At 38.0% G+C, this 103938-nt stretch overlaps 6 protein-coding genes and 1 long non-coding RNA gene across 9 annotated transcripts; 4 read left to right on the top strand and 3 right to left on the bottom strand.

Annotated features, from left to right (window-relative positions):
- Window positions 1-509: 509 nt before the first annotated feature.
- On the bottom strand, window positions 510-4974 carry LOC134742137 (argininosuccinate lyase). The gene is made up of 8 exons (XM_063675101.1): window positions 4877-4974; window positions 4012-4212; window positions 2845-3069; window positions 2655-2755; window positions 2229-2422; window positions 1728-2071; window positions 1279-1466; window positions 510-753 (listed from the first exon to the last, which is right to left on the bottom strand). Exons 1-8 carry the CDS (start codon window positions 4883-4885, stop codon window positions 552-554), a joined length of 1464 nt encoding a protein of 487 aa, XP_063531171.1. The 5' UTR covers window positions 4886-4974; the 3' UTR covers window positions 510-551.
- A 2121-nt stretch (window positions 4975-7095) lies between these two features.
- Window positions 7096-8908, top strand: LOC134742136 (tRNA methyltransferase 10 homolog A). Its single transcript, XM_063675100.1, has 4 exons — window positions 7096-7768; window positions 8206-8352; window positions 8490-8595; window positions 8678-8908. The coding sequence occupies exons 1-4, from the start codon at window positions 7262-7264 to the stop codon at window positions 8806-8808; spliced, it is 891 nt and encodes a 296-aa protein (XP_063531170.1). The 5' UTR covers window positions 7096-7261; the 3' UTR covers window positions 8809-8908.
- A 2-nt stretch (window positions 8909-8910) lies between these two features.
- Window positions 8911-11291, bottom strand: LOC134742135 (probable serine hydrolase). The gene is made up of 3 exons (XM_063675099.1): window positions 10876-11291; window positions 10154-10370; window positions 8911-9776 (listed from the first exon to the last, which is right to left on the bottom strand). The coding sequence occupies exons 1-3, from the start codon at window positions 10981-10983 to the stop codon at window positions 9097-9099; spliced, it is 1005 nt and encodes a 334-aa protein (XP_063531169.1). The 5' UTR covers window positions 10984-11291; the 3' UTR covers window positions 8911-9096.
- A 3688-nt stretch (window positions 11292-14979) lies between these two features.
- Window positions 14980-31394, top strand: LOC134742134 (uncharacterized). Its single transcript, XR_010127923.1, has 3 exons — window positions 14980-15144; window positions 16456-16588; window positions 31254-31394. It is a non-coding gene; the product is annotated as an uncharacterized LOC134742134 (long non-coding RNA).
- Window positions 16130-65606, bottom strand: LOC134742133 (probable chitinase 10). The gene is made up of 50 exons (XM_063675098.1): window positions 65539-65606; window positions 51623-51768; window positions 49583-49685; window positions 49012-49114; window positions 48270-48476; window positions 47767-47967; window positions 47012-47120; window positions 46282-46462; window positions 45718-45903; window positions 45374-45493; window positions 45114-45237; window positions 44853-45030; window positions 43983-44082; window positions 43810-43888; window positions 43262-43450; window positions 42815-43077; window positions 42087-42308; window positions 41537-41735; window positions 41134-41240; window positions 38199-38415; window positions 37752-38012; window positions 36051-36218; window positions 35374-35583; window positions 33720-33896; window positions 33472-33543; window positions 32788-32976; window positions 32310-32410; window positions 31238-31451; window positions 30601-30716; window positions 30161-30362; window positions 29590-29766; window positions 28600-28811; window positions 27169-27447; window positions 26476-26694; window positions 26033-26232; window positions 25493-25810; window positions 25106-25239; window positions 24711-24922; window positions 22160-22295; window positions 21777-21919; window positions 21506-21691; window positions 21123-21414; window positions 20863-20981; window positions 20643-20774; window positions 20401-20537; window positions 20178-20311; window positions 19882-20093; window positions 19522-19794; window positions 19207-19389; window positions 16130-16675 (listed from the first exon to the last, which is right to left on the bottom strand). Exons 1-50 carry the CDS (start codon window positions 65560-65562, stop codon window positions 16403-16405), a joined length of 8739 nt encoding a protein of 2912 aa, XP_063531168.1. The 5' UTR covers window positions 65563-65606; the 3' UTR covers window positions 16130-16402.
- A 5417-nt stretch (window positions 65607-71023) lies between these two features.
- Window positions 71024-85457, top strand: LOC134742132 (allantoinase-like). Of its 3 annotated transcripts, none has more exons than XM_063675097.1 (10): window positions 71024-71172; window positions 74783-74934; window positions 77343-77457; window positions 77688-77834; window positions 82477-82540; window positions 82646-82739; window positions 83547-83760; window positions 84572-84701; window positions 84946-85151; window positions 85273-85451. In XM_063675097.1, the coding sequence occupies exons 2-10, from the start codon at window positions 74927-74929 to the stop codon at window positions 85399-85401; spliced, it is 1107 nt and encodes a 368-aa protein (XP_063531167.1). In that variant the 5' UTR covers window positions 71024-71172; window positions 74783-74926; the 3' UTR covers window positions 85402-85451. The 3 variants fall into 3 exon arrangements, with proteins under 3 accessions (XP_063531167.1, XP_063531166.1, XP_063531164.1); XM_063675096.1 differs by lacking the exon at window positions 71024-71172 and adding an exon at window positions 71242-71431; XM_063675094.1 differs by lacking the exon at window positions 71024-71172 and adding an exon at window positions 73616-73850 and having other exon boundaries at window positions 85273-85457.
- A 5854-nt stretch (window positions 85458-91311) lies between these two features.
- Window positions 91312-99784, top strand: LOC134742471 (allantoinase-like). The gene is made up of 11 exons (XM_063675663.1): window positions 91312-91437; window positions 91510-91703; window positions 93042-93193; window positions 95042-95156; window positions 95636-95782; window positions 96195-96243; window positions 96375-96468; window positions 97453-97666; window positions 98035-98164; window positions 99071-99276; window positions 99626-99784. The coding sequence occupies exons 1-11, from the start codon at window positions 91398-91400 to the stop codon at window positions 99758-99760; spliced, it is 1476 nt and encodes a 491-aa protein (XP_063531733.1). The 5' UTR covers window positions 91312-91397; the 3' UTR covers window positions 99761-99784.
- Window positions 99785-103938: the final 4154 nt, after the last annotated feature.

Here is a 103938-nt window from a genome sequence, read left to right as displayed (position 1 = left end):
TCCAAGATATTGTTTAGCATATATATTATCTTTGCAAATAAGACATCTACTACGAAGTAGGAAGAAACCTAATTAGTTTGGACCTACCTTAATAGTTAGACCAATACTACTCTTTGGTTAGACCTACATCTACCTATTAATACCGTTTGTCTGGATCGCAGTAGGCGGGTCTCTACTGGCTATTTCCATATTGCTTGTGTCTCGCTTGTGACATAAAATTGTCTTAAATAAGTCTTTAATTTAATAAAAGTTGTTCTTTCTCGTCTAGCATTTTTGACATTGCAATTGTCTTAAATTCCTAATTTTGAGAAAATAATCCAAAATTCTTACATAATAAAACTTTTACCTTGTTGTTACTGATTTGCGTTAGGTAAGAGCGTTCGTTTAAAATTAAGTATCTACGCTACATATATACAATCTCGTCTAATCAAGCTCTACTTCTAGTAGGTATACGGGTCACGAAAGTCGATGAAGGTAAATACAATTGATTCCGCCACTTGTTTATTGTAGTTTATTAATGTTCACCTTAATCACTTCGTAAATGTGTTAGTTTATTTGAGACCACAAGGGTACGGCGTTTCATCCGGCCTAGGGACCGCAGAGCAGGGCGGCTGCCCTCGCAGCCAGTCCTTCAGAGCTTCTAGTTGCTGCTCAACGGCCTGCTTGGCTGTCCCGCCCGCGCTCGAGTACTGCTCCACGCTCGATTCCCACGAGAACACGGAGGCCAGCTCCTTCTCTGTACCGAATTCGGGACTGAAAATTAAGATACAATATTATTTAGTAAAGAAAATATAGGCAGCTGTACTTTTAAAAAAACCAAGTAAATTTTGCAGCAAGTATTTATGTAATGCCCGGGGGAGTGGGGTAGGTACAGTCTCGTTTTCGTTAATAACATTAAATGGATTCAAACTCTAGGTAGGTAGTTGAAACTCTAGATCCATGGGGTCCCAGCGCGCACAAGTTGTTTGCAGAAATCGCGAAGCGTCTGGTTGACGTAACTGGTGACCGAAGAGCTGGCGGCTTCCTCGCACAACGTATCAGCATTGCGATACAGCGAGGAAATGCCGCCAGCATCCGTGGTACAATGCCTCAAGGGCCTATTTTAGATTTAAGCTAGTTATTAATTTCGTTTACGTAGTACCACTGTATATATCTTGTATGTAAATAAAGAGTATTTATAATGGATTCATGTGGGTGCCGTGACCAATACTAGTTACACAATAACAGCTAAACACTTTAATCGATCCTTTTTTTTTCTAATGATAAATTTATGTCTACCTTATAACAACGTATTCCTTATGCGGCAATTCCTGCAAGTCGACGCCCAGCTCCGAAGCCCGTCGCAGGGCAACGCCGATCAAGTGATGCGCGCGGCGAAAAGGCACGCCACGTCGCACCAGTGAGTGTGCTAAGTCCGTCGCCAGCATGCCCGGCTCGAGACAGCCAATTGCCCTGCTGCTATTCACCTGCAATATGTTTCGATCTCAAAATTAAACGCAGTCACTTTTTATTAAAAACCACTCTAGCTAGAACAGAAAAATACGAAGACGAAATACAATCCGGTTCGAAGGACCATTGTTTGTATTTGTGTCTTAGAGGCTAGGCTATATATAATAGAGCCCGAAAAGAAAGAGAGCTTCCAACGTTTTTAAATTATGATTAATAGAAATGATAACTTCAGAGAATTATACTAATAATGATATTAATGATCAATTAGAAACACAAACCTCCATTGTGCAAATAGTCCCCGCTGTGACTTCGAGACAATCGAGCAATCTGTCATAAGATCTGAATAATAACTCTTTATCAGATTGCAAGTCCTTATTGTACGTGCTCGGTAGCCCTTTAAGGACACAGCTGAACGAGAAACTGTCTCCAAGAAGTAGACCGGCGGCACCACGGACCAGCTCCAAGCCATCGGGGTTCCGCTTTTGTGGCATTAGACTGGAGCCAGTGGAAAACTGATCGGAAAAACGGACTATTCCAAATTCTTGTGAGCTATAAATGATTAAATCTTCCGATAGCCTGCTGAGATGTAAGCCACATAGGGCCGCCCAGTTTAGGAACTCCACTGAAATATAAAGGAACAACAGTAAGTTTGGTTAATAAATCTAATGTTGGTATGAAGTTTGTTAGTTCCTCTAACTCCAATAACCTACATGTAAATACAGCATGTAGGTTCTCGTAATTGTAACAATTAAATAACCAAATAAGTAACATTGAGTTACCAATATGATCTCGAGAAGATACCGCGAACATGGAGTTGGGCGTAATATCTTGGAACCCAAGGGATCGAGCAAGCCTGGTGCGGTCGATCGGTAGGGCACAGCCCGCTATAGCGCCGCTGCCCAGCGGACACCTTGAGAGACGGATCATCTGCTCTTCCAGCCTCATTGCGTCGTCACGGAGACCCCATGAATGACTTTTGAAGAAAAAAAAGTTCATTCTAACGTATTAAAAGCGTCGATCAGCAACAGAAGTAAATATATCTAGCTAGTATTAATTACAATGATCAGAAGATTCTAAATGCTGATCTTGTCAGTCAACGAAAAGATGTGGGATGTGTTTAATTGTGAAATAAATTTCCTCCATGGACTGGTTTAGAAGCAAGTAAAAATACAAAGTGCAAAGTATGTATAAAAACGAAGAAATACCTTAATAGAAAGTGACTCCAACGAATTGGTTGAGCACGTTGGAGATGTGTATAACCTGGAGCGATAATGTCTAATTCGTCGCTTGCTCGCTTAATTAGAACCTGTAAACAAACCATTAATCGAGACGGTTATTGTGTCTGAGATGTCTGGTATTTTATTTAAGTAGGTAGTAGGTATTTAAAAAAAATGCCTCAATAAGTTGCTTGAGAGCAGCACCCAGCGTCGGCAGCGAAGTCAGCATCCACAGCCTAGTATCCGTGGCCGACTGGTCGTTGCGGCTACGCGCGGTGTGCAAGCGCAGCGCCGCGTCGCCCGCGTGCGCATGCAGTCTCCGCTCAACCACTGAGTGGATGTCCTCTTCGGGGTCGTTGAGGCAACCGGTTTGGGATAGTTCCTTTTCGATGTCTTTTTCTACCTGGGAATCGGGGAAGGACGCGTTATGGTAGGTGCGAAACTTGATACAAGACAGGTATAGATGATAATGATTGAGAATTCTAATAATATAAAGTATTATAACATATCCGTGATTCATGTAATCGGGGAGACTTTGACAATTCAACTAAGTACTTAGCTGAACGGTTTAGGAGCTATTTTATTTAGCAAGGTTCTGTGGTATAATGAAAAATTTCTCTACCAGGCCCATCGTATGAACTTGCAATTAATTTTATGAAAGGTGTCGGGTAGATGAAGTCAGATGAAGTGATTTATAACTCACACTGTTCGTTAGAGTAATCTGACACAGGCTCTCACTGATCAACATTCCCAGAGGGTTTTAGGTACAAGTATTCGCCTTTAGTGTAAGAAATTTGGCAACCGAGGCGTATTTCATGTTCCAGAATACGGCCCGCTGACGGCACGGATAACTTACCATTCGTAAACCTTATTAAAACGAGATAAGGTTTACAGTAGGTAGGTAGTTAGGTACCTACTCAATCTTGATAAAAAGTCCAATTAATAAAACTTGATAAAATAAGTTCAGTAGAGTTAGACCAAGATAAGCTGGCAGCGATTTTGATTGCCCAGGCTGTGCAAGTGTTTTGCACTATCGGCTATCTATATAGGTACTGGGCTATCAAAATCGCTGTCAACTTAGCTTGGTCTAACTAGCGCTGTTGTCAGGCTCGATCCTCTTAGAAACAACCACCCCTGTAGCTGGTATCTGAGGGCCTGCCGCGAACCACGTTCGACGTGTTGCCACCCCTGTCACACATACGTACGAATTTACAAGTGCGACAGAGAGGCCACACGTCGGACGTGGTTCGCGGTAGGCCCTCTGTTCCGACAGTTTCAGTACGGCCAACCAGTGTGTGGCAAAATGTGTTCTACTTATAAAATGTCAAGAGAAAACCCAACCTACTTTATCAAGTCCAAGTTGGATGGCGCTGTTGTCTTGTTCAGACAGGTGTGCGCTGCGGCGCAACTCGCGCGCCCAGGCCCGGCTGCCAGCGATGTCTTCTCTGTACAAACGGGAGTCGACTGCTAGCGAATCGTTCAGCCGCCGTAGTAATGCTGAGGGATCCTCGGAGAAGCAACCGCCCCATAGCTGGTATCTGTCCGTCTGTATATAAATGTTAGAATGTCTCTAGGTAAGATGGTTTTTATTATACTGGGATTACTGGGTATCTACCTACGCGACTTTGTCGTAGGGACCACTGACGGGACGTCTATAGAACTATATACCTAATTAATACTCCTACCGGCTTGCATAATTTGAGATAGTTATTCTTCAGAATCTTCAGGTTTTAAAGAGAAAGCCCGTAAAGTCACGTTCGTTAAGTCCGTAAAAGTAGTAAAGGTAAGTTTCACAAGATTATTTGCTACCTTGATTAAGTAAAAGGGTATATTTTGCAAAAAAACTTTCAATCATCTATAATTACGTGTGCTGGATTAAGAAAATTACCTATCGTCTGCTCGCCTTATGAACTTAATTTTACTATCTGATATTTAAGGCAATAATACATAAAGCAAAAATAGTTAAAAATGGTATACAAGAGAGCAACTGTCGATAACTTTCGTGCTTAGGTACACTGCAACTAGCAAGCGAATGATTCCAAAATGAACCGCAAACGCAGCCACCAGCTGACGTGAAGAAACAACTCAAAAGCATCAAAGTACTTTGCACACTTGTGGATATAAAGCAATAATTTCTACTGTTTAATAAAGAAACCCTTTCAGAGCGAGTGTGGTGTGGTAAATAATTATTCAAGTAGGCCGGTACTTACGTTAGACATCGAATATTTCTGACCGTGTATCTAAGTAAAATTTCAATAAGTGATATTTATTTTCCTCGTCATTCAACGAGTTAAAATATACGACTGCTAATACGAAACAGCTGCGATACTAAAAGATACTCAGAGAGATGGTTCATGGGGTTATCAATAGGTACCTAGATACCTACATATTCATTAACGTTATCTCGACGCTGGTAACTTTAGTGCAGCTTGTACAGAAATTTTGAATATAGACGGTGTCACTGTACGGATCAAACGAAGGTCAATGGTAGTATGGTATATAGTATAGTATAGTATAGAAAGACTTTATTAAGAGCTACCTACCGATTTGATACTGAATATACGGCGGATCAATTGTATGTTCAGCGAAAATTTCGGAAAAAGCATCGATTTTGTGTTCTTAACTTGAACCGTATTAAACTAAGTTTTGTAACGACTCATTTCAAAAATAATAAATATGTTTTTTGTCGAATATGACCTTGCAAAGATTACTTTGGCCATTAGGCCACGAGATCCAAACCTATTACATAATTGACCGAGCGTTACTAGCGTTAGCGAAGGTCTCAATTTCAACTTATTAAGCAAAAATGATTAAATAGATTTTTTTGTCGATGCAGTTTTTGGAAATTTATCAAAATGCCGGAGCCATACATTTATTCAGTTTTAAGCCATACGCGCGAGGTCTACATTTCGCAGTCAGTGTTGGCCGAAACGTTAATGCAATTAACCATTAACCAGTACAAATTGAACCGTAAACTGCAACTATGGTTTACGGTTCAATTTGTACTGGTTAATGGTTAATTGCAATTAGTGTTCGGCCAACACTGCTCGCAGAAGGCTTGCAGTTATCAAAGAGAAGAGAATTACGTTGGACTTCCGGTTCGAACGCCATCTTGATAGTAGCCTCGTGATTAATTCCTTTGTTTTTTGCTCAATAATATTGTATAAAGTGTAATATCGATAGCTTTATTATACAATAATCTAATGTGGTAGTGTGCAGTGAATGGAGAATTAATCTCAAAGAGTGTTTAACCACCATTTTGGAGTCAACGGCCGGTAGTCCACGTGCTTCTCGTAAAATCCAGCTATCGGTTTTACGAGACAACTACAACAACCACCGAACAGCGTCGTGCTCTAAGAGCATTTATTTTGTTCCTATTCCTACCCTTTTACGTGACATTGGCTACGGGCAACACCGCCCTAAAGTCCATCAAGAAAACATGGAGACTGTATAAAGCACAGACCTAGAATGTTTATGCTTACCTAGTTCTGTGGTATAAAGGAGCCAAATCTCTATGTATGAAAAGTGTCCATCAAAAAACAGTAATTAGGCGGCGCCACCATACACCGAAATACTACCAAAAACAACCTACGTAATTTGGTCGGGTTATTTGTTGCCTTATATGGTTCATGTTATACTCATGTCCCAAAGCCTAACTAGCGCCACCCCGGAGAGATTAGGAACTATTATTTAAAGCTTAACGCGGTCACTTTTACAACAATTCTGCCATAAGAGATTGCGATCCTTTCTATACCATCCATACAAGAAAAGAAAGAAAGATAATTACGTTGTCTATGACTACGTACAAGGGCCTCTTTGATAGAGAAAGATAGTCTTATTGGGATTCCTATATGAGGAAAGAGAAAATAGTGCCATGCTTTGTCCTTATCATCGACCGGGTGGCATCATAGGAAGTAGGCGATGACGAAATACCGAAATTTATAAGAGTGAAAGAGAAAAAATCCTATGCTGCCCAAATTTTATATATGAATATTCTTTCTCTTACCCCCGGTCGCTCAGTGGCGCGTCTATAACTTACTTGTATATACCTCAATATACTATGTCTATGGTAACGTATCAAGATTTTTCTTGGAATAACGAACCCAGACGTTAGATGGCGCTGTTCAGTATAGTAAACAAATAGTAAAGTTCCTGAATCGCGCCGTTTCCTTGGGATTATGGGCTCAGATTCATGTCGTTTAATTTAGTTTACAAATCGCAAGCGGGATGACGCTGTTCTGAGTAGTAAAAATCCTGAGTCGCGCGTCGCACATTTAACATTTTTGCATGACGGAAGTTGGACTGAAGCAGGTAACCTCGGGTCCGAACGTGTAGTAGGACCTTAACTCATCATAGTACAAGTATCCGAACGTCTACATGCGCGACGAGTTACGAAACGTCGCAACTCGCAACACTCGCAACTGTCAAAACAAAGTGGTTACCCGAGATAGGCCAGATAACCAAAGTTAAATACCTAAGCATATATTATGGTCGCTTAATTGTTACCTTATTTTTCTGAATTGTATAGCAACAATAACATGATTTAAACTGTATCAAATTTGAAATGCCTAAATAATTCATCCTTACGACTTAAAATGGACGAGATCGATAATATCGCAAGTAAAAACAAAATTGAACCGGCTACTTTTCATCAATGCACACTCTTTGATATTAAAGTGGATCCTGGCTTGAAAGATGATGATGGCAATGAATTTCCAAGGCCATTTACGAAAAACCAGATGCGCAAATGGCTGAAGAAAGTAAAATGGGAGAATCACAAACAGGAAAAACGAGCTAGAGAAAAGGCCCGCGCCAAGCAGAGGAGACAGGAGGCACGTGCAGCAAACATCGATCTCGGGCCCAGCAGAAAGTCATTGAAGAAAATGAAATTTGAGAAATCCAAAAAGTCCACAGGAATAATAATTGACCTCAGTTTTGATGATCTAATGATAGAGAAGGATAGGTTCAAAGTTGTAAAACAAATTTTAAGGTGCTATTCTGTTAATCGAAGATCTGCTTCACCGTTGCAGTTTCATATCACTGGTTTTAGTGAAAGAGCTAAATCTGAGATGTCACGGCATAACGGATATGAGAATTGGGATGTAAGTAGAGTTTTTATGTTCAGATAATATGTATGTAAATAGATTTTCTGGAAATCAATTGATTTGAATTTGTCAACCTATTAAATTAAATTAATTGTAATGTCCGTGAAAAAAAAACTATAAACCAACTTAACTATAAAAGACACTTCAGTATTTATTTATTTATTTTTATTTTTATTTATTATTATTCGGAGATCCAACAGCTGTTAACATGTCTATAGGTTTTATAAATATGATACAAAAAGCCAATTACAGGTTCTCACCAGTAGCTACATATTAACAAAAACAATTGGTGGTTAGCACTATTGCACGATTCCTACATTTAGCCCTACTTCTCTATTTTATCTTAAACAGTTTTTACTATGGAATCCAATAGGATCTACAATTAGAATATATTTGGTTATAGAAGATTTGCATAAAGAAAGTTTCTGTTTCAGATCGAGTTTCACAATGAAAATTACTTAGACCTATTTCCGAAAGAAAATTTAGTTTACCTCACAAGTGAATCAGAAAATGTAATAGAAAATTTTGAAGAAAATACCTACTACATTATTGGAGGACTTGTAGACCATAATCAACATAAGGTACTGACACAATTGTGTTAGGACACACCCCTGGTTGTACCAAAGTAATGATTTTTTACAATACAGAGAGGTGTTGTTGTTTTTTAATTATGTGACTAATCTTCATAAATAACTCTGTCTACCTTTTATTATTACAGGGCTTGTGTCATAAAATTGCTCAGGAACAAAGCATCAGACATGGACAGTTACCGCTAGACAAATATGTGAATATGAAGACTCGGAAGGTTTTGACTATTGATCATGGTATAAAACCAAGCATACATACAAACAGCAATTAATGATTTACTTCTTAGAATTGGAAAATGCATAATTTTTTATTTTGCAGTTTTTGAAATAGTTGTGAAGATTAGCGAGGGAATGCCATGGCAAGACACATTGCTCAAGGTCCTGCCACTTCGGAAAGGTGCTCATATTTGTGACAATTCAGTCTCAAATACAGATGACTCAGATGGATGAAGTAATCATTCAAGTTTTATTAATATTTTTATTGTTACTAGTTCATTATATTAATGTGTAAGGATAATACTGAGAAATAAATTATTATATTAACAGTTAACATTGACATAATAACAATATTTTATTTATTTATCATATCACCACATTCATAAAATTAAAGCTTTCAATTAAGGTAACAAGCACATTTACAACTAGTTTTATGGAAACATTGAGGTCCGTGTGAAAACTAAGAAGTATTAATAGTGCAGAACATTTGTTGTATTAGAATATAATAGGTAACATAATTCACTATTTGAGATTATGTTTTTGTAAAAATTGTTGAATGAGTGGAGCTATAATTTCAGGATTATTCAGATGAACATGATGTGTACCAGGCACAAAGTGACATTCAAAGTTGTTATTTTTCTCAAGTGTCTCCCTCATCTCAACAGAGAACGCGTCAGTTGCATAAGGTGAGTCGATTGCCTTAACATATAATGTAGGGCATATTAATCTTTTAGCAACCCCTTCCACAAACTTCTTATCTTCTGGAGTAAACAAAATATGTTTCAATCTAGCATCTCTAGAGAAATAATATTTATTTGGGTCTGCACTTGAAGGTTTTAGACCTCTAGTCATTAAGTACTGTACACTTTCCAAGGCGACAGATTTTTTTGTACCCATATGCCAAATCTTTTTTATTTCTTCTGGTGTATAGCTAGGTGGCTCCGTCCCCAATCGTAGTTGGTCTGCTTCAACTTTCTTTATGTAGATGGGATATCTCTCTATGACTGCGTCTAAGTCATAGTCGTCCATGATCAAGCTGTCAATCGCAACATAAAAGTCCACATCATTGGGAAATATGCTAGCAAATCTCATACTAGCGATAGAGCCCATAGAGTGCGCCAGCAGTGAAACCTTGTCCCATTTGAAATGATTCTTCAATACGTATATCAGCCTTGGTAGTTCCCAAGGGTAGTAGTGAACACCTGAAAAAAAAATGTGGTTATTAGTGCCATAGATACGAGTAGTGTCTTAATTTTAAAATACCTAACGGAACGGAAGGAAGGTAACCAAGGAAGATAAAACTCCCGCGAGACTCGAACATATTAAACCGTCTATGAAGACGGTCCTCGTAAATTGGATCGAAACATGTTCCGGGATCGACTTAATAATACGTGAGTGACCCGCTTTAAAATAATCCAAGGAATAGGTCATGTCCAAGATCCATTAGAAAACAAATCGTAATTTTTTTAACTAATTTGACATGGTTCCATCGTGACACAATATTTCATTTTGTTGAATGTGTATACACTGCATGGGTATACAATACAAACAGCTCATGCGAATATGAATAGGTACTAACCGGGAGGAATGTGATAAGATAATCCGTGTCCAGGGAAGTCTATCGCCAGTATCGGACGTTCCGAGTTCAACATGGGAATCAGCGGGTCCCACGTGCCCGCGTTGTCCTGCCAGCCGTGCAACGCGAGTATAGGCCGACTGTTGTTGTCTTTACCCTTCCATAGTTTTGCGGCTAATTGCCCAGCACTTAGTGGGATTTTTATCTCTTCAAATGGGGCCTGAAACATGCGCATAATTGTAAATCGAAATATTGAAATTGAAAAGAACTTTCTATAGGATAATAAAGTAGGTAGGTAAGTCTACAACAAGACTAGGACGGTTTCAGTTGTGTGGTGATTCCGTAATAAGGTAGGTTGGTTTAGGGGTTCAGACATAATACAATTAATATATTTCACACATTTTAGTCAAAAAATGCCACAATAAGCGAATTATTTGAAAATAAATGAACCGCCTGCAGTAAATACAAGAGCAAAATTTAAGCCACTGTTGATGTTATCGTTCATTCGTGTACAGGCGCTTTTTGCTGACACTTCTGACAAATACATACTTGACCCATTTTCTAGTGCCTTAAATTAGTGTCTAAACTTAATTAATGTCCCAAATAAATATATAAATAATTATACTCTAAATTATTATTATTCCTTTATTTATTTTTAGTATTATGAAGCGGTGCATATTGGGCAATTATTAAAATAACAAAAAAATAATGTAAACATAACATACCTCTTTGGTGCTTAGTTTCCTATGATAAATGCTGCCTAATGGCCTTATGGGCTGTATTTTCTGAACACTAGGGTTCAAAATTACGTTTAAAAGCTGCCGTTTGGCCATAGCGAGTGACCTAATGAAATACCCGCGTATAATCCGTTGGTAAATGAAATGCTTTATAAATAAATTTAGTTTATACCGAATTTATTCCCGCTACTAATATCTATTTAGGTTATGTTTTCACACGACACGATCGAAAATTAAAATCTAAATGACGATTTTCACAAGTTAAAACACTCGCGTGACTCGCGTTACTTGTTTTACTATGACATTGCACAACACCACATTAATTTTACGGGAAAATTGACTTTTGGCTGAATGAGTCATGGCGCGTGCGCTGTGGACTGGTAGATTGCTCACTGTTGTGTAAGGCGTACACGTACAGGAAGAGGAAGAGTGAACAAATCTAATCAAGGCCAGACGGCCAGACGTATTCACGGCAGTTGTATTAAATTCTTACTATCATTATCATTATCTATTTATTGATATAAATGCCTACCTACTTTTAGGTTTTTTTTAAACTTATTTACTAACTTTTTTTATTCGTACAACATTACAATAAAAAAATACCATCATTATAGATACCAATTACTTAAAAATACCCAAAATAAACTTCACCATAAATAAAACTAAACCAGCCGGGCTAGCACATGATTGGCGCGAGAGTCCGTCCCCTTATAATTCATACAGTTAGTAAAAGATGGGTAGTCTATCTCGCGGCGAGATAATGTCGCGTCAATCATGTGCTAGGCCTACTAAACTAACCCATAAAAACTAGTCAAACAACCCACCCCGCATCGCTCCCGACGAAAAGGTGCCCATCATATATGCTTGCTGCGTTTCCGCGTACCTACTTAATTGTACCAAAGATAGATAGAATATAACTCCGTAATAGATGGATACAGTCTAAGGAAAAAACGTGCCTCGAAAATCAAGAAAATTTGATTCTCGATCAGATGGCGCCACTAGCTGGCCTAGTCTTGTATAGATGGCGTTGACGGTTTCGTTTGTTATTTAACAATTTTAACGCATGTCAGTGAAAGAACATGGGTCAAAATCATATAAAAATAATTAATGTAAATATTGCAAATAAAAAAATCTGTTATCCATGTATAAATAAAAAAAATGATATTTTTATTTTTAGTTTATCGTGTGTCGATAGATGGCAGTGAATTTACTGTGGTTACAGAATTTACTATGACACCGCTCTATCATATTATATTTGTACCTATAAATTATGGTAATAAATGTAGTACAATCAACAACAAAAGTTAGCAACAACAAAAGTTGCTAATCGAGCGATGTGTTCAAAACGATTTTTAAAAGTTCTTTCTTCTTCTTCCTCGCGTGCAAGAAATTTCAAAATTTCTTTATTGTTAAAAAAATAACAGCTAGTGTATAGGTCATACTCATACGCGTACAATAGGTACATCACCCGCTTAGCGACTTCTGCTGTTGAACGTAATGTGCAAGCAACGGAATTTTATTCTTTTAGCAGAAGTCAAATGTCAAGAGGGATTGACTACTGTGTTTTATCGACTATCGATAAATATTTGTCACTTAATACGACATAGTTTAAGTAATGAAATTAGACTTTTGGTCCTTTTGGATTAGCAAAATAATGGATAAAACAGAAAATACATTGATTTTATGCTTCTTTAGTTGTTTTAAATGAACTCCACAATTAGAGCAATATAATATAGTGAAATAATCTGCATTGTAACTTAGACAACTATCGATAAATATTTGTCACTTAATACGACATCGTTTAAGTAATGAAATGACTTTTGGATTAGCAAAATAATGGATAAAACAGAAAATACATTGATTTTATGCTTCTTTAGTTGTTTTAAATGAACTCCACAATTAGAGCAATATAATATAGTGGAATAATCTGTATTGTAACAGACAAGAATATTTGTTTATCGTTTTTCTTTTAAGATTAACCATTTTAGTAACACGGCACCGGAATGACTTATGAGCGTTCTTACAAGAAAAGTCGAAATAATGTAAAATTGATGATATTCCCGACAACATTTAAGACTTTACGCTCATTATTAGAAACAAAGAGTACTTGTTTCAGTAAGAACGTCTTCTTCTCTTTAGGAATATCGTTATACATTTTAGAAAAAGGACTAATTAAATTAGTAATGATCTTTTTTCTGATGGTCGTTTACGAAAAACCGCGTGAAGCACTGAATTGTGAGCTCTTATTTGTAAATTTTGAGAAGTTTACTCTGGTAAAGTTGGATATTTTGTATTACTAATATCCTGTACTTTAGGAATATCGAATGATATTCTTCCTACATGCTTTTGAAAAAGAGAAAATCAATGTAAAACGAATTGAATTTTCTCTTCGAAACAAGTGTAAATTCCTACGAAAATCTACTTAGTATCGAAGTCATTTTTATACACGAGCAATCTACAACGTTTGCTTATACTGTTGGTATACATTTGTGTTTATCAAATTCTACTTTAATTTTTTGTCAATTTTTTGAAAACTACTCTATATTACCGATGACGCGCGTTTGCAATCTCAGTACCGCGGCATAGCTTGAAGAGGTCGGAACTGTGTCGGTCGGCTCCGCACGTTTTCGACGGCGACAACGAGATTTTTTATCGTTGTGTGCGGCAGGCGCCGTGTAAAACGCTATACTGTGTGCGTGTAAACTGCGACTGAGAAACTTTGATCCGAGTACTGTATTTGTTTTTATAGTATTATAATATAGTATAGTAACATAACAAACTTCCGAACAACATTAAAAGTATTTGAAATGACTTGATATTTTATAGGTAGTAAATTAAAAAAAACAGCCAAGTGCGAGTTGGACTCGCGCACAAAGGGTTCCGTACTATTATGCACAAAACGGTAAATAAATCACGTTTGTTGTATGGGAGCCCCACTTAAATATCTATTTTATTCTGTTTTTAGGGTTCCGTACCCAAAGGGTAAAAACGGGACCCTATTACTAGGAGTCCGCTGTCTGTCTATCTGTCTATCCGTCTGTCACCAGGCTGTATCTCATGAACCGTGATAGCTAGACAGTTGAAATTTTCACAGATGATGTATTTCTGTTACCGCTATAACAACAAATACTAAAAACAGAATAAAATGTGGTATTTCCTATAAAAAGGGACCTTATTGTCGATGGCGCTTACGCCATTATAAATGATGCTCCGATATAACTAAGACTGAACTTGTATAAGTTTTGAGTATGTATTACTCATCCTCCTTATGAACCCTGGCAGTACCTAGTGGAACTAAGGTTTGGTTGACATATCAGTCAAATTTGACAGATTGACAGTTTTTGTCATTTTCAGTGAAAATTATCTTTTTGTGATAGAATTTAGCACCAAGTAACATTGTTAAGTGTAGATTTATACTATCTGTCAAAATGGACATTTTGTGACATTCTGACAGTTTTGGATCCCAGATCGAAACTGCTTGTCCAATTTTGATAGGACCTTCAACATTAGTAACAATCATTAAAAATAAAGGTATTATTACATACAAAATAAATTTAAAACATAATAAAATCATGGAGGTGTATAATGTCTCTAAGTGTCCAAAACTAAAATTAACTAAAACAATACAATCAAGCGAGAGCATGATGGTCTCTTGAGTCAGTTCTACTGGACACTAGTATGGTTATTTCACAGAAAAAGAAGACTAAAACAAAAACAAATATTGCTTAAATTTGTATCATACTATCAAGATCAAGCTACTGTCTTAAAGGGATCCTTATCGTCTATAAAATCTTTTACAGTATAGTACGCCTTACTAGACAAACAGCGCTTAACATGTGATTTAAATTTGTTATGTGGCAAATTTACTATGTCTGCGGGCACTTTGTTATAAAAGTGGCAGTAGAAGTGCGGGCACTTTGTGTCAAAATTGACATTTTGTGGCATTTTGACATTTTTGGATCCCAAATCGAAACGATTTGTCCGATTTTGATAGGACCTTCAACATTAGTCATGGGATGGAAAATGTAGTTTGACACATCTGTCAAAACTGTCAAAATTTTGTCTTTTTTAGTGAAAATTAACATGTTTTGTTAAAGTTTGGTACTAAGTGACATAGTTTAGTGTTGTTTGACATATCAGTCAAATTTGACAGATTGACAGTTTTTGTCGTTTTCAGTGAAAATTATCTTTTTGGGATAGAATTTAGCACCCAGTGACATTGTTAAGTGACGATTTATATTATCTCTCATTTCTGTGGTTAGTATGGCAGCTATTAAATCTATCACATATCCCCCTAAATAAGTCCCAGAAGCTTCAGTTTTGTTTGTGAATTTGAAACCTTGTCTTTTTTTATAAAAGTAAAAATAAAAATGGAAAATTATAAAGGCCTTTATAATAAATTTAATTTTGGAATAAGGCTTTTTGAAGTCGGGAGTTCGAGGGTTCGGGGTTCGTAGGTAGCAATCAATCGTACGAACATAATCTTCACATTAAAAACTTTTTGAAAAAACGTACTGTATTGTTATACCGTTATACCTATAATTAAGGTATTTTTAGATAACAGGAATAAAAATAAAAGAAAGAAAATTATTAAGAAACTTTCTATATTCTACAAAAAATATCACAATAATATTTCTGTACATGTTATGCTATCAGCCGGGCTAGCACATGATTGGCGCGAGAGTATCTCGCCGCGACATAGACTACCCGTCCCTCGTTAATTCATACAGTTAGTAAAAGACGGGTAGTCTATCTCGCGGCGAGATACTGTCGCGCCAATCATGTGCTCGGCCTACAGTACTTTCTAGTATTTTTCAATCTCATTTAGAAATAGTTGCCACAAAATTCACCAACGTGTTTTTTTCCATATAATGGACAGTAGGTAATTTTACATAGTTAATATCTTAAGTCCCCGGCAAGCTCGGCCGAATTACACCTTTTCATACAAACGTAGTTCCGCTCTCATTTTAAAACTACGTGTTGGATTGTAATGAAACTTTGCACGTACAATGACATGAGGTATATCTAGGTCTGTAATTAGTTTATATAGCTCCAGTTTATATAACAAACGAAATATAGAGCAAAAACAAGTTTTTCTGAAAAACTTAAATTCGCTGTATTTTTTTAACTATGGTATCTGAAGATTCTGAAGCTACATAAAATAATTATAGACATAGATATACCTTATCCTATTGTAAGTACAAAGTTTCAGAGCAAACGTTTGTATGGAGAACCGAGCTTGCGGGTCCCCGGCAAGGATTCATCGTTAACAGAAGAAAACAATCGACGGCATGTTAGGTCTGACAGACGTTTATGATTAACGATTCTTAATTTAAAAATTATTCATAAGTTCATAACGTATGCTATCTAGCAGTACCAATGGACAAACATTTCATTCTGTTCTTGTTTTCTCGTGTCAAAGAAATCCAATTACTAAAACGCTAAGAACTACGGTAAAAATGCATTCTGAGTTTACTCTAAAATTATCACCAATCTTGGAAATTATTAAAAACTTCTATATACATAAGGAAGGTGCTAACAGGGGTTCATGTACGGCTTGCTTCATAGCTGTCAGGAGTGGCCGCGGCACGCAGGAGCACGCGCCGCGCCAGTCGTCGAGGTCCATGGCCCAGAGCGCGGCGCCGCGCAGGCCCGCGCGCATGCCCAGTGACGTCATCAGGTGCACTTCCTCCGGAAGCAGGTATGACGCCCATTGCGATCCGTATACGGCATATGTGCCTTTTCGAGTGCGAGTTTCATGCCAGTCTTCTGGTTTGAAGGCGCAGCGCTGTGAAAAAAAATAAACACGCTCAATGGGTCCTACAGACCGGGAGTTTTGAAGGTCCAAAATAACTTTTGAAAGTAGTTCGCTTTAACATGAATCGTTTCCGAAAAATAAGCAGTGTATCTAAGTAATGCTTCCATATCGGTATGAAAGAGAGATTATCAATAAGGAACCCAAATCTTCGCATGACCGAAACTTTTTTTACGAAATACCTACCCACGAATTAATAAACTAGTGGATGTGAAATGACTCCTATTTAGTATGAAAACCAGTGTCGCTAAACTCACACATTCATAGCCACGTTAAAATACGTCACACACTTACAAAATTGCTCTGATTCGTAGCAACTTTCCATACCAAAAAGTTATTACCGGTGGACATTTCTCGAACGAATATCAACTGTAGGCTACATGAGTGACGGTTTAAATTATAATGTCAAAGCTATATGACATACGACTCTTTCATTATCTCATTCATCTCACAAAAGCTCGCTCAACGTTCACCTAATACAACTACTCAACACCAGATGGCGTTATTTTATATAATTTTAAAATCACTTACTTAGCAGGCGAGAAAAGGGCTAAAAAACCAGTATAAGTAAGGTCTAATTACGCATGGTTTGTTACGGATCTCACGGTCACGTTACACTGGTGTTTTCGAGACCTCTACACGCCTGCGAGTAGCTAACCGTTGGAACTTCTTTCCATTCGACGATATAGGGAGGGGACAGTGTAATCGGAGTGTTTTATCGATATTTGTGTGTTCAGTTAGGTATTGATATTTCATTACCGTATGTTTTAACACATTTAGATGATACTTTATTTATGATTATAATATAGGTAGTGATAATCGTGATTGTATGAAAAATAATATGTAGTACAGTACAACAAATATCTAACTAGAAATTTGTTTCTTATTAATTGACCAACTAGGTTGTTAATGTGAACATTAAATATATCTTAAAGTCAAACAGATAAAATCATAGTTCTTTAAAGGTCTATTAACTCGGTATTGCTGTTATTTTGTGATCACAAATCTGCAATTACTTACATAGGTAAGTATTCGTCTTTAACAATATATTTACTTGTAGCAGCATTTAAGGCCAATCTAGACGGGACAACCTGATTAAATTGTCAAATTAATTGTATGGTGTGAAAGCATACATGAAACTGGCTCATCGATCCCACTTGATTTGATTGTAAGATTGTGACCTATCAAATCAGGAAGGGGGGCGGCAAAATTCCAATATTTCACGCTAGTTTGCGTGGTACACTTTTTATTAATTAAGTGAGCCCGAATGTCACTAATAATTACTAAATTAGTAACTAAGTTTTAGGCGTGTGGACGCTAGATGAGATGTATGGCAATTTTATCCCCAGAAATCTTTCTCTAAGAAATGCTCCTAGCAAATGGTGCTATATTTTTGCGGAAACTAATTTTCTTGCCCAGTAGCATTGACCCATTTATTTTTAATATCGGCATCTTGTGTTAACCTACAATAATTAATAATAAAGAAATAGAAAATATAAAACGTTTATTCATGGCACATTGCATGCATTGTACGCATAAGTGCATTAAGTACCTAGTCTAATTATATTAACGATGAAAATATGATGGGTGTAAAAAACAAAAACGTATGTAAAGGAATACGAAGGTTTGAAAGGTTGCCATGAAATGACCCCGACTTAACTTAGTGCTTGATGACCAGAGCTGCCATATTTACTAAGACATTGATTATCCCAAATAATAATTAGAAACGTGTCTAAAATAATAATTTATTACCGAACTACCAAACATCAAACTTGAAATATCGTAACTTTAACTTTATCGATATAAATATCGACATTGCGCAGCATCTGAGTAGCGAAGTTATTTGACATTTAGGATAGCGAATATTCCAGATAAACGTAAAGAATAGTGACAAAGGATTGTGAACTCTAAGTTCTAACTGATAAAATATAGATTTACTTAACGAACATTCGTAAATAATGCAATAGAAACAGATTTTTCGTATTTATCGGATTATATTTAAATAAATAACCACCGGTGATAGGAAATACCTCCACGTGAAAGATTTTTTAAACCGCTGTGATTTCTGCAGCTTAATACTGCACAATACGGCATTTTAAATTTAATTATCAATTTTTGTTAGACGAGCGTACGTACGACGTGAATGTCATTCGAGCATGAAGTTTACACAACAACTGAGCATAGTCTGTGCATAAAGTGAGTCGGTCGCTACTAACTGTCGGATAGACGGGAACGCCCACTTGCCATCTCCATCCTACTCCGTGTACCTACCTATATGAAATTAAAGAGGTAACAAGGACAAAGTACAATGTGCGAATTTCTTACTCGCGAGTATCTGGCAACGCAACATCTGGTACGATTTCTATTTCATATTCGTATTGTCATAAAGAGACTAAGTTGTCGGCCTATATGCTTATATAACCTGACAACTGAGTATAAATATAACACAGACTTAGATATTACTTAATTTTAGTATTTTTATTTAATTATCTACAAAGACATACCTCATGATAAGCTAAAAAGCCTGGAACTCCGGTGAAGGGTCCAGGTGCGCCGGGGCCGAACACGGGAGCGCCTACCTCGCGGTTAGTCACTGTTCTTAGCGAATACGTCCTGGCATAAGCTGGGATTCCAAGCACTAGCTGTCTGCCTGGCACTACGCTAGACCAGTATTCCACAGTTGTGTTCTGAAACAATAGGTTAACATCATCAGCATCTTGAGAGCTCTGTTGGGGACAATTGAAGGCTCTTCCTGCATTTATATAACTTTTGCTACTTTAGATAAGTACTAGGTTAGAAACAATATCAAAGATACTTACGAAGTTATTGTCCCACTGTTCCGTTGTCTCCAAAGGCACCAAATACCCTGTCCGTCCACTGGAAGTAGTGTAGTAATCATTAGCAGCGATTGCTAGCCAATCAACATTTTCTTTGAGCACTGCGTGATCATAAGCTGTAGAAGCTATTTCAGGTGATGCCGCGACCATGGCGGATAACTCCATGTCGTAAAACCGAAGCTTTTGCGATAGCTCTATCAGCAATGAACTGAAGTTGTCCCGCTCTGCGAGTTGTCTATGAGATGAGCATGGGACCTGCGAACAATGTCAAAATGACCATGACCATGTGTACAATAATAGATATTAGTATTTGTATTAATTATTATGAAAACCGAAACTGACCTGATTACAACCGGGATACTGCCAGGCAATTTGCAACCCATCAAAATTCCATTTCCGCAAGAATCTGTAAACAGATCTGCTGAACTTCTTTCTGTTTTGTGGGGTTGAAGCCATTTCATGCCACTTTTCTTCCTCTGAGTCTTCGAGACCACCAACGCCCAAGATCACCTTCACTCCAGTATGCCGGAGACTTGTAACTTTTCCGTAGAAGTCTACAATTATCAATGAAATAATATTTTAATGGCAATATAAGATTAAATTTACATTTCTATATTTAAAACGAGATCATTTTTTACCATATTCTACGTCTAGTTCCGAATTTCCAGGGATCAATTTAAAAGACTTTTTGTCAAGATTGGCCCAGGCATAAATTACATGGGTACACATGGAAACGTCTAATTGATCCGGACCAAAACTTCCATTTTCACGTCTGTAATAAATAAAATTACTATGGTATGAGTTAGCAAACAATTAGTGGATAAACGTTCCAGTAAAGCTGAAATTAAGAGTAGCTCTGACCTGTAATAAGCCCAGTCAGTGAAATAACACCCAACAATCGGTTTTTCTTCCGAGTCCACGACAGTACCTTCCCCAGCAGTTATTCTTAGATTCGCTTTGGTCCTGCATCGGGATTTATGTGGTTCATCGCAGTGATTCTGCAATAGAAAACAATTAGTTAGACCGATGGATGTAATTAGTTATGGATGGATGTAATAATAACATGGATAATGAAGAAACAATTGTACATCAAAATTACTTACTCCATTCCAAAGTAAACCATCCGGACAAGTAAGCTGCATGTATACTCCGTTGAAACATAGGTAATATTTATTGCAATTCGTGTCGTCGCCTCTAAACATCATTCCAGAGCAAGGTCTGCCATCGAGATAGCCCTGTAAAACGAATAATTATAATTACATAATTCGTAATGCAATGTCTCTTTAGAATATGTGTTCGACGCATTGGTGAGAGGAACCTTACACTTGTCTGAATGTCGGACACTTCAGGAATAGCTGGCGCAGATTCACCAGACTCCGCTTCACTGGACGTATCGGTTATTGCGCCTTCTGTGACAGCTGTCGGTACTGTTGCACCCGGTACTGTGGATATAAATAAATATCAGTGTTAAATCAATTTCATGACCCCGATCGTAGACATATCTTTTAAGTAGTTCAAATTGCTGTCTCTGTTAAGTTGGTCAAGGTGTGATTAACATAACATTTCGCTGAAATGATACTGACCTTCCTGAAGTTCACAAGGTGGTGGAGCCTCCTTGCCCCTCAGCACGTGGTTTATACTGCTCAACAGCGGATTCTTGCCACAGCCGCAGTACTGGCCCGTGAAGTCGTCCAAGTCTAGAGCCCACACCATATTTCCTCCGAGTCCCATTGCACGTGCATACTCCGCTTTATGGCGCGCCATGAAATCGTCGTCGAAAGACACCCACTGGTCGTCGCGCGTTGCGTATGGACCCATGCGGCCACCAGGGTCTCTGACCACTCGCCAGCCATAAACTCTAATGCGTTCGCATATCTGTCAGAAATAGGCCATAAGAACGTATGTGAGAGAAGAATCTTTTTAGAATCAATGTTTGGTGTGGTACATTTTATAAGCCAAACTTTACCTCGTAGAAAGCTAAGAAGCCCCTGGCTCTAGTCTCTTCTCCAGGCTCACCGCCAGCGTCTGCGGGTGCGCTTAGGCCGTTCGCAGAGTTGTCTAGGAGAGAGAAAGACTGCCCGTACATGGGCACTCCCAGAACTAGCTTCTGTCGAGCTGCACCTTTCTGGATCCAGTAGTTGACAGTGAAGTTCTGTAAAAGAATGTGATGTATGTATGGTAACTAATTCATAGAGTTTTGGCTACCATAAATAATGATGTCTTTTTTTTTAACTTACTGCGTTGAAAGTAGAGTCATCGTCGTCTTCGCGAGCATACATGGGCGCAATGTGACCGGTCTTCTTGTCCCATTGGCCGTGGTAGTCATATGTCATGAGTGCTATCCAGTCCAAGTTTTTAGACAAGGTTGGCACATCGTATGCTGTGTAATACAATTACAATTTACTCCATTAATTAAATTTTAAGTTTTTTACACTAATGTTTTTTACACTAAAACACCTATGCTGCATTGCTTGAAAAATTTAAAAAAAGAATACATCCATAGTTGGCAAGCAGACCCCAGGCTCCCATGAGCCATGGCAAAATGCCGGGATAACGCGAGGAAGCTGATGAATACATCCATAATTTTAAATAAACTGCTGCTGCTGCTGCTGCTGCTTACCATAATCGATGACTCGTTTGCTTCCAGAAACGGCGGTAGATAAAAGAAGTCCTCGGGGGTCGAAAGCAGAGCGAAGCTCTTTTACTAAGCTGGCAAACCCTTGCTTGTCGGAATAGGGTCCCTTTTCGCATTCCACCTGTAATCATACCATTGTTGCTGTTGAGATTGTTACTAATTTGTAGTGTTATTGAGGGGAAAAAAATCTGATAGATATATTTATATACTTACTTGAAAAATATGAAAAGCCCCGGGGAAGACGGTGTAACCAACGACATCATAAAGGCAATACAAGAACCTTTAACTCCTCTTCTGAGAGCTCTATTCAATGAAATAATAATTCAAGAAAAAATACCTAAAGAATGGGAAACCTCGACTATTACATTATTATTCAAAAAAGGAGATCCATGCAAAATAAATAATTACCGCCCTATAAGTCTGCTGCAATCTATGTATAAGCTGTTTACGACTGTAATCTTAAACAGAATACGAAAAACACTAGATTTTGAACAACCAGTAGAGCAAGCAGGCTTCAGGCGCAACTACTCGCCGATCGACCACATATTTTTCACTCTAAAACAAGTAATAAAGAAGTACAGCGAATATAACAAACGACTCTACATCGCTTTCGTGGACTACACAAAAGCTTTTGACACAATTTCGCACGAAAAGCTATGGATCGCACTCGAAGAACAAGGCGTCGACAGCAAGTATATAAATATTCTTTCAGAAATATATAACAGAGGAAAGTCTCTAATTAAATTAGAAAGAAAAGGAGAATATTTCGAAATTAAACGTGGCGTAAGACAGGGAGACCCAATCTCGCCCAACTTATTTACGGCTCTACTAGAATACATATTTCGAAGACTGGACTGGCAAAACTGTGGTATTTCCGTAAATGGAGAACGGCTTCATCACCTACGTTTCGCAGATGATATAGTTTTGATGACAGAAAACCACGACGAGCTCGTATACATGTTGAAAACCTTACAAATTGAAAGTGAAAAGTGTGGTTTAGAAATGAACCCGGAAAAGACCTGTATTATGACCAACGGCGATGCTATTTCTACGACAATATCATCCAAAAATATAGAATACGTAAAAAAATACATATACCTTGGTCAAAATATAACTGTCAAGGATCGCGACCAGGTTCAAGAAGTCGAGAGACGCATTAAAAAAGCCTGGCAGGCGTACTGGTCGCACAAACACATATTTAAGTCGAAATTAAACATCAAATTAAAGAAAAAAGTTATGGACTCTGTAGTAACACCTACCCTATTATATGGATGCCAAACTTGCCCATTAACTAAAGAACTTGTCCAAAAACTCAAAGTGTTTCAAAGATCAGCCGAAAGGAGTATGTTAAATATCAGGCTAACAGATAGAGTACGCTGTACAGATATCCGCCGTCGCACAAATATAATAGATGCAGCGGAAATGGCTTGCAAATTAAAATGGCGATGGGCTGGACACAGGGACCGGACAACCCTTTCCGCGATAAAACCCTTTCAATGGGCGACACTTAAACACGGCTAACACATTGAAAGACTTTCCCTTTTAAACTGCAAGCCCATTCATACCCTTACCTTTGACTAACCCTTATTGAAAAGCTAACCAAATATAAGGCTAGCCCTTAATAAGGGTTACCCTTATCTTTAAGCGCTTTTTATAAAGGTTTCCCTTTGCGTGAAAGAGACAGGATTAGTATATATCTACGGTAGTGTATGAAAAGGAAAGAAAATACGTGCCTAGTCAAAGAACGCCGCCGTCGCCGCCGACGATCGCTCGGATTCGAAGTAATGTGTGCTTTATGAACAAGGTAGACGACTTAAATTAGCACGCTTATATGCTAAAAGGGAAGCCCTTTATAAGGCTAACCCTTATAAGCAATATGCAAGGTGTTGGTGAGCGGATGATAAGGGTTTTGTAAGGGTATTTGGGCTACCGATTACTCAAATGTGGTAGCTTTATATAAGGGTTTTTAAAACCAAAACAAAGGGTTTCGTCTGGCAAAGGGTATGGTGAGTTAAGCCTTATGCAATACCCTTATAAAACCCCGATAAGGGATAGCGGGCCGGTCCCTGGCTGGACACACGGCTCACACTAATGATGGACGATGGAGCGAGAAAATCCTGCACTGGTACCCGCGCGGCTCTACGCGGCACGCGTACCGCCCGCGGCGACGCTGGCGAGATGACATCGTTGCCGAGGCGGGCATCACCTGGTCCCGAGTAGCCACCGACAGAAACGAGTGGAACAGGAGGGAGGAGGCCTATGTCCGAAAATGGACAGCCCAATAGATAGTTGTAGATTTAAGAAAATTATTATAATAAAACAAATACTAGAATTTAAAATTATCACCATATATAAATTAATTTCTAATGCTATAAATACAAATGGTAAAATTGATGCTAACTTGTTAACTAAATATAAATAATCATTTATGTTATGTTTTTAGTGTAGTAAATATATCGATGCATGGAATGTTAATAATGTAATCTATTGGAATAAACGGCTTAATTATTATTTATGATTATTAATTATTACTTACTTGCCAGCACTTAGGATACTCCCAATCTAGGTCCAGTCCGTCGAAGCCAAACTGCTCGAGGAAGTCTATCGCGTGTACAACGAACTTTTTTCTAGCCGACGGGTTATTAACTAGACGCGAGTACTTGTCGCCAGCAGAATCATTCCAGCCGCCTAGACCAATTACGACTCTCACACCTCGGCTCTTTAGTGCAGTTACCTTTTCATAGAATTCTGCAAGATAAAATTAATTCGAAGCACAAGAACTATGTTTTGAATTAACTAGGCACAGTCAAATTATTTAATTTCCTACCCATTTTGTACTTTGTCACAGTGAGAATAGTATGAATTCTCTAGCGACTTTCAAATTGATTGATGATTTTCGATTATTTTATTATTTAGGTGCTTGTTACATACTGTTTTCAATATCCAAAGATGTGTCGTGTGGTTTCATAACTAATGTGTCAGTGTCGAGGACAGCAAATGCGTAAACAACATGAGTGCACAGTGAAGGATCGATGTCACTCGGAGTATATTTTCCTGGTACTGGTCTGAAAGTGAGACAATTGAGAAATTTGTGAATCATTAGATTTATTCACACGTGTAATTATTTCAATTTGAATAGAATATGTAGTTAGATAGGCATTAAAGAGAAAAGATAGAAGGCAACGTTAGTATGGTTACTGAGGTAGATAGTATCTAAATTATTATTTTTCTTATACAACTATTAGTCAGGTAAAATCAGTTAGTTCGGTACAATTAAACTACATTAGAGTATCATAAAAAATCAGTCCAATAACTAACCTGTACCAAGCCCAATTGGTGTAATAACAGACTACTTTGTATCTTTCTTCAACATGTGGTACTGTAGGTTTTTTTGTAGTTTGAACAATAGGGCTCATTTGTGAAGTAGGTCTCATAGGACGTACGGTAGTTGTCCAGGTCGGTTTGTTATAACCGGGCCTTACTTCTATGTCATCAAGATCATCGTAGTCATCTATTGATGGTCTGCTTGTGGTTGATGGATAGGTCGGCTGTGGATGAACGGGCTTCAATTCTATTTTAGGATTCAGTAAACCTTTCTTGATGGTGTTGAGCAAAGGGTGTTTTCCTTGTCCACATCTAGAATTATATATTAAGTATAATGATTTATTCGCCATGCTGTGCTATTGATTATATAAGCACTTTATTGTACGAAAAAGAAAGGAATCCAGGTTACATCAGATAAAAGTAGTACAAAGGCGAACTTATCCCTAAGAGGGATCTTTTCCAGTTAACCTAAATAAATAAATAGGGTTCAAAAACAAAACCATTATTTATGATTATTTACAAGGCTGTACTTACCTGTTTCTAAAGTCATCAAGATCAAGTGCCCAAATCATACCGCCTCCAAGATTCAAAGACTTAATAAACTCCGTTTTCTGCTTAACAATATCCATGTCATCAAAACCAACCCACTGATTGCCTTTGTAAGCGTATGGGCCCATTCTTCCATAAGGATCCTTTTCCATTATCCATCCTTGACTCCTAATTCGGTCACAGATCTGGAATAATTGGAATGACAAGTTAATAAAAGGTACATTATGATTAAATTAAGATAATTAACAGGTCTTCGATTTAATGTAACGGAAAGTTCAGATAAGGGCGAAACATGCTTATCGAAGATCCTTACGTATTTCAGAACACGTTAGGACTCATTATTTTTTATATAATGTATGTTAAATCCACGTATAATATCTTTCGTAGAGATCAGGGTTTTAAGTACTTATCAAGGTTGTTTAAATTACCTCATAATAAGCCAAGAAACCCTTGGCTCTAGTGTATTCGCCCGCTTCACCTCCTGTAACAGCGGGTACGTTCAACCCGGTAGCATCTTTCCTACCAAGCAGGTCTGGATCCGTGTCCCACTGGACCCCGGTCGTGAATGTTTGTCCGTACATCGGAATACCCATTACGAGCTTCCTTGATGGCGCGCCTTTGGACATCCAATAGTGGATGGTGTAATTCTAAAATAAAATATAAGTACCTATGTAAAATATGTGTGTGGAGACCGCGTATCAGCAAACGTATAGCGTAGGACGCCCTCAAACTAGATGGAGCGATGACCTTAGCAAGGCAGCTGGCAAGAGCTGGATCAGAGTAGCCGCAGATCGTGCTCAATAACGTTCAATAGGAGAGGCCTATGTCCAGCAGTGGACGAGAGTAGGCTGATGATGATGATGATGAAAAATCATATAGGTACGATCAATCGAATGAAATTCTGATCAGGCAAGGCAGCCCACGATTCAATTTTTGAGTTTTGTTTTTAATCTTTTTTTTTTCAATTATTGATCAAAATATTAAAAAAAAATACATGTAAATTTTGCTTGTTCTTATTCTATACTATACATTATTATTAGGTACATTAGGTAATATCATTATCATACAATTACAATACGAGTAGGTACATCACAGATTCAACAATTGAAAGGGATACGTACAGCGTTAAAATAAGTAGTATCATCATCAGGATGATAGTAGAGTGGCGCCACATGTCCAGTCTTCTTATCCCACTGTCCATGATAATCGTAGGTCATCACAGCGATCCAATCCAGGTATCTTGCCAGCACAGGAACGTCGTAGCCCTCATCTATGACCTTCTTGTTGGGGGACACAGCAGATGACAGAAGCAGGCCTTTAGGTTTCATTACCGCCGATAACTCACGGACTAGATCCGAAAATCCTTCTTTATCGGAATCGGGACCCTTTGAGCAATCCACCTGAAAGGAAAAGTTTTCACATTTTTTTTACAATAGAGCAACCAACCGTAGAACTAGACGCCTTTGTCCCATTTGGGCAAATTGCGTCTTTTTAAAATAATTTATAAACAATTACGACAAAACTTTTCAAACCTTATGAAAATTGACATAAATTTCATAATACAGTATTTTAGAAGGTATAATCAATACAAGGGGCCAAAAACAGCAATTGTCAACATCAAGTAAAAAATAATATAATTTGGGTAAATGCGTCCCTAATTTGTAGACGCATTTGTCCAAACCTAATTTCCAGGTGCTGTAAACCTTTTTAGTCGTTTAAAGAACGAATGTTAAGAAAATTGGAGGTTTTGTTTTAGTGCGGGCGAAAGCGTTTCTGGTAAAAAAAAACTGGAAAATGTAGGTATTCTTTATATTGCAAAACTTGACAAGCAAAAAGAAAGTTCCGTTCCGTAGAAAAGCTAGAATTAGAAAATTTTGTATGGTCGAAGGGCTGAAATTTTAACTTTGCGAGCTTTTCTACTGACGAAACGTTTTTGAATAGCTGCTAAAACTACGTATCAAGTATACTGGTAAAACTACGTATCTAGTAAAAAGGTTGTTGACCACTGACATTGGGGCAAATGCGTTACATAGACGCAATTACCTCAACATTATTGACGCATTTTGCCAAGTAAAAAAATATCCTCCGAGAATTTGACATGGTTTTTTTTCCAAAACAGAAGTATTATTAGCATATTATTAGTTTACTTAATACAAATTGTGGTTTGCATATCTCAGTTAATTAATATTGAGCACATTTATTACTAAATATTACCAAAGATCTAAAAAAAAAACAAGGATTTAAACGGATTTTGTGGACTTACCTCATACACCGTGTAGGTCTGGGGTGAAACTAATTCATAAAATAGCCAACTATTTGAATTTTGAATACGATTCGGTAAAACGCCCTCTAAGCCTCTATGTTACGTGATGTCCTCCAAGTAGTTCTGGCCTTTTTCTCTAGATGGAGGGAGCTGTAGTAACTAACGTTGTTAAAAAAATAACTCGAATAGACGTAATAACCCTATAGTGGCAATTGGCAATTAACCCGGTTGACCTTACATTACATCAGATACATTCCTGCAAGTAAATCATAGTTCCAAAATCAATTACCTGCCAACACTTAGGATATTCCCAGTCTAAGTCAAGTCCATCGAAGTTGTACGTCTCAATGAACTGCACAGCGTGCGTGACGAAGCGGGCTCGAGCTATAGGATCGTTCACTAGCTTCGAGTATTTGTCTCCTTTGGAGTCGTTCCAGCCGCCCAGAGCCAAGGAAACTTTGACACCGTAGCGCTTGTACTCGACCACTCGTTCGTATAAACCTGCAAATGTTGCAATACTTTCAAAGGGCATCGAAATGACTAAATAATGTACCTCGAATCAATAATAAAGCGAGACAGCTAAAATCACGGTTAAAAGATGCTGTCAAAGTGGTGCTCATTTGGATGGCCTGAACTACATATATCATTCTGAAACTAACTTGCGGCTCACGCATCTTGCCAAGTATGATCACCTTCATGACTAAGGTGCAAAGTGTGCAAACATACTGTGCATCGTTAGTCGTGTTTGTAAAAGATCCTATAGGTAGTAGGTATATACTCGACATAACCATCATCAATCTTCCTTGCCGCATCCGGCAATGGCGACCCCATCAACAATTCTTATCCGGATTATGAAATGCCCTTATGTGTATACCTATATATACATTAGGGCATTTCATAATCCGGATATATATATAGTTAGTTCCTACTTGTATATGTAATTGTATAATACTGCTGTAATTTAAGCTTATTGTACCTACTACTGTTTTTTTTTACTGCGACAATAAATGATTTTTTATTTTATTTATTTAAAGTAGCTCGCAAAATCAAACTTTTTCCTGAAGACGCGGTCACACGATGCGCAATGGAGTTGTCCAGTCGAGTTGCGGGTGTAGGTTACGTGTAGGAGAGCTTAGGTCGTGTCTTGCGGATATGACGCTTAGCATCTAGGTTTTCCAGACGCTGCTGCTAACATTTATCTACTTTCTTATGAACACACACGACATAAATGTAAGGTAAATCATAGGTTTTTTTTAGCATTGAGATATTGGTAACTTACTATTATCATAGTCCGCCCAAGAATCATGCGCCGTGATGAGACCATCGCTGCCGAGTACAGCGAAACCGTAGACGATGTGCGTACATAGAGTTGGGTCGATATCTTCCGGCCCGTACTTGCCCAGGCCTGGTCGGTACCACGCCCAGTTCGTGTAGTAGCAGACTACCTTGTATTTAGCTGAAAATATAGATTAGATTAGAATGTAGAACTTTTTATGGCATTGAGAGCACGCTTCAGAGAAGGAAATCTGTTCCAGCATTTAGTAGCAACTTACCTACCTGTTGATAGTTAAGATCGATATGGTGCTACAAAATGTTACTAAACATTGCGATACAAAGGACAAGAAGATTGAAGAAACCTCAAACACCTTATTCAGACACCTTCCGATTCTTACGAAATAATATGAACTTTAGAGGCTGGATAAACCAGTTAAACAAGTAAAGTTAACACAGTTGTCAATTGTTAATAAAACCAAAGTATGTTTTCTAGGTGAAGTGATGGTGCACACTCTTTCGCAAATTTATTTGAAATATTTAATGGGTAGGTAGTTCAATCTGTCGGTAGTACTTACTTTTTAGAAGAGATGGTTTACTAGGCACTTCTGGTTGTGTGGGAGTGGGCGTAGAAACAATTGGACGTGCCGGTTCAATGTGATCTATATGCTCGTGGTCAATAGCGGGTTTGGAAGGCATTTCCACCATCGGCCGTGTTGTTGTCATTCCACTCTTGCTTTTGCATTTCGCGCTCTTGGGCCAATCGCAGATTTGTTTTTCCTAAAATGCAAATATCGGTTGAAAAATGACAATTCGGACGAAATTACATAAATATGTACTTATTGAATCTTCAAAAAAGGCCTCTCACATACACAACAACATTCGTTATGGACATGACATGAATGTCAGCGTAATTAAAAATTTAATTTGATTTGTTTCATTCGCCTCTTTCTTAATTTGAAGACCTATTATAGGTATATTATAGCATGCGTTGGTGTTTGGTAGGCTTTGTTCTCACCTCATTCCAATGAAGGCCAGCGCTGCAAGGGAACTCCTGGAACTTTCCAAAGAGACAGTGTCTGTAGCGAGTGCAGACTCCTTCAACCTTGGCGTATTCACCACTTTCGCATATTTCTATGGATCGACAAAGCATTATTAAGTCCTTTTTTATGATGTCGTATTATTAAAATTTCATTAGGTATTGTTATCACAATTAACATGTACGGTTGCAACTTACCTACGACGGAGTATAAAAAGGCATGTCGCATGCAGGATAGGTGGAAATGAAACGTTAAAAAGTTATCGGATCAATTAATTTATTATGTATTTACAGGTATATATTAAAAATATTATCACTATGTTATTTTATCTACAGCGGCCGCTGATATCACCATACACTACCTATCTATTTTTTTGCTATCTACTAAAAGTTAGATGAAAAATATGTGATGCCTATTCACAGCAAACTGGTTTATTTACATGAGTCTATACATATAAGTAAGATACCCGTATTTTAAGTTACCTAGGTAATTGTTATTAAGACTCAAACGACTTGGTCGCGGATACATGCTTTGCCATACAGTTCAAAAACATTTTGTTGCGAAAGTGCACAATAAGCTTTCAATAACCGGCGTCGAGATGTTTAGTCTACTAACTTGTCTGGTCCTGTAGCTGCATGGAGATGGAGACGGGCGCGGCGGGGTGCATGTTCCGGCGGTCGCCGCACGAGTCCTTGCGCGGGAAGTCGCACTGGCCGTTGGGTCCCCACACCAGCCCGGGCGCGCAGCTCTGCGCCACCAGCTGGCCGTTCACGCACACGTAGAACTTCTCGCACTGAGGGTGCGGGTGGTAAGTGCCGGTTTGGCAGTGCTGCGGAACAATAGAATAAATATCACACATGTACTCGTTAAAGGACAAGAAACACTCGCAAATAGACATATCTACCTACAATCATACATATGATTTCACTTGGTAATTTTTTCGAGTGCTCATTGAATATTTAGCTTATAAAGAGTTTCCTAACAATTTTAATATTGTCTTTTATTGTTGTTGTGGTAGGCTTCCGTAGCTTAGTTGGTTAAGAGATGCAGGGATTACAGAGGTCGCGGATCCAAATCCTGCCCTGCCGAACCGGAAGCGTATTTTTTCCCTTTTTCCTTTAATATAACAGTAGTATCGCTCGCAGACGTATCTGCTTGATAAAAAATTGGTTTAATCTTGTCGTTCGTTGCGAAGATCGAGAGTCACTCTTCCTATACCTATATAAACGAGTATATAAATGATCACGCGCCATGTTGCGGAATTTCACGGGAACTAATATTTTCATATTATACTGAACTATCACCCTATACATGAAAATAACAGCGCCCTCTTGACAATGATCGTATATTACTGGTCAGGCTTTATATGATGAAAACGCATTTCACTATTGAAAATGAATTGATGTTTACTAAAAAAATATACATGTACCTACAAGATTACATTACAATGTGTGTGATGTAGGGACCTTGCTCGTAAAGCGCACAGAGGCACAATCCAGCTGATGCTACTGCCGACATGACTCCCTACTTCAGCTGCCACAAATGCCGGACCCGCATCGGCTTATACAGTCACGAGAGACGTTGTTCCTCGCATACAGACGCTACATAAATCATCTGTCAAGATGTTAAAAGCCTTATGATGATGATGATGTAGGTACAAGACGTACCAATCAATCACTAATCTTACCGAAGGCGCGGTCGTGAGGTTTTCAGTAGGCTTCTTTGAGGTGGTCCATTGCTGTGGTCTCTTGGTGGATGTAGGCGGAGATTTCGTTGCACCGGGTTCGCCTAAATAACAGAAACCATAAATCACTACAGGTTTCTTTAAATACGATTTGATGTGTATTTTTTCATTGTGATTGTGGAGCTTTTGTTACTCTGATAGGTAATTAAATATTCTCGTATGATTAATTTTAAAATTAAGGATTGTTGATGTATGAAAATCTAGGAAGTAAAAAGCTTAGTAGCAGTTAATATAACAGCAGCTGTCAATGCAAACCATCACATATGATGAACTTTACCCAATTGCAGCAGTTAGTCTACTTGTCCCTTTGCTGGCCGGGCGATGTCTCGACTAACTCCTACTCACTCTGTTCGGAGCACTTTAATGTGAGATCTCTTTCGCTCTCCATTTATCTCAGGAGATATGTCAGTGAGATACCAACCATCGCACATGGCGAATTCAGCCCAATCGCAGCGGTTGGTTCGCTTGTCCCAGTGCAGGCCGGGCGGGCACAGCTGCTTGCGCCAGCGGCCGCTCACGCACAGCAAGTACGCGTCGCAGGTGCTGGCCGACGTCATCGACTCGCCGGATTTGCACGAGCTGTCTTCGGCGGGGACGTTGCTTGGCTGAGCTGTTAGTAAAGCATTAGGTATATATAGCATGAAAGTTATTTTCTTATGAAACATTGATTAGCTCAATCAACCAAGAGTTATACGGTTATTAATTCGCTAAGTATCTGTTCGACACACATACAAAGACATATGGCGGATGATATTGCTCCTGTTTCACTTCACTAATGGTTACAGAATGATATTGGCGTTATATAATCCAATCCACACGCACCGAATAGCAACCCACTTAATAGCGCTTAGGCATGATGAATACAATCGTAATTAGATAACTGTATTTGATTCCGCGTAAAGCATCGGCGAAGACGAGCAATATATGGCGGCAGTATGACGTGCCTTGCGTAAAAGATGTGCAGTTAATGAGTTCAAAAGGAAGGTACAACACAATATGTACATGAAAAACAAAAGGTTTTTTTGGAATTGTTTTATTATTATGTTATAAATAAATACCTGCACTATGTTAGAAAAATCAACATTCTCGGTTACTAGTTACTTACGTGTGGTAGGGGGTCTGGTTGGAATTCTAGTAGTTGTTCGGGTCGGCAAGGCAGCCGAAGTGCTTGACAAACCTGTGAATTATATTATGCAGGTCATCTTTCAATTAATAAAAAAGGGGTTGTGAGAACGAGCCACCAAGTGTTTCCACACATAGATGGTAGCATTAGAGGCCGTGTCCAGAATCGAACCCCGAGACGAGGACAGCGTACGAACTGTCGCTGAACAAGTGCTGACTATAATGACTCACTTTCACACTTGGCGTATTTGGGCCAATCGCAATAGTTCTGCTTAGGGCTCCAGTGAAGGCCGGGGGCGCAGCGCTGCCGGCGCCACACGGAGCCGTCGCAGTGCAAGTATGCGTTACAGTCTCCTGCTACGGACTTGTATGTTTGGCCGTTGCATGGTGTTCCATCCATGAAATCCCCTGTTGAAAAAAAGGGCAAGTTAGGAATAACAACTTTAAGATTTGGCTGTATGAACTCGTTTAGAACACCTTTTAACAGGTTAAGTACAACAAGTACAACAATATTTCTTAGTAATGGTAATTCAATACCTATTATTGGGTATTTTCTGAAGCAGTTATTACATTTGGTTCGAAAGACCATGTGTACAGCTGTAAGAAGGAGTGGTAGGTAAGTAATAGTTATGTTTAAGCGTTTCGCGGATAGAATGCCGCAAGCGATCCCATATCCCATGACGCTCCCCTAACGGTAAAAGAGGGTGACGCCGCAGGGGATTTTAGTGGGTATTTTCCTCGCCTTCCTCTGGCTAAAAGAGGATGTACGGGAGCAGCGAGTCCCGCATACCACCCCCCAATTGGCTTTCCCAGCCCAGGGTGAGATGTGTAAATGCATTAACACCTGCGTCAAAAAAAAAGTTATATTTGAGCGCTAATGGATGAAATTTTCTACGAACTAAGCACCACCATATATGTACAGATGTATTAGTGCATAATTGTTTTCCATCGTATTTTCTCGGAAACGTTCGTATTTGTCATGCTACCTCAGTCAACCTCAGTTTTTTTGAACCGAGATTGACTGAAATAGCAAGACACGTTTGTAGGTGTCCGTGAAAATACGATGGAAGATAATTATGCAGTGACATCTGTATGAGTTCATATAGCAATCTGGTTCGAAGGACCAATATAATGTGTTATGTCCCTAATGGTAAGAATGTTTATTTGAGTCCGTCCAAGCTAACTGTGCAACAACTTGGCATGGCCATTTTGTGGAGTGCCACTATATAGACGTCACATTTTCTATAAATTTGGCCTTAAACACTCTATATCAGCGGTCTCTAAATTGCGGCCTATGAGCCTGCGAATCTGTCCCGAGAAAAATGTCCAACTCCATATAACCCGGCCCGCGAAAAGGAAGCAGAGGCTCAGCTGCTGCCCTCGGGACCAAAAGTTTGAAGACTTCCTACTCTATTTCGCTTGCTGGCAACTCGGCGAAGAGTTAGCTTAAACAGAATCTTAATTAATCATTACGGTAATCCGCCGCTAACGTAACTCATCACTCCGCGCCGCGCGGCCTGCATCAGGCCCCGTAGACAACATGCCAATCGCTAGCGCTACGTAGCGAACGAAACGCAACTGTCACTGTCACACTAATATGGAAGAGTGATAGAGAGACACAAAGCGATTCGATGGCGAAGCGATAGCGATTGTCACCTTGGCTAGGCCGATCGTGTCGCAATAAAATATGTCTAAAGCAAGTTAACACTGTGTACTGCGTCGCAGCTGGTTGCAGAAACAGTAACAAAAATGCTGACCACACAAGTATATATAATATGTATGTCCAATCGGAAACGTTTAGGCACGTTTGGTATACCTAAACAAGAGTTTTGGTATACAGTGAACCACTGTACGTAGTAAGCTATTATTTATTCTGTGTCATTACCAGAACTTGCTGGTTCAGTAGTTGGTCTACGCGTAGTCGTAGTAGTGCGTCTGGTGGTAGTGGTAGCTCTGGTGGTAGTAGGGGGTCTGGTGGTAGTGGTAGCTCTGGTGGTAGTAGGGGGTCTGGTGGTAGTGGTAGGTCTCGGCGGGGGTCGTGCCGTAATCGGTGCGAGTGTACTTGTAGCTGTAGTTGATTCGCTGCTTGAAGTCGCTGGAGAATAAAATGCATTTGGTTGTTGGTTATATATTTTATTTTTATATTACAAGGATATAATAAGGACAATAAGGTACGATGGGACGTGACGAGAACTGTCCACAATCACTTGAGCAATTAGGTACCAAGGTATCTTGCTCATGCCTGTGCTTTACGTGTCGCAATCGAATTAGCTGTCACAGTCCTTCCTCTTTAGGTAAGGAAAGCTAATATAGGTACTAGACAAACTTGGGTACCTACTTGGCGAAGCGGGGCCAGTCTCAACGATAGTGGCGGACTAGTCCTGCAGTAGGTACCTATACAGTTGACGTCAAATACATGTTTACACTTTTGCTCCTTTGTTATAAGGCAGAATCATAAACATATCATTGTCGTCGACTGTACACGTGACGTACCTTTTAGAGGTAGCAGTAACAGATCGTCCCACAGCATAGGTATGGGAAGCTACTTGACCAGTGACCAACCTGAGCACTTGGCGAAGCTGGGCCAGTCACAGCGCGTAGTAGCGGCGGACCAATGCAGGCCGGGCGCGCAGCGATGCTTACGCCAAACACCACCTTCGCATTGGAGGTAACTTTCGCAATCGCCTGCTGCCTCACGGTATTCGCCCGCAGTGCAGGGTTTACCTTCCGCTGTAAAAAAGAATCATTAATTTATTTCAAAACATTTTTTTGTCGCATATTGGCTTTAGTCACTTTTAGCCACCTTTTAGCTTTTGAGTTTTTCTTATTGATTTAGTGGTTCACTTTATTATTTCACTTACGTAGTATAGGTATTTATTGGTACATAAAACTACTTCATACGTTGGTTTGTTTATGACATCGTAATAGTTATTTGGTTAACAGCTTTATTTATGCGACCGGTCTGGCCTTTTTTTTAATTTTTATTTTTTGTTTTCGGAGTGGGAAATGCATTTACGCACCGTCCCCCCCGGCCGCGGGAAGCCCATTGATGGGGGGGGGGGGGACTGGGACTCGCCGCTCCTGTCCCCTCTCATCTGGCGAGAGGGGAGGGAGAACTTGGCCCTACCCACTAAACCCACTCCGGCGTTTCACCCTCTTTGCCGTTTGCGCGACCGGTCTGGCCTAGTGGGTAGTGCCCCGCCTGCCTGTGAATTTATTTGTGTGATGAGCACAGATATTTGTTTCTGAGTCATGGGTGTTTTCTATGTATATAAGTATGTAGGTATTTATCTATAGAAGTATGTATACCGTCGCCTAGTACAAGCTTTGCTTAGTTTGGAGCTTATAGGTTGGTCTGTGTAAGATGTCCCCTAATATTTAATTATTTATTTAAGGGGGCAAAGTTGTTGTTTAATCGCTCGTGCTAATATTTATACCCTAGTAAGCGAAAGATTCCAAAATTGAACCACGAGCGTAGTGAGCGGTTCGAAAAGTGGAATCTTGAGCGTTGCGAGGGTTTTAAGGCACGAGGGTTAAACACAAACTTTGCCTCCGAGTGAAACACAACATTTTTCACCACACCAACGTGAGGAAAATATTAACTACGAAATAGTACCAAAAAAATCTAACCAAATCAAATCCAAATGAACGTAATAAAGATGTAGGTATCATTCAAAATCCTAATTTAAAAGTCAATTCTACCAGCTAACATAAGGAAACAACTCAAAATTTACATCTGATTACTTTGCCCCACATGTGGATAAAATGCAACTTTCTCATTAGTTTTTGAACAATCAAGAGGGCCTTTACCAGTTGGTGTGGTGAAAAATTCACTCATAAAAAATTGCTCAAAGATGGTTGTATTCTTAGTTTGTGTACTTTGATCATTATCCTTTAATTACTTTAATTACTAGTCAGTTTACAATCTCGCTAGTTAAATTATAAACTGAGCCGCGTAACCAACCAACCACCAACCTACCAACGTTTAACCAACGTTTTGACTTATGCGTACTAACAAGAATATGGATTGGTATTAAGGAAAGGTAATAGGGTAGATATTTGCTGAGAGGGTCGAATGGATTTACCCGAGTTTAAAGTTAAGCGACACAACTATCGGTAGTAAGATTACAAACTAACCTAACCTACGTTAGATTGTAAATTAACGGGTGCACTATCTTAGCGTGCCATTTATAAGAATAGCTTTACGTTGTCAAATTGAAGATTCGCCTTCTCTAATCGTATCGTATTGTGTAAAACAGTCACCAGATTGTGATGATTGAGTGGTCGTCCTTCTTGTAGTAGTTGTTCTGACTGTAGTAGTGGGTTTCATAGTAGTAGTGGTAGCCTGCGACCACCACGTTTGCGCGGTCGTAGGTGTTGTGGAGGTAGGCTTCATGGTAGTGGGCTGAGACCACCAGGTCTGCGCCGTGGTGGCAGTAGTGCTCTCTGGCTTCCAAGCGGGCCAGGTAGTCTGCGTGGTCGGATAGTCATGACCGGGGTGGACGTGGTCTCCGCCGGCGGATCCTGGAATGTAAAGCAATGATAATAACCAATAGTGGTACGAAACTAAAAAGTCTTTGACGACCAACCATTCCGTCTTGCCATAAATATGAAAAATCCCTCCCCATCTTTCCTGGCCTCTCCCGTAGAAGAGCAGATTAAGCCAGAAAGAAGTTTACAATGCTTTAATAAGAAATAAAGTGAGCTCACCATCAGACGCAACGGTGGTTGTTGTAGGCGGCGGCGGCGTGACGGGCTGCGGCGGGCGTTCGCAGGCGTCGGCGGGCTGCGGTACGGTCCGGCCGAGGGCGCGGCCCGCAGCCCGCAGCAGCGGCCACGGCTCCCCGCAGCAACGGTTGTTGAAGTCGTCCAGATCCATAGCCCATGCCGTCACCCCGCCCAGACCTTGGCGCATAGCCCATTCTACCTGTTAAAGTAAAGTAACAATAGTGAATCCAGCTGTTAAACTAAAACTAACGTTCGTAGCTCGACGGTCAATAAGTGGTTAAGTATGTTTCCCTGCGTACGATTGTTAGGCAGTAGCGCAAATATATTTACATACAAATTCGTAAGTTCGTATTCGTAATTTGTTTTCCTAATGGTTCCAAAATCAACGCTATAGGAAGAAAAGTCTTAGTACCTGTCATAAATTCATAAAATAGTACATAGGTATATGATTTTAGTATCAGACTAGAAACTTAATTAAATACTTGAATGATAATATATGATAAATGATAAGCACCTTGTACCTACCTGCCTACTTCGGGTTTCTTTTCATGCAATGTTCCACAATGCTACAGGTACCTACTTGTAGCATTGTGAAGGTATATGTTAATGCAGTTAACATAACAATAAGAATTCACCATAGCAACCTTAGCCTACTAGCCTAGAAGTCTCTAAAAGTAAACTAAGTATGTGTTATGGTTATGGTAATATATCACAGCATAAAGGATCTTCTGACTTTCCAAAGTCAAAGTCCGTACAATTTCTCATTTTCACGCTACTTTACTGCTACGTTTCGAATTCAATATTATGACTATTTTTCAAACGACGGTATCTTGGGCGCATGTTCGCATGTTCCTATTTAAGAAATATTCCGACCAAACTAAATGAAATTATTTTCAAAATTACTTTCTTGGGATTAAATATGAGAATATTAGGAATATAATAATATTTCACATAAAATTATTCAACGGTATCGTATCTGAAGGAGCCCAAATTTGGTATGTTTTGAAAATTTTATTTTAATTTAAAACACGTGACTGAAATGTAATTAATGATATGATATATTTTTAGAACTGGCTTAGAATGGCCTTTCACACACGAACAAATATATATTTTTTTCCATACAAAAAAAGATGACGTCATAACTCCTCTCCTTTTTAGGGTTCCGTACCCAAAGGGTAAAAACGGAACCCTATTACTAAGACTCCGCTGTCCGTCTGTCCGTCCGTCTGTCCGTCTGTCTGTCTGTCACCAGGCTGTATCTCATGATTCTCATGATCCGTGATGACACTTGAAATTTTTACAGATGATGTATTTCTGTTGCCGCTATAACAACAAATACTAAAAAGTACGGAACCCTCGGTGCGCGAGTCCGACTCGCACTTGGCCGGTTTTTTATTTTATTTTTCGGTGCTTCGGGTCAAATTGATTTATATGGACTAAAGATCAATCGTGCCGATTTTAATGGCTTTAACACCATTTGCAGCGTTTTTTGGCGAATCGCTAGCACTATGAGCAGGCTGAACCTCTATGGAAATCAAAGCTATTGCGCTCCGACTTCCGAACTCAAACTCTACTGTTATTGCGTTAATTCGACACTAACTTCCACGGAACTTACATCTTTTGTAAACTAGAAAAATATGTTACGGTTCGTATCAAAATCGTACTTCGTACTGTAACCACATCAAACCTATGTATCTAATTGATGAAATTAATTTCATGGTGGATATTACGTTTATCGTTAAAAATTAATGTTTGTGCATTTTAAGAATAATGTTTGAGTGAGTTAAGTTTTCTTAGTGCGGTTGCATGGCACTCATAAAGCCATTAACTACTGTAATTTGTAATTACTGTCTTCAATAGTGTGAGTAATTGGCCTAATTAGACGACGATAATAAGTCCAATCGCAGCACGTGTATCTAATAACAATTATGTTGGTCCTTAAGTCGGTATCATTAAAACGCGTTTTACAATCTAGGGTACTCAGTTTTTTCCAAATTCAAAGCCGAAGCGTTACCAAACCACCAAAGTATAATAATTATTTGTTATACAAGGGTGCAAAGTTGTATTTTACCCGCGAGTGTAGAATTGAAACACGAGCAAGCGAAAGGATTCTATAGGTGAACCACGAGCGAAGCGAGTGGTTCTAAAATAGAATCCTAAGCGTAGCGAGTGGTTCAACACACGAGAAGTAAAATACATTTGCGCCCGTGTGTAACACAAAACTTTTCACCTCACTATAGCGAGGAAAGTGCGACATCCACAGGCGTTAGATCATCTTCATCACTGGAATCACTCATTACTTTACGATATTATAACAGAAAACTCTGGAAGTTATGTATTTTTACGCGAGTCGGTGAGAAAAGGTTTTAAGTAAAAAAATTGTTGACAGTGTTGACATTTCTGATGTACGAAATGTCAACGATGCGTTTTGAAGTTGCATCGACTCCTTGTGCGTTCAGAATTATATTTAACATCACTATAAAAAAACAATCGTTTCTTATGGAATTTTAAGGTTTATGACTTAAAATCATTAAATAAAGCTAAATTTGGTATTTTTTATTAGATTCTCAAACCATTTATTTAATGATAATTAATATCGAACGAACCATTATCATGAGCGTTTTACGTTTTGTTATTTGTCAAGCTACTTAAACACGCTCCATCCAAACGGTCAAATGACTTTCCCCACTAGTGCGCGTTTTTCCCCGCTTGTATTGAAGGATAAACGACAACTTTCCGAGCTAGTGAGGGGAAAAGTTATTTATTATAGTTAGCTACATTCAATTTTACATTGTAATTTTTGCTATTTTTTATAGGTATTTAAGTTTAAGTACGAAAGTAAATAAATGAATGTTACAGAAATGGTTCGTTAGAATTATTTAAAAAAAGTTGTTATCTATGGGTTTTTTATACGGACCTTTTCAGTTATGGATTTCGGGTCGTCATAACCCACCCATTGATTTTCTGAATACGCGTAGGGACCGGCTCTGTCTTGGCGTCCAGTTTTCCATCGCAGATTTTTAACTGCAGAAAAAAAAAACAACATAAGATACAGTGTTTCTGCAGTGTCTTCAGTAGTTCAGTACGATGGAGATTGACTCTATACTTATCTCATAGCGACGCCTTTACGTTTTAAAAATGATTTGTAAATTAGGTCGTGTTTTAAGTTATTGCTGCCAGATACGCACTTGAAGGCTTATTCGACAGCAATTGGATGTGTTAAGCACTGCAAAATATTATGGGATATGGGATGGCCGCGTTGACAGTGCCAATGATTTAAGGCGCACAACAAATAGTGACTAGAATTGAGATAATGATACCTCGGTAACAAATTTCGTAGTAGGCCATCATGCCGGGCTGCTTGGTGAACTCGCCGGGCTCGCCGGGGCCGGATGCTGCAGAGCCCGGGCCACTGGTGCCACTCGTGGCGAGTCTGTACGTCTGGCCGTAGAACGACAAACCTAGAAGTATTTTCTTTGGGTCTGCGCCTCCGCTGATAAGAGCTTTCACGGCGTACTCCTGTTAATAACATTTTCTTGTTGTAATTTTTAATCTTACGTGAAAACTTCAATAAAATCAAATGTCGCGCATCTGCCCACATCCAGTATATATTTTCTGAGCTTTCGAAAATATTAAGTACGTTGGATACTTTCACGAAGTAATTGTTTAAACCTATAATTTCATTATTAAGTATGTAATGTATAATAGTTAGTATAGAAAGATCTTAATTTATTTACGTGTAGCTTTATCTGGAAGCATGACTTATTTAAGATCTTTCGGATAGTGAGTGATCTTCATTAGCTTGGTACATTTTTGGCTTTTGGTTACATTCAGATCTGAATTACAAAATAAATTATATGCAATTCTTACGATAGAGTAGTACGGGATTTTGTCCTTCGGTGAAGGCACCAACGGCGTATGGTGCGCAGTAGTGCTTTCCCAGCCACCATGGTAGTCATAAGTCATGGCGCTTAGGAAGTCGGCGGCTTTAGAAATAGTAGTTAGGTCGTATGCCGCTTCTATCACTTCTTTATAGCCGGATATCGCTACACCTAACTCCATTCCTGCGCCATGCAAAGCTTTTGATAGTTCCTGAAAAAGAACAAGTGTTTATTTATGACAGGACGACGAATTGAAAATTTAACAAAATTAGGATTCAGGTGGTCTAATAATAGTTATTTACGATACAAGTGCGGAAAAATAGGAGAAATGGGGAGAATTACCTATTCGCACGTGTATCGTACAACGTTTTACAGTACATATGGCCTTTTAAATTTTCGGCACAGGGTGTCGTAATGGAGCACCAGATTTACTGGAAAAGCTATTAAACCCTACAAGTTTAACGCCGGCGCCGTACTCTGCAGCCTGTAAGAATCTTGATAAAACTTTATGCCACAAATAAATCTTGCAATTAGCAGGATACTTGACAGTAGTAAGCAAATCTAGATGAAATTGCAATGCCTTTTAAAAATTTAATAGTTCTACTCTTTCTATAACTAAGGCGCTAAATTTCAAGGAATATTATGCGCTTACAAATGAGATTGTCTATATTATGAGAGATAAACAGAAATATAATATATTTCCTTAGTTTAAGTTACCTGTATTAATTTTGCGTAATTCGCTTTATCAGATGCTGCGCCCTTCTTACAATTACTCTGCCAGCAGACCGGATAGTTCCAGTCTAAGTGAAGACCTCGGAAGTTGTGCATTCGTAGGAAAGACACGAGTTTTTCTGTAAACTTAGCTCGGGCAGCACTCGAGGATACAAGGCGCGAATATTTGTCTCCGGCAGAGTCTGTCCACCCTCCCAATCCTAGTAGGACTGTCACGTCTTTCAGAGATGTTACACGTTCATATAAATCTGAAAAAAAAACAAGACTTAGAAATTTGTATATTCTCAAAGCCTCTCTTAATATCGTATGATATAGATTATCGATCATAATTTAATTGAATTCTCTAACTACCTATTACCGCATAGCCAAATGTTGCAAAAGCCATTCGAGAAAAATTAATGATGAGTTGTTTTTCTCGTTGAATTAACTTACTGTTGGTGATATCAGTCCATGGGTCGAACTCTTTAGCGACGAGCTCATCCGGTGACAATGACCCGTAAGCGTAAACTATGTGTGTGCAAAGTCTGGTGTCAATTTGCTCTGGAACGAATTTACCGTCGCCGCGCCGATAGAAAGCCCAGCTGGTCATGTAGCACACTACTCGTTTGTTGTTTTCAGGACCTAAAAGACATAAGAGAAGTAAGTAAAATGTATGTAAATAAAAGTAAAATGTTAGTAAGTAATTTGGGGGCGCAAGATTGTAGTTGCTGCAACGCCGAGCTATTGCTGGAATTGTTTAATTTATGTTCATCAGTGTGTATGAAGGAGTTTTTGAGGCATATATGCGCTACTTTAGGGGGACAATTAGGTATACGAGTAGGCACCAACCAAAAATATTTTTAGTAAGACGAAAGGGGACGACCGCCTCGTAACCGGTTATCCATACAAACGTATTCCCGTGAATTAATGGTGGAAATAAAGAAAACCAAGGGATAACAATACAAAGTGTTAGACTTATTAATAGTATGATTAGAACTTACTCTTTTTGAAATTTTCAGCTATTGAAATAAATTGAACTCGTTCTCTGTTCATCATGTCATGATTTACTTGATCACTCCACTGCAATAAATTATTAACCCATGAATTAATAAAGTTAATAAGTATTCTGCGTGTTCGGATACGAAACTGTACTGGTAATGAATGTAATATTTACCTCGAAATCATTATCATATGCATGAGGTAATAATCGTGCTGCTTCCTCCACGCTGATCCTAAGGCTTTGACCCGGTAGACACTTGGTAACATCCTGGTGTCTGCAACAGTAAGTACTTATATGTACTTAAAATTTACATAAAGCGTAACGTGCTGAAGATGATATTTTTTAATTATTTTTCATTTCTCATGCTCTGAAAGAGGGTCATTGTTGTTCTAAAAGGTGTGCAGAAAATGATACGTGTCTGCACTAGAGCATTTTACGTTCGCAGTACGATCTTTTTAATTTTTTTACGATAAACAATTGAAATTTGAGTTTAAATGGATTTGTTATACAATTACCATTATGATATTTGACTCTCCATTCCATTAATAACTGTACTTCTGCCTGAATTGTAAATTGAAAGTACCCTCAAGAAATACTTTAAAAATGATACTTAGTCATGTTTGTAAAAAAACACACGCATTTTACTTTCCTCGTATTCGAAATGAAAAGTAGAGTGTTTAACTCGGGTGAAAGGTATCATTTTTGCCTCGAACTATTGGCGCTCTCACTGCGTTCGAGCGATAAAATACCTCGGCAGAAATGAGTGCCTTTTATCCCTTGGTTAACAATCTATTATTGTAAACAAGCTATAGCTCCATTGTTTATTGTGCTTATGTAATGTCGTACAATTGGCATGATGACAAATTTTGAAATGATTTTAATGAAATCCCTTTTAATATTGTCGGTACACTTGTACTGGTTCCGAAAAACACAATATTTCAGCTATACTCATTATAGACATGGATTCAACCAAACTTGCGTTTAATCAGTCGCAAGATACTAGAACCTACAACGAAAACGAATTGTCGCGGTTAAATAAATTACCCGCAGAAGCCCGTGGAAGGATCGTAGAGACGTTCATCTTCGCAAACCATCCTGAAGTTAATACCGCCGGTGCAGAAGTGGAAATGGGCGCAAGAATCTTCATCCGACGCCAGGTAAGGCATCATCGACTCACAGGAACCAATTTTTAAGGAAGACTGATCACTTTGGACGGGTTCATCTGTTAAATAATAAAACGAAATTATAAAATTGTCTAAGCATCAAGAGTTTTATAAAATATAATTATTATTCGACGATAATTACTGCTTAACATTGTTGAAATCGTGCTTAGTAAGGGGAAGGGCGAGCCGCAGAGTCCACGGAAGTCATCCATATCTATAGCCCAGGCCGCTGCTCCAGCCAAGCCTAAATTCATGATGAATCTCATCTGTAAATGTTTAAAATGTTTAAAAATAAATTTGACATTAATAATTAATAAGAAATATTATATGACTTCAATAAACTAGAAAAGTAGCTAAACTAACACACAATATAATTTTAATAAGTTTTGGTTAGTCACTGACCTTTTCGGCAATAGTTGTTTGTGAATCATATGTAACCCACTGGTCATCAAAAACGGCGTAAGCATTACCGGCTTCGTCGGTCCCGGTTACTCCTTTCCCTTCGCGTTCAGCTATGCATATCTGAAATCATTAATAAACCACAGTGTGAGGATTTCTCTGGTCCGTTTCAGTAGGCAATACACTTGTGAATTAGTTCTTGACTCTCTCATTGCCAGTTATGCTATATAGTAGTGAACAAATCTGCGTGTTAGGGCGGTGTAGGCGGAAAAAGCTTCTCTCTATGTTATGAATGCTATACCGCAGTACTATCTAATGAGAAATGACAAATACACAACGTCTCTCACCTCAAAGTAAGCTAGTAGTCCTTTAGTTTGCGTGTAAGGTCCCTCTTGGCCCCAACCGCTAATTGGGGCGCCGGGCGAAGGCAGCGTGGAGCTCGCCAGAGTGTAGCTCCGGCCGAACAAAGGCACACCGAGCACTAGCTTCTCGGGAGCCATGCCATGACGAAGGATGTATTTAACCATGAATTCCTATAGGACAGATAAAATTAGATTATTCTAAAGGGGGCAAAATGCTAATTTTTTTAGGAAGGCGAGTTGTTCCAGAGCAAGACTATTAAGTCACCCCTAGTCCTCTGACTCGTAATGAATAAACGACTGCTGCCATAAACCATTAACAATTTTTCAAAGACAGACATTCAAAAACGTCACTTGTTTTAGCAATTTTTCTGCATAAAAGTCTATGATAATTTCTTGGAAATCTTATGCCAATATTCCGCGTAGGCACAAAGTATTACCTACTGTAGCAACTGCTATTCGAATAAGTGGGCCAACTAATTCTGTCTCTAAAGAATGGCTGCAAATAATAAAAAAAAGAAAACCTACAAGCTTTACAATGTTAGTACATACAATGTTGTCGTATCGCTGGTCCCTAGACGCAGCGCCGGGGTCGCGGTGCAGGGCGCTATGCTGGACAGCCTTCGCTGGAGGCTCGTCCCGTTTCCCGTGCGTCATGTCCCACGCCTGCAGAGTCACGTAGTCGGCTGCGCCGCTGACGGCAGCTAGGTCGTATCCGTCTTCGATCTGATACCTTGGACAAGCATAGGTATATTATATTAGGTATCTGATGAAGACGCCTTAATTGTGGCTCTGTCATATGAGCTGTTCTCATTACTAGGATTACGAGTACCTATATCAACAATTGGCTCATCCTACGCAATGAACTGGCTAAAATTATGTTGAATATAGATTTTTTACCAATCCTGATATCCTAAACGTGTATATTTGACCGAAAGAAAAAAAACCTTAAATCATTTTACGGTCTAGACTCACTGGCTTTAGTCACTCGCGCGACATGTTCGCGTGACATGTGCGCGAAACATGTCGCGCAAGTGACTAAAACAAGTGAGTCTAAACCGTAAAATGATTTAATGTTAGTATGTCTCACAACAGTTTAAATTCGAGAAAAAAAGCCTTGTTACCTGTCTCTTTTTTATTAGATTATACCTATGAAACATTTTCAATTAAAAGTAATTTACGAATTATTTTGAAAATTACACAACTGAAACTTACATTCATCAAATTCATATACCTACCTTCCTAACCTGCATTAAAACTTGTCAGTGTCTTGAGTAATTACCTGAATGGAGGTAAGACAGTAGAAAGTAGAAGTCCGTATGGCGACATTTTCTCTCGCAGTTCGTACAAAAGGGATGTAAACATGTCTTTTTCTTCCTCGTTTCGTTCACCTACAAAAGAAAATCAGTCAAATGATCTATCTATATATATATATTATGATGTAAACGTCCAAATCAGTGTTAAGGGGCCCACTGATTACCAGTCCGCTGGACTATATAGGCCCGTCAGTTGATCTGAACTGTCATTTTTTTGTTTTAAAGGGGCCTACCCATTATCAATCCGCCGGACGATATCAGCCTGTCAGTTAGGACAAAAACCGACCAGTTCCGAACAACTGACAGACCAATATCGTCCGGCGGACTGGTGGACCAGTGGGCCCCTTTAGACACTACGGGAATCAATTTGCCGTGGCAATTGTCAGAATGCTACTTTTTAGAGCACGTCTCATAAGTAATTTTATGAAATAGGGTACCTACTGATAAACGGGTAGGGAGATCTTAGGAATGGAGATATGTACGAGTAGCTGGTGAAGGAGACGGATTTAACGGGTGCTGTTAAGATGAACCACTTCAGGATTTAATATATAACTCATTAACTTGCTCGCGGGATCCAATCCGCTAGGGGCAATTATTTATTGGTTAATTTAGGTACATACTTTAAATTAAAAACACGCAAAATTCTAATAATATGTACCTAATATAAATAAAAATAAATAACTTGAGAGGAAAAGATAAGTACCTACTTAAGGATTCTTACCTGGATAAACCCAGTGAAGATCGAGACCGTCAAAGTCGTGTTCCCTCAAGAAGCTCACTACGCTGTCTATGAAGTTGCTTCGTCTATTGGACTCCTGCACCATTTCGCTGAACAGCCGATCGGTTCCGTCGCCTCCGACACTTAACATCACTTTTAGGCCTGTTTTTCTTCGCTTTAAACCTGTCGCAATCCGGTACCCGCCTGAAATTGAAATAAGTTATAAATTAATTCAAGTTGCGAAAGTTATTAATGTTATCAAAAGCCACTGTTGGCACAGTGGCACTCGCATCTTATGCATCTTTCACTTCCACCCCTGGAGCTCTAACAACTCCTCTCTAGATGGCCAATGAAGGCAAGCCAGAACCGAGTCCTGCGGGTCCCCTTGGGGTCCCCTAGGCTAGGGGTCCGTAGGCACATATACTAGGAATCTGAAAATGTAATATGGGTCAGCAAGTATTGTTTTAATATTAACTAACTCAATGTACAAGTAATAGGCATTTTACCCTTGATCAAATCATAATCTTCATTTGCCGGCATCAAAGCATAGGTGTGCGGATGCATTACAGCGAAGGCATAATGGAGGTGGGTGCAGGTGCGGGGTACTAGGCTGGCAGTGAACGCGAGGGGAGGCACCCGGTATGCTGCCCATGACTCCATGTAGCACACTATCAGTCTCTTTGTTGCTGGACCAGTGGGCGTCTGCTGCATTTCTGAAAATATAACACACAATATAAAACCCTCCACAAAAAAGTGTAATGATAGTCTAGATATAGAAAAAAAACCAGCCAAGTGCGAGTCGGACTCGCGTTCCAAGGGTTCCGTACATTACACAATTTAAACAACGTATTTTTTATTATGTGGAACGTGAGTGAAATGTCTTTAAAAAACCCGTAGGGGTCGCATCAAAAACTAAGTAATTAAGTCCGACTCACTCTTGACTGCACATTTCTAATAGGTTTTCCTGTGATCTATAGAAAGAACTATTTTGTGTATTTTTATAAGGGTTCCGTTTTTTCCTTTTGAGGTACGGAACCCTAAAAGTAACCGTTTGTCAATCTGGAGTTGTCAATATATTCGGATCTGCAATTCTACATTCGTGCCTTATTTCTGTCGTTATATCCATATTTTACAAAAAGTATGGCAACATGCAGCCTGTGCACTACAAAGGGAAACATTTTTGGAGAACTATCATTGTTGGTAAGTATAACAAATTATTACAGACAGACGTGTTGAAGTATGCCAAACCTTGTAGATTAGCATTTCCTAGCTGGAACTTGTTCAAGTAATTAGCCGCGCCATAATATTGTCTGAGATTGTCCGTATCTCCTGCTGGAATATCTTCAACGTCCTGCAAAACACGGAAACATGTTACAAATACTTAACATGCCCAGAAAAAAAAATTAAATTATTCACAGCTGTTACCATCAAGTTAGTAACAGTTGGTAATTATTTTCTTATCTTTTCACTATTGAGAAGAAAAAAACATTGGTGGTAACAGACCGATGGTTTGTGATATAGTCGTATGGTTTTAAAATGTCGGGATCCACTTGCGATATTACCTGCCGATGAATGGCATTGTATTTTTTTTAAACCTAATTGCTAATTACCTGTGCAAAATGAAATGCAATAATAACAAAAGACTCCATACAGATAACAATTTTACCGCTTAAAGAATGGAGTTAAAATTACAATAGCAGATACTCTATATAGGACCTTTTGGAATTCAGAGCCGTTGTCGCCCATGTGTTTGTTTATGTTTTCATGTTTAATTTCCAATTGTTAAATTTTTATTTTTTTTAGTTTGTTAAATTGGTACCTCAACATTTACGTGCAATGATTCTTCGCTTAGTACAGCAATGGGTCTCTTTTCTACCGCATCACGCAATGGCAGTCTTTTATCCCCTTCATGTCGAAGACTTCTGCAAATAAAAAAAATCATATAAATTTTATAATAATTTTTAATACAGTTGCTCAAAAAGTGCTTGGTTTTCGCGATCTATGGCTTCACTTTTCCAGCTTTTTTTAAATTTAATTTTGACCGTAGTAGGATAAATATGAGAGTTCCAGCGCACAGGGGGTGGGGTGGGGGAAGGGGCCACACCCCAAGCCACGCCCCTTTGGCCAAAGCCACGCCCCCTTTGGCTCAGGATTTTTTTACCGACTATATTACAATGATGTTACAGGATTAATAATAATTATAAATTCCTTACTTGTTGTTTTTCTAATTTTTACGCAACTGTATTAAAAAACGTCGTTCGATACACGTGCGGAAATGACATACTTTCCGCACTAGCATCGAAATGTACTATTACGATGCTCTTCTCCTCGGGTCGCAATTCTCAATCGCGCCTCGTGATAATTTGTGACCAAGTTCGATGATTAAATAGAACTTTTCCCCTCACTAGCTCGGAAAGCCGTCTTTTATCCTTTAAAACAAGCGGGGAAAAACGCATTTTATCCACTAGTGGGGAAAGTTATTTGACCTTGGATGGGGCGTGTTTAAGTAGCTTTTGACAGGTAACAAAACGTAAAACGCTCATAATAATGGTTCGTTCGATATTAATTATCATTAAATAAATGGTTTGAGAACTTAATAAAAAATACCAAATTTAGCTTAATTTAATGATTTTAAGTCATAAACCTTAAATTCCATAAGAAACATTTTTTTTTTAATGATGTTGAATGTAATTCTAAACGCACAAGTTGAGTCGATGCAATTTAAAAACGCATCGTCAGAAATGTCAACATTGTTAAAAAAAATTGCTCACACGTAAAAATACACAACTTCCAGAGTTTTCTGTTATAATATCGTATTATCGTAAAAAAATGAGTGATTCCAGTGATGAAGATGATCTATAACGCATGTGGATGTTGCACTTTTCTCGCTATAGTGAGGGGAAAAGTTTTGTGTTACACACGGGAGCAAATGTATTTTTCCCCTCACTAGCTCGGAAAGCCGTCTTTTATTCTTTAAAACAAGCTGGGAAAAACGCATTTTATCCACTAGTGGGGAAAGTAATTTGACCTTGGATGGAGCGTGTTTAAGTAGCTTGACAGATAACAAAACGTGAAACGCTCATAATAATGGTTCGTTCGATATTAATTATCATTAAATAAATGGTTTGAGAATTTAATAAAAAATACCAGATTTAGCTTTATTTAATGATTTTAGGTCATAAACCTTAAAATTCCATGATAAACGTTTGTTTTTTAATAATTATGTTAAATATAATTCTGAACGCACAAGTTAAGTCGATGCAATTTCAAAACGCATCATTGACATTTCATACGTCAGAAATGTCAACATTGTCAAAAAAAATTACTTAAACACTTCTCACGTAAAAGTACAGAATTTCCAGAGTTTTTTGTTATAATATCGTAAAAAAATGAGTGATTCCAGTTGATGAAGATGATCTAACGTCTGTGGATGTTGCACTTTCCTCGCTATAGTGAGGGGAAAAGTTTTGTGTTACACACGGGTGCAAATGTATTTTACTTCTCGTGTGTTAAAACACTCGCTACACTCAGGATTCTATTTTAGAACCACTGGCTTCGCTCGTGGTTCAACTATAGAATCCTTTCGCTTGCTCGTATTTCAAACCCACACTCGCGGGTAAAATACAACTTTGCACCCTTGTATAACAAATAACTATTACTTCTCGCGTGTTAAAACACTCGCGGGTAAAATACAACTTTGCACCCTTGTATAACAAATAACTATTTTTGTCGATTCAATTTTAGAATTTATTTTTAATGGAGGAATTATAATACAAATTTGTTATAAATTTATTCAGTATATATATAAGTTTATTCAGTTTTAAGCTATCCTTACATTAATTATACTTAAGTGTTTTACCTGAGAGGAATGCTTTCCACTGACGCTCGTATAGGCGCGGGTATAGGGTCATGTTCAGGCACCGTCTCCACGGCACTTCTCACGAAGGATAGGTTGTCGGATCGCGGGGAGGCGACTGTGTGTGTACATAACAACCACAGTGCGCTCTGAAACAAACAGCTTGTTGATTATGTTATGTGGAAAGATAAATTATCTGCAACGACTGCAAAGGAATAGTACATTTCGATGCTAGTGCGGAAAGTAAGTCATTACTTCACGAGTACCGAGATATCATACTTCGCACGGCTCGTGGCAAGACTCGGGACGAGTGAAGAATGACATTTCCTCACGTATATCGAACGACGTTTTTTAATACAGTTGCGAGAAAGTAAGAAAAACAACAAGTGAGGAATAAAAACAATATCGAATGTTGCCTTTGGAAACTTAGCTTGCAGTAAGAAAAAACGCCTCTTCTTTGACAGGCGTTTCGGCAGCTATTCCTACCTCTACCTTCCATAGCTATTCCGTTCCATTCAGACAACTTATAAAAAACGGTTTTTCAGTCTTCAATATTAAAAAATAAACGTGTTATAATGAATAAAATTGAAATATGTATTCGTTTTCTTACATTAACAGTAGGTTTTTATGTTGGTTACGACGTTTAAAGGAAACTAATATTAACACTCGACTTATATTGACCGGGATTACCTTTTGTATTATTTGTAAGCTCCCGATAGTCAATATAAGTCTAGTAAAACTAACCGTGAATCATTCAAAACTCTAATATTAACACTCATCAATAAGTAGTCATGAATTGGAACAAGTATATATAAATTTAAGTTCGCGAATACCAACTTTCCGCACGCTAAACGGCTACGTAAAGTAGCACTTTTTGAGCAACTGTATTAAAAATTATAGTAAGTATATTGATGTATACGAGCATACGAGTAAGGCACGTGCAGATCTGCGGCGAACGATTCTATTAGCCTAAACAAAAAGTAGTGTCGAGTAGCGCATTAGTCTTAATGATAAATTTGTGTTCAAAGGGTTAAGAAGCCCTTGTAGTTGATGTGCCGAAGGAAAGTTTCCAAAATTGAGAAATTTCCATATGGGAATATTTCGGAAACTTCTCATATTTTTATTGGGAGTCTAAATTATCTATGTCCAAACTTAAAGTTTTCTTGTGTAATTTTCCTAAAATTTCCGTGTACTTTTATAACTTTTTGGAAACTTTCCGCAACTTGCACATCTATACTTGTAGCCTCACTTAAGAATTACAAAGGCGTACAAAAAATTAAGAGGCGGCGGAGGAAATTATGTATATTTCCTTAATTAGAGCTATAAAAATTCGTCACAGGTACGTACTTGGTACCAGACACAACGCACGGAAGCAGTCAGTCGAGCAGTGCTTTGGTAGCTCAGTGGGTTAAAGTCTGAAGTGCTGAGTAGTCGCAGGTTCGAGACTTGCTCGAAACGACAAATTCTTCAATCTATGCTTAACATATGTATATTAAGCTCTATTATTGTTTTCTTATTATTCTATATTACATAAACAAGATACCCGTTTAGCAACTTCTTATTCACGCCGATTAACGCAGCATATTCTGAATAAATAATCAGTTTGTCGAACAAACGGCGCAGGCTGTTGACCCCATAAAAAAACTTAATACATTAGTCAACAAAGGAGATAGGTATCAATTACTTGGACAGTTCGATTCATTGAAGATTTGCGAATACCGACCGTTAGGTATCGCGTTAGTTACAGTGTACTCTACTCTACCTATACAATGCGAGCAAAAAATGTGTGAGGACAGGGTTTGATGACGCTTTCTGTAAGTTCTGCCGTCGGAAATAGGTTTCTGAATGTGCAAGGGTAACACTATAGGTATAAGAATATTTAAGACTAGCAATATGTTATCGCTTTCCTCTTTGGAAGTGATTTTGTAAATGTCAATTTACAAACAACTGCACAAGATGCGAGTTCAGTATATAAGACGAAAGTGGAGGACAGCGCGCAACCGCCTTTCTATACAAACGTAGTTCCCATTTTCCTTTCTGGATGCCATTGTATACAATCATCTAGGTATGCCTCTTCGTTTGACTTTTCGATCTATTTTTATTTTAATAAGAGTTAGGAGTTTTAATTTCGGGTTAGGTATGTACTACAGGTACATTCGAATCAAATACATCTAAAATATTTGGCTATAAAATAAAGAGTTCTAATGAAAACAAGTAATTTTTTTATTGGATATAAAGTTCCACTAAAAACCTATATGGGCTATATGGCCCTTTTGCTTTACTTTTAAATTAAGTGCATCAAGTACATAAATCCTCTAACGAAAAGCAGATTAGCTTGAAACGTATTTTATCTAAAAGGTTTTAAATGTCACGCACGCTACGCACGATATGTTAAAATATTAATTGTACCTATAAGTACCTACGTTGAGGATAAGTAGGTGCCTACTATACAGTGTGGAAAAACTTTATTGGCCCTGGAGGGAAAGTACCTTAACACCTTAAGTTAGCTGATTTTACTTAGAGGAAAAATTCTTTTTTAATACAGTTGCTCAAAAAGTGCTACTTTAAGTAGCTGTTTAGCGTGCGGAAAGTTGGTTTTCGCGAACTAGTGCTTTTTACTTTTCCAATTTTTTTAAATTTTTACTTGTTCCAATTCATGACTACTTATTGATGAGTGTTAATATTAGTTTCCTTTAAACGTCGTAATCAACATAAAAACCTACTGTTAATGTAAGAATACGAAAAATATACATATTTCATATTTTATTACTTACCTCTTCATCATTATAACTCGTCCATTTTTGTATATTGAATATTGAAAAACCGTTCTTAATGTGTTGTCTGAATGGAACGGAACGCCTGTCAACGAAGAGGCGTTTTTTCTTTCTGCTTTAAGTTTCCAAAGGCAACATTCGATATTGTTTTTATAAATGTACGATACACCAATAATCGTAATTAAATTAACGATATTTGGGTAATAATAGTACAATGTTATATATTTACAATTGTTTCTGTCTTATAGAACATGCATTTAAAAAAAATCTTTCATTGAAGTGGGTTCAATAATAATAACACCCAGTTCAAAAAAACACCTCTTCATAATGTCAATATCAATGATGTCACAGAATTAATAATATAAAAGTTTCGAATTCCTTACTTGTTTTTTTTCTTATTTTTTCGCAACTGTATTAAAAAACGTCGTTCGATACACGTGCGGAAATGTAATGACATACTTTCCGCACTAGCATCGAAATATACTATTATTTTTTTAAAGAAACAAAACTGCATTCAAAGATTTTTTAAATTCACTTGTCTCGCCCGGGAATCGAACCGACTAAAAATTCCGAAAAACGAAAAACATCTCTATTTTATTCTACTATTAGTCGATAGTCGATACAGTTAATGTTAACATGATAACATTCCGAAAAACATTAGTTCTTCGTCTGTCGTACAAAATATCCATAAAATCGAATATTTTTAGACAAGCAATAGTTATTTGTGCAACAAGAGAGGAAAGTTGGTTTTTCTTGCGAGTGTTTATTTTGAGTCCCGAGAAAGCGAAAGATTCTAAGGTAGAATCTTGAGCGTAGCGAGGGACTCAAAAACACGAGATGTAAAATAACTTTGCTCTCGTGTTGCACACATAATTTTTCACCTCAGTATGTAAAAGTATGAAGTTCATGGCCTTCACTAAATTAAAAAGCTACATTGTTTCACTCCCTGGAGTGAGGAAAGTCGCACTTTCCTCACTCCAGGGAGTGACGAAAGTAGGCTTGTTCGAGCTGCTGAGGTGAAAATAGTTATTTGTTATACAAGGGTGCAAAGTTGTATTTTACCCGCGAGTGTGGAATTGAAACACGAGCAAGCGAAAGGATTCTATAGTTGAACCACGAGCGAAGCGAGTGGTTCTAAAATAAAATCCTGAGCATAGCGAGTGTTTTAACACACGAGAAGTAAAATACATTTGCACCCGTGTGTAACACAAAACTTTTCCCCTCACTATAGCGAGGAAAGTGCAACATCCACAGGCGTTAGATCATCTTCATCAACTGGAATCACTCATTTTTTTACGATACTATAACAAAAAACTCTGGAAATTGTGTACTTTTATGTAAGAAGTTTTTAAGTAAAATTTTTGTTGACAATGTTGACATTTCTGACGTATGAAATGTCAATGATGCGTTTTGAAATTGCATCGACTTAACTTGTGCGTTCAGAATTATATTTAACATAATTATTAAAAAACAAACGTTTATTATGGAATTTTAAGGTTTATGACTTAAAATCATTAAATAAAGCTAAATCTGGTATTTTTTATTAGATTCTCAAACCATTTATTTAATGATAATTAATATCGAACGAACCATTATTATGAGCGTTTTATGTTTTATTTTTGTCAAGCTACTTAAACACGCTCCATCCAAGGTCAAGTTACTTTCCCCACTAGTGGATAAAATGCGGTTTTCCCCGCTTGTTTTAAAGGATAAAAGACGGCTTTCCGAGCTAGTGAGGGGAAAAAAATCTTTGAATGCAGTTATGATTCTTTTTAAAAATAAAAGAATGTTTCCTATAAGTAAACTAAGCTTACTTAAGGTTTTAAGTCATTTTCCCTCCATTATTTATAAAAGGTGTTGAAAAGAAAGTGACAAAATGTGAGTTTACTTTCTACACCTCCAAAAGAAAATGAAAAATCTATTAGGCCAGGAAATAAATGCCCAAAAAAAGGTATAGAGGGAAATGCTTGGAACACAATTTTCGACTTCGTAGCTTTGTTTGGACTAGTTAGGAGGTGAACATATCAAAAGTCCCCGGCCGTAACCCTGGTGCTGGGGGGAGAGTGGGGTTTGCAGGTTCCGATTTTCGGTTTTTCAATTATATTTCGGAAACTATGCGTCTGAGCGACTTTGCCACTTATACAAAATGAAAAGAGATTTAATTTGTTACAAGTTTTATTCAGTCAAGTTTTTTGATATCTTGTATAGTTTTTGAGATATCCGCTCTTGAAGGTTTATTTAGGGCTGTCATTTTTATCTTGATTATCTACATCAGTGAAGCTGCTAGGCCGAGTTTGGAATCGTTTTCGTATAAGTCGGGGGTGCTGAATTCGTTTATGGTATCAACATTAACACCATTCCTAAGTAAAAACAAAATTTAAAAAAATGTTTTTTTATAAAACTCCTCTTTACGCTTACACCGCCGAACCGATTTTGTTGAAATTTGGTATAGAGATGGTTTGAGTCCCGGGACAGTAGGATAGTTGTTATAACCAAAATCATCTTTTAAGGGTGTGAAAAGTGGGGTGAAAATTCGATGGGAAATGAATAACCGCTGAACTTATTTAAATAATATTTGGGATGGTCTACATGTTTGATTTAGTTGATAATGATACCAAACATGACTTCAAACCTAAATTTGAACAGTATAACCTCAGGAATTCAACTTCGGCGAAGAAGCTGAATTCCCCTCACACCAAATTTCACACCTTCAAAGTATGATTTTTGAGATAAAAACTATATCCTGTCTCGGGACTTAAAACATCTATTTACCAAATTTCAACTAAATCGGTTCAGCGGTTTAAGCGTGAAGAGGAGTTAAAAAAAAGTTATTTGTTTAAAGTTTATATGTTTTTACTTCGGAAAGGTGTCAATGTTGATACCATAAATGAATTCAGCACCCCCGATTTATACGAAAACGTTGCCAAACCCGGCCTAGCAGCTTTACTGATGTAGATAATCAAGATAAAAATGAGAGCCCTAAATAAACTTTCAAGAGCGGATATCTCAAAAACTATACAAGATATCAAAAAAATTGACCTAATAAAACTTGTAACAAATTAAATCACTTTTAATTTTCTATAAGTGGCCATGTCGCTCAGACCCATAGTTTTTATGTTGGTTACGACGTTTAAAGGAAACTAATATTAACACTCGACTTATATTGACCGGGATTACCTTTTGTATTATTTGTAAGCTCCCGATAGTCAATATAAGTCTAGTAAAACTAACCGTGAATCATTCAAAACTCTAATATTAACACTCATCAATAAGTAGTCATGAATTGGAACAAGTATATATAAATTTAAGTTCGCGAATACCAACTTTCCGCACGCTAAACGGCTACGTAAAGTAGCACTTTTTGAGCAACTGTATTAAAAATTATAGTAAGTATATTGATGTATACGAGCATACGAGTAAGGCACGTGCAGATCTGCGGCGAACGATTCTATTAGCCTAAACAAAAAGTAGTGTCGAGTAGCGCATTAGTCTTAATGATAAATTTGTGTTCAAAGGGTTAAGAAGCCCTTGTAGTTGATGTGCCGAAGGAAAGTTTCCAAAATTGAGAAATTTCCATATGGGAATATTTCGGAAACTTCTCATATTTTTATTGGGAGTCTAAATTATCTATGTCCAAACTTAAAGTTTTCTTGTGTAATTTTCCTAAAATTTCCGTGTACTTTTATAACTTTTTGGAAACTTTCCGCAACTTGCACATCTATACTTGTAGCCTCACTTAAGAATTACAAAGGCGTACAAAAAATTAAGAGGCGGCGGAGGAAATTATGTATATTTCCTTAATTAGAGCTATAAAAATTCGTCACAGGTACGTACTTGGTACCAGACACAACGCACGGAAGCAGTCAGTCGAGCAGTGCTTTGGTAGCTCAGTGGGTTAAAGTCTGAAGTGCTGAGTAGTCGCAGGTTCGAGACTTGCTCGAAACGACAAATTCTTCAATCTATGCTTAACATATGTATATTAAGCTCTATTATTGTTTTCTTATTATTCTATATTACATAAACAAGATACCCGTTTAGCAACTTCTTATTCACGCCGATTAACGCAGCATATTCTGAATAAATAATCAGTTTGTCGAACAAACGGCGCAGGCTGTTGACCCCATAAAAAAACTTAATACATTAGTCAACAAAGGAGATAGGTATCAATTACTTGGACAGTTCGATTCATTGAAGATTTGCGAATACCGACCGTTAGGTATCGCGTTAGTTACAGTGTACTCTACTCTACCTATACAATGCGAGCAAAAAATGTGTGAGGACAGGGTTTGATGACGCTTTCTGTAAGTTCTGCCGTCGGAAATAGGTTTCTGAATGTGCAAGGGTAACACTATAGGTATAAGAATATTTAAGACTAGCAATATGTTATCGCTTTCCTCTTTGGAAGTGATTTTGTAAATGTCAATTTACAAACAACTGCACAAGATGCGAGTTCAGTATATAAGACGAAAGTGGAGGACAGCGCGCAACCGCCTTTCTATACAAACGTAGTTCCCATTTTCCTTTCTGGATGCCATTGTATACAATCATCTAGGTATGCCTCTTCGTTTGACTTTTCGATCTATTTTTATTTTAATAAGAGTTAGGAGTTTTAATTTCGGGTTAGGTATGTACTACAGGTACATTCGAATCAAATACATCTAAAATATTTGGCTATAAAATAAAGAGTTCTAATGAAAACAAGTAATTTTTTTATTGGATATAAAGTTCCACTAAAAACCTATATGGGCTATATGGCCCTTTTGCTTTACTTTTAAATTAAGTGCATCAAGTACATAAATCCTCTAACGAAAAGCAGATTAGCTTGAAACGTATTTTATCTAAAAGGTTTTAAATGTCACGCACGCTACGCACGATATGTTAAAATATTAATTGTACCTATAAGTACCTACGTTGAGGATAAGTAGGTGCCTACTATACAGTGTGGAAAAACTTTATTGGCCCTGGAGGGAAAGTACCTTAACACCTTAAGTTAGCTGATTTTACTTAGAGGAAAAATTCTTTTTTAATACAGTTGCTCAAAAAGTGCTACTTTAAGTAGCTGTTTAGCGTGCGGAAAGTTGGTTTTCGCGAACTAGTGCTTTTTACTTTTCCAATTTTTTTAAATTTTTACTTGTTCCAATTCATGACTACTTATTGATGAGTGTTAATATTAGTTTCCTTTAAACGTCGTAATCAACATAAAAACCTACTGTTAATGTAAGAATACGAAAAATATACATATTTCATATTTTATTACTTACCTCTTCATCATTATAACTCGTCCATTTTTGTATATTGAATATTGAAAAACCGTTCTTAATGTGTTGTCTGAATGGAACGGAACGCCTGTCAACGAAGAGGCGTTTTTTCTTTCTGCTTTAAGTTTCCAAAGGCAACATTCGATATTGTTTTTATAAATGTACGATACACCAATAATCGTAATTAAATTAACGATATTTGGGTAATAATAGTACAATGTTATATATTTACAATTGTTTCTGTCTTATAGAACATGCATTTAAAAAAAATCTTTCATTGAAGTGGGTTCAATAATAATAACACCCAGTTCAAAAAAACACCTCTTCATAATGTCAATATCAATGATGTCACAGAATTAATAATATAAAAGTTTCGAATTCCTTACTTGTTTTTTTTCTTATTTTTTCGCAACTGTATTAAAAAACGTCGTTCGATACACGTGCGGAAATGTAATGACATACTTTCCGCACTAGCATCGAAATATACTATTATTTTTTTAAAGAAACAAAACTGCATTCAAAGATTTTTTAAATTCACTTGTCTCGCCCGGGAATCGAACCGACTAAAAATTCCGAAAAACGAAAAACATCTCTATTTTATTCTACTATTAGTCGATAGTCGATACAGTTAATGTTAACATGATAACATTCCGAAAAACATTAGTTCTTCGTCTGTCGTACAAAATATCCATAAAATCGAATATTTTTAGACAAGCAATAGTTATTTGTGCAACAAGAGAGGAAAGTTGGTTTTTCTTGCGAGTGTTTATTTTGAGTCCCGAGAAAGCGAAAGATTCTAAGGTAGAATCTTGAGCGTAGCGAGGGACTCAAAAACACGAGATGTAAAATAACTTTGCTCTCGTGTTGCACACATAATTTTTCACCTCAGTATGTAAAAGTATGAAGTTCATGGCCTTCACTAAATTAAAAAGCTACATTGTTTCACTCCCTGGAGTGAGGAAAGTCGCACTTTCCTCACTCCAGGGAGTGACGAAAGTAGGCTTGTTCGAGCTGCTGAGGTGAAAATAGTTATTTGTTATACAAGGGTGCAAAGTTGTATTTTACCCGCGAGTGTGGAATTGAAACACGAGCAAGCGAAAGGATTCTATAGTTGAACCACGAGCGAAGCGAGTGGTTCTAAAATAAAATCCTGAGCATAGCGAGTGTTTTAACACACGAGAAGTAAAATACATTTGCACCCGTGTGTAACACAAAACTTTTCCCCTCACTATAGCGAGGAAAGTGCAACATCCACAGGCGTTAGATCATCTTCATCAACTGGAATCACTCATTTTTTTACGATACTATAACAAAAAACTCTGGAAATTGTGTACTTTTATGTAAGAAGTTTTTAAGTAAAATTTTTGTTGACAATGTTGACATTTCTGACGTATGAAATGTCAATGATGCGTTTTGAAATTGCATCGACTTAACTTGTGCGTTCAGAATTATATTTAACATAATTATTAAAAAACAAACGTTTATTATGGAATTTTAAGGTTTATGACTTAAAATCATTAAATAAAGCTAAATCTGGTATTTTTTATTAGATTCTCAAACCATTTATTTAATGATAATTAATATCGAACGAACCATTATTATGAGCGTTTTATGTTTTATTTTTGTCAAGCTACTTAAACACGCTCCATCCAAGGTCAAGTTACTTTCCCCACTAGTGGATAAAATGCGGTTTTCCCCGCTTGTTTTAAAGGATAAAAGACGGCTTTCCGAGCTAGTGAGGGGAAAAAAATCTTTGAATGCAGTTATGATTCTTTTTAAAAATAAAAGAATGTTTCCTATAAGTAAACTAAGCTTACTTAAGGTTTTAAGTCATTTTCCCTCCATTATTTATAAAAGGTGTTGAAAAGAAAGTGACAAAATGTGAGTTTACTTTCTACACCTCCAAAAGAAAATGAAAAATCTATTAGGCCAGGAAATAAATGCCCAAAAAAAGGTATAGAGGGAAATGCTTGGAACACAATTTTCGACTTCGTAGCTTTGTTTGGACTAGTTAGGAGGTGAACATATCAAAAGTCCCCGGCCGTAACCCTGGTGCTGGGGGGAGAGTGGGGTTTGCAGGTTCCGATTTTCGGTTTTTCAATTATATTTCGGAAACTATGCGTCTGAGCGACTTTGCCACTTATACAAAATGAAAAGAGATTTAATTTGTTACAAGTTTTATTCAGTCAAGTTTTTTGATATCTTGTATAGTTTTTGAGATATCCGCTCTTGAAGGTTTATTTAGGGCTGTCATTTTTATCTTGATTATCTACATCAGTGAAGCTGCTAGGCCGAGTTTGGAATCGTTTTCGTATAAGTCGGGGGTGCTGAATTCGTTTATGGTATCAACATTAACACCATTCCTAAGTAAAAACAAAATTTAAAAAAATGTTTTTTTATAAAACTCCTCTTTACGCTTACACCGCCGAACCGATTTTGTTGAAATTTGGTATAGAGATGGTTTGAGTCCCGGGACAGTAGGATAGTTGTTATAACCAAAATCATCTTTTAAGGGTGTGAAAAGTGGGGTGAAAATTCGATGGGAAATGAATAACCGCTGAACTTATTTAAATAATATTTGGGATGGTCTACATGTTTGATTTAGTTGATAATGATACCAAACATGACTTCAAACCTAAATTTGAACAGTATAACCTCAGGAATTCAACTTCGGCGAAGAAGCTGAATTCCCCTCACACCAAATTTCACACCTTCAAAGTATGATTTTTGAGATAAAAACTATATCCTGTCTCGGGACTTAAAACATCTATTTACCAAATTTCAACTAAATCGGTTCAGCGGTTTAAGCGTGAAGAGGAGTTAAAAAAAAGTTATTTGTTTAAAGTTTATATGTTTTTACTTCGGAAAGGTGTCAATGTTGATACCATAAATGAATTCAGCACCCCCGATTTATACGAAAACGTTGCCAAACCCGGCCTAGCAGCTTTACTGATGTAGATAATCAAGATAAAAATGAGAGCCCTAAATAAACTTTCAAGAGCGGATATCTCAAAAACTATACAAGATATCAAAAAAATTGACCTAATAAAACTTGTAACAAATTAAATCACTTTTAATTTTCTATAAGTGGCCATGTCGCTCAGACCCATAGTTTCCGAGATATAATCGAAAAACCGAAAAATTTTACCTTCAAACCCCCCTCTACCCCTCAGCACCAGGGTTCCGGTCGGGGACTTTTGATATGTTCATCTCCTGACTAGTCCAAACAAAGCTACGAAGTTAAAAATTGTGTTCCTAGCATTTCCCTCTATACCTTGTTATTGCTTGGTCTAAATTGTTTCATTTCATTCATAATTTAAGATCATGGCTCTTGTCGGTGGAGTATGCGCCAGTTTTCTCGGTCCTCGGCCAGGTTCTATATTGTTTAATCAAGTTTAATTGTTTGAAGATGTCAACGGTGCATATTTGCACATGACATTGAGTGTGCACACCGCACCGTGGGCGCCGCGGTCGCTGACCGATCAGTCAAGTATCTAAGCGAACGATTTACATACATAACTTGACAAAATACGAACAGGTCAAAGATAAAATATGTTTCTATATCCTAATTTATGGCTTAATATTTCTTAAAACAGCAGTCTGATATGATAGCATTATTATTCAGGCCAATTATGCGCTTGTTAATGAATAAATGGAGCGAGTTAAAAGGCCCTCTACATAATTTCTCGAAATGTTTGGTGTGAACAGTGATCTAATAAATCACTGGTGAACGAGCTTTGAGGACATTGACACGCCTCGGTCGGAACGGAAAACAACAGCATTTGCATACACAGCAGAGGCAGGTAGTGCGCACAAGCTGCCAGCTCTGGACCAGAGGTCATCGTCATTTCTCCCGAACCAGTCCAAGGTAGGTATTCGCTTTACACACCACCATCGATTAGGATTCCACCTTTTATTTTTAAACCTTCATATAAACTCGTTTCGGACGACATAAAGGGGACATAATTTTGGGTGTTAAAAATGTATCTCTTTCTCGAACTAAAGTGCGCATTTTATCCGATAAAAGCAAAAACATACCTAAGATCACTGTAAGTGTTCTTATAGGGCTTATATTTTTAGATTTTCATGTAAATATTGGGCTTATGCACCATAATTATTATGTTCTTGTAATAGTAAACTGTAAAAAACTGCATTAGGTATCAATTGACGTGGTGACATGTATGACTTGTGTACGACCTCAAGAAAATAGTCAAGTGCAGAAAGGACGACACGGAAGGAAGGTCGAGGGATGTCGGTGCCAGCACCGCTGCGTGCTTGGCATACCCTGACCATTATTACTGAGCATTCTAACATAATATGTCCTTCTCATCGCCTTTGTGAGACTACATGTTTTTAATTGGATTCAAATTCAAAATGTAATCTTTTATTTGGATTAATTTGAGATTAATAAAGATTGTAATACGTAAGTAATTATGATGTCTATGACGTGCTATGACATATGTTATCATATTTTGCTGTCAATCAAGTAAGTAATGCATAATTCTCTGTTATTGTTTAAATATGAAGATATATATTATTACATATCCCTATTACACCATTATTTATCAAAGATTCACTTATACCCGTGATTACTACTTACCTATACCACTTTAGGTGGTGTGGTATCATTTGTGGTGGTATCCAGAAATTGTATCCTAATTGCGTTATGATCCACGAACATAATGCTGTATGTAAGTATTTATTATAAATTTTTATTTAGTTTCATGGCGTATATATGTTTGTAAGTTTGCTTCAAATCTTGTAACTTAAATTTAAACTTAAGATTCCTAATATCTTATTCAGTTGAGACTTTAAGTAGGTAATTTCGTAATTCTGATGATAATGCAATAATATGCTAATGAGCTGATCTGATAAGGCAGGCGGAAAGTAGCCAAAAGAACTGCTAGATGGAAGATCTCAAACACATCGAGTTTAGGCTCATTAGAAAGTTCTTAAGAAATAATCGATATACATGCATTTGATACTTCTCAAATGCATGTATATCGATATTCAGGAATTTTTCGTTATTAACAAGAAGTAGTTGCGGTTTACCGTATTTTATTAGATATCGAATATTGCTCCTCATTTTTAGGGTTCCGTACCCAAAGGGTAAAAACGGGACCCTATTACTGAGACTCCGCTGTCCGTCTGTCCGTCCGTCTACGTCTGTCTGTCTGTCACCAGGCTGTAACTCATGAACCGTGATAGCTAGAGAGTTGAAATGTTCACAGATGATGTATTTCTGTTGCCGCTATAACAACAAATACTAAAAAGTACGGAACCCTCGGTGCGCGAGTCCGACTCGCACTTGGCCGGTTTTTTATATTAATGAAAGATGAAGTGATAACGACCGCACGCAATAAAAGGTAAATAAACGGTCCTGTTTTAGTGTTTTTTTATATGTTCCCAGTCCTGGCATAATGTGTATATTTATGGAGTAGTCACGCAAGTCCCACTGCCCTACAATATCAGTTGAATCGGTATGACTTTACAAACGACGTACGTCGCGCATATGTAATGAGCCAAAGTAAATGCCGATGCATTTGATTGAAGGGAAATTTTGGCTGTCTTATGTTAGTAACCACCGACTTTCGATTTTAATTGAAATAAAATCATAAATATTAGTTATTATTTGTACCAATTTTTGCATAAATAATTGAATGGCGATAGGGTTCAGGAGCGTGTTTTTTTACTCTTAATTGATCGTACAACATCAATAATATTAAGAAGGAATTTATATACCTATTCGTTTGCGGTAATGATAACATTGTATATCGAAGTCATCAGGCGTGCAGCGATTAGAAAACCATTTACTGTATCGTCTCAAAATTGTTACTGTCTCGAAGTATCCTAATATTCCTTATGTAATAAAAAAATAAACACTTACCCAGAGAACCGTGTTCCACCCCATACCGGGTCGCTTATTTCATCAGCAGTTCTGAAAGTGAAAATTTTGGAAAATTAACTGGTAGTTTAAGTAGCTATATTTTAGGTTTTGTGTTATATTGATTAGTTTTTTTGTATTTACCTAGAATTAGGTTTGAGTGTGATGATAGATAAGTTTCCGCGAGAGCCTGCGTTTGCGTCGCGGGCGGGGCGGCGTGCGACTGAGCGGGCGGCGCCGGCGTCTCTTAGTGTTAATAAATACTCAGTGTCATCGCGCTTTACATCTCAAACCCACACTCAACATATATGTAATATGGACGATCCCCTGCATGTTTATTTTGGGAAAATTATGAAATTGTAATCTTATAATTGGGTATGGGATTCGATGGTTGTTATATGATAAAGGTACAGTACGCCTCAAAAGCCACTGGAGACACATTATATGGCATTGTATTAATATTCAAATTTTCATTTGTAACCTTTTTTTTCTTTTTTTTTTCTTTTTTAGGGTTCCGTACCAAAAAGGTACGAAAGGAACCCTTATGGTGCTTCCTTCTGTCTGTCTGTCACATTACTAGAATATCTCGAGAACTACTGAAGTTATCTATTTGAAATTTGGAATAGTTATAAATAGTGAAGTGTAATTTTTTTATTGTATTTATATGAATTATGAAAAATGCCTAATATAAAGAGGAGGCAAAAAGTCAGTCTAGTTACTAGGTCGAGTGGGATATCATTTGAAAGAGCTCGAATTGAACATTTTTTTATTTGTATTTCATAGTGAAAAAAAAAATTACTTATGAAGGAAAATGTGAAACTACCCCCCCCCCCCCCCCTTATCTCCGATGTTTACCAACGAAATTTTTTGAATTTTTTTACATATAATAATAGATGGCGCTGTACACAATTACGCTTAGTATACTTTAGGTCAAGTCTTTCGTGATTCTATTTACATGAGAAAATTAAAAGTTTGTACGGAACCTTCGGTGCGCGAGTTAAACGAACTCGCACTTGACCGGTTTTTTTTTCATGTTTAACTTACCGGGGCATGTTACTGCGACAAAGTACTAGAATGTGCAGTGAGTTCTGACTTCTGAAACGACTGCGCTAGAAGAGCAACTAGACAAGCTAGGATTGAAAGAAGGGATAGTTAAATTAAGTATTATAATAACTTAAGAGGAAAGGGGACGGCCGCTTCTCCATACAAACGTAGTCCCCATTATCATCTCTGGATATTGACATTATGTTTTTAGGGTTCCGTACCCAAAGGGTAAAAACGGGACCCTATTACTAAGACTCCGCTGTCCGTCTGTCCGTCTGTCACCAGGCTGTATCTCATGAACCGTGACAGCTAGACAGTTGAAATTTTCACAGATGATGTATTTCTGTTGCCGCTATAACAACAAATACTAAAAACAGAATAATATAAATATTTAAATGGGGCTCCCATACAACAGACGTGATTTTTTTGCAATTTTTTTCCGTAATGGTACGGAACCCTTCGTGCGCGAGTCCGACTCGCACTTGGCCGGTTTTTTTTACATAATTTGATGTATATTAACCATAGCTATGCTATATTACGTTTGACTTTTTTCAATTTTTTGATTAATGTAAAAATTATAGGAGCGAAAAACTGATTTCATGCAAATTATTAAATGCTCCTTACTCATATAATAATTAAAATTCAAAAAAATTCAAACGTGGTTGATTTACAACTTTGTCTGGCATAATATTTTCAATGATGTTAAAATCTAGAAAGGAATATGAGCCTACCTACTACGTTTGTATGAAAGGGCGATTTCGCGCGGGTCCTCTTAATACGAGTAAGTAGATAGTTGTATATATTCCGATTGGGCGACCGGAGTTAATTTTCTTTCTCATGACACATATTTTGCATATAATATACGTACCTATACCTACATGTATTAAAAAAAAATTTCTTACGTGTTGTAGTATCAGGAGGTCATACTAAACTGCAGTGCCAGAGGTCGAGCATTTACCTGAGTGTCCGAGTGAGAGTGACAAGATAGACGAGAAAAGTGCAACCATCATAACTACACGCACTCGAACTTTTCCTTCATTGATGGGTCTAATACCGAAGGTCTAAAGGATTTGCCACACTGGATGCGTTCTGCGAGCAGCGGTCAGGTCAAACTTCAACTTCAAAGGTTGCTGTCAATGTTGTTCATATTACATAATGCGGGTTTGACCTGACCGCTGACAGCAGAACGCATCCAGTCTGGCAAATCCTTAAATACTTACACTTCGCAAATTCTGGTGATTGTAGTTAATGCTAACGGTGGTCCTACACTGGCAGTTGTATAACGTTATATTAACATCGTGTGACAGGGACAGCATGTTAGTGTTGATAGTGTTTTATTTTGTGTTCCTTGTCGCACAATGTTATAGATATAACATTTTATAATATAACAGCCACTGTGGGTCCATCATAATAAAAATAATCGTCGTCTATGCTCACTGAAAACGGAGTCTGAATTAACAGATCTAGTGTACTTATTTATTTAAGTATGGTGAGACGGTGAGACTTTTAGGTCCTTCCAGACATTGATGCAGAAAATAAACGGACACTTGCTGGCGTGTGTCGGTGTATTTAATGAGTTTACCGCGTTGTGATATAAGTCTTATACCTATACCGTTAATAGTTTATAGCTACCATTATTTTTACAAGCTTTTTATTAACTTGCAATGTACCTATGTATGTATTACGGGTCAAATCTTGCAAGTTAAATTTGACCCACTTCCCGACTTCCATTGAAGCTGAAAATTTGCATACAATTATGTAAGTCGGGTGACAATGCAATATTATGGTTTCATCGAGCTGATCTGATGATGGAGACAGGAGGTGGCCGTAGGAACTGTGTGATAAAACAACACAACCTAATTGTGTTTGGGGTTTTTAGAATTGTTTTGATGAGTAATAGTTGCCTGCGGAAAAAAAAGTACAGTCAGCGATGAAAGCTGGCACCAAAAATGAAATTTTTGCCAAAAACTTATTATGGTTAAATTTTTGTAGGTACCTAAATACTATTTTGGTTCTGGATATTACGTTATCACTAGCTTGTATAACGTGTTTCTACTACTGTTCCCGTGCCGTAGGTACCTACCTATAGGTGGTTAAATTATTTTGATATGGCCCATCCACGACCCACGACACCAACAATTCGTAAACCGTCTAAAGCCTTACAATTTGAATTTAAATTATTTCCATAAACTGCCATACCTACTTATAGTTACCATCTTCTGACTTTTTAGCGCCACTTGCACCATCCCACTAACCCGGGGTTAACCCGTTACACCAGTGTCAAATTGTACTGGAAACATGGTAACTGTTTAACCGGTTAACCCTGAGTTAGCGGGATGGTGCAAATGGCGCTAGAGTGGTGCAAAAGATTAGACAGGTAGGATTAGGTAGGTACAATATATCAGGATTATTTTACTTAATACTAGTTATTTTGGCTTAATTTCAGTGTTTGTTTGGGTACACATGGTATTCGGGGTGGTTCGAGGTGAATGCCCAGAATTAATTATTTTGAAATGACATTTAAGTGATACAAATACCTACTGCCATTGTTAAAGGAGCTTATTCATTTAAGGATTCGCAGAACTTAAACATGAGTTATACATATTTAATAAGTTTTAAAATTATGCTTGTCAGTGAAAACTTGTCAAAAAACTGTTGAAGGTTATAGTATGTATGTTACTCTATGGTTTAGCATGTGCACGAGTGCTGCACTCTGGCGGCAGAATATCGCAATAATACCAGGTTATTACAGTGTGCTGTAATAAGCCTTCGACTACCCCGCTATGCATAGGTATCATTAACATCCCTAACCCAACAGCCATTGGAAAATTATTGGAAAACATTCAATTGTATATCGTATTACTCGGATAAAAATATCCAAATTCCAACTGATTTTTCAATGGCTGTTACTGCTCTTATGCCGAATTCCCGGCCTAACTCAGCCGTCAATGAAATTAAAATTTGCAATCATTCATGAATGACATTTAAGAAATCATTAAGTTTTTTTACCGAAGATTTTAAGAAAGTTAATAAACTCTGTTCTTCAAGTCCGGAAAATTAATGGCTTTCTTAGCATGATTTATTCTTCTGATATTTCTCTTGGAACTGTCCCAAATAATTTAGGTTGATCTAATTTTATTTTTAACAATTAAACGATACACCACTTTGTTACTATCAAGTGCTACATTAGGTCTGGAATCCAGCCCAAATAAGATTCCGAAGGATGTAAAAAAAAACTCACTTATTATTGCATATAGGTAATATTGCAAGTCTTAAATTTCCAGGAAACAGTGTCACTTTTCACTACTCGTAGAGTACCTATGTCTCCGGGTTGCCGGTTTCTGCCGGGCAACGGGCAATAAAACACTTGCACACTGTCCACTGCACCGGCTTGCTTTAATATAAGAGGTAAGGAGTTCTCAACCGTTGGTTTATTTAATGAATAAAAAAAACTGAAAAAATCCGATTAAGTATGTGTTCAATTTGAGCGGGAAATATATTTCCTTGAAACTGTTATTATTAAGTTACCCACGTAAGAATACTTTGCCATGCGTTTCTTATTAGGAGTACTACGAACTGACCCCTATTTATCTTTTTGAAGTTAAATTAGCTTAATACCTACTTAACTTGCTATAATTTTGTCTCAGTACCAGTGGTACCTACTATACTTAGTATTACTCCAAATCCATTCTATAGACGAAGAAGAAAAAATCCAGATTCGGGGAACTGACTTGTGTTAATATGAACCGTTAATGTTGCTGGATGCAGTTGTATAAAACTGTTTTTTAAATACTCCGCAGGTTAAATGGGGTTGGCAACTGTCAATGGTTTGCAGAGATGGCGCCATCATAGCTTGCCCCTTTTTCTATGAGATTTGGCATAAAGGGCTGGCATCCAGGGCATTAAAAATTTTTTTGACACAATCCTAGGGATTGACAGCGCAAGCTATGCCGGCGCCATCTGTTAAACACTTCGACCGACTAACCCCATTAAAATAAAAAATAAATACATTAATTCCACAACAATTTCCGCAAGTATATTAAACGTATTGAGTGTGTTCACAACTTCTGAAGGACTGCAATCCGTCACTGTTGAGCTCAAGAGACACCACAGACCACAGGTGTCACTCGGGCAACACTGGACAGTGCTATTATTAAAAATGTTTACAAACCGTCAAATTCGGAAATGACCAATATAATTCAACCAATTCAATATGATCAGGATCAAGTTATACCAGGATTTCTCCTAGACACGAGTAAGATCATTGAAACAGTGAATTATCCAATTGTAAATCTAATTGCAAGGATATAAGGTCTACCATTGCTCTGTTAATTGTTTTGCTTTTAGTGGTGACCCCTGCGGGCGCTCTGGGCGCCATCGCGACGGCCCGGCCATTACTATGCATGCGGTGTTCCTTCCTTTCTTGTTCCTCGCTGGCATTGTTCCCCGCCACTATGTAACTCACGCGGCGAGTAACTGTAAACTGACTAAGTGGACCCTGAAATTGGCATTGCCCTTGTTTTGAAGAGCTAACCTGTACGCGTGACCTAGCGCCCAACTTACGTCGAGGATAAGAAACAAGAGATAAATATAGTATGTATAATAACTTTGTCTTAGCGCCTAAGATAAGGCTTCGGTTATCCAAAATCAATAGATGTAGGGTAGTTTAGCCGGTTTACCGGCCACCCCCGGTTCTCGGCCACTACGTACTAAAACTGTAATAACATGACAACTTTACCGTATTTATTGAAAAAATGAGGGTAATCGGATAAATTCAGTTGACATTGACATATCCTAAATGTGTTAGCTTGATAACGTTTTGATTGGCTCGTCAGTGCAATATTTTTTCGAGGTAAGTAAACATATTGTTTCCGTGGGTTTGAGACCATTATTGATGTTAATGCGCATAGTGGATAAGTTGAATTGATGTTATTTTCATTTAAATGTAAGAAATATTTGACATAAGTCAATTAAATTTGATGGTCGGGTAACTGAATGCAAGAGAACGAGCTTGAGGCAGGTCATTTTTAATTGATTATTTTCCCTATTAAAAGAAAGCCAACAAAATAAATATTTCAAAAAAGACTTATTTTTATCAAAGTAATTCATGTAGTTAATTGTCGGCCGCATGCTTATTAACAAATACTTGGTTAAAATCCGCTTTAAAATCTTTTGTATTCGGCGGCCGAGAACAGGATTAAAAAAGGTTAGTTTTCGGCCTAGCTAACTTATGACGGCCGAGAAACAAGTAAAATTTATTTAGTGTTCGGCCCTTGAAAAAAAAAAACATTTTTACACTATTTTTGACAGAAAACAATACGTGATAGGTACTTGCCGAGACGGAGGTGGGATCCCTCCCAGATCTTGATAGATCTTACGTAACACCACAAAGCTGCGCATTGCGCATACTTTATTTGCATGAAAAAAATTTTTTTTAAGGAAGCAAGAAATATGGCTGATAAGGAATATAGCAAAGGAGAAGCAAAACCAGGAGTCAGCAATGAATATAACTCAACAAATCTTACAAAATGATATTAGGTATATGTAGCCAGGGTTCAAACAAGATGCTTTGACTAGCAGCGACGAAGAATTTTCGTTATTTTAATATTTTCCGTCTTCATGATCTCCCTAGCATTGTCACGACTCACAGGAGCCTAGTTTTTACGAAAGTGAAAGCCATCTGACCTTCAAGTTATGGATTTATTGAAATTAGTTTGAGCATGTTTTGGAAAATAAAAGTTACCATTACCGTTCCTTAATGTAATACATTGTACCATTGAATATTTGTTGTTTTAATCAAAAATCATTCCTATTGACTGTGAAATAAGAGTCATTTAAAAACATAAATAACTGCGGCCGACAACTAGTTAACAAGCGGCCGAGAACCAAAAAAAGTGGCCGAAAACTAGCTAAATGGCAACTTTTTCATATTCTTAATTTTATAGATAAAACTGTAATTAAGAACGGATTTTGATACAAACATGGCAAGTGTATTATATTTTTAGTCTAAAAATCATAAAATGACAAAAATTGGTCGAATATATTGTTCATAAAATACATTTGAATTCGAAATTTTGCTTAACTGGCCGACAACCGGCTAAACTACCTTACAAAGTACAGTTATTTTAATGGTTAAATTACTTTACAGCGTAGATAGCCATTAATGAATGATCAGTTTCAATCGATGTTTATTTTAAAATATTCAAAACCTGATAAGGAAAATATATTCTTCAAAGTCATTTACCAATCACAAAGCAATTACGGGCCGAGATAGCGGGGCGTAGCGTTTGGCTCAGTGTTAAGGCCATGGCTAGGACCTGCCCTTTGAAGATGTCCTAGAGGAAACCGGTCAGTTTGTTTACCTTTGCTAGGTGTTTTGTACGAAACAAGTGCTGAGCATATTTGTAGAGCGCGGGAGCCCGGGAGCATCCGAGCCAAGTTCAAGGCGGGCCGTTGGCATTTATTGGGCTATCCGTCAGGCCCGGGCTCGGACGCCCACGTTGACTATTGGGATTCACATTTTGACGTGTAATTAAATACAAAAGGTCCATTGTAATTCGATAGAGCGATGACAGGCAGTTTTTTATGCGAAACGAAAAACCTCCTCTCCGGACTTCGGATACAGGACGTGTTACGACACTGAGTACTTTTGAAAGGGTTTTATTTAGATCTTATATGGACTTATAATCTTAGTTGAAACAAAGTTTTTTGGCTACAATTAACTTTGATTAATTACGTCACTATCACAAATTGTAATTTAAAATAACTATAGGGTGACTGAAAAGATAAATATTTATGCAGGCATTTTTTTAAGTCAGTATAAGTAAGTCACTGTTGTATTAATGTTGATGCCAAAATTTTATTTTAAATCAATTAAGTACTAAAACAGCATCATACATCTCAAAAATCCTGTCTTTATATATATATATATATATATATATATCACAAGTTATATCAATCACACTGATCTACGTTTCATAGCCAATGCTAGCTGTTATCGGCGTTATCGAGCTGTTTTTCAATAAACAAAAAAGTGCCCGGAGATCAATAGTTCACTAGTACGTTGATGGTCGCCGTTCAGTGCGCTTGTTACTATTAATTAGCGAGCGATGGTTTTGCCTAGCCGTCAGTTGTTTTTGAGCCAGCGTCTCGTGACGGAGGATGGAGTGTCGGACGGTGGCGTGCTCGTCGATAAAAATGGCGTTATCGAAGAGATTGTCACCCGATCACAGGCCGACAAACTTGTACAAGAGAGCGATGGAAAGATAAAGGTAACATTCAAGCCAAACTACTTTGTATATCAGGCCGCGTAACCAACATGCCAATCGCTTACGCTCCGTAGCGATCGAAACGCAACTGTCACTGTAGCACTAATATGGAAGAGTGATAGAGAGACACAAAGCGTTTCGTTGTCGTAGCGATAGCGATTATCACCTTGGCTAAGCCGGCAGTAGCCTGAATTACATTTACCAGTACCTAATACATATAGTTACCTAGCTACTTGGACTTGTAGGTACACGGTATAGAAGTTTGTATTAGGTATGTTGCCGAGACTATTGCAGTTATCACACTGACACACTGATGCGAATCCGCACGCCGCTCCGGTGTGTGAGCGAGACATCGCTAATATGCACGTACATATAGATATTATAGCGATGTCCAGCTCGCACACCGGATCGGGTTGCGGATCCGCAACCAATGTGAAGATTGTGAAGATCACCGGTAAAATTACCGCCTACTCCAAGATATCTAAACTTAGTTTAAAATTAAGAAACCTTGAGAAAACGATGCTAATTAGAAATGTAAGTGAATACGTTTTTATCTGAAACAAAATGCTTATGTAGGAACCTGATACATATATTATGTCGTAATAATATCAAATATATGTATAGTGTGCAAGAGCTGTCATTCGTGTCCGCGAATGTGTTAATATGATAATATTGATAATTATGTCGTAGTTATAGAGTTTTTGTCGTGCTCACAGAGAAGTTTGTTTCTTTTCTGCGGTCGTGGTTTATGATTTTCACAATCACGGCGATTTAACACATTCACTGTCAACGTTTTTGTAGCGCTACGCTCGTAGCGGATCCTAGCGTTTTCCCGCTTTGTAGATAAAAAGCAACTACGAACAGAAACCCGCCGAGCGGGTTCCCGGCGCTCAATGTGCTAAATTTGCTAAAGGCATTTGACATGAACATTTTAGGTGATCGATGGAGGGTCGCTGGCGCTGTTGGCAGGCGTAGTGGATTCCCATGTGCACGTAAACGAGCCAGGTCGCACAGCTTGGGAAGGGTTCCTGACTGCAACCACCGCCGCCGCGGTTGGCGGCATCACCACCATCGTTGACATGCCTCTGTAAGGGTCTGTAATACGAATAGTTTTGCTTGCCTGTAGCAGAAGACGTCATCAGTGTCAAAGGGTTTATCAGCTCACTAATGTTGAGTAGATAGGATAGGGCAATACTTGCTCGACGACCCTGGATGAGTTTGCGTGGTCAGTGTTGCCTTAAACACTTATAGAGATTGTAACTGAGTGAGTGAGTGTTTATGGAGGTTGTAACTGTACCTCTAACATGGATCTGAAATAAACAGATTAAATTTTAAAATTTTAATTTAAAAAAATTAACTTCGCATCTACGAGTTTGGTCTTATCTACGAACACCAATGGCGCACTTTAAAAATATCTAAAAACTTAATCGAAAAAAATAGTTTTTTGGTTCAATTTGGTTCAATTTTGGAATCTTTCGCTTGCTCGGGTATCAATATTAGAGCGAGAGGTTAAACAAATTTTGCCACCGAGAGAAACACAAAAATTTTCACCACACCAACACAAGAAAAATACTAACTGTAAAATATCAAACAAAATCAAACAAATCGATTTAAAATGAATGTTATTCAATATTTATCATTCAAAATCATCATTTAAAAGTCAATTCTACCAGCAAACATAAGAAAACAGCTCAAAATTTTCATTTGATTATGATTACTTTTCCTCGCATGTGGATAAAATGCAACTTTCTTATCAGTTTTTGAATAATCAAGAGAGCCTTTAGCAGCTGGTGTGGTAATAGTAGATTGTGTCACAAGGGAGCAAAGGGAGGGGACAAGGTAGTGAGGGATTCAAGTGTTAACGCCCAAGGTGAAAATAGTTTTGCTACCATGTGACACATACTGCTTTTCACATCACCTATGAGGAAATTACATACTTACATATATTAGGTTTTATTATTATTTATTATTATTTTAAGCAAAGATCGATACGGACAAAGTGCCAAAAATATGTATACACGACCTTAATATAGGTACATACTTCTGGCACTTTGTCCGTATCGATATTTTCAGACGTGACTGTACTGACAAATTAAAAGTACCTACAGCTCATAATTATGTACCTAATATCTTTTCAAAACAGTAGCAAACAACTAAAATGATACAATAGATTTTTCTGATTCTGATAACAAATTAGCTCTTACCCCTTTGAACCAAATCTTTGGAAGAACACTATGAAGACTGATATCACTTATATTTATTATTATTAGTGTCATTACCGGGATGCTGCTTAAAACATCTAACACAGATGAAAAGGCCTATTATTATTGATTTAAACTAAGTATTCAACTTAGAATAAATTTAAAAGTGGTAAATTACTGCCTTGGGTGAGACTTGAACTCACGGCCTCTGGCATAATTAATAGCATCGATCGCAGACGTTTCTGCTTGTTAAAAATTAATTTAAGTATTCAACATCAGACAGGCTCCAACCAAGCTCTCGTTTAAGCGCATGTTACGCAAGCATTATTTCGACAAGCTCACTGGTTAGTTGTCCATCGTAGGCATAGTATTATTTGCACTGGGTACATAAAATAAAGTAATATATATGTAAGTTTATTTAATTATAGTATGTACATGTAAGTTTATTTTCGGTAGTGTGTATTATTTATCGCTATATTTTTTGTTTTAAGTTACCTATTCTGCTTTTTTTTGTTCAATGCGTGCACCTATCACTGTTTCTGTTTAGCCTGGTGGTTAACTGGCTTTAGGCATTAAGTCCGCCATTTGTACTTTATTTGTTATATTGTGCAATAAAGTTTAAAATAAAATAAATAAATAAATATTTACAAATTTATACAGAATACAGAACCGCATAATGCTTTGTGAAATATTTGTACAAAACTTTTTAAATATAAACTTTTTAAATTGCATAGGCTGCGTTTATGGAGACCTAAAATGTCAAAATAAAAATTAAATTATTAAACTAAAGTTTTTTTACGTTTCTTTGTAAATATTACGCTAATTAATTAATTTACTTAATTTAAATATGATATTAATTAATTTAAAATACGTTAATTACATTTATTGTTTACAATTACAACAAAATATTATTTAAGTTAGAAAAATTGTATGCACGTAATCGATTATAAAGAAATTGTAATCGATTATATGCATACTAATTTCATGTCTTTGTGTCAATATTTCATACTGGCAACAAAATGTCCTTGAACAGAAAAGTGCCACTTTGATCCCTCCTAGCAGGGAAGAAAAGTTCCCTTTTCGAATAGGTGATGTGAAAACATTATTATCTAACCGGCTTAAAAAATGATGAGAATCGATTGAGCAATGCGACTTGGAGAAATTAGAGAAGAACAGCCGGCCATACGAAAGCACTTTTTGCTCAAGTTAAAACGGAGACGTGTCGCTCGCGCTTCTCGCTCTCTCGGTCAATAATAACAAGTGCTAAGACTAAAATTATCTCTGTGGTTTCCAGAAATTCCATACCTCCTACTACTACCGTGGAACACTTGAAAACCAAGGCATCGTCAGCCAAAGGCAACGTTTACGTTGACGTCGGTTTCTGGGGAGGAGTTATTCCTGGAAATCAGGTAAAATAATCATTTGCAAACCGCAGTTGAGTCGGTCTGTTAAGATCATTCAAACATAGGACAACAACACAATCCACAATCCTTGCGCGCAAAGTAAGCAACTTGAAACCACGGAAACAGGGTTCCTTTACGTTTTCTCGGACCTTGGGCACGATCGCTCTGTTGAGTTGAGCATCTTCCATTTTAAATTGCGATTAGATAAATTCCTGAGCACTATTAAACTCTTCCAGGATTCGCTGAAAGACCTGGTGAAGGCGGGCGTAGTGGGATTTAAATGCTTCCTGTGTCCCAGCGGCGTCGACGAGTTTCCAAACGTAGATGCCGCCGATCTGGAGAAGACATTTAAGGCTCTTGAAGGAACAGGATCTTTGTTAGCTGTAAGTTTTGAATATATAATAAGACGGCATTTTTTCAACTGCCGTTTAGAGCATCGAATTTAAGTCCGCAGCAAGCTCGGTTCTCCATACAGACGTAGTTATTCCGCTCTCATTTTAAAACGACTAGCTAGATTGCTCTCAAACTTTGTACTTACAATAACATAAGGTATATCTATGTCTGTAATTAGTTTATGTAGCTTCAGATACCATAGTTAAAAAATACTGCGAATTTAAGTTTTACATACAAAACTTGTTTTTGCTCTATTTCGTAAAAAAACTAATTACCAGGCATAGATTAAATAAATAAATAAAATTTCTTTATTTCGGACAAATGCATCCATAGAGTGTTAGTACTACAAGCAAAATCTTAATCTAGTGTTAGTATTTAATACAATAGGTACTTACCTACTTATATTATAAATTGAACTACACTTTTAATTTACTCGGTCCAGTGCTTGAGGATCGGACAATCAAACCTATCGGCAATTTCTCTTAGAATGCTGTTGGGAGTACATCTCACACGACTTAGTAATGAAACTATATTTTTACGTAATATAGTCTCAAAACCATCCGTGCGAGCTGCCACAAACATGCCCGATGCAGAGCACCTGCTGGGCAGTCCTATCAGCATTCTAAAAGAATTGTTGTACTGTACGCGCAAGGCGTTGTATGCTCGTTTCGTGTACCGGACCCACAGGCTGCTCGTGTACAAGGATTGACAGTATGATTTAAATAGTGTGATTTTTACATCATGTGAGCAACGAGCAAACCTGCGGGTAATCATATTACTCCGAACCGCCAACGCCCTGCGCTCCCTTTCTAAGTCTAAATCATCCCTTAGGTCGCTCGTGAGAACGTGTCCCAGGTATTTAACCTAGTCCACAACTTGCAATGGCCTAGAGTTCAACAAAATAGGTGGTACATAGTATGGCTTGATTTTACCCGCCTTAAATATCATCACCTCACTCTTTTTGGTGTTGTACTCTAGTCCATGGGTCAAGGCGTAGGCTTCGCAGTGGGCAAGCAGCTGATCCAGGGCACTGACAGACGGGCTCAGTAGCACCATGTCATCGGCATAACTTAGGCTGTTGACACAAGTGCCACCCACATAGCACCCAGCATGCATGCCACTCAGCCCGACTATCAGCTCGTTGATGTATAGGTTGAAGAGCTTCGGTGAGGTGATACCGCCCTGTCTTACCCCACATTCAAGCCTATACTCACTGGATAAACTGCTCGCCCACCTGACCTGGTTTATCTGATTGCTGTACCAGTGCCTAAACAGATTAACCTCATGTTGTATGTGAAAAAGTCTCATTACAATCCAACACATAGTTTTAAAAGGCTTATTATTATTCGAGCATCTAATAAAATATTGAACAGGAACTTTCATTGGGTATATAATATAATAATAATAATATACTTTATTTACTTTTATATGCATATTATAAAAACCCTAACATAAGAAAAATAATAAATAAAGAGAATAATAATATGATTTAGCAGTGTATTAATATTTTAGCGCCAATAAATTTATATTAGCCTCATATATATTAGCATCATATTATTAAAAAACTGGTAGCTAAATCAAATTCCCAAAAAAATTATAGGGAACTTGAAGTTTTTAGTCGAAGTGATAGGTTGGCGTCTAAAATAATAAGTTGGCAACTAATATTGTTAAGCGTATGATTAAAAAAAATAGTTGTCGTCGTTCACATACCTAAGTAATCATTTTGAGCATATCGTTTCATGTAGTATTTTAATACGAAAGCAGCTAAATTTAATGAATATTGGTCACTTTTTGTAATATAAATTGTTTGTTTATGAAAACGGATATAATAATACATATACAGAATACCTTCATAAGCTCCTAATACCCCATTTTTAAACAATTTAAACATATCCATACTTAGTACTTTAAATTAACAAATTTCCTAATCCACATAACACCTCAAATTTATTTACCAATGGTCATACCTATAGTCGAAATTCCTAATCATGAAACACCCATTGGCCATTATACAGGGTGGGCCAGTGATAAATGCATTTAATTTTTTAAAATAAATGCTCAATTTTTATGTTTTTAAATAAAAATTGTAATTAGAATTTGGGATAAAGAAATAAATTTTACGTTTTAAAAATTAAATCATCAAGATGTCGTCCGTAGCGGTTGCGGCACTCTTCCAGTCTTGCTTGTAAATTTTGAAAGACTTTCGTGTTAAGAGATTTCCTGGCTCCGAAACTTCACGAATCGTATGGTTACAACAACAACACATGGTTTCAGTAAGACGGGGCCACCTGCCATACAAGTAAAGTGACCCTGGAAGTTTGGCGTGAAATGTTTCCTCAAAAATTGATATCGAGGCGAGGTGACATTGCTTGGCCTCCCCTGACTTAACTTCGGCAGACTTATTTTTGTGGGGTTACTTGAAGAGTAAAGTGTAGTCCAATAATCCGACAACAACAGCAGAAGAGTGTGTTAGGTTGACCGTGTAGTGACCAAATACCGCGCGAAGCTGAGCGAGCGAAGACAGCGTGCGAGAACCGATTTTATGTGTTTTATAATGGTTATTTATAAAAAAAGCTTATTTTGTGTTATGTATATCGTTTAGCTAAAACTAGTTTTCACTGAAATAAATTTATGAACCTTTCCATGAACATTATCTTTTAACCACGACACAAGCGAACACTTCAAGTTTTCTACTCATAGGTTCAATGATGATCCCTTTTAGGGTTCCGTACCCAAAGGGTAAAAACGGGACCCTATTACTAAGACTCCGCTGTCCGTCTGTCTGTCTGTCACCAGGCTGTATCTCATGAACCGTGATAGCTAGACAGTTGAAATTTTCACAGATGATGTATTTCTGTTGCCGCTATACTTAACAACAAATACTAAAAAGTACGGAACCCTCGGTGCGCGTGTCCGACTTGCACTTGGCCGGTTTTTTTATATTAAAATGACAGCATATATTTATTTGCTATCAAAATATTTTAAAAGAACTTCATTTTTGAATTAATAGATAGCCGTTCTCTTTTTTTTTAAATATGCTTGCCAAATAAATACTTGGTACCAACCTGCCTAAAAATAAACAAAAGCTGTAACGGCATTAAAATACAACTCATATTGATATATTTGAGGGGTCCGTTTTTGTTGCCAATCTATTAATCCATTTTATGTTATTTCTATTTTTTTAAACTGTCCAAATTCGAATAATTAGTTGACCGATCAAATACGTGCCGTTTTAAAATGAGAACGAAACTCCGTTTGTATGGGAAGGTGAAATCCGGCCAAGCTTGCTGCAGACTCTTAAGAGCCTAACATCATCTTAATTAACCGACTTCAATTTCATAGAAGGAGGAGGTTCTGTATTCGGTTGTGGCTATTTTTTTTATTTTTTTTTTATGTATGTTCACCGATTATTCTGAGACCCGTAGTCCGATTTGAGTAATTCTTTTTTTGTTCGAAAGGAGCTACTTCCAAGTTGGTCCCACATTAATCTGGTGCTGTTCTGATGATGGGATCCATGAGGAATTGAGGGAACTCCTCAATTTTTAAAGGCACATGTATGGTGATTTGGTCGTTTTCTTAAGCAACTTGAGCATTTTTTATCGAAAACCACCAATTTGATAAAGTGGAACTGATGATGATGATTGTTTTGATGATAATGATTTCAGCGATTACTCCCAACCCATGATCCGATTTGAGTTATTCTTTTTCTGTTGGAAAGAAGTTACCTCTCCAAGGTGTTTTCGTAATATTTTTGGTTTTGATCTGATGATGGAATACGTGAGGAATTGAGGGAACTCCTTAATTTTTAAAGGCACGTGTATGGTAATTTCGGTGTTTTCTAAAGTAACTCAAGCATTTCCTCCCCAAAACCACCAATTTGATGTAGTGCAACTGTAGCCTAACCACGAGTTTGACACTAAATATTCTTCGTAACTTACTTTGTACACTAATATGCCAGTACGAGCGAAATGCATAAACAGTAATAATTTTTGATGTAGGTAGTGTTGGAAACAACCAAATAGATTGAGAGATGAAGGTAGAGGGTATTATAGTGTTTGGGGGGTTTGAGGTTGGGGGTTGAGGGGAGGTGAGTTGATGGGTCGGGGACTGAGGGGTTGGGAGTTAAGGGATTGGGGGTTATTGTTAGGAGTTAAGGGGTCTGGGGTTAGGGGTCGGGGAATGGCGGTTGAAGGGTTGGTGGTTTAGGGTCGAGGGGTTCAGTGATCAGGGGTTGATGTGCTGTGAGGTTGAGTGATCGGGGGGTTTGAGGGATTGGGTCAGTGGCGGGGCGGAGAATGGATTTAGTGACAGGAATGATTTCCCAGACGGACTCGAGGAAAATTCTGATTATTTAATAAAGTTTACGAATTTACAGTTAAACATGATTATGTTTTTCATTCATGCGTCACGCTCTTAACAATTTCTTTTAACTAAAAATGGAAAAATAAAAACTTTTATTTTAAAATAAGTTGGTATAGCTGAGGTACTCAACAAAATGAAGTCTCATATTATATTTACTTACTTCGCTTGTACTCATAATTATGCTATTATCCAAATAGATAATAAAATACGAGTAAAAAGTTAAACCATTATGTTTAACTCAGGTTTAATTATTAACGCATTTAATTACAGTTCCACGCTGAAATGGAAGACGACGAAAAACCTAAAAGTGGCAGCAAGAAAAAGTTAAAAAAAGGTAAATGTTAGTGCTAGTTATTTCTACATATGTTTTTATTAACAGCACAAATAAAATATTAAAAACAAAACACAAAAAAAATCTTTTTAAAACTACTGGTTTCAGATCCCGAAGAATATTCAACGTATCTGGAATCACGCCCTCCGACTATGGAACTGAATGCAATAACATTAATAACGAAATTATTACAAAATACGAAGTGAGTATTAAAGTCCCTCCTTTCAAAGTACTAATAAAACAAATGAAGATTTTAATACCTAGTAATATTACAATGTGTAAATCATAGAATTTATCCGTGTATTAAGACGTTTTTTTAAGTTAGGTAATTTTTTTTTTTAATTGACTTGTTAAATTCAGGTATAATTATAGGAGAAAGTTCTTTAATGGCTGGTTATTAATACTGCAAACATTACGAGACATAATAACATGACATGACATTACGAGATACGAGCTTTTTATAGTACCTAACTGCCAACAAGCGTTGACAGTTAAAATAAAAAGCTCTCTTAACTTGTGTGTTGCTTTACATTGCGTGTCGAATTATTTTGTATGGTTAAATATTTTCATTGTATTCCTAAGAAAAATCGATCTCAATATTCTCAATATAGGTACCTACTTCTTAGGTCCTATGCTAAACACCCTTTAAATATTCGCTCGTAATATTGAATTTACACACTGTATAGTGTACCTATCTAAATATATATTATCTATACTCTAGTTTAGGAAAACATAAAAGATGACTCACGCTAGACCCAGCCGGACCCGGGCCGAGGCATCTTGTCAATTTCTATGACGGCTGATCGGTGACCACGTGGTACTTTCCATAGAAAACGAAGCGCCGGGAGCTCGGGCCCGGGCCCGGCCCGGTCTAGCGTGAGTCATCCTTAATACTTTTCCTGGATAAAATAGCTACATCGAAATATCAATATCTAAATATTTAATTTTATTTCTTGTAAATTCACCCAGTTATCAAATTGATTATCGAGTTCTATGTTTTCATATCCAGAGTGCGCGTGCACATAGTGCATGTGTCATCGGCCAGCGTGGTGCCGCTTCTAGAAAAAGCCCGCGTAGCGCGCCGCGCAGCCGGGCATGGAGATTGGCGCGCCGGCGTCACTGCCGAGACGTGTCACCATTACCTCACCTTCAGCGCCGACCAGGTACCCAGAGGACACAGCGAGTACAAGTGCGCGCCGCCGATCAGGGATGTGGACAACAAGGTATTAGAGTAGTAGAAGTAGCGTGGTATATCCGATAACATATTATTAGATATGACCTTAGCCGGTCATAAAGTGTGGAGCACTGGCGTCACCACCGAGACCTGCCACCTCTACCTCACATTCAGCGCTGATCAGATACCCATGGCCACAGAGAGTACAAGTGCGTGTCGCCGATCAAGGATCTGGAGAACAATAAAGTACATAAGTTGAAATTCCATTAGCAAGTAGGTTCACGTGTCATCTGCTAGCGTTGTGTCTCCTGGTTCTACACAATCGGGCGCGAGGGCACTGGCGTCACCCTCGAGACCTGTCACTACCACCTTACTTTCAATGCTGACCAGGAGCCACAGCGGTCAGCGAGTACAAGTGCACGCCTTCGAACAGGGATCAGGGTAGGTATAGTAGTAGTAGGTAGCCGTAGCGAACGATAGGACAACAAAGTAAGTATGAAGTTGTTAATACCTACTAACGGGTCACTTTTATGGATGAGATTAGCTTAGGACAGAGAGCGTAATTTGAAGAGAGGTTTATTTATGCTCAGCAGTGGGCGATAAAAAGATTGAAACGATGATATTACGTGTATCCTTGCTAGCATGGTGGGGCCTTGCCAGAGTATCTAGTCGGGCCCCAGAGCTGAGAAATCTGCCACCACTACCCTTTTTTTATAGCACGACACGCCTGACCTACCATTAACCTTAAATCCTACAAAAATGGATCATGTTGTGCTTGTATAATATTTTTATTATTACAAATATATATTAAACAACACCGAAATAACAGTCAGACTTATGGCGTTTGTTATGGTTTGCAGGAAAAGTTATGGGAATATCTATTAGAAGACAAATTGGACCTGGTCGTCTCGGACCACTCACCATGCACCCCTGAACTAAAAACATCGAACAATTTAGAAGCCTGGGGTGGCATTTCGTCCGTCCAGTTTGGTATGTAAATGTAGATAGGTAATTATTCATGTCAGCGCAATAAGACTATATCAAATAGAGAATAGATCTCAGACCCTGACGTCTTACAAAAATAAGGCGCTTAATTAACCTTGTGGTTTACAATTTACACAATCTTGCCTACACTTGGCAGTGCTGGGTGTGTGGTTACACACCCACAATATTATTCTGATTGTCTTTAAAAGTACCTAAAGAAGATGACTTTAGTTTCTTTCTCTGCCATCAGGTCTGTCGCTCTTCTGGACTGCGGCGAGTTTCCGCAAGCTAAGCCTGCCGTCCATCAGCAAGTACCTGAGCGCAGGCCCGGCCCGGCTGTGCGGCCTGCAGGAGCGCAAGGGCGCTCTGAAGCCTGGACTCGATGCTGATTTTGTGTTCTTTGACCCCGAGGCCACTTTTACGGTTACTGCTGAATCCGTGCGGCACAAAAATAAGGTTAGATAGTCAACTATTGTTTCCTATACCAAATGTTTATTCTATTACGTACAGATGTTAGTTAGTGATCCTTACACGATATAGAATGCTTCAACAAGCAAAGCAAATACTTCTGTTCCAGCTAACTCCATACATCGGCAGGGAGCTACGAGGGGTGGTAAAAGAAACATACCTGCGCGGGCGGCTCATTTACGGCAACGGGGACATGGTGGGGGGGCCTAGTGGAGAGCTGCTGTTGAACAAATTTTAAGGCGACTCCTAATATATGTTCGGAATGTTATTTTTTATACTTAATAATTTGTTTGATTTTTCCCGCTTGGCTTTTTTACTACGAAATACCTATGTATCCATTTCCATCAATCTTTTTTTACATACTTATATATAATAATTGTTCTATGAGCTTTCATTAATTAATACTTAAAACTAGCGACCCTCCCCGCCCGGCTTCGCACGGGTAGTAACAGAAAATTCATATTGATAAGTGCAAACCGCATGAAAATCCGTTCAGTCGTTTTTGAGTTTATCGTGAACATACACACATGCAGGCAGACGTGGTGGGAGACTTTGTTTTATTAGGTGATTGTACGAACAAAGGTAATAATCAGTAACATAAGTAAGCAAAAAAAAACCAATTACTTATTATGAGAGCACAAAACCACGCTACAATTAGTTCGAAGATTGCAACACAAAATATTGTAAGATATAACAGGTGCGTCTCAAGGTGTAGCGTTTTAAAGTTTGCGCCAATATATGGTGAACGCACGTCTTCGTAAAAGCTTAAAATGTGCAAGTTGCGCTATCCATATCTATATCTATCCATATCTATCTATATCTATATCTATATCTATATCTATATCTATATCTATATCTATATCTATATCTATATCTATATCTATATCTATATCTATATTCTTATTACCTACGTAATGTGTGAAATAAATCAGGGCGATCCCTAAATAACATTTAGAATAGTTATTTGTTATACAAAGGTGCAAAGTTGTATTTTACCCGCGAGTGTGGAATTGAAATACGAGCAAGCGAAAGGACTCTATAGTTGAAGTTCTAAAATAGAATCCTGAGCGTAGCGAGTGTTTCAACACACGAGAAGTAAAATACATTTGCACCCGTGTGTGACACAAAACTTTTTCCCTCACTATAGCGAGGAAAGTGCAACATCCACAGGCTTTAGATCATCTTCATCACTGGAATCACTCATTTTTTTAAGATAATATGATATTATAACAGAAAACTCTGGAAGTTGTGTATTTTTACGTGTTGGAAATGGAGTCGGTGAGAAAAATTTTGTTGACAATGTTGACATTTCTGACGATACGTTTTGAAATTGCATCGACTCATCAACTTGTGCGTTCAGAATTACATTCAACATTATTTAAAAAAAACAAATGTTTCTTATGGAATTTAAGGTTAATGACTTAAAATCATTAAATAAAGCTAAATTTCGTATTTTTTATTAAATTCTTAAACCATTTATTAATTCATTCATTTATTCCTTTATAAAACATAGTTTTACATGTCAAATACAGTATTTCATATTTACAACTATTTACATCTAAGTTACATGATGATTAATATCGAACGAACCATTATTATGAGCGTTTTACGTTTTGTTATCTGTCAAAAGCTACTTAAACACGCTCCATCCAAGGTCATATTACTTTCCCCACTACTTCCACTAGTGGATAAAATGCGTTTTTCCCCGCTTGTTTTAAAGGATAAAAGACGGCTTTCCGAGCTAGTGAGGGGAAAAATCATTAATTTAAACCTTATTTTCACTTGTAATCTAAGCTTCACTACTATGGTACCTACAGGGTTTGTTTTATTAAAACTGTAATTTAAATTCGAACCACTTCTCGGTGTGATTGGTCTGAAATTAATAATAATAAACAGTCGTGTAAAAAAGGTGGCCAATTAAGGAAGTCCACAAGAAAATATTACACCATTCAGACTTCACTGAGTCAGAGATAGATATAACTCCGTAATAGATGGATACAGTCTAAGGAAAAAACGTGCCTCGAAAATCAAGAAAATTTGATTCTCGTTCAGAGGGCGCTACTAGCTTTGGCCTACTGTCGTATAGATGGCGTTGACGGTTTCGTTTGTTATTTAACAATTTTAACGCATATCAGTGAAAGAACATAGGTCAAAATCATAAAAATTATTAATGCAAATAAAAATAATAATTTATCCATATTTAAATACATTTTATCGTATTTTTATAAATCTACTCTATGATTGAGTAAACCTTATAAGCAGACATCGGATTGTAGGGAGCACAATTTATTGACAGGTAGAGAGTTCCTGTATCGTGTACGCCGACGACTAACTCATAGGGGAACCGAAAGGAAAATTGCTGCTTAGTGATTTGTAAAAACCTAACACATTAAATTTTTAAGTATTCTAAAAAATATTGGTGTTCTTATTTGAAATAGTTTCTGTATGGCAAACAAATACACAATTCTCCTGTTAGGAAGCTGCTTCCGTAATCTGCGGGCGCTTTGCAACTCACGTTGCTAAATAAAAACATGAACAGATTAAATATATTGAAAATCACAGTGTTCCCATTTGGGAATTTCAATATATTTAATCTGTTGTACGTTGTTCGGGGAAATCCCCGTGGAATGTTCCCAAATTATGTCATACAATTTTGGGTAAAATAAAAGTGCAGTGGTGTTGGTGTTGCCCAAATTTTATGCTATCGTTTATGTAAAAAAAAATAGTAATTAGATTGTTTCGATTGGTGACATTCTTTACCTATATGTATTATTTTCGAGTTTTGGAAATTAAGTTTTTCCAAATAATCTAATACTTATCACAAGGCTATGAGAAAAAAGTGTCTGTACGAAACTCCATAACTCCACATTTCCCACTACAAAACAAGTTTATAATACTTACATTTCATTTCATTCATTATCTTTTCTTTATATTTACCCAGACGCATTTATTACTTATTTGATCAGCATATACTGCAGTGAATTTAGTCACGTTTAGTGACACAATTGATCAATATAATTAGAGATGCAACGGATAGAGTTGCTTTGGCCGGATACCGCATACCGGAGGTTCGGCCTGAACATCGGCCGAATATTCGGTATCCGGCCGCCGAATATTCGGCCGGCGGAACTATACCTACATTTCCGTTTTTAAGGTGCGCATTGTGCAGATTTTGACCTGTTTCGTGATGAATACACCGCGAGCCAGGAACAGATTTCCATGACCAATCGCCTCTATCGCTATCGGCCCGATTCGAACTTTAAGATACGTCAAATATTAGGTCTAGAAACGATATGGATTAGATGTCAGTGTCAAAAGTCACGTTTTTGTTTGAAGAAACGTCACTTTTGACACTGATATATCTAATCTATATCGTTTCTAGACCTAGTATTTGACATATCTTAAAGTTCGAATGGAGCTGTATGTGTTATGAACTCTTGTGGACGTCAACTGCCGCTCCGTCGGTGGGTTGATGAATGCACCCACGAAAACAAGTAAAAAAAAGTTGTCACCGCCTCCCGTTTGATACTTTGTCAGATGATAGTTTGGATGCTATTGTGAATTTAAAAAAAAATCAGCCGGTTCCCAACAAACAATTAGGCGACACTTAGCACCTTATTTGTAACTAAAAGACGTAAAACGACGCTATATTAACGGTTCTATAGGTCACAGTTGTAAAAAAGGGTTTACAAAAGTTAGTTATCTCATAGAGAGGTATTGTAGCTATTTTGACGTTATAATACAGCCTAAGCAGTTTGCCTTAAGCAAATTTTACAACCTTTAGATGTTAATAAGCAGTAAGCACCTGCATTATGCGCTTAAGGTTCTTGACAGACGATAACTAACTCTTTTATAACCCTTTTAATCGTAACAAGGTAGCCAATAACTGCTTAAGTTATTTACTGGTGCTAACTAGTGATTTTTAATACCGTATGCCGCAAGTGTTAATTGACACGCTTGTATGATTTAGGGTGGAGTAGCGGAGTTATCTGTGTCCGTTGTAGAACCTCAAGTCTCAAATAGTACCCGTATGTTACCTTAGGTTCAGTAACACAGTTAAAGGTCACTTCTATATCTCTAATTGATTGCAACAAAAAGTAATATAATAACAGAAAATAAAACCTGAAAAATGTTTCGTTCCAATTTACCGATCGTCCTTTATGAGCAGGGGTCTCGTACGACCAGTACGGATCCCTAAAATCAGTGCGCTTACTATCACTAACAGCTGCCATTAACTATCTTTAAACTTTTAAGTCGGTAAACAAATCTCTTATACCATTGTTGTAAATATGTAAGTGGCAATAAAGAGTTGGTGTAGACTTCAATATATCTTCAGATGTTAAAAGAGTCCAACGTAAAGGCTAAAAGCTATAGCGCCATTCTTTGATGTCTAAGTGCAGAATATAAATTCAAAATTAGGACGAAACCATTACCTAAAATTCATATTTTAATCACTCTAGTTCTTACACTATTAGTACTGTACTAAAATCACGGAAAAACCTAAATTGTTTTTTTTTTTTTTCATAAAATAAATACGACGGAACACATATTATAGAATAATTGACTTAGGTAAATACGCATCGGATAACAGGCAATTCAATTATTTGTTAATAATGTATATAGTAATTCACAGTGTAATTATTTTCGCAACCATATATCCACGCATGTACAAGTTATATAAATAGTCTCAAATTCACTTATGCGCATCCGCCATTAGATATTTCATTCTATGTTGTTGTCTACATTTAAGATCCAACAGGCATGACGAATAACACAGAAAAAGAAACAGATGTAACCTAAGATTTAAAAGCAAAGGCAAATAATGTGTAATTATTTCCTCGAGTGTCACAGATGTCGATAAGAAACCCTGATGTACCGCCCAAAGCCGAAAGTATCGTTTTTCTAGAGCTACCTTACAACTCAGACAGTTTCTAGTCACTTATATGCAACCCATTTAGCTCCTAAAGAATTAATTACCACTATTGTAGCTACACTATACCGCTCAGAATATGTATCTTTTTCTATCCGCTAACCCTACTGTAGCACTGTTATAAATCTTTAGGTGATAAAAATTGTGCCCAATCCGGGGATAAAACGAGGTTATAGCCGGTTATAACTCCTATTTTTAGAGCACTAAGAACACCTAAAGAGTAAATAGGCGCTTATATAAATCTCTTCTATCCCTTAAAATTAGCTCTTAATGTTACTTGGGTTGTATCGCGGTGGAAAGACCGTCAGCCGGTCGCATAAATATGTAAAAAAAACGTGTTGTACCTCATTTTGATAGCGGTATCAAAATTATGAATATTTGCATGTAACGTTCCATCACGTTCGTTCGTTTGTATGTACTTTGCGGACATAAAACGGTAAGGTGTGTATTTTATACATGTTCATGCTACCAGCTGACGGTCTGTCCACCGCGATACAACCGACTGACGGTTTATTTAATTTATAATAGCTTCTAAACTATGACCTGACAAAGTATCAACCGGGAGGCGATGACTAAAAAAAAATATTTTTAGGGTTCCGTACCCAAAGGGTAAAAACGGGACCCTATTACTAATACTCCGCTGTCCGTCTGTCCGTCTGTCCGTCTGTCAGTCACCAGGCTGTATCTCATGAACCGTGATAGCTAGACAGTTGAAATTTTTACAGATGATGTATTTCTGTTGCCGCTATAACAACAAATACTAAAAAGTACGGAACACTCGGTGCACGAGTCCGACTCGCACTTGGCCGGTTTTTTACATGTTCACGTGACCAGTTCACAGACTTTCCTCCGCCATACCGCCGGCTGACTATTCTTTTAATTCATAATAGCATCTAAACTATCCTGTGACGAAGTATCACCGATGACTGACGAAATTTTCGCCTGGTTCTCGGTCTAGAACGTTTGCGCGGAGGCTGAGCGGACGTGGACTCATCTCTAGGTTCAAAATGAGTGCGCGTGCAAGTCAGTGGAATGTTTAAATTGTTTTAAAATAATAAACGAGTACGATACCGTAACCGTGACTGTGTTTCTTAAATCCAATTTGTTTACTCCGAAATCAAGCAGTTACTATCCGGTATCTGGCCGGATGTTATAATAAGGGCTGGATAGGCCGGATACCGGATAGTAACCGAATATTCGGTGCATCTCTAAATATAATTGTCTTGCTGTTTGGCAGATCTTATCAGTTTAGAACAAGTCGTTGCATCGTTGCAACGTCTTAAGACGAACAATAAATAGTAATTATGAAGTTTCTTTATTGCATAACGCAAATTGCATTGTTAGGTAAGTCTTTAGTTTAAACAAGGTTTTTCTTAAATTTTGAGATTGTATAAAATAAGTCATGTTGCACTGCAGGTACAATATTATGTCGGGAAATAAATTACGTTCCTCGGAAGCAAAACAAGCAGTTGTTCCTGAGCCGGCGGGTGGTGACCGAGGCAGCAGAGTTGGATGGTGGGGTGTTGGTCAATGAGGCGGGAATCATAGAGGGCGTACTCACGAGGACGTCCGTAAATTCGCTCCTATCGAATTTTACTATCAGTTTTGAGGTAATTAGTTACTTGAATTTGCTTACATAGAACTAGAACCTAAATATTACATTAAAATGAGATTTCACTTCTCATGCTCGTAAAGTTCGACTTTAAGTCGTGTGTAGAAGTTGCTAATTATGTTCTAGAGCATAAAGTAAAATCATCTATTACGACCCTTAGACTTAGCAATAAAGTCCGAAATCTGCCATACAAACTGCCAGCCCGACCGGCGGCGTGCCCCGCGCGCCCCCTAGTGTAAGATGTACGCATAAAAAAACCGTTGGCACACGCATACTAGAGGTCAAAACAAAATTTTTGACCCGCAGTTCCTAAAAAAATTCCCTTAAATAGGAGGGGAGTGTTGGAATGCTGTATTGTTTTTTTGTAGGGTTTTTTTCTAAACCTATCATGTGTGGTATCATATGAAAGGGCTTTTTCAGACTATTCGAAAAATATACCACATCATTACATTTCAGCCATTTTTTTTATAAAACAAAAAAAAAATTCAAAACATACCTACCAAGTTTGGGCTCCTCCAGATACGATATGGCTGATTTTATTTTGTAACGATACGTGATATCCTCATATCTAACCCCAAGAAAGCAATTTTGAAAATAAATACAATTAGTATTTTTTTAAATTTTTCAATATTACAAAGTGACACAGTTCTACTTCAATATTTACCTATTTTACGACTGGAACTGTACTGCAGATACGTAAAATGTATGCGTGTGCCAAATGGCAAAACTGTACATCGATTTGCGATTTTTCTTTGAAATTGAGCTTTACGGCTTATACCCGACCGGCCCGAGTACAATTTTCTTTAGTCTTGAAATAGTGTGTGTTTAGTGGTAAAATAACCTAAATTAATGGATATTTTATATTTCCCACCTTACTTTGAACTTTATTTCAAAGTGATAGTGTTCAATTTTGCATAATTCCTGACACCCCTATGCCTTATAAAGGGTTATATTACATCAAAAATGCAATGTCATTATGTCAGTTAGAGTTCGAACACTTCACTCAAACATACAAAGGGGGTATCAGTTAAGTTTTTTATCTATACGTTTTTAAGTAGGTACTTGATTATATAGTGATTACCTTATCAACTCTTTTAGGTGTTTTACTGCAAATTATCCTAAGAGATTTATTACTTTTATCAAGACAGTTATAAAACCAAATTTTATTAAGAGGTACTTTGCTCTCCAATGGGTAATTTTGGCTGCAACAGTTTTCATATGTGTTATTTCCTTTCATAGGCAACATAAACATCAATATATGGTACATAGACATGGAAATTTTTATTTGATACGATTAATGATTGACGTTTGACATTATCTACTCGTTTTTACAAAGGTAATAGATGGAGGAGATCTGGCGCTGATGGCGGGGGTGGTGGATTCACATGTCCACGTCAACGAACCGGGCCGGACCTCCTGGGAGGGCTACGTGACCGCCACGCAGGCCGCGGCGGCCGGCGGGGTCACCACCATCGTTGACATGCCATTGTGAGACTCCTTCTTACTTACTTTTTAGGGTTCCGTGCCCAAAGGGTAAAAACGGGACCCTATTACTAAAACTGTCCGTCTGTCTGTCTGTCACCAGGCTGTATGTCATAAACCGTGATAGTCAGTTGAAATTTTCACAGATGATGTATTTCTGTTGCCGCTATAACAACAAATACTAATAATTTTTAAGAAAAAAAAAACCGACTTTAATGGGGGATGCCGCTGAAAGTTCACTTATTGTTGATGGTGCACTCTTAGATTCCAGACAATGAAATGAAAAAGACAGCATCTTTTGCCTAATAATGTAGAAAAGGAGGTAAAACCACCCACTTTTCTAGTAGCATTTCGTTTCGTAAGGGTCGCAGTTCTAACCTAACCTACTTTTCTGATAGCATTTCGTTTCTGTAAGGGTCACAGCTCTAACCTAACCTACTTTTCTGATAGCAGTTCTGTTCTGTGAGAATCGCAGTTCAAAACCCAACCACCCACCTAACCCACTTTTCTCATCAGAGTCCGGGTCCGTGTCCGGCTGTCCGGGTACAAGTTTGGGTCAGAGTTCGGTCCGGGTCCGGGTCCGAATTGGGGTCCATGTTCAGACCCGGTTCCGGGTCCGAGTCCGGGTCCAAGTTTAGGTCTGGGTCCATAAGGAAGAGAACAAATCGCCAAACGTGAACTATGTGTCATTGAAGAGTTCCATTCTGATCATTATCAGCAGTTTCCATTTCATCAAATGTCACTTTTTTAAATGTAAATGCTGGATTTGTTGATAAAAAACAAAAATCACTATATGTATGCCTTTCACATTTGAGGAGTTCCCTCGGTTCCTCGTGGGTCTCATCATCAGAACTCGAGCTTGACAAAAATATGTCTTAAAAACTAAAGTTGCTTAACAAACATAAAGAAGAGGACAAATCACCAAACGTAAACTATGCGTCATTAAAGAGTTCCATTCTGATCATCATCAGCAGTTCCACTTCATCAAATGTCACTTTTTAAAATGGAAGTGCTGGGTTTGTTTATAAAAATACAAAAATCACTATATGTATGCCTTTCACATTTGAGGAGTAAAGTCTAGCTTTCGATTTACAAGAGCTAACAAATCACCGTACACTGTCTTGTACAACCGTACAATTTTTGTCGTTTTTAAACCTCTTAATACCTTGATACTGGCGAAATAGTCCCACTGGGCTGAAGCCATAATTTTAAAAGAAGAAGAACAACTGTAATTGTCATACGTGTGAAACAGTATTTTAAAACAGGTTGTGATATCTAATCCAATTGGGCCCAATAGGTACATTCCACGACTTTTCTTTCCGAACAGACTCTATATGTCACAGACGCACGCAGCACGCACGCACGCACGCATGACGCACGCATACACACAGTCACATACACAGTTATAGTTTTAATCACGAATTAATAACTACTCCGTGGTTTTAATGTATTTCTTTTTTACAACATTAAGGTCAAGGAAACAAACAAAACAAAACTTGTTTTTGCTCTATCTCGTTTTTTTTATATACTAGAGCTATAATTATAAACTAATTACAGACCTAGATACCTATATCTCATGTCATTGTATGTGCAAAGTTTCATTATAATCCAACACGTAGTTTTAAAATGAGAACGACACTCCGTTTGTATGGGAAGGTGAAATTCGGCCGAACTTGCCGGGTACCTACCTCATTTAGCTTTAGGAAGAGCGGTGTCTCTTGGGTGTCTCCCAAGCCAACACAAGAAACTTTGTTTACTGGGCGGCTGGGGTATTAAGATAACATAATTGTACGTTTTTAGAGTAAGTAATAAAGAATTTTGTATTTTTTGATTAAGTATTTTAATTTATTACAGAAACTCCATACCGCCAACCACAACACTGCATAATTTGAGAATCAAAAGAGATATGGCAAAGGAGGAGGTTTACGTGGATGTTGGATTTTGGGGTGGAGTTGTTCCTGGGAATGAAGTAAATAACTTTATTTATTTATTGTATTGCATCAAAAATCGTATAAAAAACGGACTCTTTTTGTAACATTCCCTACCTGCCAACCCTCTGACTATACTAGACTAGAGAGATAAATAAATTACGACTACCTACTTCTTATGTTTCTTACTTTAATCATGTTTCTGGCACTGGAAACAATTAGTTCCCCAACTATGTAATTTCTGTACACTAACGTTAGTTGTATTGGATTCCTTACATCTCATTAAAGTGTCAAAAGGGCCTCTACGTGTTGGCTTTGGCTCCGCGCATGCCTCCCAAATGTCCAAAACAGCATTGTTCCGTGATGGGTAAAGACATACATATAATTACTCCTTTATAGGAGTAAAAGAGGCTGAACGAGTCTCTCAGGTGTCGTGTTTGAATGACTTGAATCTGATACCATGCATGGTCATTAAATTTAATTATATCAATTGTCGTTATTTTTTCGCATAATCTTACAGATGGAGTTGCTTGACATGATAGAGGCTGGCGTGGTGGGATTCAAATGTTATCTGATAGATAGTGGCGTCTCTGAGTTTCCCAATATTACTCCTGATGAATTGGATAGCGTGTTCAGTGTCCTTAATGGTACCGGTACTGTTTTAGCGGTAAGCACTGAATTAAGCACATACATTAAACTTACTTTGTCTTCTTGTCTTAATAATAATGAGTAGAGTAGACAAATACTACTAAAATGATGACATTCTTATTTCTGACAGCGCATAGTTGAGATTATTACCTGTAGCAATTCAGTCATACAGAAACTAACCAAAACCACTCACGTGCCTAGCATATCTCCTGGATGTCATAAGTATATATACTAAGACTACTAGTTACTACTACCGCAGCTTTGACCAGTATTGTTTGGGGGCTTATTCAGTGTCAAATAGGAAACGAAGAGGTCGCAAAATGTAATATCAATCACTCATTAGATTTAACCCTGTGTTAACGGTTAACTCCGAGTTAGTGGCTAACCCTGGATGAAGCAAGTGGCCCTTATTAATTTTGATTTGTTTTCAGTTTCATGCCGAAGTACAGCTGAATGGAACAACAGATTGCAGTGAATGCGGTAAATGTCTAATACTATAAATATTGTAAAATTCCACCATGCGATCATAACCTGGTTCCCATGGACGCCGTATGCTGCATATATACAGCGAGAACTTCTATTATATTGTAATATTTTGCTCCGAATTCCAGACCCTGAGTTGTACAGCACTTACCTCGCGTCTCGTCCCGATGAAATGGAAATCGATGCTGTCAAATTGATTGCCAGTTTCATACCTAAGACTGAGTAGGTACCTACGTATAGTCTCACTATTGAGAGAGCGGCACGCATACGACAATAATGGCGTGTTTACACGTAGCACTCATGATTTTTAGGGTTTCGTACCCAAAGGGTAAAAACGGGACCCTATTACTTACTAAGACTCCGCTGTCCGTCTGTCTGTCTGTCTGTCACCAGGCTGTATCTTATGAACTTTCTGTTGCCGGTATAACAACAAATATTAAAAAGTACGGAACCCTCGGTGGACGAGTCCGACTCGCACTTGTCCTGTTTTTTACCTGTGTGGTTACTCTGTAGCGACCTCTATTTAATGCTATGTTCATTTGCTGTTTTCATCAGTATCGTACCTTGTAGATCCTATATATACTGTGTCCTATGTAATGTACGTAAGTATTTTTCACGACACTTTCTTTTCCCAAAATGAACCTACTAAATCTTTCTATTGCGCATGAGTCGCACGACACAAATGCTGCGACGTGCGTTCTACTACTAAGAATTAGAAAAATACAATGCCACGGGCTACGGCGTAGCACTCGTAGACTCGCAGCACACTACGTACTAAAAAAATAATAAAATATACGTACTACCTTCGTAGTATTTGATTTTTTTATACTTACGTACTTATTTGATGACTGATTATCACGACTTCGCGCTTGTACATCAAACACATCATGTAGGTATAGCTATGAAACAAGCGAGACCGACGCACTTGAAACATGTGTAAATACCTACAGGCGAAATCCTTTATCATCTTTATAAGTACCTAATTGCTCCTTATATGTATATTCGCTCTTAATAAGTGACTACTGATAACCCCAGAATTCCGACAGCCTCTTAATAACTGTGAAGCGTCCTCACATAATAAGCAGAATGGGTAAAACATATTCCAGCAGATAGCGGCGTAATAGACTAGACCTGGTAACATTTAGTGCACATAACATTAATTGCTTAGTTTTCATACTTGCATCCCAATCAACTAACTCTTGACAGTGTCCATGTCCATGTGGTGCACGTGTCGGCGGAGGGCGTAGTCCCGATCCTAGAAGAGGCGAGGGCGGCGCGCGTGCTGGCCGGTCACCGCGGCTGGCGCGCCGGCGTCACGTCCGAGACTTGCAACCACTACCTCACGCTTAACGCGGAAAACGTGCCTCCAGGACGAACCGAGTTCAAGTGCGCGCCGCCTATTAGAAATCATACTAACAAGGTACTACTTCCTACGCTTTGCCGAGGGATTGCGGATAGAAGTCTACTGTCTACTATAAAATGTGAACAGGCTTATTTGATATCCCTCACGACATTCATGTGTCTTTGCGTCAAGTGAACCAGAAATCGTGCTTGACCGTTCAAGTTGCGAGAACTGTAACAAATGTAGTGCATAATCCTTTACCATCCTATTTTCACGGAAACGTAGGTACGAACGTGTCATGCGTCACGCTATTTCATTCAGTCTCACTCATTTCAAAAAATACTGACGTTGACTGAAATAGCATGAGAAATGAGAACGTTTCCGTAAAAATACTATGGTAAAGAATTATGCACTACATCTGTACTTAACTGTGTTAAAATTTTTAGGAAAAATTGTGGGAGTATATAAAAGAGGAAAGATTAGATTTAATTGCTTCTGACCACTCTCCGAGTGTGGCTGAACTAAAAGGATCAGACTTTATGACGGCCTGGGGTGGAGTAGCCTCTTTACAATTTGGTAAGTTTATAATATAATTATATTACGGTTGTAGTGATATACTCGTACATACCGCATTCATTTTAACATCATATGTCCATAAAGTAAATATAATAATTGGCACCGAAGTCACGCACCGAACGTCACCTCTGAGAAATGCCCATAAACAAGTCTGCAAAAAATCAGAACTACCGGATTTGACGCAAACGAACCCCATTACAAAAGGCGACAAAGTTACTGGATTACTTCTGATTACTTCCCATACAAACGGAGTTTCGTTCTAATTTTAAAACTACGTGTTGGTTTGTAATGAAACTGCACATCCAATGACATGAGGTATATATATCTTGTCCTGTAATTCGTTTATATATCTCCAGTTAATAAAACAAACGAAATAGAGCAAAAACAAGTTTTGTATGGAAAACTTAAATTCGGTGTATTTTTTTAACTATGGTATCTGAAGCTACATAAACTAAAACTAATTAACTATTATTGAATTTGCGTGGGCGCGCCGCATCCCTGGTGCGCCGGGTGCGGGACAATCCCAACACCATCTTGAGTTGAGAAGTGGTTGAGAATGATAGCGGAAAAACCACTGTCCCATTTTGGTCCACTGTGAGCTGTGAGGGACTAAATACATTCCCTAACAAGTGTGATATAGTGGTAGCTAAAATTTGAATAGTTTTTGGCTACCACTGTACGTATTATACCTATTTATCAACTTTTAATGTGTTTATGTGTTGTATACATGTTGTATGCCTATTGTTTTGTATATCTATATGTGTAAATCACATGAAATAGATTTTTTTTTTCAACTTTATAGTAGTTTATATTTTATTTTTAATGTCTACTAAGTCGCCTTATCAAGTTAAATTAGCCTCTAAACAATATTCGGAACATCTTTTAATAAAAATTATTCCCTTGCAGATTTGCCCTTATTCTGGACGGAGGCTTCTGCGCGAGGCTTTGGTCTGTCAACGGCCTCACACTACCTGTCCGCGGGCCCCGCTCGCCTCGCCGGCCTCCAGGAGCGCAAGGGGGCGCTCAAGCCCGGCCTCGATGCCGACCTCATCTTCTTCGACCCGAACGCTGCATTTATCGTCACGCCTGAGATCATCCTTTACAAGAATAAAGTAGGTATTTAATTTCACGCAAGGCTTAACTTTGTCGATACCTATGGCATTGAAACTTATTGTGCGTCGAGTCGAACAAATGCACATCAATGTCTGTAATTACAAAATAAATTAAAACTTAAGGACTGGCTTTAAGTTTCTTGTTGAAATTAAATTATTTTAGTCATCGTGAAATAAATTTGTTAATTAAAAACAATCTCATTTTTTTCTCGCAAGTTAATGCAATGTCATATTCGGTTCGTTATTTTTTACACCGTTTAGGTACAAGTCTTTACAAATTGTATTCATAATCAACTTATTTCCATGATTTTGACCCATAGCTCCCAGGTTTCGTATGTTTTTTTTACAGATCAGCCCATACATGAACAGAGTGTTACGAGGAAAAGTGATACAAACGTATGTAAGGGGTCAACTTGTGTACGCTGACAGTGACAACCAACTCGTAGGAGAACCAAAAGGAAAATTGCTGCTGAATGATTTGTAAAACCGTAACACAATAAAATATATAAATAAACAATATAAATATCTCTGTTTACAAAAATTTTATTTTTTCAACACGACAATTGACTACATTTCATATTTTGTGAATTCGAAGGCTGTTTCGAGAAAAGGGTGTTACAATTCAATTATTTATTTCAGGCAAATGCCCATATAATTTGTTAGTAATACAATTAAATTAATCTTAATATGCTAATGTTAGTAAACACACATTAAATTACAAATAAAAATATATATCACATTTAACTATTTACATAATGAAGACTGCCACATTCCAAACACTACTGCTGTACATGCAACAGCATCCAGTGGTGTTGGAACGGGCAGTCTAGCCTCTCGGCCAGCACATGCAACAGACTGTTGGAGCTACCGCGCAACCTCCGCATCAGTGAGGCAGTACGCTTACGCATTATGGCCTGGAATCCATCAGTTCGAGCCTCCGCAAACATACCTGATGCACTGCAGAAGCGCGGCAGACCCAACAGCCCATTAAACCCATTATTATATTGTACTCTCAGGGTGTTGAGAGTACTCTGCGTATATCTTACCCACAGGCTGCACGTGTAGAAGCTCTGGCAGTAGGCCTTAAACAATGTTATTTTGACTTCTTTTGTACACCGTGCAAACCTGCGGGCAAGCATATTACAACGCACAGCCATGGAGCGTCTCTCCCTTTCCACGTCTGTGCCATCTGAGAGGCCCGCAGTCACCCAATGGCCCAAGTATTTGAACTCTGACACTTGTTTGAGTTCACTGCCGTACAAGTAGACGGGGGGTACTGTCCCAACAGTACCACCACGCGGCTTAAAAACAAGGAGCTCGCTCTTGGTTATATTATACCTGAGCCCATGTGCAACTGCGTGCAGCTTTCTAAGTGCACTAATCGATGGACTCAGCAACACCATGTCATCAGCATAACTGATGTTATTGAAGCATACGCCATCAATTGAACAACCGACCTTGGCATTGCTGAGCTCACCGATTAATCCGTTCACATATAGGTTGAACAGCTTTGGCGAGGTTAACCCCCCCTGACGAACACCGCAATTCAACCTATATGCGTCAGATAACTCTCCTGCCCATCTAACACAGTTTGTTTGGTTGGCATACCAAAACTTAAAAAGTTGTACTATTTCAGACGGCAGATCTGTCTCACGACGCAACTTGTGCCACAACACTTCATACGAGACCATATCGAAAGCCTTCGTTAAATCTAAGAAACACGCATAGACCGGCGTTTTTCTATCCGTGTAGTACCGAACGGCGCGCTTGAGGCACAGCACAGCGGTTTCCGTCGATAGCCCGGGTTTGAAACCGAACTGAGCATCGTGGAGCTTCAGGTGCTTAGTTAAAAGACTATCAAGCAAGCCGTCCAGCACTTTGGCAACAGTGGTGGCTAACGATATAGGTCTGTAGTTGCCTCTGTCAGACAAATCCCCCGTCTTATTCTTCACAAGTGGGACAACTATAGTGCGCATGAGGTCCCCAGGCAGATACGCATGTCCCAGACAAATGGTGAACAGCAGAGCTAAAACCCTAGGCAGATGAATCCCCGCATGTCGAAGGTGCTCGATGCTCAAGCCGTCATGCCCCGGTGATTTACCTCTGGTCATGTTCTTAATCACTGCCGCAACGTCACTCGCAGTAAAAAGGTGAAGGTAACGACTTTGGCTACCAGGAGCGGCATGAGCATCGCGCACCTCCTCAGGCGACAGCACCGCTGGTACAACCTTAAAGTGTTTAGCAAACATTTGTGCTATTGCCTTCGACTCGCTCACGCCACCGACGCTAATGGGAAGACTTGATTTGGGACTCAGCTTAGCAGTCTCCTTCCAAAAACCCTTGAAATTTTTAGATGCATGACGTGATGCTAGGATGTCCATCTTAATTTGTTCCTGGTTTACTTGACACCATTTAAGGCGAGCTTTAAACCGTTTACGCTTTTCACACATCATGTCATAACAAGGACCTTCAGATGGCTTACCTTGCATCACCCACGCCTGAAAATAAAGCCTAGCCTCACCATGACCGTCCCTGACGTGCTTGTTCCACCCGATGACCCGTTGCTGCGGCCGTCGTTTCACCTTGGCTGTCCGTTCCGCTGCCCCACACAAAATATCTATAACTTTGTGATACAACGAATCTATTATTTTAATATGCTCTAAGTCAGAACACATACCATGGCTACATTGTATAAGCTGCTCGGGCATATCAATACTTTTTAGGCGCTCATTACATAAGGTCATGTATTCATCAATCTGTGGGCCCTCTCTCACACCCCAAAAAACAGTATTCGTTGACCTGTCAATAAACTGTCGCTTTGGTTTTAGAGTGCTAAAGTTACACGTAATTTCAAGTGGGAAATGGTCAGACCAATACGTGTCATAACGTACTATAATCTCGTTACGAACTAAAAAAAAGTCTGAATTTTTTCTGCATTATCTAATTTTAGAAAATCTCATAACTAGGGTGAACCGGAAGTTGACGTCACACGTCACTTTTCTGGCACAATAAAGAGAGACCTTTTGATACTCTCCACTCCGCTCCAGTCAGTAGGCTCATTTCGCGATTTCGTTGCGCCGCTACAAGTATATGCGGCCCTTAGCACTCACCAGTTCTGGTGCTCAATGGTTGCCGCGCACCGCTACCGTACGGAACGGATAATTTCTATGAAAGCAATAAATTACTGATTACTGATTACTGATAAACATTATCGGGACATTCTTACACGGTTTGACTAAGTCCCACGGTAATCTCAATAAGGCTTGTGATGTGGGTACCGAGACAACGATATATATAATATACAAAATATACCTAAATACATAGAAAACTAATAATAATAATAATTTATGATACATTTTATATAGCCAAATTTTATAGATTTTGTATTAGGTAAATGACCTATGTATAATCTGACATTTCCGACAGTAATGCAGTCGGCAGTATTGTCGTGCTGCAATACTGCTGCAGTCGAAAGCATTTATTATTAGGTACTGCAGGAAATTTCAAAATCTGTTAAAGTATAGCCGGTCAAACAAGTTTATCAGTAGAAAAAGGAGCGAAATTCAAATTTCCTATGGGACGATGACCGTTCGCGTCTCCATTTTTTAAATTTGCCGCTCTTTTCTATTGACGGAAATTGCTTGACAGAGTATAGTAGGTACGTTAACCATATACCATACTAATACTTACACACTTAAATCTTTCCCGGTTCACACAAGTGCCGAGTTTCTGGCAACGAAACACTTTACAGGGTGGAGGGTTTAGTCTGTAGGCGGCTAAATCTCCAGAGCAGTTGAGTCGGGCATGCTGCCGTATACCGGGCCGGCAGTATCCAATGAGGATTACCTCCACCTCTGACAAAAAAAAAGACGGTACTCGCTTCGGACAGTTCCATGTGCCAACCCTAGCGGTAGCCACGCCTATACCACGCCTTTCAAAAGAGCTCGGTCCAATCAGCAAGTTTAGGCAAGTTTGGTATACCTAAACAGGAGTTTTGTTTAGTTATACCTACAATGAACCTTTTGTACGTAGTACTATTATTTATTCTGTCAATTCTGTGTTCCAGTATCCAAATTCCAAATCTATAGTTTGGCAAGATATTTTCCCTCAATAGTAATCAATCAATCAAAATATTTATTGTTGGTCATGAGCTACAGAGATGTTATTCTAATGTACTACAACGGTCTTCATGTCCTGCCTCAGAGAGGCGTCAATATGGAAACTTAATTCTAAATGAGATCATTTATGTAAATATATTAACTTATGCTACACATTACAAAATTGGTAAAAGGCGGCAAATTAAAAAAAAATTGGGCTTCTTGAATTTGGGTTCGCCAGAGCATAGGCCATGCCCGAAATGAAAGCACATTTTTCTGAGGGCCTACCGCGAACCACGTTCGACGTGTTGCCTCCCCCTTACGTACGAATTTACAATTGCGACCAAGGGCCTGACACTCTTTGATAGAGAAAGATAGTCTTATTGCGATTCCTATAAGAGGAAAGAGAAAATAGTGCCATGCATTGTCCTTATCACCGACAGCATCAGGGTTTTTTTCCATGGTCGGGTTATGGCAGCATAGGTAGGAGGCGATGGCGAAATACCGAAATTTATAAGAGTGAAAGAGAAAAAGGATTATGCTGCCATACATTAACCTGTCAATA

Source organism: Cydia strobilella, chromosome 6, assembly GCF_947568885.1.
Source record: "Cydia strobilella chromosome 6, ilCydStro3.1, whole genome shotgun sequence".
NCBI lineage: Eukaryota > Metazoa > Arthropoda > Insecta > Lepidoptera > Tortricidae > Cydia > Cydia strobilella.
This window is presented reverse-complemented; position numbering and strand designations above follow the sequence as displayed.

What these genes read in the sequence shown, in the direction of transcription:
- LOC134742135 (XM_063675099.1), bottom strand. Translation starts at nt 10,983, where the DNA reads ATGGCCAAACGGCAGCTTTTAAACGTAATTTTGAACCCTAGTGTTCAG. An exon ending in GGAAACTAAGCACCAAAGAG is followed by an intron (nt 10,371 to 10,875) that starts GTATGTTATGTT and finishes CGCATGTTTCAG; the next exon opens with GCCCCATTTGAAGAGATAAA. An exon ending in ATCTTATCACATTCCTCCCG is followed by an intron (nt 9,777 to 10,153) that starts GTTAGTACCTAT and finishes TTTTTTTTTCAG; the next exon opens with GTGTTCACTACTACCCTTGG.
- LOC134742137 (XM_063675101.1), bottom strand. An exon ending in TCCAACTTGGACTTGATAAA is followed by an intron (nt 3,070 to 4,011) that starts GTAGGTTGGGTT and finishes CCCGATTCCCAG; the next exon opens with GTAGAAAAAGACATCGAAAA. An exon ending in AAGGAATACGTTGTTATAAG is followed by an intron (nt 754 to 1,278) that starts GTAGACATAAAT and finishes CTTAATTTTCAG; the next exon opens with TCCCGAATTCGGTACAGAGA.
- LOC134742136 (XM_063675100.1), top strand. Translation starts at nt 7,262, where the DNA reads ATGGACGAGATCGATAATATCGCAAGTAAAAACAAAATTGAACCGGCT. An exon ending in TAGACCATAATCAACATAAG is followed by an intron (nt 8,353 to 8,489) that starts GTACTGACACAA and finishes TTATTATTACAG; the next exon opens with GGCTTGTGTCATAAAATTGC. An exon ending in GGTTTTGACTATTGATCATG is followed by an intron (nt 8,596 to 8,677) that starts GTATAAAACCAA and finishes TTTATTTTGCAG; the next exon opens with TTTTTGAAATAGTTGTGAAG.
- LOC134742133 (XM_063675098.1), bottom strand. Translation starts at nt 65,562, where the DNA reads ATGGGGTGGAACACGGTTCTCTGG. An exon ending in CATATGATAATGATTTCGAG is followed by an intron (nt 43,889 to 43,982) that starts GTAAATATTACA and finishes AATTTATTGCAG; the next exon opens with TGGAGTGATCAAGTAAATCA. An exon ending in CTGGCCTTCATTGGAATGAG is followed by an intron (nt 30,363 to 30,600) that starts GTGAGAACAAAG and finishes TTTGCATTTTAG; the next exon opens with GAAAAACAAATCTGCGATTG.
- LOC134742132 (XM_063675094.1), top strand. Translation starts at nt 73,689, where the DNA reads ATGGTTTTGCCTAGCCGTCAGTTGTTTTTGAGCCAGCGTCTCGTGACG. An exon ending in GAGTTATTCCTGGAAATCAG is followed by an intron (nt 77,458 to 77,687) that starts GTAAAATAATCA and finishes AAACTCTTCCAG; the next exon opens with GATTCGCTGAAAGACCTGGT. An exon ending in CCGTGCGGCACAAAAATAAG is followed by an intron (nt 85,152 to 85,272) that starts GTTAGATAGTCA and finishes CTTCTGTTCCAG; the next exon opens with CTAACTCCATACATCGGCAG.
- LOC134742471 (XM_063675663.1), top strand. Translation starts at nt 91,398, where the DNA reads ATGAAGTTTCTTTATTGCATAACGCAAATTGCATTGTTAG. An exon ending in ATTTTACTATCAGTTTTGAG is followed by an intron (nt 91,704 to 93,041) that starts GTAATTAGTTAC and finishes GTTTTTACAAAG; the next exon opens with GTAATAGATGGAGGAGATCT. An exon ending in AGTTTCATACCTAAGACTGA is followed by an intron (nt 96,469 to 97,452) that starts GTAGGTACCTAC and finishes AACTCTTGACAG; the next exon opens with TGTCCATGTCCATGTGGTGC.